At 36.8% G+C, this 144179-nt stretch overlaps 2 protein-coding genes and 2 long non-coding RNA genes across 26 annotated transcripts; 2 read left to right on the top strand and 2 right to left on the bottom strand.

Annotated features, from left to right (window-relative positions):
- The first annotated feature begins 11248 nt into the window (after positions 1–11248).
- Positions 11249–11971, top strand: LOC120068172 (uncharacterized). The gene is made up of 2 exons (XM_039019881.2): positions 11249–11477; positions 11565–11971. The coding sequence occupies exons 1-2, from the start codon at positions 11370–11372 to the stop codon at positions 11877–11879; spliced, it is 423 nt and encodes a 140-aa protein (XP_038875809.1). The 5' UTR covers positions 11249–11369; the 3' UTR covers positions 11880–11971.
- Positions 11972–34284: 22313 nt separating this feature from the next.
- Positions 34285–106918, top strand: LOC120082749 (DNA mismatch repair protein MutS, type 2). 23 transcript variants are annotated; one of them, XM_039038108.2, is made up of 23 exons: positions 34372–34684; positions 35393–36285; positions 36415–36778; positions 37453–37581; positions 51261–51428; positions 51511–51594; positions 51873–51923; positions 67843–67899; positions 68046–68128; positions 68692–68821; positions 69080–69139; positions 72820–72942; positions 81469–81711; positions 81792–81872; positions 81962–82109; positions 82462–82589; positions 95713–95760; positions 95835–95965; positions 96227–96309; positions 105187–105290; positions 105637–105707; positions 106235–106539; positions 106695–106918. In XM_039038108.2, exons 3-23 carry the CDS (start codon positions 36677–36679, stop codon positions 106847–106849), a joined length of 2484 nt encoding a protein of 827 aa, XP_038894036.1. In that variant the 5' UTR covers positions 34372–34684; positions 35393–36285; positions 36415–36676; the 3' UTR covers positions 106850–106918. The 23 variants fall into 23 exon arrangements, 22 of the variants coding, with proteins under 22 accessions (XP_038894094.1, XP_038894101.1, XP_038893974.1 ...); XM_039038125.2 differs by having other exon boundaries at positions 34546–34684; positions 36517–36778; XM_090316941.1 differs by lacking the exon at positions 72820–72942 and having other exon boundaries at positions 68692–68815; positions 106247–106539.
- LOC150038811 (uncharacterized) lies at positions 96838–97595 on the bottom strand. The gene is made up of 2 exons (XR_016531647.1): positions 97457–97595; positions 96838–97177 (listed from the first exon to the last, which is right to left on the bottom strand). It is a non-coding gene; the product is annotated as an uncharacterized LOC150038811 (long non-coding RNA).
- Positions 106919–117255: 10337 nt separating the features above from the next.
- Positions 117256–119075, bottom strand: LOC150038810 (uncharacterized). The gene is made up of 2 exons (XR_016524517.1): positions 118940–119075; positions 117256–117492 (listed from the first exon to the last, which is right to left on the bottom strand). It is a non-coding gene; the product is annotated as an uncharacterized LOC150038810 (long non-coding RNA).
- Positions 119076–144179: the final 25104 nt, after the last annotated feature.

Here is a 144179-nt window from a genome sequence, read left to right as displayed (position 1 = left end):
TGTTGTAGAACCATGATGTTGAGGTATATGTGTATGTTGTAGAGCCATGATGTTGAGGTTTATATGTATGTCATAGATTCGTACAGTGATGATTATGATGTTGAGACTGCAAATGTCCTTACTGATTAGTTAGATGCCCATTAGATTTTGTGTTTCCTTCGGGATTCACCAGTTTGTGTTTCCTTCGGGATTCACCAGTTTGTGTCTCCTTCGGGATTCACCAGAGGTAGTGCGCATACTTAACTACAGTAGGATAGGAGAATCAGAGAAAGATTGAGAAAGAAACCCCAACCCACCTTGTTTATGTACTGGAACCCTATCTTACTAATAATAAGAAAGAGGGGCGGGCTCAGTCTCCTTCTTGTTTCATGTGCATATGTGTCCCATGAGGACTAGAGCAGTTTATATGTTTCACCAGAGGTGGGTATCTAGAGGACATAGATGCCCAGCCTGACCCCAGTAGTGGGGTTACTTACTGAGTATTTTATACTCATTCTTTCTCATGTTGTTGTTTCAGGTAAGGGTAGAGATGCACTGCCGATGGACAAGCGGAATTCGTGATCGAGCCACTGAGACTAGTTTTTACGCTTCCGCATCATGAAATTTAGAGTTCTTTTCCTGTTTCTCTTCATTTTTACTTTTGATGTTTAAAACTTACTTTTAAGAATCGTTTTTCAGACTTATTTACTAACCTTTATGATTTCTAGGTACCCTACTATTGTTTTAATATTTGAATTTAATGAAAGTCTTTTGAACTTACCTTATTTAATTAGCATTTATTTCACCATAACCGAGTGTCGTTTTGAGTTCCATGCATGCATGTATTTAGTACCGGGCTAACTTAAGTCCTAGGGGGTCGGGTTGTTACAGTTAGTATCAGAGCCCATGTTTTGGGTTCTATAGACTAACTTTCTATGTAAGTCTAGATTGTCCCTGTGGCCCATGAACGGATTCCTCGTCATCGCCAGGTACGTCTTATCAATTACAAGTTTTATGATAGTTGTGCATTAAAATATTTGTTTAGCTTAAATGCACCAGTTATGTTCTAATGCTAGGTCATTGACTCGTTAGAAGTTATTATAAGAGGATTATCAGATACGACACTACAAAAGGAGAAAAATAAAATAGAGGAAATTATGGGGTCACTTGGTGCTAGTTAATCTCATGGAAATTATGTTAGAAACGAACAAATATATACCTCAGTTCAGAAATGCTAAAGATTGATGAAACTATGTAGAGTTATGACAATTTAGGAATGAAGGTATTTAAATGTTTAAGCCAAAGAATAAAATTGTCTAGACAAGAATTGATCAAGGACTAGTGTTATGTTTTGTGTTGGATAGTGCAATCGGTGGTAGTATAAATTTCTTCACAGGCCACATACTAAAGTATAAGGTTAAAAGTTGTTTTATGGATAAGAAGGAGAAAAAGAAGAGACTATGGATTTATCAAAGGTTCTAAGATATTAAAACCAAACATTTTGAGAGGAATTTTGGAAACGATTAATAAGATAATCACTTTGGTAATACTACGACTTGATGGATTAGGTAAAGTATGTGTAGAGATATGAAGGATTTTTTTGGAATATCTAGCTAAGTTGATGTCATTAAAGGAAGCCAAAATAGTTGGACATGAGTTTAGACTTAAAGGGGATAAAGAAAAGTGTTATTTGTTTAGGTTGAAGGATTATTTTAGAGTACCTAGATTAATTATATCCATAGCCTTATTGTGATGAGGAGATCCAAGTTACGCAAATTTGAAGAAACAAAAGTCTTTTGGAGTTTAAACATATGCAAATTGGCAAAGAGGAATTCTACAAGATGAAAATTTTTAGTGAGAGAGATAAGATTTATGAAGGAGTTAAGTAAAATATAATTTAATAAAGAGATTATGTTCCACATGGAAAGTGAGAAAAAAAAAAAAAAAAAAAAAAAAGAGGTGTCTTGAATTTAGTGGTTTTATCAGAGAAAGTGTGAATGAGAGAAAAGTATCCAAGAAAGTTTATATGTATGTCATAGATTCGTACAGTGATGATTATGATGTTGAGACTGTGCAAATGTCCTTACTGATTAGTTAAATGCTCATTAGATTTTGTGTTTCCTTCGGGATTCACCAGTTTGTGTTTCCTTCGGGATTCACCAGTTTGTGTCTCCTTCGGGATTCACCAATTTGTGTCTCCTTCGGGATTCACCAATTTGTGTCTCCTTTGGGATTCACCAGAGGTAGTGGGCATACTTAACTACAGTAGGATAGGACTCAGTCTTCTTCTTGTTTCATGTGCATATGTGTCCCATGAGGACTAGAGCAGTTTATATGTTTCACTAGAGATGGGTATCTAGAGAACATAGATGCCCAGCCTGACCCCAGTAGTGGGGTTACTTACTGAGTATTTTATATTCATTCTTTCTCATGTTGTTGTTTCAGGTAAGGGTAGAGATACACTGGCGATGGACAAGCGGAATTTGTGATCGAGCCACTGGGACTAGTTTTTACACTTCTGCATCATGAAATTTAGAGTTCTTTTCATGTTTCTCTTAACTTTTAGTTTTGATGTTTAAAACTTACTTTTAAGAATCGTTTTTCAAACTTATTTACTATCCTTTATGATTTCGGGGTACCCTACTATTGTTTTAATATTTGAATTTAATGAAAGTCTTTTGAACTTACCTTATTTAATTAGCATTTATTTCGCCATAACCGAGTGTCGTTTTGAGTTCCATGCATACATGTATTTAGTAACAACTTAACTTAAGTCCTAGGGGGTCGGGTCGTTACACTACATGTAACTGTTTGTATATATATGTGGTCATGTTAGGGACTAGGTTCAGTGTTGGGACCCACTGAACTTAGTTTCTTTATGTTTAATGTAATTATGATGTTGTTGAACCCTAGAGGTTGTTGAATTGTTTTAAGATCTTAAAGCTTATTGAATGTTAATTAGTATTTCCAGGATTTTATAAGCAGGTTAAGGATGTTTGTTAGTAGTAAGTGCCACAAAGGGTTGCTAACTACTGCCGTCATATTCTCTTTCGAATTATGAGGGTAATCTGGAAGGGGGTGTGACAAGTTGGTATTAGAGCATAAGATATTGGGAAGAAAAGAGAGTTCATGCATTAGTTTATGTCCATATTGAGAGTCTCTAACATATGTACTTTATAATTAGGTAAGGATGCCGAGTGGCAGGTAGAGCAAGCAGACGACAGAAGGGGACCCTGACCCTACAATTAGAAGTCTTGAGGTATGAGGGGATCCAAACAAAAGAAAAGGTAAAGATCTTATAGTCCAAGAAATGAATTCAGAAGGTGAGTCGAGTACTTCATAGGTAGAAGCAGATCCTTAGCTAGAGGATATAGTGTTTGATAGGATCACCTAGAGGTTGGCGACAAGTGCATGATCCGTACAAGCAGATCCAGAAAAGAAGTATGGCATCGAAAGGCTCAAAGCCTTAGGTGCAACAATGTTCGAATGTGCCACAGATCCAGTAGATACTAAGGTCTGGCTAGATTTGATTGAGAAATGCTTTAATGTGATGAGTCATCTTAACAACAGTAAGGTCGGGTTAGCAGTGTTTCTACTGTTGAAAGGAGTCGAGAAATGGTGGAAGATCGTAGACGCTAGAAGAAATCGATCAAAGGCTATGCCCTGGTCGAATTTAGGAAGGCTTTTAAAGATAAGTATTGTCCTAGCTCTTCTATAGAAACTAAGAGAGATCGGACTAGTTCAGGGATCGTTGACGATCGCTGAATATAAGCAGAAATTTACGGAGTTGTCTCAATATGCTCTTCCGATCATAGTGGAAGAGAAAGAGAGACGCAAGAGGTTCAAGAATGGCTTGAGGAGGGAAATTTGTATTTCAATCACTTCCACAGCTAATTTGATGGATTTCACTCAATTAGTGGAGACGGCTATTATAGTTGAGAAGAGCCTAGCGAATGTGAATCGGGTGCAACAGAGAGCTCTAGCAGAGTCGAGAGGTAAGAGTTTTAAGCCTCATTTATCTAGACAGTTAGCTATAAAAGAACAAGGAGCTATGAACCACCAAGGGTCGAGCAGGAAAAGATCGAGACCTGCAGCTGGTTCAATTAGTAAATCAGGGTTTGGACGTGCTAGCGAATGTGTAGCTAGTACAGGTGAGAAACCCCTATATGTGAGTTATGGTAAGTGTCATCTGAGGACATGTTACTGTGCGAGAAACATTTGTTTCCAGTGTGGACAGACATACCATTTCAAAAGAGAATGTCCTCAGTGAGCTCATGAAACTCAAGTAGAACAGAAGGTGACTTCTCAAATAGCGAATCAACCAAAGGCAACTGGAGCCAAAGGTCCAATGGAGCTAAACAAAAAGGAGTTGTAGGACGACCTCAGCAACCGGGTAGAGTATTTGCAGTGAACCACTAGGAGGTGGAGGAGGCGCCAAATTTTGTGACTGGTAAAGTAACTCTATGTAACCATTCTGCTTATGTATTACTAGATCCAGGTGCTACACATTCATTCATATCTAGCATGTTTGCATCACATATATATAGGATGATTGAAAGCATGCCGAAGGACTTGTTAACTCTACGCCTATTGGAGATGTTTTAGTAGTGCATGAGTATTATAGGAACTGTGAAGTAGTCTTTGACAACCAAAGTTTATGGGTTGATCTGATTCCATTACAATTAATTGAGTTCGATGCTATTTTAGGCATAGACTTTCTGAGTAAGTATCATACCTTTGTTGATTATTTTAAGAAAGAGGTAGCGTTTAGAAGGCCAGGAGAACAGAAGTTATTGTTTGTGCGAAGTAAAAGACTTCTCCCTAACAGTTTGATACCAACAGTTAAAGCTAGAAAGTTATGAGTAAAGGATGTGTTGCCTATCTGGCACATGCAGGTGTTTCACAAAATAAGAAGTTGAATCCTGAAGATGCACCAGTTGTACAGGAGTTTCTTGATGTGTTCCCTGAAGAGTTATCAGAATTTCCACCTGACAAGAAAGTCGAGTTTACTATTGACCTGATTCCAGGTATAACACCTATTTCATAGACACCATACAGGATGGCACCAGCTAAGTTAAAAGAGCTAAAGGTGTAGTTACAGGAGTTAGTTGATAAGGGGTACATTAGACCTAGTGTGTGACCCTGGGGAGCACCGGTTTTATTTGTAAAGAAGAAAGATGGAACTCTTAGGTGTGTATAGATTACAGGCAGTTAAATAAAGTAACGATCAGAAATAAGTATCCTTTACCTCGTATTGATGATATTTTTTATCAGTTAAAGGGAGCTACAATCTTCTCTAAGATAGATTTGAGATCATGATACCATCAGTTGAAGGTAAAAGAAGCGGATGTTCCAAAGACTGCTTTTAGGACCAAATATGGGCATTATGAGTTTTTAGTAATGCCATTCGGTTTGACGAATGTCCCTGCGGTATTCATGGACCTTATAAATAGAATATTTCATCCTTATCTGGATCAGTTTGTGATTGTCTTTATTGATGACATCTTAGTGTACTCCAGTAGTAGGGAAATGCACATGGAATATCTGAGGACGGTGCTTCAGATGTTGCAAGAAAATAAGTTGTATGCTAAGTTCAGTAAGTGTGAATGCTGGCCTAGTTTACAGAAAGCTTTAGGTACTAAGTTACATTTTAGTACAACTTTCCATCCTCAGATAGATGGTCAGTCAGAGCGGATGATACAAACATTAGAAGACATGTTAAGAGCATGTAAATTACAGTTTAAGGGAAGTTGGGATACGCATTTATCGTTGATCGAATTTGCATATAATAATATCTATCATTCCAGTATTGGAATGGCTCCATATGAAGCCCTATATGGAAGACCTTGTAGGAAACTTGTATGTTGGAATGAAGTTGGAGAAAGGAAATAGATAGGCATATGACTCGTATAGCAGACATCAAATAGTGTTAAGCTGATCAGGGAAAATCTAAAAATAGCCCTAGATAGGCAGAAGAGTTATGCTGACAAGCGAATAAGGGAATTAGAGTTTCATATAGGTGATTAGGTATTCCTTAGGTTATCCCTTTGGAAAGGAATACTAAGGTTCGACAAGAAAGGAAAATTGAGTCCAAGTTATATTGGACCTTATGAGATAGTAGAGTGAGTTGGCCCAGCAGTGTACAGGTTGAATTTACTCCAGAACTATCTTGTATACATGATGTCTTCCATGTATCCATGTTGAGGAAGTATGTACCAGATCCTGCTCATGTGTTACCAGAGTAACTAGTACAATTAAAGGAAAATTTAACTTATGAGGAAGAACCAGTAGCGATCCTTGACAAGAGATAGTAGGTGCTGAGGAACAAGGCGATACCTTTAGTAAAGGTATTATGGAAGAAGGGAGTTAAAGAAGCCACTTGAGAGACTAAAGAAAAAATGAGGAGTGAATGCCCTCAACTATCAGCTGATGGACTTGAAGCAAATTTCAAGGACGAAATTTCTTAAGGGGGAGGTAAATTATAAACCCCGAAACCTATTTTCCCTACTTAAGTCTTTTAATCGAGGTTAAGTATAAAATAATGTTATGTTTGTAGGGGAAAAAGCTTGAGGACAGTTAAATAAGAAGAAAATGTTCATAGTGTGGAAGATGAAGCTTTAGGGTAGTAAGGTATTAAAGTACTTGATAAGGAAAATTTTGGCTAAGTGTGGAAGTCTAGCATTGAGGACCTTGAAGCGTTAATGGGTAGGCCATAGCCATGCTTATGGAGGTTAGATGAGCGCATGATGGGCGTGAAGCATACAGAAGATGACTTAGTGTTGGGCGAGAGTGCGCCATGCGTTATGCATGGGCTATGTGTGGGCCAAGCTTCATATAAGTTTAGTCGAGCGTTGACATGCGTGGTGAGGGGTGAAGTAACCTTAGGTTGTGTGTGTGTTGACCAGATGAGTTGCGTTGGCTAGGCAAGGGCTGCGAGCAAGGAAAGCCAGGTGATGACCTTTGGTAGGTGGTGAGCGCAAGATGCATTTAGTGTGTGCGTAAGCCAAGAGGGTGTTCGTCCAAATGTGCCATGCAATGGTAAGAGGATGGTGAGCCATGCATTGGTCTAAGGGGTGATTACAACTTAACCACTGACTTGAGTGGGCCAGCTGTCAAGGTTGGGAGAATTAAACCCACTTAGTAAGTGAGTTGTCAGCCTAAGGATGACTTGTGGGCATACGTCCCTAATATAAAAGGAAGCTCTATTCAAGAGCTCAATTTGAGCATTTTACCTGTGCTAAAAGAGAGATTTCAGAGTCATTTTAAAGCTTAAAGAGTGTAGTTAAAGCTTCTAGGCTGCTAGAAGAGAATTCTTAAACAATTGAGGTGAAATCTGAAATTTCTCCAAAAAGGTCAGGCTCTCAGATGAATCTGAGCCAGAGGTGAAGATTGAAGATTTCCAGCTAGACCACGAGGAATTTAGAGCTTAAATTTTAAGGTAAGCAAGTTAAGACTTTTTTTAAACAAGTTTATAGAAGGAACATTGCCAAGATAAGATTTGGAAAATAAGTTATTCGAGCTCAAAGATGAATCTAGAATTTTGGTTTGAATAAGCAGGCAGCTACTTAGGATGAGCAAGCAAGCAGCTTGAATGGCCAAGTAGTGATGTTGATGGACACGCGCGTGAAGGGCTAAGTTATGTGCAAGGGATGCATTAGGTTGTGCTCCAAGTTGTGCGCGAGGCTCTGCAAATAGGTGCGCAAGGCACTGAGCGCAAGGGCTATGTGGAGTGTGCGAAGGCACGTGGCTGGTTGAGTGCCTAGGACATGCATTGTTGCATGGGTGATGTTTGATGGCCGCATGGTTTAGCCCTAGTAACCAAGAATTTTCCTAAGTGTTGAACGCATTGGAAGGTATGCGTTGAGCTAGAAATAGATGTTTTAAGTTAAACATTAAAACACAAGGAGACCAATGACATTAGCTAAGCATGTTTATTAACTCCATAGGGTTAACGCCAATAGGAGAAACCTATCAACCCTAGAAGGAACGCCCAAGGCTGTGAGTGACAAACTAAACGTTTTCTTAAATATTTAATAAACGCGTGATTTACTCAAAGAGATAGTTTTCATGCTAGCTTAAACATAAAGTATGTTAAAATGATAATTTCCAAGCAAACTAAGTTTTAATAGGCTATTAACGCGTGCTAGTTTAAAAGGAAATTTATGATAGCATGCTCAAGTATATATATGCCTTATGTCACAAGCATGCATTGGAAATTCACGGCTATGTAACAAAGATGTTTAAGCATATGTTTTATGTTACTATGCTTTATGTATACATGTTTTCAATGAGTAAATTTTATGATGAACCCGATACTGAAGGACAATGAGTTTGAGAAGGTATCTGGGCCATAGTACTTAAGGTAAATAGATTGAAACGGTATTTAATTATCAACACGTGCGCATAAGTAGAATAGACGTTGGTAGTGTTGAGGTTACTCCACACCAACTAAGGATGGACGTTGAGGGATTGAGCAAAAGGATTCTCTCTCAACTAAGGATACAGATGTTTAAAGTTTCCTAGCAGTTTCATGTTTTAAAGTTTTAAGTATGAGTTTTCTTGGTAATTTTTAGTTTAAAGCTTGTTGATTATGATTACTTGGTCATTCACTAAACTAATAGCTCATTTGTTTTAAATGTTTTTCTCCTCCCCATGTAGTGGTCAATTCCCTGAAAGTTAACTGCATTGCTACTCTACCACTCGAAGACTCTAGTTAAAGCTCAAGATAAAGAGAAGTTTTAGGTGTTTACATGTAGCTGTCTGTACATATGTGTGTTCATGTTAGGCACTAGTGTTAAGTGTTGGGATCCACTGAACTGTATGTTCTGTATGTATAATGTAATTATGATGTTGTTGAACCCTGGAGGTTGTTGGAGTTGTTCTAAGATCTTAAAGCTTATTGAATGTTAAATAGTATTTCCAGGGGTTTCTAAGCAGGTTAAGGATGTCACTAGGCAGTAAGTTCCACAAAGGGTTAGTAATTGTTGTCGTCATATTCTCTTTCGGATTATGAGGGTAATTTGGGAGGGGGTGTGACAGTGCCTTCTTCCCATAGCGTAGTTTCTTCTTCTCATAACATAGTTCCCAACATCCTCTATGCATCTAAAATTGTCCAAAGTTTTCCTTAGGATGCATCTACCATGCGCCCAACATGGTATGCCTTGGATTTCTACCCAACTATACAATGAGTTGTACTTTCTTAACTATGCTATGATTTCACTTACTATGCTATGACTTTATCAACTATGCTACGACTTTTTCACCTATGCTATGACTTACTTCCTCAACTATGCTATGAGTTGAATCCCTCTATTAACACTTAGCCAATTCTCCATTCTTTTCTATGTTATGGATTCAACTCTTATTCTCATAGCATAGTTTGGACACTTAGCCAAAATTCTGACTCCAATCTGCTATGTCTCCAACACTTAGAAGTTTTCCTAAGTACTATTACTTCTTCCAAGGCATAGTTTAGATATTTAGTCAAATTTTTTCCTTCCAAGGCTTCAAGTCTAAGTTCATCTCTTAACCTAAGGAATCTTGTGAGGGCTTGGGTGTTACAATCCTTCATAGGCAGAATCCTGTTATTTTTTTATTTACTTTGTTCTTAACCAGTGACAGATCTATGAATTTTATATCGGGAGCACTATCTAATAAAAAAAATTATAAAAATGTTTTTTTTTAAAAAAAATCTTGATGAGGCTGACAAGAACTTTTTTTTGTAAATATTTTCTACAAACTTGATCTTGAATATTATAATTACATTAAAAAGTTTAGTTCTTAGATCAGGATCTGCGAGCATTTCTCCTAAATTGATTTTTGCGAGTATTTCTATAAAAGTATTAAGATTTATAATATAAATTAAAAGTACAAAAACTAAAAAGGTTGAGAAGAATTTTAAACTTATTCATGAATGGTATGATACGTATATTTTTTAGACAAAAAAATTATCTTATAGCTTTAACTCTGAAATTAATTAAAATAAATATATGCATGAATAATGTAAATCCGAAAATAACTTTAAAAGAATTGTGTCCCCTCTACCACTAGTCTACCAAACAGATTTTGTTAAAAATGTTGAATTATTTAAAATATATTATTAAAGAATGCTTAAATTTTATATTAAAAATGTAAAAAGTGAAATATGAGGGGGCACGAGCTCCTAGCCCTACTTGGATCTGTTAGTGTTCTTAAGTTTCTTTCCCTTTTTGTTTGTTGTACTGACAAAATGTGATTGGAGATTCGATTTTAAAAATGTATAAATATACATAAAATATGAATTTTAAACACATTAAATATAATTAATTGCACTGTTGATCTTTATTATTAGGTAAATCACAAAAACCACATCTAAAGTATGGTAGTGGTTGCAATTGTACCCTTAAACTTTTAATTTTAAAAAATGAGTCCTCAAACTTATATAAATGTTAAATTTGGGTCAAGTTGGACATTCAAACTTACATAATTATATAAATTATAACATTTGTATAAGTTTAGGAGTTCAATTTTTATCATTTGTGGGTCTAATTTCTACAATTATGGTAAGTTTGAAGGTTCAATTTTAACACTTATAGAAATTTAGGGGCCCAATTTTTATAATGAAAAGTTTGAGGGTGTAATTACAACTACCATCACACTTCATTGATGGTTTTTGCAATTTATCCTTATTATAATTTGATATTTGAGATAATCCAACAATGAGTACCATACGAAATGGAAGGAAGAAGAGGGGAAGCAACCCCGGTCCCCAACAACAAAATCATATGTAGTGTGTCAATCTATGCTATAGATTAAAAGGAAACTATAAGGATTTACATACATCCATTTTGCTTTTAGAAATTTTGTAAAAGGACTATTTTGTCGTTTCTTACAACTATTTAGATGGAATGAGTGTATCCTTCCATATATAGGTGTAATCATGTAGATTATAGATAGATATAGAGAATTGCAATCTAATAATGTTGATACATTTGAATGACAATATATTTTTTTATGTGTTTATAAGTGTGATTTGAATCATAAATATGAAAGATCTCGATCTAAGAATAGAGACATACTTTAATTTTAGCAAAAAAAAAATAACTAAGAGAGAAAATTGGTCCAAACAAGCATGGATAAAAATGTAATAGCAATCGAGACGTCTACTTTAACAAATATTGATATTTAAGGGAGGAAATGTGTGGTTGTGGATCCAAAAGCTAACAAATTGTCCTAAAAGTGAGGAGGTGATCCCACTATAAACCCATGCCCCCACCCTTTCTCATCCCTTGTCCTGATCATTCTCATCGCATCAATATCTTGAGATCTTTTGAGTTCGTGTGTGTAAATTGGTTTTAATCTCCCACCTCCACCAGGCTCGCATCAGTCCCAACCAACTTTATTTTTCCACAATGGGAGGTTGTGCGAGCAAACCCAAGGGTATGGATCTCCACCCAAACGAGGTTCCTGCCACACCCACAGACAAGCCCCAACCCCAGGCAGCTGAGACCATTTCCCAGGTAAATTAATTTAATTAAAATGTACGACCATTATGATCAGTCTAATATATATTATATTCACATCATAACTATTATGCTTTGCTTTAGGGAAATAATGATGGAGGTGAGAGTGCATCAACTACATTGGTGGACCTGTCCGAGTCCAACGAACCTAAACAGGACGAAGCTGGTGGAGATGTTGAGCCCGAGCCTGCCCCTGGAGTTCCTAATTATCATAAATCGACTACTCCCGAGCTTACACATGTCGAAAAGGTCGAAGCCATTGCCAAAGAATCAGAGGACAACATCCAGACCAAGGAGGGCCACCCTAGGACGACTAGTGCCGACGCTGCCAAATCAGATGCCACTCCAACTCCAACCTCTGAACACAAAACCATGGCACCCGTTGATGTAGCCATCTAACCCATACTTTTTTATTTCTTTATTTTTATATATATTCAACTCATCCATATATCCATATCAATTCCATCTATCTTTCTATTCATTTCTCCAAACCAGCCAACATTTCTTGATTATATATATTATTCATCCTGATCATTTTGATTAGCTTTAATTGTTCTAATTATGTAACAAACATGTATGTTTTCTTCTCGTTACTCTCCGGTCTCCACCCTTCACATTTTGCTAAAAGAGAGAAGGAACCACAACTTGAGGTTAAGGCACGAACAACCATCACAAAAACAAAGCATCATAAGCAACATAAACAAAGTCAACAACCAAACACGAGAAAAAAATCACATACAACTCAATAAAAGAGACCCAAGGGATAAGAGCCCTCATGCATTCCTATAAGAGAAGCACCATGTCACTTAGAACAACACATCAAAACCTCCACCTCATCTGGATGCATGGTAGCACCATGGACACACAAATAATAATGAAAACTCTTGAGAAAGTTGAGAGAAGATGGTAGAGACTTGTGTTAGGGTCTTCAACTATTTTACAATAAGTAAGGGAAGTAAAAAATACTACAAACCTAGAGGCCCATTGGGCTTTTACATGATAGAAAGGGCTAATGGGAAGAATAGCGTATTTTAACATCATTTCATTCACAAAAATGGTAAAATAAATAAAAAAAATAAAAAATAAATGAATTTATAAAAGTCTAAACTACCCTCGCCATATAAATGAGATTGAAATTGACTTATTAAGAAATATTCGTAATTACAAATTAATTATCAGTTGCCTAGGCTCTAATCACTGTACCCACCAACAATGATGCGGTCGTGAATAGAATCACTATCTCTAATTTTCTGATGAAATCACTTTGGAAAGAAGAGATTCTAATCACATTATTTCTGCAGCTATCCTGATACATTGTTAACCAAAAAAATAATACATTCAACAGTTAGAAAATTCTTAAATTGGATTAGATTGACAAGAGGTTTAAAATTTATGTTTGAAATAAAAGGATAATAAATATAATGTTCAAAAGTATTTTAAAACTGTGAATCTTGATTAAGTTTAATAGAAAGTATATTAAACTGTGTCGTCAATTATCTTCCATGATTCTAATCACATTAGGATTTAACATCTTTGTCTTCCACGATTCTAATTGTTGGCTTTTTGGCCCTTAATCTGAAATTAATTAATTAATCAATGTTTTGATGATAACAAACTCAATTTTTAATTAGTGTTTTAATATGTCCATAGCGTAGAGCTCAGAACAACGATTCCAACACCTCAACGAAGACAATATGACCGAAACAAGTCTATAGAGAAAATACCGTGGTGGATGACGTGACATAACCAGACCATTTGCATGTAGACATGTTGCAGCATATTGGTTGAATGGTGGATCATTAAGAGATTATATGATGGACTTTTGATTTTTGGATAAATAAATTTAATATTATTTTATGTTCGTGTACGGCTAGTTTTTTACGGTATGTTTTTTTATTAAAAATGAATTAAAAGGAAAATGAATTTAATATTATTTTATGTTTGTGTCTAACTAGTTTTTGACACATGATATATATATATATTTTTTTTTTTGGATTAATTTTAAAAAGAAAATGAATTTCAAAAGAAAATAAATTTAATATTATATTTTGTTTGTATCTAACGACTAATTTAGTTTAAAATCTCTACCATTGATTTTTCTTTTCCAAAATCCAATGGTCCAAATTAATTGTGGTTTCTAAAAAATTTTTCATCTCTATATAAACTATCTTCCTCTCCAAATTTTAAACCAGCAAATTTTACATTTCATAATCCTCCAAAACTCAAAAGTTCCATTGTTGCCCTCTCTAAGTTCCCAATTTTTTTCATCTTATTCTTGAGAGAGTGTTATTGTATTGTGAGGATAAATTTGTTGAATGTTTAAACTTGTAAATCCACTCTAGTGAAAGTTGTATTGTGTTTTTAAAAAATTCCAACATTTGTAACGGTTTGATCCTAAACCGTGGAAAGGATTGGGTTGGCTCTTGAACCCGTAAAAGGAGCGGTGGTGTAACGGTTGGGCTCTAATGCGTAGAAAGAGTCGGAAAGATTTTATTCAAATTCTCAAGAGGCACTTGGGGAGTGAAGTAGGTCGAGTTTGACTGAACTACTATAAAAATTACAGTGTCTTCTTCTCTAACTATTTCCTTTTTATTTTTGCAATTAATTTAAGTAATTTATTGTATGTTTTAGTTTGTTCATTATTTATTTGCTAAAATTTGATAGAATTAAATTATCACATTTTTGTCATCTTATTTATTGCATAAATTGAATTTTTCTTATTATTTATAAAAAGTGTACTGATTAGTTTAATTGGGTTAATTTAGAAAAAAAAAGTTTAATTAAACCTTATCACCCCTCTAGGGTTCCATATCGATCCAACAATTGGTATCAGAGCAGGTTGCTCTTCTTGAAATATTTATTTCTTGATAAACTTAATTGTTTTTTAGCTATGACAACTTTAGGTTTTATCCCTTTTATCGATAGTCAATCTATTACAAAGCCTCATTTCTTTAATGGTACTAATTATAGTTATTGGAAAAATAGAATGAGATTTTTCTTGCTTTCTATTGATTATGATCTATGGGATATTGTTGAGGAAGGTTTTAAAATTCCAACAAAAGATGTTGATGGTGTTAACACTATAAAACCTAAGGAAGAATGGTCAATAAATGAAAAGAAAGCATGATCTTTAAATGCCAAAGCTATTAATTACTTATTTTGTGTTTTGAATGAAGTTGAGTATAATGGAGTGTCTATTTGCAAAACCACTAAAGAGATATGGGATAAATTAGAAATTACTCATGAAGGAACTAGTCAAGTAAAAGAAACAAAGATTGACATGTTAGTTCATCAATATGAAATGTTTAAAATTGATGAAAATGAAGTTATTTCCGATATGTTTATTAGATTTACTAACATTGTCAATGCTTTAGAAGGACATGGGAAAAGGTACTCAAATCTTGAGAAGATAAAGAAGTTATTGTGGTCTTTGCCTAAACAATGGGAGCCTAAAGTCACCGCCATTCAAGACGCAAAGGATCTCAAATCTCTCTCCATTGATGAACTCATGGTCTCGTTGTTGACGCATGAGATAAAGATCAAGAAAAATATGGAGGATGAGAAGAAAAAGAAAGAAAATAGTATAGCTTTAAAGACCATCTCTTTAGAAGTTGGCTCCCAAGATGAAGATGACCTTGATGAAGATGATGTTGTCTATCTTTCACGTAAGTATAAGAACTTCATCAAGAGAAATAAGCAATTCAAGAAGCATTTCTCCAACCAAAAAGAGTCAAAAGGTGAAAAGAGCAAAAAGGATGAGGTAATATGCTATGAATGCAAGAAGTCGGGTCATATTAGAACCGATTGTCCTTTTCTCAAATCATCCAAGAAATCCAAGGAGAAAGCAATGAAAGCTACTTGGGATGATAGCGATGAAAGAGAAAGTGGGAGTGATAATGAAGAAGTGGCCAATTTTTGCTTCATGGCTCATAGTGACAAAGAGGATGAACAAAATGATGAGGTAACTCTAGAACCTCTTTCTTATAATGAATTGTTTGAAACTTTTGAAAATATGTAAAATGATTTAGAAAAACTTGGTTCTAAGTATGTTGTGCTTAAAAAGAAATACAATGTTTTATCTAGTAAAAATAAGTCTTTACTTGAAGAAATTATCTGCTTAAAAGAGAATGAGCATGATGCTATGCATATTGATGAAATGAATATCTCTTGTGACAAGCATGCTTTTGATTGTGATGAGAAAAATGTCTTGCTTGACAAAGTTAAATTTCTTGAGCATGATAGTTATGAAAAAGATAATTTGATTAAATTATTCAAAGAAAAGGAATTTAGTGTTTTGCAAGAACTTGATAAGGCTAAATAATCTATTAAAAAGTTGACAATAGGTGCTCAAAGATTAGACAAGATAATTGAAGTAGGCATGCCTTTTGGTAATAAAAGAAGTTTAGGCTATATTGATGAATGTTCTACTCCTTCAAGTTCTAAAACTATCTTTGTTAAAGCATCTCATAATACGTCTAAGCTTAATATGCCTAAGGTTGTGTCTAAGCATGTTAAATCTAACTTTGTGCCTATATGTCATTATCGTGGTGTTGAAGGCCATATTAGACCTAAGTGTTTTAAATTGAAATATGCTCATACTACTTCTCCAAGAAGAAATTTTTCTCAAAGGAAAAAGTTTCACAATGCTCCAAGGAATAATTTCTCCAAGAAAAGTAGAGTGCATAAATTTGTTGTAAGAGATAAATCTTTGCATAATGTTGTTTGTTTCTCATGTGGCAAGTTTGGACATACAATTTATTCTTGTTACTTGTCTAAATCCAATGCCTTAAATGTCTATGCAAAAATGAAATGGGTTCCCAAGTTTGTCAATGCTAACCATCTAGGACCCAACAAGTGTGGGTACCAAAGAATCAAACTTGAACATTTGTGTTTGTAGGTTTGTTTGAAAGTCTCTAAGAAAAACAAGTGGTACTTGGATAGTGGTTGCTCGAGGCACATGACGGGAGACCCATCCAAGTTTGTCTCTCTCTCCAAAAAGGATGGAGGTCTTGTAACCTTTGGTGACAACAAGAAAGGTAAAATAATTGGTAAAGGTAGTATAGGTAATGAATCTTCTATTTTAATTGAAAATATACTTTTGGTTGATGGTTTGAAGCATGATTTACTTAGTATTAGTCAATTGTGTGATAAAGGCTTTAGAGATGTGTTTGATAAAAAGAATTGCATCATTGAAAAAGCTAGTGATAGAAAAGTTATATTTGTTGGAAATAGAGATGAAAATGTTTATACTATTGATTTGAATGATTGTCCTATTAATGATAAATGTTTATCGGCTTTGCATAATGATTCTTGGTTATGACATAGAAGACTAGGACATGCTAGCATGCACTTAATTTCAAATATTTTCAAGAATTCTTTGGTTAGAGGTCTTCCCAAATTTAAATTTGAAAAAGACGAAGTTTGTGATGCTTGTCAAATGGGTATGCAAACTAAGTCCTCTTTCAAATCTAAAAATGTAATCTCTACAACTAGATCCCTTCAACTATTACACATGGACTTATTTGGCCCTTTTAGAATTGCTAGTTTTGGAGGGAACTATTATACCTTTGTGATAGTTGATGATTTTTCAAGATTTACTTGGGTTTTGATGCTAAAACATAAGGATAGTTGATGATTTTTCAAGATTTACTTGGGTTTTGATGATAAAACATAAGGATGATGCTTTGAAAAGCTTTTCTAGTTTTGCAAAAAGAGTTCAAAATGAAAAAGGTTTTTTTTATTTCTAAAATTAGGAGTGGTCATGGAGGAGAATTTGATAGCAATGCTTTTGAAACTTTTTGTGAAGAAAATGATTTTTCTCATAATTTCTCCGCTCCAAGACTCCTCAACAAAACGGTGTAGTTGAAAGCAAAAATCGTACTTTGCAAGAATTTGCTAGATCAATGTTGCATGAGTATGGTTTACCTATATACTTTTGGGCGGAAGCCATTAACACCACTTGTTATGTTTTAAATAGAGTTTTAATTAGACCTTCTTTGGATAAAACTCCTTATGAACTTTGGCATAACAAAATTCCAAATATTGGGTATTTCAAAGTTTTTGGTTGCAAATGTTTTATTTTGAATAACAAAGAAAAACTTGAAAATTTTGATTCTAAGACGGATGTTGGTATTTTCCTTGGCTATTCCTCTACTAGTAAAGCTTATAGAGTTTTCAATAAAAGAACTTTAGTAATTGAGGAATCTATGCATGTAGTATTTGATGAATCTTGCAATGTTATTTCTAATGAGCCTATTTATAGTGATGTTTTATAAGGAAATTTTGGAGATTTACTTGTTAGTGATAAAGGCAAGGAAATTGTTTCAAGTAAGCAAGAGGTGAGCTTAATCGAAAAGAACGAAATTGGTTCTTCATCCATACCTAAAGAGTAGAGGTATGCTCCTTACCATCCCAAAGAATTAATTCTTGGTGATCCCGAACAAGGTATGAAAACTTGTTCCTCTCTTAATATGTTTAATAATCTTGCTTTTGTTTCTCAAATTGAACCAAAAATTTTTAAAGATGCCGAAAATGATGAATTTTGGATTTTAGCTATGCAAGAAGAATTAAATCAATTTGAAAGGAATAAAGTTTGGGAGTTAGTCCCTAGGCCCTCTCACGCTTCTATAATTGGAACTAAACGGGTCTTTAGAAATAAAATAGATGAAAATGAAAATATCATTAGAAATAAAGCTAGACTTGTAGCTCAAGGTTATTGTCAAGAGGAAGGAATAGATTATGAAGAAACTTTTCACCCGTTGCTAGATTAGAAGCTATTAGAATGTTGCTTGCTTTTGCTTCTTATAAGAATTTCATTTTTATATCAAATGGATGTGAAAAGTACATTTTTAAATGGTTATATCATGGAGGAAGTTTATGTAGAACAACCTCTGGGGTTTGAAAGTTTTGATTTTCCTAATCATGTCTATAAGTTGAAAAGGGATATTTATGGCTTAAAACAAGCTCCAAGAGCTTGGTAGGATAGACTTAGTAATTTCTTTCTTGAGAATAGATTTAAAATGGATAAAATTGATACTACTCTTTTTGTTAAGACTAAAGAATATGATATGCTTTTAGTACAAATATATGTGGATGATATTATTTTTTGTTCTACTAATCCATCTTTGTGTGAAGAATTTTCTAAGTGTATGCATAGTGAATTTGAGATGAGTATGATGGGAGAACTTAGCTTCTTCCTTGGACTCCAAATCAAACAACTCAAGAATGGTATTTTTATAAGTCAAGAAAAATACACAAGGGATTTGCTCAAAAGGTTCAAATTCAATGAAGGTAAAATTGCAAAAACTCCTTTGACCACATCCAATAAGCTTGACAAGGATGAAAAAGGTAAGTGTGTGGATATAAAAACTTATAGAGGTATGATTGGATCTTTACTTTATTTAACCGCTAGTAGACCCGATATTATGTTTAGTGTATGTCTTTGTGCTAGATTTCAATCTTATCCTAAGGAATCACATTTACATGCCGTTAAAAGAATTTTTAAATATTTGCTTGGTACTATTGATTTAGGCTTATGGTATCCTAGAAATGTTGAATTTCATTTGGTAGGATATTCCAATGCGGGTTTTGCGGGTAGTTTACTTGACCGTAAGAGTACTAGTGGGACTTGTCAATTTCTTGGTAGTTTCTTCGTTTCTTGGTTTAGTAAAAAGCAAAATTTGGTTGCCTTATCTACTACCGAAGCGGAATATATTGCAGCTGCTAGTTGTTGTGCTCAAATTCTTTGGATGAAACAAACTCTTTGTGATTTTGGATTAAAGTTTGGTAATGTGTCTATATTTTGTGATAATACTAATGCTATTAATTTGACTAAAAATCCTATACATCATTCTAGGACTAAGCATATTGATTAAGCATCACTTTATTAGAGAGCATGTACAAAATGATAATATTACTCTTGAATTTGTAGGCTCTAATAATCAATTAGCGGATATTTTTACCAAGCCTTTGAATGAAGAAAACTTTTGCAAAAATAAGCTTGAGCTCGGTATTATTCGTTGTGATGCCTCTTGGTTTTATAATTTTACTTGTTAAATTTTTTAGAAGGCATTTTGATAGGGGAAGATATGGAAAGCATGTGTTAACATTCTTAGGGGGAGTTGTGCTAAATTTATATTTATGTTTTTAAGGGAAACATTTATGTAGTTCTAAATTTTTCTTAATTTTTCTTTTTTATGATTCCAAAGGGGGAAAAGTTTAAGAAAAATATGCTATAAATTTGTTATGATTTTGATTGTATTAATTAGGGGGAGAATTTATTTTTTGAGTGAATTTCAAGAATGATCTTTATGGTGATATGTTGAATTTTATTATGTGCTATATATGGTTTACATGTATTTCAAGCTATTTTTCTTGAATGGTTTGTCATCATCAAAAAGAGGAGATTGTTGGCTTTTTGGCCCTTAATCTCAAATTAATTAATTTTAATTAATTAATTAATCAATATTTTGATGATAACAAACTCAATTTTTAATTACTAAAAATCTTAGTATTTTAATAGCGTAGAGCTCGGAACAACGATTCCAACACCTCTTGAATCGCTCAAATCGGAGCTAAAACGAAAACGATATGACCGAAACAAGTCTATAGAGAAAATACCGTGGTGGATGACGTAGCATAACCAGACCATTTGCATGTAGACATGTGGCAGCATATTGGTTGAATGGTGGATCATTAAGAGATTAATATATGATAGACTTTTGATTTTTGAATTGATTTAAAATAAAAAAATTTGAAATTTAAAAGAAATTTAAATGGAAAATAAATTTAATATTATTTTATGTTTGTGTCTAACGGCTAGTTTTTTACACACGGTATGTTTTTAATTTTTGGATTGACTTTAAAAAGAAAATGAATTAAAAGGAAAATAAATTTAATATTATTTTATGTTTGTGTCTAACGTTTTAACACATGGTATGTTTTTTATTTTTTGGATTAATTTTAAAAAGAAAATAAATTTAATATTATATTTTGTTTGTATCTAACAACTAATTTAGTTTAAAATCTCTACCATTGATTTTTCTTTTCTAAAATCCAATGGTCCAAATTAATTGTGATTTCTAAAAAATTTTCCATTTCTTATAAACCATCTTCCTCTTCAACTAAACCAACAAATTTTACATTTCATAATCCTCCAAAACTCAAAAGTTCAATTGTTGCTCTCTCTAAGTTCCCAATTTTTTTCATCTTATTCTTGAGAGAGTGCTATTGTATTGTGAGAATAAATTTGTTGAGTGCTTAAACTTATAAATCCACTCTAGTGAACGTTGTATTGTGTTCTTCAAAAATTTCAACATTTGTAACGGTTTGATCCTAAACCGTGGAAAGGATCAGGTTTGCTCTTGAACCCGTAAAAGGAGCGGTGGTGTAACGGTTGGGCTCTAATCCGTGGAAAGAGTCGGAAAGATTTTATTCAAATTCCTAAGAGGCGCTTGGGGAGTGGAGTAGGTCGACCGAATCACTATAAAAATTACGGTGTCTTCTTCTCTAACTCTTTTCTTTTTATTTTTGCAATTAATTTAAACAATTTATTGTATGTTTTAGTTTGTTCTTATTTATTTGCTAAAATTTGATAGAATTAAATTATCACATTTTTGTCATCTTATTTGTTGCATAAATTGAATTTTTCTTATTATTTATAAAAAGTGTATTAATTAGTTTAATTGGGTTAATTTAGAAAAAAAAAGTTTAATTAAACCCTATTCACCCCTCTAGAGTTGCCATATCAATTCAACACTAATCACATTATTTCTGCAGCCCATTGTTAACCAAAAAAGTTTAAAATTTAGTTCAAAAGTATTTTAAAACTGTGAATCTTGATTAAGTTTAATAGAAAGTATAATAAAAACAATAAATCTCGGTTGAGATAATTAATATAATATGATAATTAAAATTTCAAATGAAGATTTTAAAATTAGTTGTTGTAGAAGATTAGAAAATTCAAAATAAGTATTAAATTTGATGCATAAATTCATAACAATTGCTAAAATCGCGAGATTTAAGGATGATTATCCACTTGAAATAATCAAGTTAGTTGGTGCTGAAAGTATACTGAAATATATAGTTGAATTAATTATAGTCTCATTAATACAAATGTCGAATTAATTACACTGCAATTAAAAGAGACGATAAAGGCATTTTAGGATTTCTAAAAATTTGACTCACGTGATGTCCTTGCTTTAATTCAAAACTACTCCGCCTTTTGCTATTTTTTTTTTCAAATAATGATGTAATTACTGCTATTTACCTTATTATTCCAAACATAAACCAAAACCAAGTTAATTTCACAAAATTCTAAAATGAAAATTTCTCCTTAAAACTCAACAAAACAATGAATAACCAAAACTAATACATAAAAATGTCATGATGAACCTTTTAAATTAAATCACAATAAATAAAGTAATTTAAATCGTAAAAATGATCTACAAAGTCTTCACTATTACAAAAATTTGGTAATTCAGATGGTTTCTTTATTTTTCCTCCTACTAGTCCTCCTTCAAATTATGATCCAAATCTCAATTTGCCTCCGCATTCAAATGACATGTTAACACACACTCAACTAATAATGTACAACCTTTATTAAAATATTTATAACGTTTGCACAAGATTGGACCATGAAATAAGTCATTCCTACTTTATAACGTTGTTTACTGTTTTAAGAGTGACTATTCCAAAATGATGACTTAGGTAACTTGACCTTAATCCTGAACTAACTATAAACTTCTTATATTTGCATAGGTGAGGGTTGCCTCAATAGTGTCGGCTTAAGGTTACTCCCTTAAGTACTAACTCCAGATTTTGAACAAGGGACCCCACCCTCTCATTGGCCCAAGAAGGACTCGGTTTTTTGATCGGATCACAAATCAATTGTTCATTAGAGGATCAATGGGACTTAAGGAACAAGAGGTAATCTCGGGGGTGAGTTAACTTACTAATCATGATTATATCGAGTGGACATAATATATGGGGAGTGCAACTCTTTAGTGGAGTGACCCAGTAGTTAACGAATGGGGTTATTTCAGTGTAAAGAGTTTAACCGATTAATCTCGGATTGTTAGAGCCCATGATTTGTAGGTTCACGAGGTCACCCTACTAACTCACAAATGGATTAGCCTTAGAGTAACGTGATAAGTTAATTTGAAAACGTTTTATTTTGGAATTAAACGAAATTGAAGAATTAATTAATATTTAAATATGATTTAAATATTAAACTCATGAATAGAGATTTATGATGGTGGAATTAGTGTTAAATTAATTTAATATATGATATTAAATTAATTAGAATTAATTAAATTATTAAATTAATTAATTATTATTAATTTTATTAGAAAAATAATTATTGAATTAATTTTGTAAAATTAATAGAGATTTCATTTTTAAAAAATTATTTTGGAAATCAATATAGAAAATCAAAATTGAGAAAATGGAAAATCCCAAAAGTGGAATTTCTCCACTTTCAACTTAGTAGCTCACATATTTTCCACCATTGTTTTGAGTCAAATTTCCAAGCATGAGGTGCAATTCATGTAGCAATCCTCTTTGCATGATAGTCTTTCAATAAATAGAGAAGATTGAAGTGGAAATCGGGCATGCATTTGATAGTTTTTTGCTGAAAAACTTGAGGTTGAAGAAGGTGGTATGTCCTGAAACCCTCTTATTAGTGTATGAGCATGCTTAATTTAAAGTCAAAATTAATGAATTAAAATGTTTAATGATCCATTTTACTTCCGCTGTGTGTTTTCTAACTCTAACAAAAACATAATAAATAAAGGTCGAAAAGTTAACATGAAACAATTATAACCAGTAACAAAAAGATAATCAAAGAATGAGGAAAAGGAAGAAGGGAAAGTGTGTATAAGAGAAAATAGAGGGAAAAAAAGAGATTATAAAATTGTTAGGCCATGGATTGAAGCATAACAAAGATAGGAAATGGAATAGGCCCAGGTGATATGGTGTAGATAATGGGTGTGAGAATTTTTTTAAACATTTTTTTGGGGGAAAGAATAATGACATTAATGCAACTTTTCAAAGTTCAAAACAGTAAGAATACGTTTTTTTTTTCTTTTTCTAAAATATTTAGAGTACTTTTTAAAAGTTTAAGGATATTTTTTAAATAAATTATTGATGATTTTCATTCAAAACTATTGGTGAGATAATTTTTAATTTTTATTTTTATTTTAAATTTAAAGGTATTTTTGAAACTTTTAGAAGTTTAATAGTATTTTTAACGCAAAGTACAAAATTGAATGGTGGTCTTAGTGATTTATTGTTGCCCGCAAACCCCTAATAATCAAATATATTTATAAATACTGATCTAGGCTACTACTATCATAAGGCGTAGTACTGGTGGCAAGACTGAATCGATCCACAGAGAAGCACGAATGTAGCTTCAAGTAATTAGGATTTCTAGCTAAAGTGGTAGGGGGAGTTGGAATGGTTTTAGGATTTAAAGTGAGGAAAGTAAAGTGTAGGAATGTAAAATGCAGAAAAGTAAGGTGCAAGAAAGTAAAAGCGAGTCTAGTTTAGAGAATAGGATTCACCCAGTTATTTAATTTGATCATCAGATTTTCCATCAATTGGTGTGTTTAGCCTACTTATCCGAAATTTTGGGACAAGCACCCTAATGCAATTAATTACTTAATTATACTAGATACATGATAGATTATATTCGTAGTGTCCATAAAAATCAAACATCCACAACAACACTAAGGGATTTTTCTAAGTCAATTAATAACTCGAGTAGCTCTAAGTTACTAATTGATTATGTTGTTAAAATCCATTATTTATGGCTTAGAAATTTTTAATGGGTTATTGTTGTTTTTTCTTAAGAACATTGTTTGTGACTTACAATGGGTTATTAATTATTTGTGCCTCTAAGTTACCTTAGAAATTTATTGTGTTGGAAATTAGAGATTTTTTTTTTCAATTTATGAGTAGAAAAGATGGTGAGTAGACCTATATGCATGTATTTTATGGTGACTGTCTATGATGTATTTTGAATACGCATGTTAGATGATCTAGTGTGGAAATAGGATAATATATTCTTGAGTTATGATCTATTTAAGTCTCTCTTGGAGTTACCTATATTTCGAACCGTAGTCATTTTAATCTAAAACTATTAACTAAAAGATGAGTTAATTTGAGTCAATTTAGTTGTCTCGAAAGGCCCCACCGATTAGCGAGTCATCTTTCATGATGGTTGGTAATATTATATTAAAGGAAAATAAAAATAAGTTTGTTTTCCTATTAAAAAATATAGATTTGAACTCAAAAGAATGGAAAGAAAAAAAATATCAAAAGAAACATAATTGAAAAAAAAAAGAGAATAAATTTGTAATGTATATGCATGGATATGAGTAAAAAGAGATGTCTATGTTGTGATCAGTTAGGTCACCCATAGAACCAATTTCTCTGAGTACGATTCCCTGCATTGAATGTGTGAAAACTAGTATCTTAGGTAAAAAAAATCAAGTTCAAGCTACTTTTAAATTTCAATCTCTACTTTTCAATCTTTAAATAAAACCCAAACAATTTTATAATAGCTAAACTTAATATGGGCATTTGATCTCTAGAGAACGATACTCAGTCTCTTAATGTTGCCTTACTATACTATTACTTGAGACGTGTTGTCACACCCCCTCTCAAATTACCCCTTGATCCAAAAAGAGATGTGAAGATGCTAAACATCACCTCCCTTGATGACATTTAGATCCAACTAACCAACTCAGCCTGTATCTGAATCTGTACAGTTACACAATAATCATTCAAAAATCATTTACAAAGCATAGCATATTAAATTCTCGTTTCTTATCAAATCCACCATCTCAAATTTACTTATAAAATCAAACAAATCGTAATAAAGTAAAATCATGCTCTGATACCAATCATTACACCCTGTTCTAGATTTCTCCTCTAATCCAGAACGAAGGGTGAAGACGTTAAACATCATAATAAATAACAACATCACAATAACAAAGCCACATGATTTAATTGTTTTTATTAAAAACTTATTTACATGCTATATATAGTGATGCTCCTTAATGGTATATCACATTATCAAACTCCTGAAGCTTGACAACTATCTCTCACAACCTTAGGTGCATCGCCCATTTCCTATTGTATTACCACATATATCCTTCCTTGTTGGCGAGGTTAATCTATCACTCCCATTTATTTTACTCAATAAGCTTTAATTTCGTCCAAAAATGGCAAATTTGCACAACTAATTTGGGAGAACCATCGTCTTCTCCAGACCCCAACTTTTTGGCCGAAGCTACTCACTTTTTTCTCCAATCAAAACCCTCCGATCAGCTACTTAAAGGTTAAAATATGGTGTTTCCTTTTTTTCCCCCTCCTATTTTTCACCTTTAACTTTTAAAGTAATTAAAAAGAGCAAATTGCAACGTAAACCTTACATTAGAATCAAATCAAGGTTTTGGTGAAAACTTAAGTGAAATTGATTATATTTGAAGGTTAATTTTCAAATAATTGGATTAGTCATGTGGAGGATAACCAAGGGATTATGAATACAATTTTAGGATAAATGGGAGTCGGAGAAATTAGAAATTTGAGGAGAAGCCAGTTGAATGTGAGTGGTTTATTTTCAACTGTTTTTGATATAAACTATATGTTTTGAACTGTGAGTGGTTTTATTTTAAGTATTTCGATTTGAAAAATATATAAGTATGTTAATATGTTATGATTTATGAATGTGATGACATAATCTGTTTTACTTGACTATGATTTAAAAAATGCTTGGATCATGATTTCCAAACTCTCATTGGCTTTATATGAGCTGGATTTATGAAAATGTAGTTTGGAACCTAATTTTACATTATTGTGATTTGTATGGTTTTATATGAAAACCTCTTGATGGTGGATTTAAGAATGTTAAATGGTTTGTGCATACATTTGAGAGTACTCCAGGATAGTTAAACTTGTGAGTTTCATGTCATGTGAGGTCTATTAAAAATAATCCTTAATGTCAGTTTGTAAATCTTTTTAAATAGTACTGTGATTTAAACTGAGTTAAGTTCTTACCCTCTGTTAATGAATGTACACTATTTTTGAAAATTAGTTGGGAAGTCTGGGATTTGAGTACAAGATATGTTAAGAGTTGGGACGTTGGAGGTCACAAAGAGAAGTGATGTTTAACGTCTTCACGCTTCGTTCTAGGTCAGAGGAGAAATCTAGAATGGGGTGTGACAGTGCACTTTCGTTTCACATTAGGTCGTGATAGCTCTTGAAAAGAGCTATTTATTTGTCTGTAATCTCCTTTGTTGTGTTTTATGTGTTCAAATCTTTATTTGTAGGAATTTGAACAAATCATGCAATTCAGAGTGTTACGGACCGCTCAAGGTTGATTTGGAGCTATTGGAAGTGAAATCGGGCACCCGGAGCTTCAAGGACACAAAATTACGAAAATGCCCTTAAGGCTAGCGTAGCAACGCTTTTCTTAATGCTTAAAGGCATATAGCAACTTTGGTGAGAGCATAAAGTAGAGCGTAGCTATGCCCTATTTTACACTGCGACAACCAAAAGGCAGCGTACCTATGCTCCTCTACAGTATAGATATGCTCTACATTATCTATAAAATATTCTCTTAGACTTTTTAGGGTTTTTTGTGGTGGATTTGATGGAGACCAAAGTAAAACATCAAATTTCTCTTCCCTTCTATTTTTCCTTCATCTTTACATCATATTTTACTTTTTGTTTCAATTGTAAATAATGGATTAGAACTTCTTTCTTTATCTTTCTTTGTCTATGAAGATTTTGAAGTACGTAGTTCTTTTCTTGTTCTTGGGAGTACACTATATGTAAGTTTTTTAGGATTATTTTGTACAAATTTCACATCGTAACTATGCCTCTTTGAATCTATTTTAATTATTGTTGTATGTTTTTGGATGGATTGACACCCTTACCTTCGAATGTATGTCTTATGTTAAAGATTTCAGGCTTGCACGATTCTTTGTTGTTCGTCTAGCTTCAATCAATAAGTAGTAAATAATTGAATCTTGTATGCTAGGGTTTATAGACTATTCTTCAATCTTAGAATGCATGATTTGATTAGGTTCAAAGAAAATTGGTTAATTAAGTTAGAGTTTCCAATTAATTAAACACACAATAGAAACCTTAGGCTTAATTCAAATGTAAATTGGTTCTATATGACTGCTTAGGATCTAATAGGATTGGTTGCATTTAGTTTAGTTAGGGATTTGCTTTAAGACTTTAATGATTAATTAGATCACTTGCATGGTTCAGTCTTAGCTAGTTGTCTGCCATTATAGAGGCTAGTTCGATCGTGTCAAGCAAATTATTGTGCAAAGCGTAATCAAATATGAGTTTAATCAAAATAATTCAATGGTAGACAATTACCATAGGAATCCAATTTACTCCAACACTAGATTTTATAATCCTTAATTACATTTACCTACTTTATCTTTACTTTCTTGCCTTTAAATTCATACTTAATTCGTATCCACACCAACCTTCTCCCTTCCCCCTCATTTACCGCTCTAACTAGATAATTAGCTTTCCTGAAGTTCGACCCGGACTTACCATTGTTACTACGCCATGGTAGTATTAGGAGGATAGTTTTGGTAGTTCACAAATTTTGTTGTAATCCTTTTTGGGAATAAAACAATATTGAAAAAGATCGTTGTCAGGTTGCCCGGGACTCAAACCTTGAACTAGTTGTATGGAGTAGATAAATTGCTTTTAAAAAAAATAAGAAAAATCCCTCCACAAACCGTGCTTTCACTTTTGATTGCTCAAACTTTACCTATATATACATCCAAAACATAGTTACTTCCCTAGGCATGAATCTAAATAAGAAAGTGGAAAATTATGTTGATCAACTATTATTAGAAGAACATTTCATAATAGAAATTAATATGGAGAAACCACGATGAGCATCTTCGCTCCATGCAAAACACGCTCGAGCATCTTCACTCCTGGTAGAAAAAGCCGTTGACTTCGACCACTTCATTGACGAAATGCTTAAGATATCTTTTTTGATATGACCCATCAAGACATCAAATTATTAATTATATTTGTTTAATAATTTTGGTGTAGTTTTTCTTATTTTCACTCCTGATAGAAAAAGCCGTTGACTTCGACCACTTCATTGACGAAATGCTCAAGATATCTTTTTTTATATGACCCATCAAGACATCAAATTATTAATTATATTTGTTTAATAATTTTGGTGTAGTTTTTCTTATTTTCCAATTTTATCCTTTCTTATTTTCCAATTTTTTTCTTTCAAAAACCTATTAAATAAGGCTATTTTTACTTTTCTAAGGTTATGATGTGAAACACATTATGTTTTGGGAGATTATATAACAATCTACCCATTAGGTTGTGTAATACAATTTTTGGATCTTGAATTTGGGAATTACATTTTCCCTCTATAACAAAGATTCATCACCATTGTTTTTGCAATTCTTAATCTAGAGTTGCATGCTTGAGAAGATCGATCAACTTATTGTGGAGTATTCAAATGTTGAGTAGAAAAGTAGTTCTCCTTACCTCATGGTTTTCAATCACAAGATAACTTCTTTTTTTTTTTTAAAAAAAAAAAAGAGCTTTGTGCTAAATTGATTTTAGAAGTTTTAGTGATTGAATTAGAGGTTATCCTACTAAATGATTGTTAACTTTATTTATAGATGATTTTTTTTATGGTTTAAAATGCTCATAGTATAAAGCTGAGAAAGACGGTTCAAATACTTTTTGAATCACTCAAATTGAACATTAAATAAAGAAATTGTATCCAAAAGAAAATTTGAAAGTAAAATTCTACGTGGTAATGATGTGACACAAATGGACCAATCATGTGACAATATGGGTGGAAGAGATAGTACATACATGATAAAAGAATCAAATTAATCAAAGGGATCAAATCAAGAACATGTGCCCTTATTTGAATATTTGTTTTAAATTAAAAGAAAACAAAAGGCATTGGTTTTTTAAATGATTTTTATTTTATAAAAAAGGTTTAAAAATTTGACCAACAGACAAATGTTAAAGGACTAGTTACATTAATAGAATCAAAATAATAGAATATGTAGTACAAGGATAAAATAATTGCATATATAGATCAAAAAATGGTAAAAGACTAAAAAACTCATGCCTAACCACCATTTTACTCGCTTCTTCCCAATTTTCTCAAATTTAAAACTATCACTGATAGCAGTTATCAATGATAGCCACTAATAGCTACTATCAGCTACTATCGCTGATAGATTCTATCAATTTCTATCGATGATAGTTGTTATCAGTGATAGCTTTCATTTGAGAAAAATTAATACAATCTTGAAATAGTAGTTTTTAATTTGCTATCAATTATCAGTAGCTATCATTTATTCACTTTCATCAATTGGAATCAATCTTGAAATATCAATACGTAAGGCTATCAGTGGCTATCAATGATAGATTTATAAATAGTGATCAACTTTGAAAGAAGACCAACAACTTTGATTACCACAGTAGCTATCACTAATAATCTTTTATCATGGTTATCACCGATAGCGTCTATCAGTTGCTATCACTGATAGACTTTTATCAATTAGAATCAATCTTGAAATATTAACACTTAAGGCTATCAATGATAAACTTCTATAACTGATTATCATTTTTGAATGAAACTCGATATATTAGATATCACCTAAGTTTTATCACTGATATCACTAACATCACTCATATTGTGGTTATCAGTGATAGCTTATTTGATTGATAACATCATTGATAAGATAGCATCTATCAGTTGCTATCACTGATAGACTTTTATCAATTAGAATCAACCTTGAAATATTAACACTTAAGGCTATCAATGATAAACTTCTATAACTGATTATCATTTTTGAATGAAACTCGATATATTAGATATCACCTAAGTTTTATCACTGATATCACTAACATCACTCATATTGTGGTTATCAGTGATAGCTTATTTGATTGATAACATCATTGATAAGATGCTATCAATGATCTCACTGATCTCATGCTATCAGTGATAGTTCTCTATTATCGATAACGTGCTATCATGGTAACTTCTATTACTGATAACGTGCTATCGGATAACTTCTATTATCGATAACGTACTATCGGGTAGCTTCTATTATTGATAACATGCTATTAGTCTTAGTTTCTATCATTAGTAATATGCTATAATTAGTAATTTCTATCAATCATAGCCACTGAACACCTTTTTGCCATTTTCTTGTCATTCCCAAACATTTATAAGTCTCTTTTCTTTTCGATGATAGCTTCTATCACTGATAAACATGCTATTAGTGATAACTTCTAGGCATTCCACTTACATTTTAGTTCGAGATTCAACTTTATTAATTAAATTCACCAAGTTGGCTATCAATGATAGATTTCTATAAGTGGCTATTAACTATGAAAATATAATAAAAAATTAAGTTGTCAATGATAGAAAATATTAGTGGCTATCACCGATAGACTTTTATTTGCTATTTATATTTATTATCTGTTATGATAATCAAACTTGATGATTGACTTGTTGGTGTTAAGTCACTTATGAATCGAGTACTTTTCAAGTCTTGGGTACGAAACTCAGCCTCATAATTCTTGTGAAAAAAAATAAGAAGAATAAAATAAAATAAAGGAAAGAAAATAAAAGTTTAGAAAAAAAAGAGGTGTGCAATAAGATAAGACAATGGAGGGCGAAATTGAAAATTAAAAAAAAATCAAAGATTGACTAGTCAACTCATCCATATTTTTAATATGCAATATATTTTTAGATTTTTTCTCTTATTCTACTGTTTATTACAAATATCCTTAGCATATTTCAAATATCCTTTACCTATGTATACATCTAAAACATAGTTACTTCCCTAGGCATGAATCTAAATAAGAAAGTGGAAAATTATGTTGATAAACAATTATTAGTAGAACATTTCATAATAGAATTAATATGGAGAAACCATGACGAGCATCTTCGCTCCATGCATAAAAACACGCTCGAGCATCTTCACTCTTGGTAGAAAAAGTCGTTGACTTCGACCACTCCATTGACGAAATGCTCACGATATCTTTTTTGATTTGACCCGTCAAGACGACAAATTATTAATTATATTTGTTTAATAATTTTGATGTAGTTTTTCTTATTTTCCAATTTTATCCTTTCTTATTTTCCATTTTTTTCTTTCTAAAATATATTAAATAAGGGTATTTTTACTTTCTAAGGTTATAATGTGACAACATTGTGTTTTGGGAGATAATATAAAAATCTACCCATTAGGTTGTATAATACAATTTTTGAATCTTAAATTTGGGAATTACATTTTCCCTCTGTATTGATGACAAAGATTCATCACCACTGTTTTTGCAATTCTTAATCTAGGGTTGCATGCTCGAGAAGATTGATCAACTTATTGTGGAGTATTCAAACACTGAGTAGAAAAGTAGTTCTCCTTACATCGTGGTTTTCAACCACAAGATAATTTTTTTTTTTTAAAGCTTTGTGCTAAATTGATTTTAGAAGTTTTAGTGATTGAATTATAGGTTATCCTACCAAAGGGTTGTTAGCTTTATTTATGGATGATTTTTTTACGGTTTAAAGTGCTCATAATATAAAGCTGCGAAAGTCGGTTCAAATACATTTTGAATCACTCAAATTCAACATTAAATAAAGAAATTGTATCCAAAAGAAAATTTTGAAAGTAAAATCCTAAGTGACAATAATGTGATATAAATGGACCAATCATGTGAAAATATGGGTGGAAGAGATAGTACATACATGATAAACAAATCAAATTAATAGAGGGATGAAATCAAGAACATGTGGCCTTATTTGAATATTTATTTTAAGTTAAAAGAAAACAAAAGGCATTGGTTTCAAAATGATTTTTATTTTATAAAAAAGGTTTAAAAATTTGACCAACGGACAAATGTTAAAAGAAAAAAAAACTTTTTCACTGTGACCAACGGTCACATTTGATTTGATTTTTATTTACTAATATTAATATTATCATCATTATTAATTTTATATATACTTTCCTTCTTTAACCATTTTATCTCCACTCTTGATTCCTTCAAGTCCTCATCCAAAGACTATTTTCAAATCATACTTTAATATTATTTTTAGGCCTAAATTCTCTTTAAATTCCAAAAATCATCTTCTTCAAAAATGAACCACTTTCAGTTGTTAAATCTCTTCCTCCAAGACTAAATTCTTCCGTTTCCTCGAACTTCAAAAATTTAATCTCAGGAGTGATTATTTTTTTAGTGTTGGGAGAATACTTTAAGTACTCACAATATGTATAATATACTCTTATGAGAGTTTTATTTTATGTGGGAACTCAATTTCATCACTTCATTATTGGGTTTTGTATTAAGGTACGGGTGCACATCTTGGATTTTAGTGCATTGTTTTAATCCTGAACTTGAAAAATGATTTAAGTGTGGTGTTTAATCCTGAACCTCGAAAAAATTTAGTTTGATTTAAAACTTAATTATAAAAGAATTGGTTATGATTTGAATCAACCCATTTCTTAATTATAATCAAGCTATCAAGGTCTGTATCGCAGTGACATTAGAGATAATGTTTGATTATAATTCTTCAAATCAACCCAATTCTTAATTATAACCAATTTGAAGAATTGGGTTGATTTGAATCAACCCATTTCTTAATTATAATCAAACTTGAAAAATTTAGTTTGATTATAATCAACCCGACGGAATCGCAAAATTTAGTTTGATTTAAAACTTAATTATTAAATTCCAAAAAAAACTTAATTATAAAAGAATTGGTTATGGGTTGATTCTTCAAATCGTAAAAAAAGTAGTAAATCGGTTTGGTTCTCACCTACAATAGGATCCATGCAGTTAAATATCAAAGAAGAAATTTTGGGAGTGGAGTATGGATTTCAAACCATTATAAAAATTATCAGTGTCATTTCTTTTTCTCTTTGATGCACTTAATTGTTTTTATGAGAAATTGCATGCCAAGTGATTTGCTTGTACTCATTGTGCAAAATATTAGTTGCTTATTTGTTTATTTTAGATTAATTAGTTTCAATTAAAATTTGTCAAAAAATTTATTTTTTCAAGCAACCCTATTCACCATTTCCTTGCTCCTAGGTGCTAGAGTTTTCCATGTCGATTGATATCAAAGAGAGAAAGAGATGAGACTAAGGTTTAGAAATATAAATTGAACGAGAGCGTAGTATTATTTCAAATATGGTATCTTCAAGAGTGGAATAATCATCGAGAGAGGAGATTCAAGTTATCTGAATCGTGTTAGAATGGATTGGATAGAAAAATTTATGAGAGAGAAGATTGAATGAGAAGCCTAATTTAGGTGGGATGTTTTGTTTTTGTAATTAAAATATAAAAAATTTTAAAATTTAGGGGACGTTTGGGGTAAAAATTATCATAAGATTATACTAACCTCCATTGTTACAGTAAATATTATTTTAAAACCCCCAATTAGCTACAATAAACACTCATTCAAAAACTCAATTTGCTATAGTGTTACTATTTGTTACATATTTTATTATTTTACATTCATAATTTTTTATTTTATACTACCATGTTTACTATTTCATTTTCAAACTAAAATAGTTTACACCTCAGAAATTATTGTAATCTAAACTAAAATAATTTATATCCTAAACACAAACTATTAAAATCCAATTACAATAATTTAGAGTATAATAATCACCTTATTACTCCGAACAGTCCCTTGAATAGTAGGGGAAATAATTTCCCGATATTTTGAATTATCGGTACTATTATCCGAATATATTTTTCAGGAAAAGGAAAAACCGTATACAGTGGAAGGCAGATGTTACCATGTTGGAACGTAGAGATAGCTATTAGCGGGAGCGGTGAGTTGTTTGGACAAAGCTCTCTCATCCCTTGTAGGTGTCAGGAAGGGTAAAACGATGCTCTGTGCAGCTCTTTTTGGGCATCCCCTCACCTGGACCTGGACCTGGACCAACTCTTCTACACTGCCGGTGCCGGTTAAATTCCAGCATCGAGCTGCGTCCGTACACTTATCCCTCTCTGCAAACATTCCCGTCGGCAGTGACATTAGAGATAACAGAACCCAACATTCAGTCCACCTGGACAGTCTCAGAGCGCTGGAATGGGATAAACTTTGCGATTCCGTCGCTTCCTTCACCCGCACTTCTCTGGGGCGTCAAGCTATCAAGGTCTGTATCGCAGCTAAATTGTCATTTTCCCGTCCATGGTTCTGTTTCTCCTATGAAGAGCACTGCTTCACCTTTTGATTTATAGGATTGAATGTATGTTACCTAGCAAGGCCAAACTAATTCCTGAAAGTTGGATATTATCATAACTAACCGATTGAAAAAATCCGAATCTAAAAATATCAACTGCTACAAGATTTCATTCAAGCAATTGCTCTGTTATACCCCTCAAATTGGAGCTTGAGTGGTGAGTTTAATTTTGTAGTGGATGAGGGGTGTGTTTTACATACATTTTCAAGTATTTAATTTAAAAAATAAGTCATTTTGGTGGGAGCGTTATTTTCATTTCTTGTTAAAAAAACAGTAGATTTTTTGTGATGATCGTTTTAGCCTATAACAAGATTTCTTAAATTTACATACGTTTCCTTTGGCGATTCCTTATTCTTGAATAAACAAAGAACCGTGAAAGGTAAGTGCTCTCTTCTCTTCCTTCCTTCCCTTTTCCCTTATCAATTTTAGTCTTCTTTCGTTGCTAGTTTTAATAATTCCGCTTGTCCATTCAGATTCTTAAGTAATTTTGCTGTCAGTATTGTTCTTTATGTTTCAAATTCTTTTTTTATTGAAAGTTATATGGAGGTGAGGAGTTGTTGTATTCACTATTCTTATTTCTGAATTTCCGTCTGGAATGATACTTTTTTTTTTTGGTCGGAGACATGAGTAACACGCGGAAGCAAAACAAGTAAGAGAGGATAGTAGGTATCACAAAAGTATGGTATTTGCCATCCTCACGCCTCCTTCTAGGCGAAAGATGTAAGCTTGGGAGGGGGTGTGACATACAATCTGTTTGATCAAAAGTCTTAAAGGAAATTTTGGGAATTCTTGATTTTAGAAGGTAAAGGAAATGGTTGGATTGGATGAGAACCTCGGAGTGATGGTCATTGCATTGCACGATGATCAGAGACGAAGAAGGGGAGGGAATCCCAACTTCAGCCGGAATGAAACTTGTGAAGTTCTTCTTAACTTTGATCGACGCTTCTAAAAGGTCCAACCGGGAGAGGGTTTTCTTGGCCACTTCAATAAAACCTCTGCAGGCGTCCCCGATAAATTTGAAGGAGCTGTCATCCCATCGATCTAAAGGAAGATTCCTAATTCTAATCCAATTGCCATAACAAGGGACGACCGGTTATCTTTTGCGACATTGTTGCTCCATGGGGACAACTTGAGAGAGAAAGGGCCCACCTTGTAGCACTCCTTGATTGCACCAAGGATTGTGGCTTGATCTGTGCTTTCACAACGTAAAAGGGCACGATTGGCTTGTATAGGGTTAATGGCACAACAATCACATCCATGGATTTGTAATGCTCTCATAATGTTGTACCAATCATTGTGGAAGCATTGCCTCTTAACGATTATAGTTGTGTTGAAATGTAATGTGGCATGTGGGTACTCCAAGGCTGGCTTGATCTAATGAACGAGGTCCGAAGTGAGCATTAACGGAGATTTGGCTTTAAGCGCCTCTTTGGGGGGGTGGGTGCCTCAGAGCTGTAGGGGACATTTGTGGCGGCTAGTTGTGGGTCAAGCTTCTTTTTTGGTATTACAGCAAGGTATAAAAGGCTTTCCAACCTCTTTTTCCTTCGCCAATCGGTATAAGGATCTTGTTTAGGCCACCATTGTTATCTAGTTTGGTAATCTTGATTAGGATACCCCTTTTGTTTGATGATTTTTCAATCTAGATCGTTTGGTTGTCGAAGCGAAATTCTTTGAAAAATTTCTGGTTTAAGGGGGCAATCAGTAAGATCGAGAAGGTTTTGGTGATCCAATTGAGTGTTTGCCAGTGAAGGGAGATGAAGAATGCACGATCTTTTGTGGTTTCGGTCAAATGGATGTGGGAAGCCCTGTAATACTCATCGGAATCAATGGAGAAGACTTTCCGGTCTATGGTCACTGAGGACTTTGACGGAGGCATTTCGGCTATGGATAAAATAAGGCAGTAGCATGATTCATGGCCGCCGGAGACAGATCGGTAAGGGGAGGCGAGTCGGGATGGAGGAGAGAGAGTTCTCCGGAGACAGATCTTTGGCTGCCAGAGACAGATTGGTAGGGGTTGTTTTCTGTATCCCAACTAGCATACTTCTGCAGAATGTTTCAAACTTACCCTAGAGATCTTCCTAACTAGCCAGAAAATACTTTTTAATGCATGAAAAATAAAAAATGCGGTGAACTCTTGATTTATGGTTCCAATTAACTTTAATTTTTTATTTTTTATTTTTTATTTTTTATTTTTATTTTTTATTTATTTATCTTCCGTTTTATATCTGGTACTCTTTGAGCTTTGTCTCTAGCCATTGATGAAAAAATTTGTTTCTTGTTAAAAAGAAAACATGTATTTTTCTTCAAATCAAGGAGGTAAGCCTCCTCCATCAAGTCTCAATTCGTCATTCAAGAATGCATTTTTTTTTTTACAAGTTGAACAACGGCCAATTGCCAATTGTTTTCACAGATAAAAGTACCCAAATAGTATTTAGCGGCAACTAGAGAAAAGGTCTCTTGATAGTCCATTCCATAAGTTTGGATGGAGCTTTTAGCCACACGACGAGTTTTGAAACGCTCTGTACTACTATTTGCATTGTGTTTGGTTGATAAAATCCAAATTCAAGTTCAAAAATTATTTCAGTAATATTATGAACATGTAATTGATATTAATTACATTTGTGAATTTCTTTATGTTCCATTTAAATCTGTTTTGAGTCACTTTATTGTTAAATGAACAGGCCCAACTTTGGTCTTCGAACTGGACATATGAAGAAAGCCTTAGACTTTTGGATGAGACTAATGCAGCAGTAGAAATGCACAAGCATGGTGGCTGCAGCTTGGATTTAAGTGGCGTCAACCTTCATCTGGTTAGTGCATTGTCACATATTTTCCCTTTTTACCATTGTGAAATCATCTGAAATTTGGGAAGATGGGAAGGGAAGGTAAGAGAGTTTTTTCCTTGGACAAAATTTTGAAGCTTCAATGAATCGGTATTTTGTCTTTTTAACTTCTTTAATGGTCAATGGAGAGTCCAATCGGGAGATACCAACAGTCAAACTCTGTACTGACTTAAATGTAGGCGCCTCTTTGTCTTTTTCAATAAAGGGAAGTGAAGAGGACACGGACACCATTACCGAATATTCATCCGAAGAATTTAATTCATTTTGCTCACCAACCTCAGTAATGCAGTGCTCAAGAGGCAAGGCAACTGAATTATCTTCCATCTCCAACCTACCTTTTTGGGTTCTTCTAAAGATAGCGCTTTAACTAAGTCGTTAAAAACGCCAATTTGACAAATTGATTTACAAGCTGTCTACAAAAGTTGGTTATTTGCTGATAGCATATCTTCTTCCTGAAAAGGTCTAACCATACATTGTTTCATCATTAGAGCTGAATACTAAAGCCATCGTCAAACCAACTAGAGGGGGTGGTGAAGACCAATTCTTGGAGAACTTTAGAAAACTTAGCAATTTTGTTATATCCTTTAAATGAAAATTAACCCTTTAAATAGACCCAAAGAGGAAGGGCTTGGTCACACCTATACTACAACTAATCCTAAACAAAGTTTAACAAACTTGGCAAACTGTAAATAGAAAATATCAACACAAAAGATAATGAATACCAGCAGCCTATACAATCGGTAAACTACCCAAAAGGCTCGTACTTGGGGAGTGTTGGATTTTCATTTTATATTGTAAGCATGAGTTGTATATTAATTGTCTTTTTTTTTTTTTTTTTCCTTTTCTTTTTTGAATTGCTTGTATTGTCTATATTTTTGTTAAATTTATATGTTATTTTTTTCTTTAGTGATAGATGACTTTTCTCCTAGTTAAGAACTTGTGTTTGATTCATAAAATATAAGAGAAATATGATATTTTATTTCTTAAAATCCTAGTGTTTTTTCACCTTGTTTCCGGAAAAAACAAAAACTAAAAGTAGTTACTGATGCCATTGTGTGTTGTTGTTATTATTATTATATTTTCATTTTTTTAAACAAAAAATGATGCTCAAAAGATGCAAACTCTTATAGTAAAAAGAAAATTACTAATGTACTATGTACTTTTGGAGAATAAATTTCTTATCATTTAGTTAGATAAAAGGTACATATATATAGGAGAATGAGAAACCCTAATCTAGGATATACAAAATTACAATAAAGGACGACTGTACATGTTAATTTAATTATATGTTATAACACTCCCCCGCAAGTTGGAGTAAATATGTTAATCATGCCCAGCTTGTTGCATAAATAACTTATTCTTGCTTCATTTACATCTTTGGTAAATATATCTCCCAACTGTTCTTCAGTCTTCACATATCCTATAGATATTAACCCATCTTGTATTTTCTCGTGAACAAAATAACAATCCACTTCAATATGTTTAGTTTGTTCATGAAATACTGGATTGGATGCAATGTGAGTGCAGCTTGATTATCACACCATAATTTAGTTGGCACGGTAACGCTGAAACCCATCTCAGATAAAAGTTGGTGTATCTGCTAGAAACCATTATTCTTTTCTCTCAATCTTAGGAGGAAAGGATTTCTTAAATAGAGGATTTCTTAAATAGAAGAAATACCTAATTACAAATAAGAACAGAATAAAATATAGCAAATGTAATACAATAAGTACAATATAAAATTTCACAATAAAGGAAATAATCAACATTCCCCCTCAAGCTGGTTTGAAGATATCATTCATAGCCAGCTTGTCAATCAACTTGTTGAATTGCCACTTTGGAAGACCTTTGGTTAACACATCTGCAATTTGCTCTGTTGTCGGGAGAAAGGGAATGCATATTATTCCTGCATCAATCTTTTCCTTTATGAAGTGTTTACAACTTCAATATGTTTGGTCCTATCATGAAGGACTGGATTGTGGGCAATTGTTGACTTGTTATCACAATAGATGCATATGGGCATTGTCTAAGAGAAATTCAATTCTTCCAATAGTCTTCTTATCCATATGCCCTCACAAATACCATGGGCTAATGTCCTAAATTCTGCTTCAGCACTACTTCTTGCAACCACACTTTGTTTTTTACTTCGCCAAGTAACCAGATTTCCTCCAACAAAAGAACAATACCCCGAAGTAGATGTTCTATCAGTCGTTCTTCCTGCCCAATCAGCATCAGTGTAAACCTCAATGTTTAGGTGGTCATGCTTCGTGAATAATATACCTTTTCCTGGAGTACCTTTCAAATATCTCAAAATTCTATAAACTGCTTCAAAGTGAATTGACCCGGGAGCATGCATGAACTGACTTACTACACTAACTGCAAAAGCAATGTCAGAATGTGTGTGAGAGAGGTATATGAGTCTCCCTACAAGCCTCTTGTACTTTTCCTTTTCTTTTACTTCTTTTGCAGTTGTAGCAACCAATTTTAAATTTCGCTCAATAGGAGTTTTTGCTATCTTGCAACCAAGTAAACCTGTCTCATTCAGTAGGTCAAGAATATACTTCCTTTGGTTGACAAGAATGCCATTTTTAGATTTGGCAAACTCCATTCCTAGGAAATACTTTAAGGTTCCCAGGTCCTTGATTTGAAAATCATTAGCAAGGTTTTTCTTCAAGATATTCAGTCCTGTCTGATCATTACTTGTAAGAATGATATAATCAACATACACTATCAAAATGACCAACTTACCACTTCCAGTATGTTTATAGAACATAGTATGATTAGCTTGACTTTGACTGAATCCATAGCTTGTGACTGCCTTTCCAAACCGTTCAAACCATGCTTTGGGAGATTGTTTAAGCCCATATAATGATTTTTTTAACTTGCACACTTTGTTAATCTCGAGATCCACCTCAAAACCAGGTGGCAAGTCCATAAAAACCTCTTCTTCAAGATCCCCATTGAGAAATGCATTCTTCACATCAAGTTGATAAAGAAGCCAATCAAAATTAACTGCCACAGACAACAAGATTCTAATAGAATTAATTTTAGCTACTGGAGCAAATGTTTCTTGATAATCAATGCCATAGGTCTGAGTGAACCTCTTGGCAACCAATCTGGCCTTGTACCTTTCAATACTACCATCAGCTTTACATTTTACAGTGAACACCCATTTGCATCCCACCGTCTTCTATCTTTTGATAGTTCGACTATGTCCCATGTGCAATTTTGTTTCAGTGCATTGAACTCTTCTATCACTGCTAATTTCTAATTCAAATCATTTAGGGCTTCCTGGATATTCTTTGGAATAAATAGGTTGGTTATTTTTGATGTGAAGGCTTTATGACAGTCGGACAATCTATGATAAGAAAGATAGTTTTCAATGGGATATTTGGTGCATTTACGAGTACCTTTCCTATGGGCAATTGGAATATCAAGATCAAAGACATCAAGTAAAGGATTAGGAGGAGATGAAGAACTAGGAGAAATAGAAGTAGAGTGTCTAATACCTGGATCTTCAGGTCATTCCTCAGAGTATTTGATTGGTCCTGTGATAAGTCAATTGTCTGATCTCAGACTCTTTGAGTCAAGTTTCTTCTAGTATAAACCTAAAGTTCAGGATTTCGACTTGTAGAGTCATTTTGTAGTGTTTCTCCCCCTAAAGAAGGACTCTTCATACTTGGTATCGAAGGACTAAAGTTCATAATGGTAGGACCACTGATGTTTGGGAGAGATAAAGTATCCCAAAAATTATCTTCAAGGTTAGATATCTCCTCCTGAAGAAAATTTGGGCAAAAAAAGGTTGATTTTCCAAAAAAGACACATCCATACTCTCAAAATACTTGTGGGTCAAAGGATCAAAACATTTGTTAGCTTTCTTATGAGAAACATAGCCTACAAAAATGCATTTAGTGGCTCGAGGATCAAGCTTAGTTCGAGAAAGTGGAGAAGTATGGACATAAGCAGTACACCCAAATAATTTAATTGGTAAATCAGAAGATAGCCGGTTATTAGGAAAAAACTCATTGAAGTGATTAAGAGGAGTTTTAAAATTCAAAACCTTAGACGGCATTCGATTGATCAGATATGTAGCTGTAAGAACGGTCTCACCCCACAAATATTTTGGAACATTCATAGAGAACATAAGGGCACGAGCAACTTCAAGTAAGTGTCTATTCTTTCACTCAGCAATGCCATTCTGCTGAGGCGTGTCATGACACGTAGCTTGATGAAAAATGCCATTTTCTTGCAAAAAAATGGTTAATTGTTCATTGAAATATTCAATGTCATTATCAGAGTGAAGAATTTGAATTTTAGTTCGAAATTGAGTCTTTATCATATTGTAAAACCGAACAAAAACCTCTTTTACCTTTGACCTTTTTGTTAACAAATAAAACCAAGTTAAACGAGTGTGGTCATGTATAAAGGTAACAAACCAATGCTTACCACTATGAGTTAAGACTTTAGACGGACCCCAAACATCAGCATGAATTAAGGAAAAAAGTGATGAAACCTTGTACGGTTTAGGCAAATAGGTGGATCGATGATGTTTGGCAAAAGTGCAACTTTCATATTGAAAAACTGAACAATCAAATCCTTTAAATAAATCGGAAAACAGATACTTTAAATAAAAGAAATTTGGGTGCCCTAATCTACGATGTCAAAGCATGATAGTTTCTTTAACAGAAGGAGAACAAACACTACTCAAGCCTTGAACTTTTTTATGACTAGCAGAAACTTCATCAAAGTAATAGAGACCGTCAATCATCCTAGCACGTCCAATCGTCCCCCCCCCGATTCCTGATCCTGAAAGATACAATGAGTTTCACAAAAGATTACACGACAATTAGCATCCTTAAACAAGTTACAGGCTAATTTTGGAACATGAAGGACAGAACGTAATATAAGTTTTGTAGTCAAAAGAATAGTTCCTTTTCTTGCAATAGAGGTGAAGCTGCCATCGACAATGTGAATTTTTTCATTGCAATACACAGGAGAATATGATTCAAATAAACAAGAGGAACTGGTCATATGATCAGAAGCTTCAGAGTCTATAATCCATGGAGATGAATTAAGGCAAGAGAGAGTTTGAGGACAAGTACCAGATTGTGCCAAGGAAACACTAGGATTACCAGATGATGAATTGGTTTGTAGCAGCTTCAAAATTTGATCAATTTGCTCTTTGTTAAACGGGCTGGAGTCAACAACATTAGCATTAGAGGCATGTTGCTTAGAACTTTTCCAATTCGCAGGTTTTCCATGAAGTTTCCAACAAGTTTCATGTGTATGTCGAGGTTTATTGCAATGGTCGCAAACTCGAATGATGGGTACCTTAGTGTCCGACATATCGTTGAAAAAAAAGGAAACCCATAATACAAAATCAGTAGATTTGGAAAAAAAACAACACAATGGCTTAAACTAACCAGCAACTAGGAAAATTATAGCTGACGGACAGCGGCAACCGATCGGCAGAAGACTGGATTTTTTCTAGGGTTTCAAAAAGAAAAAAATAGGTTTTTAGGGTTTAAAAAATTTTGTTGCTCTGATACCATACTAGAAACCATTATTCTTTTCTCTTATTAATCTTAGGAGGAAATGATTTCTTAAATAGAAGAAATACCCAATTACAAATAAGGAAAGAATAAAATAATTACAAATAAAGAAAGAATAAAATATAGCAAATATAATACAATAAGTACAATATAAAATTTCACAATAAAGGAAATAATCAACAGTATCCATACTATTTCACACGTGGATTGTGACATAGCTCTATATTCTGACTCAGGAATCGAACAAGAAACTACATTCTGTTTCTTACTTTTCCATGACACTAGGTTTCCTCCTACAAAAATACAATATCCAGAGGTTGATCTCCTATCCTCTCGAGATCCAGCCCAATTAGCATTTGAAAAACATTCAACCCTTGTATGACCATAATCTTTATATAAGATCCCACGTCCAAGTGCAGCTTTTAGATAACATAGAATTTGTTCTACTACAACCCAATGATCCACTGTAGGAGAAGACATAATCATAAACTAACTCACAATACTCACAGAGTAAGCAATATTTGGTCGTGTCACTGTCAAATAGTTCAACTTTCCAACTAATCTTTTGTATCTCTCAGGGTCATTAAATAATTATCCTTTTCTAGTGTTATAATTCTATAGTTAGGGTTTTCCATTCTTGTAAATATTTTGTGATATTTTCCTTTTCTATGCTTTGTACACTTGTATATATTCATATCTTTGGTGAATGAATAAAGCATTCTGATTCTTTCTCAAACCTAAAAGTTTTACATGGTATCAGAGTCCTCTAAACAAACTTAGGATTTTGTGAACCTTAGGGTTTGAGAATTTAGAATCCGTTTGTGATACGTTTAGGGTTTTGTGGAGAGGTGGGTTTACATTTTTGCTCACAAACGCCGTCTTTGGTTCGTTCGTTGTCGTTAGCCGCTGCCGCCACCGCGGGAAAAAAAAGGCTATTTTTTCGACACCGCCCAGTTTGTCGAGGAGCCCAGCCGCCGATCTATAAAACCCTAAAGTTCAGATCCCATCTGACCAGCGCGTGAGGCTCACGCGCCAATTGTTCCTCTTTTTGTTGTCCGTCCATGCACCGGCACGTGTAGGTGCGCGTGCCCGTCTTCTATGGGTTTCCTAAGTTTTGTTGACTCTTCTTGGTGGTGTGTTTGTTTGGGATATATAGATATACTCACTGCTTGTAAAGACATCAGTAAATTAGGGTTTGATTCTCCGCTGTCTGGTGTCTATTTTTTGAGGTAATGGCTGATAAGAACCAGTAGTCATGTCTGAGATTGTTCCTATGGTGTCAAAAGTAACTGAACATAAGTTGAATGGATCCAACTACTATTCATGGAGATCAAATGTTCGCCACTTTATTAGGAGCATGGAGATGGATGATCACATCACAGAAGAGCCACCGATTGATGCTAATAAGAAGATTTGGTGGCGGGATGATTCAAGAATGCTTCTACAAATCAAGAATTCTATTGACCGTGAAATTGTTGAACTAGTAAATCACTGCGAATCAGTCAAGGAACTATTGGAATATTTGGATTTCCTTTATTAGAATATTAATAGTGTTTGATGTTTGTAAGACTCTATATCAACCTGATCAAGGAGAAAAATATCTTACAAGCTACTTTATGGAGGTTAAAAATACATGCGCGGAATTCAATGCCTTGATGCCAATCAGCACGGATCCAAAAGTTTTAATGGCCCAACGTGAAAAATTGTTTATCATGAGCTTTTAGTAGGTCTTGCACCTAAATATGAGATGGCCAAAGATCAAGTGTTGTCAAGCTTGAATATCTCATCGTTGGAAGAAGCTTACACTCGAATACTTCGTACTGAAAAGACACAAGCAGTTACATCATCTGTAACTAGTAGTTCTTTGATTGGGTACACGAATGATTATAGAGGTAATAAGGGGGTTGAATCAAATAGCTCCAAAAGTCATCCCAATAACCAAAGATCAAATCCAGGAGGTGCTGTTTGCTATTATTGTCATAAACTTGGCCATACGAAGCGTGAATGCAGAAGATTGCTGAATAAGAGTCAGAGGATGCCATCACCCTCCGCACATGCCGCTTCTACTCCTGGTAATCTTGACAGGTCAATTACGATTTCTGCAGAGGAGTTTGCTAAATTTCAGCAGTATCAAGAGTCATTAAGGGCATCATCTTCTACTCCCATTACGGCCATTGCAGAGACAGGTAACATTTCTAAATGCCTTATTTCCTCCACGTCAAAATAGGTCATTGACTCTGGTGCTACAGACCATATGATAGGTAACCCTAGTTTATTCTCTAACCTTTGTACATCTACCTCTTCACCTAATGTCACTATAGCTGATGGAACCTCCACTCCTGTTTTAGGATCATGAACCGTCCATCTTTCTGAATCAATTTCTTTATCATCGGTTTTAAATTTACCACATTTCTCGTTTAATTTGATTTCGGTCAGTAAAGTCACTCGTGATCTTCATTGTTATGTCTTCTTTTTTCCTGGTTATTGCTTATTTTAGGATCTTACGACGAAACAGACTATTGGTAAAGGGTGTGAATTTGGAGGTCTTTACATCTTTGAACCACAAACACCTATGGCCATCACATGCTCAAACGTGTCGTCTCCCTTTGAAGAGCATTGTCGTTTGGGTCATCCGTCTATCTCTGTGTTGAAGAGTCTTCGTCCACAACTTCAACATTTGTCTTCTTTAGATTGTGAGTCATGTCAGTTTGCTAAATTTCATTGTTTGAGTTTGTATTCTCGAGTCAATAAACGAGTTAGTGCTCCTTTTGAATTAGTCCATTCTGATGTTTGGGGTCCATGTCCTGTTGAGTCCAAAGGAGGGTTTAGGTATTTTGTTACATTTGTCGATGACTATTCTCGTGTTACGTGGTTATATTTAATGAAAAGTCGTTCTGAGTTACTTTCTCATTTTCGTAACTTCCATGCTGAAATTCAAACTCAATTTAGTGGTGCTCTTAAAATCCTACGGAGTGATAATGCTAAGGAATATTTCTCTCATACACTCAAGTCTTATTTAGATACCCATGACATTTTTCATCAATCTTCTTGTGTCGATACTCCATCTCAAAATGGGGTTGTAGAACGAAAGAATCGTCATCTCCTTGAGACAGCCAGAACTTTGATATTTCATATGCATGTTCCAAAATCTTTTTGGGCTGATGCTGTTTCCACAGCTTGTTTCTTAATAAATCGCATGCCCTCTTCCATTCTTAAGGGTGAGATACCTCTTTGTACTTTATGCCCCAAGCAACATTTGTTTCCCATTCCACCCAAAATATTTGGTTGTACCTACTTTGTTTGGGATGTTCGGCCTCAGCATACCAAGTTGGATCCAAAGTCCTTAAAATCTGTTTTCCTTGGTTATTCCCGTGTCCAAAAGGGGTATCGGTGTTATTGTCCTAGTCTAAATAAATATTTTGTCTCTCCTGATATCACGTTTTTTGAACATACCCCATTTTTTTCATCATTGTCTTTCTCTTTGAATAAGAGTAAGGGGGGAGCATAAGGAATTAGAGGATGATTTCCTTGTCTACATTGTTATTTCTCCTTCTGAACCTCTTCCTGATTCATCTCTACTTGTGGCTACCTCTACTCTTCCACCCATCGTTAAGGTCTATACTCGACGACAACCTCCTTCAGTTCCATGCCCTGTACCAAAGTCTTCTTCGTCATTGGATCCAGAAACGAGTGATGATCTTCCTATTGCTCTTCGTATAGGTAAACGTACATGTGCTCATCCTATTTCCTCTTTTGTTTCATATAACCATTTGTCGCCTTCCACATGTTCATTCATTGCATCCTTAGAGTCTGTATCTATCCCGAAAACTGTTCATGAGGCTTTGTCTCATCTTGGTTGGTGTGCTGCAATGGTGGAGGAGATGACTGCCTTAGATGATATTTGTACTTGGGATTTAGTTTCTCTCCCTGCAGGAAAGAAGGCTATCGGTTGCAAATGGGTGTTTGCAGTTAAAGTCAATCTTGATGGTTCTGTTGCTCGGTTAAAAGCGCGCCTTGTAGCGAAAAGCTACGCACAAACTTATGGCGTTGACTATGCTGATACTTTTTCTCCTGTAGCAAAAATGGCATTTGTGAGGTTGTTTATTTCATTAGCTTCAATCAATCATTGGCCTTTACATTAGCTTGATATTAAAAATGCATTTCTTCATGGTGATCTTCAAGAAGAGGTGTATATGTAGCAACCCACCAGGATTTGTTGCTCAGGGGGAGAATGGAATGGTGTGTTGCCTTCGTAAATCCTTGTATGGATTAGAGCAGAGCCCATGAGCTTAGTTTGGAAAATTTAGTCAAGTGATTGAAAGCTTTGGAATGCGGAAGAGCATGTCAGATCATTCAGTCTTTTTTAAGAGATCTGAGGGTGGTGTCATCTTTTTAGTCGTATATGTGGATGATATTGTGATTATTGGTGATGATGCTTTAGGTATCCAATCTCTAAAGACCTTTCTTCATAGTCAATTTCATACAAAAGATTTGGGCATGTTGAAATACTTTTTAGGAATTTAGGTAATAAGAAGCAAGAAAGGAATTCTATTATCATAGAGAAAATATGTACTTGACTTGTTGACTGAAATAGGAAAGTTAGGAGTTAAGCCATGTAATACCCCAATGATGCCCAACTTACAACTCACCAAAGATGGAGAACTGTTAAAAGATCCTGAAAGATATAGGAGGTTAGTGGGAAAACTTAATTACCTTACAATGACTCGACCCGACATAGCTTATTCAGTAAGTATTGTGAGTCAGTACATGTCATGTCCTACAATTGATCATTGGGCTTCATTAGAACAGATTCTTTATATAAGATTCCACGTCCAGGTGCAGCTTTTAGATAACATTGAACTTGTTCTACTGCAGCCCAATGATCCACTGCAGGAGAAGACATAAACTGACTCACAATACCCAAAGAGTAAGCAATATCTGGTCATGTCATTGTTAAATAGTTCAACTTTCCAACTAATTTTCTGTATCGCTGAGGGTCTTTAAATAATTCTCCTTCTCTAGCAAGTTGCAAATTCGGTATCATCAGAGTACTAGATGGTTTGACACCTAATTTTCCAGTCTCAGACAACAAATCAAGTACATATTTCCATTGTGACAGATAAATACCTTTTTTGCTTCCCATTACTTCAATACCCAAGAAATACTTCAATTGTCCCAAATCTTTAGTATGAAATTGACTCTGAAGAAAAGTCTTGAGAAAAGATATACCTGATATATCATTTTCAGTGATAACGATATTGTCAACATATACAACAAGCAAAGTAATACCATTATCATATCGTCGATAGAATACAGGATGATCAAAAGCACTTTTCTTCATACCAAAACATTTGAGTGCTTGACTAAACTTACCAAACCATGCACGAGGACTTTGTTTCAGTCCATACAAAGATTTTTGAAGACGACATACCTTATCACTCTCTCCCTGAGCAACAAACCCAGGTGGTTGCTCCATGTAAACTTTCTCCTGAAGATCACCATGTAGAAAAGCATTTTTAATGTCGAGTTGATGCAAAGGCCAATTATGAGTAGCAGCTATGGACAAAAATAGTCGAATGGAAGTTAATTTAGCAATAGGGGAAAATGTATCAGAATAATCAGTCCCATAGATTTGGGCATAACCTTTGGCAACAAGACGAGCTTTCAAGCGAGCCACTGTTTCGTCAGGATTGGCTTTTATAGCAAACACCCATTTACATCCAATAGCCTACTTTCTTCTCAGATGCGAGACTAAATCCCAAGTACCATTCTCATCCAAGTAGCAAATACCCATTCACTTGAGTTTATGACCCAGTTAGTAGATGATGTAAGAAGGAATTTCGAAATACCTGTCTCAACAATGGTAGCAGTAGGGTTTGATGAAGAAGATGCCTGCAGGGATTCCTGAAATACTTGAAATTTAGCAAAATCGTTAGCAGATATTGTAATAGACTTTTCAGCCATATCACTGGTGGAAGCTATCTGAGCATGTTGAGATCGTTGAGCCTTGTTCAACAATTTCCGACAATCACGTTTCAGATGTTCCGGCTTACGACAATAGCGACAAACAATCTCCTGAGAATCTAATTTTTGATTATCATAACTAGGCTTTTGAAAATTTTTGGTCATCCCTGGAGTAACCCGAGAATTATTATTCTTGCTTATAAGAGCACTACTAGGATGAGAAACAGACAAACCAAATTGTGAGCTCTCAATACGAAGAACACGACTGAAAGCCTCCTCTAGCGATGGAATCTCAGAATAAAAAAAAATCTGTGTTTTAGCCATTCCAAATTCAGGTAAAAGTTAATTAAAAAATATCATAACAACCATCTTTTCTCACTGGGTTTGTTGAACTTTGACATCTGGACTAAAAGGTAATAATAAGGCAAGTTCGACAGCTATCTTTTTAAGCCTCATAAAGTAGCTTGTAACAGATTTTGCTTTCTGTTTGGCTCAAAAGAATTGCATACAAATTTCAAATATTCGATGGACATTCTCTTTTCACAAGTACAAAAATTCTAAGAACTTTAAGTGTTCCTTAACAGAATTACAATGATCTACCAAACCAATAACCTCACTCTCAATGGAATTCTTAATCTGAACATAAAGTCGAGCGTCATCATGAAGGCAAGCCTTTTCCTTATCATCTTGTGGTGGATACTCAGTCATATGATCATCCATATCAGTACTATGTAAATAAAACTGAATAGTACGATGCCAATCATAGTAATTAGCTCCATTCAACTTATGTTATGTTATCTTTGATGCTAAGAGAATTACATTGTATACAACCATATGCTTCATCTCATCCATTAAGAACCAACACACGATCCCACAGGTAGAATTAAACAAATCAGAATTGAATACAAGGTAAATCAAATAGCGAAACAGCCCCAAATGAGAGCAAAACATTCACAAACCCTAGGAACAAAAGGGTATTTTCCAAACAGCCTCACACTTGAGTAGATGTTGGTAGAACTAAAGGCATTGTCCATAGATGGACCGGAAAGGCTAACCCGAGACGAACCCAACTGACGGAAGCAAAGAGACGGCCTCACGCGCTCCCACACGCTGGCGTGTGGCGATGGAGCGATCTGAACTAGTGGCGTGTGCGACTCACGCTCGGATGTATCTGGTGAACGACGATGGCAGACTGAGTCAGACGACGGTGGTGCTCTTCTTGAGGTGGGCAGTGTCGTCAAATGGCCACTCGAGGTGATGACCCAAATTCAAACCCTAACTCACAAAGCCGTCAACGAATATTCTAAACCCTAAAACAAAGTATGGCTGTGATTCCATGTACTCTGTACTTTTGGAGAATGAATTTCTTATCATTTAATCAGATAAAAGATACATATATATAGGAGAATGAGAAATCCTAATCTAGAATATATAAAATTACAATAAAGGACGACTGTACATATTAATTTAAATATATCTTATAACAACTAAGGGCATGTGAAGGCATTTCAATTCAAACAAATATAGTGCAGAAAAAATAAAGAAGAAGAAGAAGAACGAAACAATATAATGCAAAAAGAAAACGTTAAAGGTTTTGGGAAGAAAACATCACCAGGATGAAGCGTTTAAGATGAGCTGAACCAAATCAATCTATCCAAGAACAACATTTGTCTCTGATTTATCTCTAGCCATAATTTTGAAATCAAGGGTTTGACTGCATTGATCCATAAGTGAGGCCTCAAAGGTAAAGGTAAGACCAATAAAACTGGAGGACCAATACTCTTGGCCGTCGGATAAAACACCCACTGCAAATTGAAGATACTGAATAGTTTGTATCAACAAGCCATTGAGAAAGAACTTTCACAAAATATGTGATTGAGATTCCCCTTCCGCATGGCAAAAACAGCAAATAGGAGGCAAAAGACATGAAGTAGGAAGCCTCCTCTGAAGCACATCAGCTGTATTCAGATAACTATTAAACAAAATCCAAGAAGGAACGTTAATTCTTTTTTGGCATTTTTATCTCCACAAAGTTTTTTACAGGTCTTTTGACATAGGAGAAGAATCCGCCTGCTAACAATTCTGTAATTACTCCTTTCTACTTCAATGTGCTCTGTCTTTTTGTTAAAGGTGAAATCTGCAATAGAACATGCTCAAAGGAGTCTGCCAATGGATGGAAATGAAGCAATAGCTATTGCAGCTCTTCTACAGTTTGCTGATATGTTGCAATTTAATTTGAAAACAGCAATCAAAGAAGATGCTGATTGGTCTGCACGTTTTATGCCCCTAACAAAAGTGGTAAATAAGTATCTGGGTATGACCTTAACCACTGCTCTATTCTGTAATATAATATGACGTCTTATTTAAACCTTGATTGTAGATAATGGGAATGCTTGTAAATCAATCATTGATTAAACTGATACTGAATGCTGTAGATGAAGATGGCTCGGTCAAAGATTCTGCGGTTCGCTCCTTATAAACTTGCTGGTTTTAGTTTTTTTACTTACATATGCTTTTCACATTTAGAACCCTAATAATTTTGTCTTAAACGCTCATCTTCATATTTTAATTTTCATTTGGTTATTTATGTCATTTCCTTCACATTTCATTTATGGAGAAAATATATTAATATTTAAGTATGTAAACTTGAGTATGTAAATTTGAGAACATCTGTTATTTATTTATTTATTTTTTCTTAATTTACCATGGTCCATAATCTCTCTCTCTCTCTCTCTTAATTAGAGTTATGCCTTAAGAGAATCTCGAGATCAAGTTCGCAAGCTTGAAAAAAAGGTGACGTCTATTTTTCTTTTATTGAAGTTTCGAGGAAGCTTTGTTGTTCAGGGATTTGTTAATTCTTTTGACATAAGGTTTAGTTATATTTGATGAATGACAATGAGGGTTAATATTGGGCTACAGCATTGGAATATGTTTATAATGTTTGCTTTCGTGGTGTTTGAGCTTTAAAAAACGCTGGGAGTAATCTTTAGTTTTTCTTTGCCTTCAGAATTGAAAGGTTTATATTCCGGGATTTCTTCTTCAACAAGAAATGCAAAACTTTTGATTGAAATTATGAAAGGAAACTAATGCTCAAATGATGTTTGATTGAAATTATGAAAGAAAACTAATGCTCAAATGATACAAACTCCTTGAGAGAGTGAATAAGGGAAATAAATAAAAGCCTTTACAAAAATAAAAACATCCCAATTTATGATATATCTGTCAGGCCACCAATCATCCATCAATACAAGAGGAGGGGTAATAGGGTAATTGTGTAGAGTTAGTTATCATGTGGGAGTGAGGAACGTTAGAGATGGGCAGTGGGGGATCAAGGGGAGCGTGGTGAGTATCCTTGTAGAAAGGGGGGGGATATAGCAGTGTAGGGGGAGGGGGGTTGTTTTTCATCTTTTTGCTGAACTAAGCCTTTCTCACAATGAGAGGGAAGAGTTGTATTACCTTAGGGCAAGTTCTTATTCAATAATATCACGTGGTAAGGGAATGCCTTACAATGTCACATAAGGGAAAAAAAAAATCAGCAAAAAACTTAGATTTTTAGTTTTTGAGTTTTAAGATTATGTGCAATTGGTTTCTAAGTTTTTAAAATGTATTATCTTTTGTCCCTGAGTTTTTAAATAGGTTTGAAAGGTCCTAGTTAGGTGTTAAAAAATTGGTTTGAGTCGACAAAACGAGCCGAATTGAACCAAACCAAACCGAATCAACTGGTTAAGTTTGGTTTTCTTTAAAATAAATGGAATCTCGGTTTTGTAGCAAAGAAAACTGAAAATGTTGGTTCGGTTCTCAGTTTATTGTGGCGAAAATCTATATATGTGTGTGTGTGTTTTATATTTATTTAAATTAAATAAGCCCAGCCCATAGTTTTTCGAATTCAAAGAGGCCCAATTCCCCACCCACCCATGATCTCATGTCACATGTCATGCCAGCTTTCTTTTCTCCTTTATTCATGGGAAGTGATGATAAAAGACCCTAAAATTCTCATTTCTCAAATCTCACCTTCAGCCTCAATTCAAGCACACCCCACCGCCATTTTTTTCCCTTCAGTTTCCATGCTCAGATTCTTCTACCAGCCAGCATCCTCCAACCTCCCATCTTCTGCATAGTTGCCAGCCCTGCTAGCCTCGTTGATTATTGTTGATCCATTGCCACGCCAACCTCTGAACCATTCCACCTCAGATTCTTCTACCAGTAAACACCCTCAGGCCTCCAATTTTTTCCTTAGTGGCCAGCCATACTAGCCTGTTTTTTTGTTCATTTAGGGAGTATTTGGGGCACTTAGTTGGTTATATAGTCAGTAGTTATTATAGTTTGTGGATTATAATAGTTTGTTGGTTATAATAGTTTATGTTTGGGATGCAAATTATTTTAGTCTTGGCAGGAAATAGTAAACACTGTAACAAATATTTTAAGAGAGGTTTAGTAGGAAATAGAACACTGTAACAAGTAGTAAACACTATAATAAATAGGGATTTGAAATAGTAATACTGTAGTTAGTAGTAGGTAATAATAGTTGGAACACCAACTATTATAATTGAAGCCCCAAACATAGTATGGGATGTAATAGCCCACTCCACCTTCTTGAAAGTGGTGCTGCAAACACCCCCTTAATGAACTTAGAGTTTAAAGTGATTAGTCTGTTTATGCTTAGGAAATCTGCCGACCACCGCCCTTGTGCAAGCCTCCACAGAAAGCCACAGATCTATGTTTTTTCCTCTAATTTTTTTCTCAAAAAAACTGACCTGAATCGAATCAGGGTGGTTCAATTAAAAAATCAAAACCGAGTTGTATTCATTTTGGATTGGTCTTCAAGATTGAAAACTGACATGTTCACTTCGGTTTGTGGTTCTGTCCAAAATCAGACCGAACCGAATAGTGAACACCCCTGGTTGCAATATTTTTTTTTTATTAATTTAAATTGCAAAATAATTTTATAAAATTATTTATTCTCTCTAAAATTATTTTTTAAACTTATTTTTCTAATTTAAAATGTTGTACAATTATTTAAAATAATAAAAAAATTACTTCAAAGTCCTTTTAATTTTATTCTTAAATATTTAGGGACTAAAATGGTACATTTTGAAAACTCAAGGGCCAAATGAACTTGTTCTAAAAAAATTCGAGGACTAAAAAGGTATGTTTTAAAAATTTATGGACCAAACACACCTATTCTTAAAAACTCAGGGATTAAAAAATAGTTTTATCAATATATTTTATGTGGAATCAATGTGGACTCCAATCTTAGACATTTCTTTATTGCTCAGGTCGTACATCTGTTAGCTTGATGTGATCCAGGCCTAAACCATTAACAAAGGACCACATGATGATTCTTTCTTAATTTTCTGGTTTTTCTCTTAATCTGCAAGCCACCTTTTTAAGGACTGTTTTAGTCTTCTTAGTCTAGAAGAGGATAAAACCAGCCCACCCTTGTTGTCCCACCACTTCCAAAGATCTTTCAATTACCTGACACACTCTTGTTATTTAACCAACTATTACAAAATCTGAATGGAAATGGTCCCCATTCAAAAGCCCTGGCTTCAAACAAAAGAGGGAAATGGTCTGATATAATACGTGTTTGCCTTGATACTCTTGAATTCTCAAAGATCTTGTCCCAATTATTAGAAATAAAGAATCTATCAATAAGAGATCTTGAAACCACTTCTCCTTCTCTTGACCACGTAAATCAACCATTGGAAAGAGGAATTTCAAGCAAATTAGATTCTCTGATGAAATCGTTGAACTGCCTCATTTCTCTTGTTGCTCTTCTCATTGGAAGTCTCTCCTGCCTTCGCCGGATACAATTAAAATCCCCACCAAGACTCCATGAATCTTCACATCGTTCAACTAAGGAAGACAATTCTAACCAAAGTCTTGTTCTTTCTCTATAATTATTCGGACCATACACGTGTGTTATCTGGCACACTTTCTTACATGTTGTTAGGCATTTTACTGTTAAAGAGAATTCAGCTTTAAATACCTCTGAAACTGAAATTTTTCTTTCATCCCACGTAGTCAAAAGGCCTCCTGATCTGCTCGTTGCTTCTACAAAAGTCCACCCCACCTCCTTTGAACTCCAAATAATTTTTATGAATGATAAATCAAAGCTGTCTCTCTTTGTTTCTTGAAGTAGCACTAGATCCGGATTAATCTTTTTCAAGAATCTTTTAATCGTCGATCTTTTTGCCTTATCACCAAACCCCCCGATATTCCACGAGATAATCTTCATATGGCCAGCACGCTTCAATGAGCTTTTCTGAAGGAATTAATGTATACCCCTGCTCATCCAAGGGTCCAATATAGAATGCAACTCCTGAGGTATGTTGGATTTGTTGAAAGGGGCAAAAATAAATCCTTCTTCCTTTTCTGTCCCCTGTTTTTTTTCTTCTTGGAATAGATGATCCAATGCCTTGTCAATTTCAACTAATTCTTCGTTAGCCTCGTGTTCTTCTTCAGGATCTGCTTCCTCAAATTCCCTCACTGCTCATGCTTGCAATTGACTCTTCATCGTTTTCTTGTGATATACTTCTTGAATTGTATGAATCATTGCTTGAATTACCTTGCACAAAAGAGATATTTGAGTCTGATAATTTATTGATTGATTGAACAAAAGAATTTCGCTTAGAATTTAATCTTACTGACCTTTTCGGATTGCTGTTGGGAAGTTGAAGCCTAACACAACTTTCCTCAAGAAGATCCGAATTTGCAATAAAGGACCATGATTTGATAAAGGATCTTCTTTTTTATGCAAAATGCTTAGGGAATGGCTTGAAAAGATGAGTACACCTTTTAGTAATCGAGGGGACTTCGATCTCTCTGCTTACAATAGTCTCCTGAGTAATTGGGGAGGCTTATGGTATTAGAGTATTCTGATCTACTGATTTCTTTTGAAGGGAGAATGACTTTACATCTTCAACTTCCATATTGTTATATAAGACAATTTTGGCTTGAGTAATGGGAGAAATCCTAGTGGTAGGTGCAGCAGTAAATTCTGCCTTATTGGAATTTTCGAAGACCATCGGGGAAGATCAAGAGACAATTTTTGAAATTTTGTTTTCCCGCTTACTGATGTTATGCCGATTTGGTTATCCTCTTGGAAACAGCCTTCTATGGAACTCTCTCTTCTCAATAAATCCTTGTTAGTGTTCACACCAAGCTGGATTGGGTTTGAGGAAGGCTGCTCCGTCGATCGCATCTGTGTGAATGGTTGCTTCGGCGGACTCTGTGACCGTATCTCACTTTGTTTCTTTGAAGAACTGTTACTGACCGGATTTCTGAAAAAATTGGAATTGTTTCCAGCTGCTTCAAGGAATAACCATTCAGGTCTTAAAAAAACCGGTTCCACTTCATCTTTCAACATTTGGTTAATCCGAACTAAATCAATTTGATTAGCAAAGTCTTTCATATATAAGTCCCCTTTAACTTTAGGGAGAGGATCTTGAAGCTCTATGTCTCCGTAATTTAGAAAGATATTACCACACTTCACATCTGAAATTTCTTTAGTGGCTGGCATAAAACCACAAAGATTCTCTGGCTTGATTTTTTGCTTCAGCTACATTTATCAAATTTAAAATATCATTTGAAATACTCTAATCCTCCAAAGTAGGCGCCTATGGCTTCAAATTGAAAAAGATATTTAGGAAGTTAAACAAATCTCAGCAGAAAACCTTTTTGGTGGTGGGGATGCTTTAAAATTTCTCTTCCAAACAGAGGAAGTTCAGGGGATTGAAAAGAAGAATCCACTGTTTTCCATATAAATTAACAAAGACTGCATACCTCAGGAGCTCAATTCTCTAATTGAAAAATGTGAACTTACTTTTGGGTAATCATTGTCCGGAGCTCATTAAACCTTAATAGCAGTATGAAGATCATCGCATGGAATATCAGAGGGCTTGGTGATAGGAATAAAAGATTGGCAATCAAAAGAGTTTGAAAAAAATAAACCCTGATATAGTTCTTCTCCAGGAAACAAAGAAAGACAGCTTTGATCTACCTTTTATTGAAAGCTTATGGAGCTCTAAAGAAGTAGGCTGGGCTTTTGTGGAAGCTTCGGGAAGAGCAGGAGGTATTCTATCTATGTGGGATGAAGCCAAAATTTCAGTTTCAGAAATTTCAAAAGCATCATACTCTTTGACCTTAAAATGTCAAACAATTTGTTGAGAAAGTTGCTGGGTAACAAATGTGTATGGTCCGAATTGCTACAGAGAAAGGGACAGCCTTTGGGCTGAATTGTCTTCTATATTAGAATCTTGTGATAAGCCATGGTGCCTCGGAGGGGACTTTAATTGCATCCGAAGAAGACAGGAAAGATTTCCAATAGGAAGATCTACAAGAGAAATAACAAAATTCAATAAGTTTATTCGAGAATCAAGTTTAATTGATCCATGTCCAATGGAAAATTCTCTTGGTCAAGAGAAGGAGTAATGCCATCAATATCCCTCATCGACAGATTTTTTGTTTCTCAAAATTGGGATGAATTCTTTGAAAATTCAAGAGTATCAAGACAAGCTCGAACCATTTCCGATCATTTTCCCCTTCTTTTTGAAGCTGGTGCCTTTGAGTGGGGTCCTTCCCCTTTTAGATTCTGTAATAGTTGGCTAAAAAATAAGGAATGCTGTCGGATAATTGAAAACCATAATTCAGATAGAACAGCCTTGATAACATTGACCCACAGAATCTGGTGCGATTTCTTGACAGCTGGCCCTATCAACATCTGCTGCACATTTAGGCTAAATTCTGCTCCAAAGGACCAGCTCAAATTGAAGACATTGAAGAGCGAGAACCAGCAACTTTGTGCATAAACGCAGTTAAAAAATAGGTGCTGTTGGTCTTCCCCATTCTCCTTACACAAAACACACATATTGGGGGAGAGAAAATGAGAGGCAAGCTTCTTTTGCAGCACACTTGAGCAGTTTAGGGACCCAAAAACCATTATCCAAAGGACTATGTTTATTCTCCTTGGGCTTTTTGATTTTCAAAGAGCTTCATGAAGTAGAGGATCCATTCGGGGGGCTTTGCAAAGAAAGTTGGATAAGGATTTGACCGAGAAGGATCCATTGGTTTCCAAAGACCAAAACCTTGAATCTGGGCGATCTTGCACCTTTAGGCTAGAGATGAGGCTTAACAATTCTTGAAAATCCGAAATCTCTTCATCTTTTAAGTGCCTCCTAAAAGAGATGCTCCAAGAGTCGGTGGTGTGGTCCCAATGCTCTCTCACAGAGCCATTTGAATGAGTGGTCAATCTATATAATCTAGAAAATCTGGATGAAAGGGGAAGATTGCCTACCCAAGTATCTAACCAAAAGCCAATATTAAGCCCATTGCCCAAGACAAACATAGACAGATTTTCCACTATCAACCAAGCTCTTGAAATGCTGATCCATGGGCTTCTAAGGCAGCCCACTGCTTTATCGGAAGTGCGACCCCTTGAAATGCTACTGCTATGTATACTTTTGACCACTCTACACCAAAGGGAAGAGCTTTCCAGCTGGAATCTCAAGCCTCATTTTGCTAAAAGAGCTAGGTTTTTCTCTTTTAAGCCACCCAAACCGAGGCCACCTTCTTCATAAGATTTGGACACAAGTTCCCATTTGGCTAAATGATTTAGTTTGCCCCCTTTGTGGCCTTCCCAAAAGAAATTCCTCAATTTTCTTTCTAAGATTTGCAACACTTTATTAGGAATCAAGAAGGTAGACATGTAATAAGTGGGGAGGTTTGAGAGTACTGACTTACAAAGGGTTGCTCTACCTCCTCTTGAAATGTTGTATCTTCTCCATTTATCAAGAGTTCTTTGAATTTTATCAATAATAGGCTGCCAGAAATCAGTCTTCTTCGGATAACCTCCCAAAGGAAGTCCTAAATAGAGAAGGGGAAGTTGCTCTGCTTTACAATTGAACTTTTTTGCCCACTTATCCAACATGTCTTGGTCAATGTTTATACCACAAAGGGATGATTTCTCCCAATTAATTTTCTGTCCAGAACACCATTCAAAGAGGTCAAGAGTAGCTCGAAGAGATTCTAACATATCATCATATTTGCAAAAAATAAGGGTGTCATCGGCAAATTGCAAAATAGAAATGTGGACTTGATCTTTTCCAACCAAAAACCTTCAAAGCGATTTTTCTCATGCAACCGGTTGATTAAGGCATTTAAGACTTCTCCCACAAGGATGAAGAGGTAAGGAGAAAAGGGGTCTCCTTGCCTAATTCCTCTAGATGCCACTATCCTTCCACGAGGCCTTCCATTGATAAAGATGAGAATTTTGGATTGGTGATGCATTCCAAAATCCAAGATATCCATTTTGAGCTGAAATTCTTTCCAATTAGAACTTTTTCAAGGAATGACAAGTCCACTCTATCAAATGCTTTCTCCAAATCAAGCTTTAGAAGCCATCCTTTCTTCCCTTTCGATCTATAGTCCTCGACTGCTTCATTTGCAATTAGGATGGGGTATAGGATCTATCTTCCTTTGATAAATGCACTTTGAGTGGGGGCAATTATGCTTGGCATGATCCTTTTTAGTCTTTCCACTAGGGCCTTTGCTATTATCTTGTAGAAGAGGGTGGTGAGACTAATTGGTCTGAAATCTTTGACTTTCATTGCATCAGTCTTTTTTGGAATTAGACAAATAAAGTTCTCTTTAATGATGCATGAATTGAGCTTACTGTTTCTGTAGAAATCATCAAACATTTTTATTAAGTTGTCTTTCAGAATATGCCAAAAATGGATGAAGAATTCTGGTGTGAAGCCATCCGGCCCTGGAGCCTTATTCCTTCCTAACCCTTTCACTGCCAGCTTGATTTCTAGGGCAGAAAAACTTACAACCAGCTGCTCATTTTGACTTCTTGAGACTCTTGACCAGTCAAGGTTGATAGGAATGACTCGAGGATCATTACCTTTTGAGTATAAAGATGAGTAGAAGGCCAGAATAATATCTTCAACATCCCGGGTGGATTTGGTTGGAATATCTTGATCATTAAGCAATTCTGCAATCAAGTTCTTCCTCTTTCTGGTTGATAGGAATCTGTGGAAGAAAGAAGTGTTTTCATCCCCTTCTTTTAACCATTTTAGTTTGCATTTTTGAATGAGGCTTCTTTCTTCTAATTGGTAAAAGGCTAGAAGATCTGCCTTCAAGGAAAAGGCTGCATCTTCTTCACTGACTTGAGGGTATTCTCCCACTGTTTGAGAGTCTATTCTATAAATTTCTGCTAGTAAGCTGTCCTCTTTCATCTTCTTCTCTTTTTCATAGTCATGAAACCATTTTTTTAGGACTGATTTTGTTTCTCTTAAGTTGTGGAGAGAGTAAAACCTGCCCATTTATGTTTTCCTTCATTTTCAAAGATTTTTCAATCAATTTATAGCAATCTTTGTTGCTCAGCCAGCTGTTACAAAACCGAAATGGTGAGGGCCCCCATTCAAAAGCTCCTTCATCTAATGTAAGAGGAAAGTGATCTGACATGGTTTTAGCTTGTCTTGTAACCCTTGAGTCATCGAAAACTTCTTCCCATGTGTTTGATACAAGAAAGCGATCTAGGAGAGATCTTGAAGCCCCATTACCTTTCCTTGACCAAGTGAATTGTCCATTTGATAGTGGAAGTTCCAGCAGGATGTTTAATCTAAACTTATTGAAGTTATTCATGTCTTACGATGCTCTACCAACTGGAAATCTCTCATGCCTCCTTCGAATGCTGTTGAAATCTCCCCCAATACACCATGGATCATCAGATTTTTCTGCCAAAGAGGATAATTCTACCCAAAATCTTCTCTTTTCTCGGTAATCACAAGGCCCATAAACATTTGTTATCCAACAGATCTTTTTGTTTAACGTTTGACATTTGATTGAAAGGGAGAATTCATCTTTTGAGTTGTCAGTGACTAGAATTTTGCTCTCATCCCACATTGAGAGTATGCCTCCCGATTTTCCTTTAGCTTCCACCAACACCCATCCTACCTCTTTTGAGCTCCAAAGGCTTTTGATAAATGAACCCTCAATTCTGTCTTTTTTTGTTTCTTGGATAAGGACAATATCCGGATTGACTTTTTCTAGAAATCTTTTTAGAAGCAGTCTTTTTGATGAATCCCCTAAACCTCTTGTGTTCCAAGTCACTATCTTCATTGAGGCTCTCTGTGAATTCTTCAACACTTTTCCTTATGATCAAGCTAAAATGAAATCACACTCTTTTATGATGGAGTGTAGATTCTGTGGTGCATCTGACAAATTTAGAGGGGGGTGTTTCGGCTGGGAAATTGACTATCTGCAGAGAAGTTATCATTTCGGGTACAATGTAGAGGAGGTTGGATAGGACACTCCCTTTCAGGTCTCAAAGTTTGAGGATTGGCTTGTAGGTTAGCACAACTTACTTCAAGAATATCCGGGTTAGAGATGGCTGACCAGGGGTTTTGAAAGGATGTTTGTTTTCTGATGAAGTGTCTGGGAAAAGGTCTTAGCTCAAATGAATTCAATTTTGCAGAAATGTGATGCTTGAGTGGCTTAATCCTTTTCACTTTTTGGATCCGTCTATGGGAGGAAGGAATGGAGATCAAGGCCTTCGGCTTCTCTGTGATTAAGTCTTGAGTAACAAACTTCTCAATTTTGGTTGAAGATGAACTGACATTCTGATTTGGAAGGGTTGGACCGGGTTTTCCCAAGTCAAGTTTGGCGCTTTTGTGAGAAGAATTTGAAGGATCCCGATCCTCTGTTTTACTTTCAATCAGTGGATCTATCTTGGCACCTTTTTGAGAGGAAGTTAAAGGGTCACGCCCCTCTGTAATTTTTTCTTTAAATAACTCTTTGTCTTCTGTAGACGACGCTGAAGGTGACTGCTTGGGAAGGTCAAAAGGCAGAGGCGTGAGGCATGAATGGGGGGCGGCTCAGATTTCGAGCGGCCTCTTAACTTCTTGGCCTTGGATTCAATCTCTCTCATCTTACTTTCTTTATTATCCACAAAGACTCCTGGACTTCTAGATGACTTAATAATGTAATTAGAGGGAAGTAGGAAGTTGAATTTTGAATTTAACGGGTCACAATAAAAGCCTTCATCACGTTTAGCTTCATTAATCTGGATTAAATCAATTGGATTTGTAAAATCCGATTCAAATAAGTCACCACTGACCTTATTAGGAGGGCTGGTTGATATGATATCTCCAAAATTCAAGTAAATTGATCCTCTTTTTTCATTAGATACTTCAATTGTTGCTGGGATAAATCCACAAAGATTCTCCTTTACTTTAATTTTGGCCTCTGAAACATTGATCAAATTAAGTGTCTCCATAGTTATGCTTTCTAATCCCCCAAAGTATTTCCTGGCCTCGAAGGTCTGTTTGCACCAATAATCCAGGGGTAAGTTCTTGATTGAGATCCAACCCCCATAACCCTTGACATAAGCTGGTCTACCATGGGAGGAGTTGTTCCATCTTTCAAATTTCAGATGGAATGAGCCAAATTTCTGCCACTTGCCTGAGAATTTATCTAGTTCATCCAATGAGCTTCGGTCCATTGTTACCAGGGCATTTTCTGCAAATAGAGGATTGATAATAACATTAGATTGAAAGTGGTCTTTGAGTACCTTACAAATATCAAGCCAATTATCGAATTCAACAAGGCGTGAGACAATCCAAAGATTAGAGAAATCAGGTTGGAGCACATTAGCTTGCTTGATCACCCATTGATGCAGCCTATTCTGTTTTCTGATCACCGAAACAGGGGACCTCTGTTTTCTTTGGGAAGTCTGTGACTGAAGAGGGGAGCTTAGTGCTGGCATGTCTACAATTGAAGGGGGGGTTGATGAGGAGTTCTTGAGGCAGCCACTGACCATATCATTGAATTCTTGCCAGCCTGAGATTCCATCCCCAAAAGGGATGTGAATGTTTTTCCTTCCACCCGATGATGGCCAGACTGCACATTCTATGAACCAGCCCCTGCTATTTCGGAATTTGGAGAGGCGCATGACTCCCTGATCAACCCTTTCTTTAAGGAGAAAAAATTCGAAAGATGAGCCATACAGTAATCTCTTCAGATTACCCTCTAGCCATTGCACCATTAGTGGGGAAAGGAGAACTTTTTGTCCTTTTTTCAGATCTTCTATGAAAAATCCATTGTTCTCTTTCCACATACAGAAGAAATGGACACCTATTTTGCAACTCTTCACCTCCATGGATTCTGGGGCTGATTGAAGGATTAGGAAACCACCGTGGTTTGGGATGGCAAGGCCAAGGCTGGAGAGCAGGGCTGAAACAGGGGAGGAAAAGAGGTCAGGGAAGGGGAGGGGGTCGGAGGGAGAACGGAGGGGCAGGGGAGGAAGAGGTAGTTAGAGGGAGGGAAGGCTGCAGAAGGCATGGTGGGTTCCGGTGAGGTGGTCGGAGGGGGGAAGCTGGGGGAGGGAGAGGAAGAGGAGAGAGGAGAGAGCATTTTTTTCCCTTTTGTATCTTGGACCTTGGAAGGAATGCGCGTCAAAACCTTTGATAGAGTTGATTGGGAGTTTCTTGAAAAAGTTCTCCATGAAAAAGGCTTCCACTCAAAATGGATATCTTGGATTATGGGCTGTATATCCAATCCTAAATTATCCATATTCATCAATGGAAGGCCTAGAGGAAGAATAATGGCATCAAGAGGAATTAAACAAGGAGACCCCCTTTCTCCTTTCCTTTTCCTTTTAGTAAGTGAAGTACTTTCAGCCTTGATCAAAAGAATTCATGAAAAAGGTTTGTATGAAGGTTTTGTAGTAGGAAAGGATAATATCCATATTTCAATTCTCCAATTTGCAGACGACACCCTCTTATTTTGTAGAAACGACGATGGAATGTTAGAGATTCTCCAGAAAACTTTTACATTATATGAATGGTGCTCTAGTCAGAAAATAAATTGGGAAAAGTCAGCCATATGTGGAATTAATATTGAAGAATCCAAGCAAGAAGCCGTGGCATCAAGGTTAGGCTGTAAATCTTTACAGCTGCCTTTTTTATACTTAGGTCTTCCTTTGGGCGGTTATCCAAAGAAAATAGACTTTTGGCAGCCGGTGTTAGACAAGTTTCAGGGTAAACTCGATAAATGGAGAAGGTACAACCTCTCAAGAGGTGGTAGAGCAACTCTATGCAATTCAGTGCTTTCAAATCTATCGACCGATTATATTGTCTTCTTTCTTAATGCCAGAAAAGGTTATTTCTTCTATGGAAAGAATCATGAGAATTTTCTTTTGGGAAGGACATAAAGGAGGAAAACTAAATCATTTGGTAAAATGGGAGATTGTATAAAAAAAAGTTGAAGATGGGGGCTGGCACTAGGAGGTTTAAAAAACAGAAATTTGGCTCTTCTTGCCAAATGGGGGTGGCATTTTTTCCATGAAAATTCCTTTCTATGGGCACAAGTAATAAGGAGTATTCATGGCAGAAGTTTTGGCGATTGGCACACTCTGGGAAAGTCCTTTTGGAGCCTTCAAAGTCCTTGGATTAGCATATAAAAAATCTGGTTGAAAGTAGAAGCCTTGGCTGTCCTCAAACTGGGAAATGGTAGCAGATTTGCTTTCTGGCATGACTCTTGGGCTGGTAATTCACCACTTAAACTCAGTTTTCCCTCTTTATTTAGAGTTGTTTCCAACCAAAATGGTTCTATTATGGACCATTGGGATTCACAAACACTCTCTTGGTCTCTACCCTTCAGAAGACTATTAAAAGAAGAAGAAATACCAGAATTTCAGACTTTGCTCTCCTTGATTTCCAGCATAAAGCCTTCTTCCAGACCTGACTCTCGATCTTGGTCTTTAGAAGCAAGTGGTTCATTCACGGTAAAATCATTGTCTAACCATCTTGCCTTGGCCTCACGTATTGACACCCACCTTTTAAAAGCTTTGTGGAAGACCAATAGCCCTCGAAGAGTGAACATTACAGTCTGGATCTTGCTGTTTGGATCCTTAAACAGTGCATCAGTTCTGCAACACAAGCTGCCCTGCCATTTTATTTCTCCAAATCAATGTGTTTTATGTAAATCAGCAGGGGAAGACTTGCAATACTTGTTCTTTGACTGTTCCTTTGCAAGAAATTGTTGGTTAGTCCTTTTTAAATCCTTCAATATCAGCTGGGTGTTTGACTTTACTTGTAAACAGAATGTTCAGCAGTTACTCACTGGTCCTATCCTCAAAAAAGCCCCAAATCTGATTTGTTACAATGCAGTAAAAGCAATATTAGTTGAAATTTGGTTCGAAAGAAATCAAAGAATCTTTCAGGATAAAGAACACACTTGGTTCTTCCGCTATGAGGCCGCCAAACTTAATGCTTCTCAATGGTGTTCTCTTTCAAAGCACTTTGATGCCTACTCACTTCAAAATTTATGTTTGAATTTGCAAGCATTCATCTTCCCAGTTTGAATATGTTTCAAGGAGAAGGATCATTACTACCCAATTTTGAAGACTCAAGGAGCTAGGTTTATTTTATGATTCTCTTGTTTCCCTCTTGGCTTGTATTTTGGCCATAAAAAAGAGGACGTTTTCTCTGTTTTTTCAAATATTCTGTAAGCTTCATATTTTCCGTCTTTGTCTGAGTTCTATGGATATGATGAGGACGTTAAGGGGGTGTCAACCTAGTTGAGATGCCCGGGTGCGTTTCCCGATCCCTTATCTTGTATCGATCCTATTCAAGTACACATCTCTTGTACTTTCTTTTTATGAATTAATAAAATGTTTGTTTCCCTTTATAAAAAGAAGTAGGAGCATTTGAGTGGAGACCCTCACCGTTTCGTTTTTGTAACAATTGGTTGAGCAATAAGGAATGCTGCAAATTGATTGAAAAAACTCTAAGGAAGGGGGAAAAGCACCATTGGGCAGGCTTTGCTCTCTCCACAAATTTGAGAGAGATTGAATCAGCTCCTAAGAAATGGTTTCATGAATATGGGAAAGGGATGAAGTTGAAGGAGGAAAGCTTATTAAATGAAATTCAAAGAAGGGATCCACTGACAGATGAGGAATTTTCACAAAACAGGGTTGAAGAAGCAACCATTTCCTTGAAAGCAGACCTGCTGGCCTTATATCAACAGGAAGAAAAAAGCCTCATTCAAAAATGTAAGTTAAAGTGGTTAAAAGAAGGAGACGAGAATACCTCTTTCTTCCATAGATTCCTATCTACTAGAAAAAGGAAAAATCTGATTGCAGAATTGCTCAATGATCAAGAACCTCCAACCAGATCCACCCGGGACATTGAAGACCTCATTTTGGGCTTTTACTCCTCTTTGTACTCTAAAGTGGTTTTCGCTCTTCAATGTCTTTAATTTGAGTTGGGCTTTTGGGGCAGATTTTAGACTAAATGTCCAGTAGCTGTTGATTGGTCCGATTCTCAAGAAATCTCATCAGATTCTGTGGGTCAATGCTGTAAAGGCTGTGTTAGCTGAATTGTGGTTTGAACGCAACCAAAGAGTCTTCCAAGACAAGGAAACTCCATGGTTTTCAAGATATGAAGCAGCCAAGCTGAAAGCCTCTCTTTGGTGCTCCCTCACAAGCTCCTTTGCAGCATACTCTAGTCAGGAAATTGTCTAAATTGGCATTCATTTCTTTCTTCAGCATTCTGAAGTCCAAGCTACAAAGAAGCTTTAGTTCTCAAGGCTGTGTTTTCTTTTTTCTTTCTTAATTTTCCAGCTCGGTTTTTCTTTCTTGCTTTTAAGCTTTGTATCCCATTGTATTGCTTTAATTTAGAGGATTTTCTAGTGTTCGGATGTGATGATGGGTGCTAAGGGGGTGTCAACCTAGTTGAGATGTTCGGGTGCTGATCCTTTTGATTTCCTTGTAATTTGAGCATTAGTCTCACTTCATTTTCTTAATGAATAAAGAGACTTGTTTCTTTTTTAAAAAAAAAACAGCATTAGCTACTAATGCAGCCAAGCAAGAGGATAGAGTTCCAAAGAAATTCAAGTGCCTTTTATTAGTGGGAGCAGCCCCTTTAAATAGGCCAAGGGGCTGAAAACAGAAGCTTGACAGCTGGACAAACTAATCTTGGCAACTAACTAAAACATTACAACCTTACAAAAGACTAATTAAAACATAAGGGATAACTCCTTCGATGATAATGTTACTCAAATCCTAGTTGGTCTGTCATTCAAGCCTCAATCGGATTTGATTTGGTCAATTGTGGAAGAAAGCATTGCTTGCTGAAAGTTGGTTTTAGGAAGCCAAAGGGTCTTTCAAGTCAAATCTCTCACATCACTAGAGCGTTTTGAAATTGCAATGCTTTTTGTTCTCTCGTGGTGTTCCTCTTGGTGCAAGTTATATGTTTGACTTGATGTGCTTTTATTTTCTTTGATTAGCTTTATTTTTGCACACTTTTGGATGCTTATTTTTGTATTCTCATTATTTCTATTCTTATTTCAGTTTGAACATTAGTCTCTTTTCAATAAACCAATGAAAACTTCGGTTTCCTTTCCCAAAAAAAAAAAAAAAAAAAAGAGAGAAAGAAAAAAAACATAAAGGAAAAGGCCAGCAAGACAAAACTAAATACATCTTTTATATTACTCAAGAAAGTTGCCAAGAACTAACAAGAATCAGAAAAGAATCTCAATAAGAGATGTCCTACATCAGCTACCTTTGTTTCCATAATATAATTTGCCTGCTAATGAGATTCGTAATATCATGCTGCTGCCTTTGATTCAAATAATAAAACTTTCTCTGAGCTCGATGCTATAAGTGCACTTCTTAATACTAAATTCAACATCATTTCTTTATGTACAGTTACATCAGTTAATGGACAGCTTAGTTAGGAATGCAAAGAGTGGAACTTCCTTTTTGGTAAGAAGCATCAGATTGGACTTGTATTATGTATTGACTCATTTGTTTGTTTTCAAATAAATGTTCATTTATGATGATAAGAAACATATGTAAGTTAGTGGACTGATTGTTTATCTTTCTAATGATACTATACAATTTTGGCTTAGGAAGTGGAAATCGTTGATGGAAGGTGGTGTATAAAATCAGAGGGTGATCAATTAATGGATGTTAAGGGTCTCCTGTTGTCCAGGTTCATCCATGCATTCATGTTCCGTTGCATCAGCTTATGAATTATGCTTTTTGGCCCTCTTTCTCATGCTAAGTAATGCTGGTAATGAAAATGTTGTTTATCAAATGCAGTATTTTCTATTGAAAAAAATAAGAAACCTGCAATCATATTAACGAAGCTCTATTGCAAAAGAGGACAAGTCAGAAGTTTTCTTCTTGATAGTATTCCAGCTAGAAGCCAAAAGTATGAGGAAGGAGGGAGGGAGGGAGGGAGGGCGAGAGGGAGGGAGCGAGGGAGGGCGGGCGGGAGGGAGGGAGGTAATTATATACTTTGTTATGCTGTACATATGAGGAAACAAATGATGAAAATAAATTATTAATTAAACAATATAAGGATAGGGTTCTATCTCTAATAACGCAACTAAAAAAATTATAATACCTTCCGGGAATTTGTACATTGTATGCTAGTGAAAAACCGGATAGCAGTTAAATTTGAAGAATTTGTATGCATTTCCCCCAACTTTTTCTTATAAAAGGAGATCAGCTCCTAAATGTTCCTCATCTGAGAAGAATATATTGTTGTAGTGATACAGGGACTGGTTTCATCTTAGAGCCACTCTCTGCCGTTCCTTTAAATGATGAGTTGCAACAAGCAAGGGCTTCAGTGGCAAAAGCTGAGGAAGATGTTCTCTTTATGCTAACTGAAAAAGTATGGGTGAGATGGTTCGAAAATAATAGGTGACCATAAACGTCAAAAGTTAGAACACCAGCGTTAATTTTGAAAACTACGTTGTTTTTTATGCAACCATCATCCTTCTGGTGATTTGAAGTTTATTTATATATTTAGAGTATATTAGTTTATGATATGATGTTAAATCATATTTAAACCTAAAATTTTAAGCTTTTAGGTTAGAATTAATACAGTTTTAATATCAATTGATGATATTTTAAAATCTTATATGTTTCGTGACAGGTGAAAATGGATTTTGAAGATATAAACAAACTCATTGGCTGTATAATTGAATTAGATGTGGTGCGTATTTTTCACAACACCGTCATTCCGTTTTTTGGCCAATTCTTGATGTTCTTTTTGAAATAAAAAAGCGCACTAACTATAACTACATCTAGAAGCTTATTGGAGTATCTAAATGAATGATCTATTTTTTTTTTTTTTTTTTTTTTTTTTTTTTGGATAGAAACAATAACTTTCATTGAGAAAGAATGAAAGAATACAATGGCATACAAAAAAACAAGCCCACAAAAAGGGTTTCCAACTAAATAAAATGTTACTTGAGGAATAATTACAAAAAAGCTTCAAAATCGAAGTCCAAAGTGAAACATGAAACTTAACTAAGGACCAAACTTCCCTAGGGTCCTCAAGACCTCTAAACAATCTCGGAATTTTCTCACCCCAAATATCTCACAACGTAACGCACACCCCAACAAACCAAAAAAATCAGCCTCTCTCTAGAAGGCGGATGGAGGAGGAACTCTCCAATCGTCACACGAATATCCCTTTGGCCGGAAATTTGAATCCCAAACTCCAGCAAGATGCAAATCCACACAAACCTCGCAAACTGACAATCCCAAAGTAGGTGATCTAGGTCTTCCTCTGCCTTTCGGCAGAGAATACAGTAGAAAGGACCCATTAGTATTGCCATCTTCCCAACAAGCCTATCTAAGGTGTTCACACGACCTAACAAGACTTCCTAGGTACATAACTTAATTTTCTTTGGTATCGATCCTCTAAAACACATCAATGACCGACTCACTACCAGGAGAAGGATCTAAAAGCAACCTGAAGAAAGACTTACAAGAGAAGCCTTCAAAAGGATTGGGCCTCTAGACATGAACATCCCTCCTTCCCTCCTTAAAAATACACTCATCCAGCAAAGAAAGAAGGGAAGGAACCTCCGCAGTCTCCTTATTGGATAAATGATGATAGAAACTAAAGGAAAAAGACACAGAGCTTCCCGACCATACTAGGAAATCAAAGATCGGGATATTTTTAAGGGAAGACAAATGAAAAAGATGAGGACAAGCATAACAGAGAGGGCTATCCCCCGCCACCGATCTTCTTAAAAGAACGTATCTTTACCATCCCCACAATGTTTAGTTATAAAACATAACTCTCCTTTAATTTCAAAAAATCCTAATTCTTTCAATTTTTTTTTTCAAATTTTAAAAAGATAAATAAGATGTTTTATCACAATATCTCCAAAATCTCCAAAGATTCTATTAAATTAATAATTCAATTAACTTCTCAAATTACCTTAATTTAGGCTTCAAAAACCAAAATTAAATGGCATAAAATCCTTGATACAAATTAAGTCCTTTCAAATATTTAAATTAATTTAAAACCACATAAAATTAATTATCTTTTAAGTTGGCTCCAAAATCCATCAAAGGGAGGCAAAATTCAATATTTTCAAGATAATTAGTTCAAATATCTAATCAATTAAATTCATTTTAACCAATAAAAATTTTTCAATTATTTCAATTTAATCCCAATTTTCAAAAATGAAAGGGAAATTAAAACTCAATAATTTTAGATAACTAACTTAAATTTTCCTGAAATTTAGGATGTTACAATCCCCCACAATGCAACTGACCCAAGGAAAAAAAATGGGAAGCTCAAGCGAGATATCTTTCCAAGGGTTTCGACATGTGCCTTTGACCCCCTTAGCCACCCATTCAAAGGGAAAAGAGCCATGCTTATTCACAATGATCTTATGCCACAAGGATTTCGAATCAAGGGCAAAACGCCAAAGCCACTTAGCCAACAAAACTTTGTTACGTAGCCTTAAGTTTCCAATCTCCAACCCTCCCTGATTCACAAGACCAGATGAGAACCCTTACTTTCATCCTATTGGAATCTTTATGAATATTTGACCACCAGATACTAAAAGTTGTAGCCTGCTCTAGCTTTACATCCCTGTTTGTAGTTCACTGTTGTCTGGGCCATCCTTCTTTGTCTGTGTTGAAGAAACTTTATCCTGAATTTCGTTCTTTGTCGTCTTTGAATTGTGATTCGTGTCAGTTTGCTAAATTTTATCATCTTAGTCCTAGAGCCCATAAACGAGCCAACGCTCCATTTGAGTTAGTTCATTCTGATATTTGGGGTCTTTGTCTAGTTGTGTCCCAAACAGGTTTTTGTTACTTTGTTACTTTTGTTGACGATTATTCTCCTATGACATGGTTATATTTAATGAAAAATCATTATGAGTTATTGTCTCATTTTTGTGTTTTTCATGCTGAAATTCGAAATCAATTTAATGTCTCTATCAAAACCTTGAGCACGGATAATTTCTGGTGAATATTTCTCTCATGTACTTGGATCTTACTTATGTAATCATGGCATCATTCATCAATCCTCTTGTGTAGACACTCCATCTCAAAATGGAGTTGCTGAAAGAAAGAACAGACACCTCCTTGGAACAGCCCGCATCTTATCCTTTCAAATGCATGTTCCAAAGCAATTTTAGGCTGATGCGGTATCTATTGCTTGCTTCCTAATTAATAGAATGTCTTCCTCTGTCCTCAATGGAGAGATTCCTCATCATACTCTTTTTCCTACAAAATCTTTGTTTCCTATTGCCCATAAGATCTTTGGTTGTTGCTTGGGATATTCGTCCACATCGTACCAAATTTGATCCAAAATCTTTGGAATGCATTTTCTTAGGCTATTCGTGTGCTCAAAAGGGTTATCGTTGTTATTGTCCTTCTCTTAATAGGTATCTTGTCTCTCCCGATGTTACATTTTTTGAAGATATACATACCTTTTAGTCCCTTACTGTCCAATCATTGTAAAGGAGAGGAGGATGATCTTTTTATCTATGCGATTACCTCTTCCACATCATTTCCTACTTAACATTCTTCTGTATCTCTTCCTTCTCGCCCATTGGTCACTTGAGTTTACTCTAGGCTATTTCTATCCATGGCTACTACTCACAGTTGGCCTTTGCATCAGCTTGACATTAAGAATACTTTTCTACATGGTGATCTTCAGGAGGAAGTTTACATGGAGCAACCACCTGGGTTTGTTGCTCAGGGGAAGAGTGATAAGGTGTGTCGTCTTCAAAAATCTTTGTATAGACTGAAACAAAGTCCTCATGCATGGTTCAGTAAGTTTAGTCAAACACTCAAATGTTTTGGTATGAAGAAAAATGCTTCTGATCATTCTGTATTCTATTGATGATCTGATAAAGGTATTTGCTGTTTGTGTATGTTGACAATATTATTACCATTGGAAGTGATATATCTGGTATATCTTCTCTCAAGACTTTTCTTCAGGGTCAATTTCATACTAAAGATTTGGGATAATTGAAGTATTTCTTGGGTATTGAAGTAATAAGAAGCAAGAAAGGTATTTATCTGTCATCACGAAAAAAACGTATATGATTTGTTGTCTGAGACTGGAAAACTAGGAGTCAAACCATGTAGTACTCCGATAATACCAAATTTGCAACTTGCTAGAGAAGCTAGGTATAGAAAAAAGATATGTTTTTCTTAAATCTGAGTGATTGAGAAAGACTCAATATATACAAGAGAATTATCAATTAGTGTGCTGAAATTAAGCCGTCAATCTATACCTATAAGGAAAGAATAAAATTACAAGGTATAAGGAAATAATATGAATTAATTCTCTAATTTACAAATGCATAATTAACTTGATTTCCTATATTTAGCTTAATTTCCTACACTCCCCCTCAGGCTGAATGGTATATGCTAGCCATTTCAAGCTTGGAAATTAGTCTACCAAGGTTTGTTCGATGCGAAGCCTTAGTTAATATGTTGGCGACTTGTTGTTGGGACGACACATATCTCAAGTTGATGGTATTTGTCTCAATCTTTTCACTGATAAAATGACAATCTATCTCGACATGCTTCATTCTATCATGATGTATTGGATTTCTTGCAATGGCTATGGTGGATTGATTATCGCACAATACTTCTATAGTGCCTTCAGTCTTAATTTGAAGTTCAGTGAGAAGGCGTTTTAGCCAAATTCCTTCACAAATTCCATAGGTTAATGATCGAAATTCAGCTTCAACACTACTTCGAGCCACAACTTGTTGTTTCTTGCTACGCCAGGTTACTAAGTTTCCCCATACGTAGGAGCAATATCCCGACGTTGACTTACGATCAATAGGGGATCCAACCCAATCTGCATCAGTGTAAACTTCTAGAGATTTGGTCATTGTTTTTCTGAACATAAGGCCTTTTCCAGGATCGCGTTTGAGATATTTCAATATTCTATACACAGCTTCCATATGTTTTCTAGAAAAGGTTTGTTCAGAAATTGACTTACCATGCTAATTGCAAAGCTAATATCTGGTCGGGTGTGAGTCAAGTATATGAATTTTCCCACCAGTCGTTGATACCTGTTGCGATCAACTGATTCATCTTCGAGATTAATTCCAAGTTTTGAATTTGCATCAATTGGTGTATCAGCAGGTTTACAACCGCTCATTCCAATCTCTTTTAAGAAGTCTAAAGTGTATTTTCGTTGGGTGACAGAAATTCCTTTGCTTGATCTTGCTACCTCCATCCTTAGGAAGTACCTTAAATATCCCAAGTTTTTGATCTCAAATATCTTTGACAGGTGTTGCTTCAATCGAGTTATTTCATAAAAAACGTTTCCTTTAAGAATTATATCATCATCGTATACTATTAACACGATGATCTTACCTGGAGAGAAATGTTTGATGAATAGAGTATGATCAAATTGACACCGAGTATAGCCATCTTGCTTCAATATAGTGATAAACTTTTCAAACCAGGCTCGAAGTGACTGTTTCAGTCCATAAAGGGACTTCTTGAGTTTACATACCTTTCCTCAAGTATATTTGTCCTCAAATCTTGGGGGTATATTCATGTACACTTCCTCTACTAGATCACCATTTAAAAATGCATTCTTTACATCAAGTTGAAATAATGGCCAATCTAAATTGGCAGCAATAGAAAGGAGTACCCGGATAGTATTTAACTTGGCGACTGGTGCAAAGGTTTCCTGATAGTCAATCCCATAAGCTTGGGTGAATCCTTTGGCCACAAGGCGAGCTTTGAATCTCTCTATACTGCCATCCGGTTTATGTTTGGTTGAAAAAATTCATTTACATCCAACTGTGCGTTTACCTAGGGGCAAATCTGTAAGAACCCATGTTCCATTTTTCTCAAGGGCCTGCAATTCATCTAGAGTAGCTGCTTTCCATTCAGGCTTTTGTAAAGTTTCTTGTATAGTTTTTGGAATTTTTACCTGATCTAGTGACGTCACAAATTCTCTAAAAAGTGGTGACAAATTTGTATAAGATAAGTGGTACTGTATAGGATGTTGAGTACATGAGCGAACACTTTTTCTTAAAACAATAGGTCTGTCCATGTCTTCTTCTGAAATCTCGTTTACTATTTCAGAGACACTAGGATTTTGGTTTAGATCTTGGCTTTGCTGAACTTGTGTAGATTGTACTTTATTTCTCTCAGGTTTCCTCGTTCTTCGTGAATATCTTGCGTTTCAGAACCACTTACTGAAGGTTGATTTGTTTAGCGGGTGTACCATCAGCAATTCGAACGGAGAGGTTTCCCCTATGGGGAGAGAGATGAAAATAAAGATTTATCACCTGTCATATGATCTGATGCTCTAAAGTCCACTATCCATTCAGATGGAAGGGTTTGAGTATGGAGAGCACGAGGCTTTTGGTTACTTTGTAGTTGCCCAGTCCCAGAACCACTTACTGAAGGTTGATTTGTTTTATTCAGCAATTGTTGAAGCATGTCCAACAGATCTTTTGTCAGTGGTTGTTGGTTTGAAGTTTCAGAGACAGCAGCATTGGCCCTAGTTTCACGGTTTGATCTTACAACATTTGGCTTCCAATTTGTAGGTGTTCCATGTAGTTTCCAGCCAGTGTCTTTGACATGTCCCAATTTATTACAATGGTCACACCATGGTCGTCCTTTGCACGGTCAACTATCACCTCGAGCAACAAGAGCAAGTGGATATGACCTTGTTGGGAAATAAGAGCAGATCCACTTGGAGTAAAGGAACGTTCAGTTGGGCCCATCATTACTTGCTTTCGACTCTCTTCTCTACGAACTTCAGAAAAAACTTCTCGAAGACTAGGTAATAACTTAGTACAGAGGATTCGACCACGAACTTCATCTAGAGATTTATTCAGACCCATAAGGAACTTGAAAATCCTTTTTGTCTCCACGATTTTTCGAAATAGAATACCATCAGTAGAACATTTCTATTCATGATTTTTGAATAAATCCAACTGTTGCCAATAGCGAGATAAAGTGGTGTAATAAATGCATGGGAAAAATATTCTTTAGCATTATCGCTCCATAAGATTTTAAGAGCACCACTAAACTGAGTTCGAATTTCAACATGAAAGTTACGAAAATGAGAAAGTAACTCAGAACAATTATTCATTAAATATAATTACATTACACGAGAATAGTCATCGACAAATGTAACAAAATACTGAAACACTCCTTGGGACTCAATAGGACACAGGCCCCACACATTAGAACGGACTAATTCAAATGGAGCACTAGCTTGTCTGTTGACTCAAGGATACAAAGTCAAATAATGAAATTTAGCAAACTGACATGACTCACAATCTAAAGAAGACAAATGTTGAAGTTGGGGATGAAGACTCTTCAACACAGAGATAGACGGATGACCTAAACGACAACGTTTTTCAAAGGGAGACAACACACTAAAGCGTATGATGGCTGTAGGTATTTGTTGTTCAAAGATGTAAAGAGTAATGATCTTCCTATTGCTCTTCGTAAAGGTAAGTTGAAGTGCCTACTTTCACTCAAGCCCTAAACCACTCAACTATTGCCTACTTTCACTCACTCCCCCTCCTATTTATAACAACCTTCGGTAACTAACTTCCTATCTAATTACCCTCATACCTCGTATTAATACCATACTTATATCCTTATCTAGGCACCTCAGATAAAGTAACCATCAAACGAAGAAAATGTATATATTAATCTTCTTTATATTTCTTTAGGCTCCAAAGATTTCTAGAGAATTTGTTTAGTTAAGGACAAACTTCATGAAATTTTTTTGAACATTTTAAATCCAAGAAGAGCCTAGAAAAGCCATTTACTTGGTCTTCAAGGATCTCATACCTATAAATAGGGAGTGTGTCCTCCAATCATCTCTTTCTTAATTGCCTGTTTGTAAAAAGGTGTTGAATTTCATCTTTAATTATCCAACAATCCTCGATCAAATTCAAGTTCCAAATTATGTGGAATAAACAATTTATAACTCGTAACCTTAAAAAAAATAGATAAACCAACCTAAGCTTTCAAGTAACAAGAACGATAATAAATCAAGTTTAAGGAAAGAGAGATGACACCCGATTTATACTTGTTCATCCCATGTGGGCTACGTCCAGTTCTATGCTACCAATGCAGGTTCCACTAAAATAGTCAGGAAGAATAGTACAAGAGTTTACAACACTTAAGAATGATTTATCTCACTTCTTTCTCAAGAAAATTGGTCATGAATCACTCTTACAAAGCTCACAAAACTCTCAAATGAAAGAAAAAGCACTCACAGTGAACAACCAAAGAAGAACCTCACTCCAACGACTTTTCTTTCTTCAACAAAGATGAAGCTCTCGACACACACTCTTCTTCTAAATTGTGTTGTATATATAAAGATTTTCACCGCCCAAATTTTCTTCAATTATTACTCACCTCCCCTTCCACCAATCACAAACTTGCTTAAGGGTTAAGTACAAAGAAAATGGGCCTTTGTTGTTTGGGCTTCGATTTTCTTAACACACAGTTATATGATCCTTGTGCAAATTGCAAGTGTTATAATTCTATAGTTGGGGTTTTCCATTCTTGTAAATATTTTGTGATATTTTCCTATTCTATGCTTTGTACACTTGTATATACTCATATCTTTGGTGAATGAATAGAGTATTCTGATTCTTTCTCAAACCTAAGAGTTTTACATGGTATCAGAGCCCTCTAAACAAACTTAGGGTTTTGTGAACCTTAGGGTTTGAGAATTTGGAACCCGTTTGTGATACGTTTAGGGTTTTGTGGAGAGGTGAGTTTACACTTTTGCTCACAGTCGCCGTCTTTGGATTGTTCGCCGTCGTTAGCCACCGCCGCGGGAAAAAAAAGGCTATTTTTTCGACACCGCCCAGTCCATCGAGAAGCTCAGCCGCCGATCTACAAAACCCCGAAGTTCGGATCCCATCTGAATGACGCGTGATGCTCACGCTCTGATTGTTCTTCTTCGCCGTCCATCCACGCGCCGGCGTGTGTAGGCGCGTGCGCCATTGTTTTTGGTTCGTCTCTGCGGGTTTCCTCAATTTTGTTGACTCTTCTTGGTGATGTGTTTGTTTGGGATATATAGATATACTCACTGCTTGTAAAGACATCTCTTCGGTAAATTAGGGTTTGATTCTCTGCTGTCCGACGTCTATTTTTTGAGGTAATGGCTGATAAAAAACCAGTAGTCATGTCTGAGATTATTCCTATGGTGTCAAAAGTAACTGAAGACAAGTTGAATGGATCCAATTACTATTCATGGAGATCAAATGTTCGTCACTTTATTAGGAGCATGGAGATGGATGATCACATCACAGAAGAGCCACTGATTGATGCTAATAAGAAAATTTGGTGGCAGGACTATTCAAGAATGCTTCTACTAATCAAGAATTCTATTTACCGTGAAATTGTTGAACTAGTAAATCACTGTGAATTAGTCAAGGAACTATTGGAATATTTGGATTTCCTTTATTCAGGGAAAGAGAATATTAATAGAGTTTTGATGTTTGTAAGACTCTATATCAACCTGATCAAGGAGAAAAATCTCTTACAAGTTATTTTATGGAGGTTAAAAATACATGTGCGGAATTCAATGCCTTGATGCCGATCAACACGGATCCAAAGGTTCTAATGGCTCAACGTGAAAAGTTGTTTATCATGAGCTTTTTAGTAAAAGTTGTTTATCATGCCTTGATGTCAATCAGCACGGATTTCGGTTAGTAAACTCATTCGTGATCTTCATTGTCGTGTCTCCTTTTTTCCTACTTATTGCTTATTTCAGGATCTTACGACGAAACAGACTATTTGTAAAGGGCGTGAATTTGGAGGTCTTTACATCTTTGAACCACAAATACCTACGGCCATCACATGCTCAGGCGTGTCATCTCCCTTTGCAGAGCATTGTCGTTTGGGTCATCCGTCTATCTCTGTGTTGAAGAGTCTTCGTCCACAACTTCAATATTTGTCTTCTTTAGATTGTGAGTCATGTCAGTTTGCTAAATTTCATCGTTTGAGTTTGTATCCTCAAGTCAATAAACGAGTTAGTGCTCCTTTTGAATTAGTCCATTCTGATGTTTGGGGTCCATGTCCTGTTGAGTCCAAAGGAGGGTTTAGGTATTTTGTTACATTTGTCGATGACTATTCTCATGTTACGTGGTTATATTTAATGAAAAGTCGTTTTGAGTTACTTTCTCATTTTCGTAACTTCCATGCTGAAATTCAAACTCAGTTTAGTGGTGCTCTTAAAATCCTACGGAGTGATAATGCTAAGGAATATTTCTCTCATACACTCAAGTCTTATTTAGATGCCCATGGCATTCTTCATCAATATTCTTGTGTTGATACTCCATCTCAAAATGGGGTTGCAGAACGAAACAATCGTCATCTCTTTGAGACAGCCAGAACTTTGATGTTTCAGATGCATGTTCCAAAATCCTTTTGGGCTGATGCTGTTTCCACAGCTTGTTTCTTAATAAATCGCATGCCCTCTTCCATTCTTAAGGGTGAGATACCTTTTCGTACTTTATACCCCAAGCAACATTTGTTTCCCATTCCACCCAAAATATTTGGTTGTATCTGTTTTGTTCGGGATGTTCGGCCTCAGCTAGGGGTGGAAACGGTTCGGTTCGGTTCGGTTTGGTGGTCAAACCAAACCGAACCGAATTTTTTAAAATGTGAAACCGAACCAAACCAATTTATTGGTTCAAACCGAACTGAATCGAACCGCATAGTTTCAAATTCGGTTTTGGTATTTTTAAATAATCCATGTTATATTCTTTTTTAATTAAAAAGCGGTTCGGTTCGGTTTTAAATTCGGTTTTGTTCTTTAAATTAAAAGTGGTTCGATTTTAATTTTTAAATTCGGTTTTACTCTTTTTTTTTTTAATATATAAATAAATAAATATATATATTAGTTAAAAACGGTTCGATTCGGTTTCAAATTCGGTTTTCAAAAATGAAACCGAACCGAACCGAATTAATTCGGTTTAAAAATTTCTTCAAACTGGATCGAACCGAATTTTTCGGTTTCACTGAGTTTTCGGTTCGGTTTTTGCGGTTTGAATGACCACCCCTAGCCTCAGCATACCAAGTTGGATCCAAAGTCCTTAAAATGTATTTTCCTTGGTTATTCCCGTGTTTAAAAGGAGTATCAATGTTATTATCCTAGTCTAAATAAATATTTCATCTCTCCTGACATCACATTTTTTAAACATACCCTATTTTTTTCATCACCGTCTTTCTCTTCGAATAAGAGTCAGGGGGAGCATAAGGAATTAGTGGATGATTTCCTTGTCTACACAGTTATTTCTCCTTCTGATCCTCTTCCTGATTCATCTCTACCTGTGGCTACCTCTACTCTTCCACCTATCGTTAAGGTCTATACTCGACGACAACCTCCTTCAGTTCCATGCCCTGTACCAGAGTCTTCTTCGTCATTGGATCCAGAAACGAGTGATGATCTTCCTATTGCTCTTCGTAAAGGTAAACGTACATGTGCTCATCCTATTTCCTCTTTTGTTTCATATAACCATTTGTCACCTTCCACATGTTCATTCATTGCATCCTTAGTATCCATCCCTAAAACTGTTTATGAGGCTTTGTCTCATCTTGGTTGGTGTGCCGCAATGGTGGAGGAGATGACTGTCTTAGATGATAATTGTACTTGGGATTTAGTTTCTCTCCCTGCAGGAAAGAAGGCTATCGGTTGCAAATGGGTGTTGCAGTTAAAGTTAATCCTGATGGTTCTGTTGCTCGGTTTAAAGCGCGCCTTGTAGAAAAAGGCTACGCACAAACTTATGGCGTTGATTATGCTGATACTTTTTCTCCTATAGCAAAATTGACATCTGTGAGGTTGTTTATTTCATTAGCTTCAATCAATCATTGGCCTTTACATCAGCTTGATATTAAAAATGCATTTCTTCATGGTGATCTTCAAGAAGAGGTGTATATGGAGCAACCACCAGGGTTTATTGCTCAGGGGGAGAATGGAATGGTGTATCGCCTTCGTAAATCCTTGTATGGATTAAAGCAGAGCCCACGAGCTTGGTTTGGAAAATTTAGTCAGGTAATTGAAAGCTTTGAAATGCGGAAGAGCACGTTAGATCATTCGGTCTTTTTAAGAGATCTGAGGGTGGTGTCATCTTGTTAGTCGTACATGTGGATGATATTGTGATTACTGGTGATGATGCTTTAGGTATCCAGTCTCTAAAGACCTTTCTTCATAGTCAATTCCATACAAAAGATTTGGGTATGTTGAAATACTTCTTAGGAATTGAGGTAATAAGAAGCGAGAAAGGAATTCTATTATCACAGAGAAAATATGTACTTGACTTGTTGACTGAAACAGGAAAGCTAGGGGCTAAGCCATGTAGTACCCCAATGATGCCCAACTTACAACTCACAAAAGATGGAGAACTGTTAAAAGATCCTGAAAGATATAGGAGGTTAGTGGGAAAACTTAATTACCTTACAGTGACTCGATCCGACATAGCCAAATCAGTAAGTGAGTCAGTACATGTCATGTCCTACCGTTGATCATTGGGCTGCATTGGAACAGATTCTTCCTTTTCTATGCAATGAACAGATTCTTCCTCTCTATGGCTTGGTTTTTGTCCTTATTTGTCTAATAAGGAAACAATGGATGTCATGGTGCTCTTATCTTTGATTGTTATAGTTCTATTGTTAGGGTTTATCATTATTGTAAATATCTTGTTATATTTTCCTTTTATATGCTTTGTACACTTGCATATATTCATATCTTTGGTGAATGAATAGAGTATTCTGATTCTTTCTCAAACCTAAGAGTTGTCCAGGAAGAAATAATGACACTCGTTTATTAGATTTATTACTTGACTTGTAATGTCATCAGTTGCCCATCTCAAAACAATATTGCTTATGTAACCGCCCTTTCTTTTTTCTTTTAAATTTATCTCAATATTAAACTTGACAATTGGCGTTGACATATTTATTTCTGAATTTCTATGAAAACATCACAATATCCCTGTTCTCAAATCTTATTTCTTAGTTGGAAAATTTATGTTTTTCCTTAATGGACAGGTCAATGCTCGAGCATCCTATGGTCTTTCATTTGGGGGGACGTGTCCCAATTTAATCCTACCAGAAGGCTGCAATTCTTCTATTGCTAATGTCTGCTTATCAGGGGACCAAACATCTGAGGCATCACACTCGAAGAAGAATGAATGGGTCCTCTATTTACAAAATGCCCATCACCCTTTACTACTTCAGCAATATAGAGAAAATTTGGAAAATGCCAAGAGGGATGTCCAAAATGCTTTTACTGTAAGCTATCCTGAGTCTGTTACTGTAGAAAGCAATTATTTATTAAATTGAGCTGTTCTGAGCCATCATTTTTCTCCTAGGAGATGGGGAGAAAACTTCCTGGGGGGAATATGTCATGGAAAGAAAAAGAAGTTGTAGATATTTCATTATTAAAAATGAAGGTAATTTGTTAATGTGATTTAGTGTCAGTTGATAAAATCTTCTTGCATTATTATTTAATATGTTCTAATGCAAAGGTGCTTCTTATTAGGTTGAACAATTGGAAAAAGCTCGTCCTGTTTCGGTTGATTTTTCAATATCTCGTAGAATCCAAGTATTAGTTATAACGGGCCCTAATACTGGGGGTAAGACTGTTTGTTTGAAGACCATTGGATTGGCAGCCATGATGGCGAAATCAGGTATTTTTATGAACTGTCTGCTTTCTTTTAATTTTCTTTTTTTCTTTTTTTTTGGCCCACAACGTTTTTTTTGTTTTCATTTATGTAACGAATTCAAGCTACGCTTGGTTGGTCAATCTTGTTAGGCCCAAGTGGGGCCGTTAATGTGGTGGAATGGGGTCTAATTTATGTAACCACTTCAAAATGTGGTGGAATGAGATGCAGAGCAATATTACCTATATAATGAATAGAAAATGTGTGATATCAAAAGTCTACCTTCATTATTACTATACTTCAATTTTGTCTCTTGTGATATTGGCTTTTTAAAACGGAATATTTAAATGACCATTCTTTCCTTTTGATCACATCATAGGGCTTCATGTTTTAGCTTCAGAGTCTGCACAAATCCCTTGGTTTGATTCGATTTTTGCTGATATCGGTGATGAACAGTCCCTTACCCAATCTCTGTCCACCTTTTCTGGCCATTTGAGAAAAATAAGTGTAAGTAAAAATTTGGATCCTAACCCTATCTTTGTCCACTTCATTCCTTTTTCGAATGATTTTATATTTATTTGGTTGAGATACTATTCTATTCTATATATTCTCATGAGCTATATTTTTGTACTTTAGAAACAATTTCATTGATGTATGAAATTACGGAAAAGGGAAAAGTGATCCCAATCCAAAGGAGTTATGAAAGATGTCTCCAATTGGATAAACGAGGGGCAAAGGTATAAGTAGAATATATCTAGAGAAAAGCATAGACAAGTTACACCAAAATATCTCTGAGAAAATAACATGTTCCAAGAAAATATCAAATGACTGCCCTTTGTTGTTGAAAATGTGGCTATTATGCTCAGACCAAACCGACCAAAAAAATACCCTGGTGAGATGCATCCCTAAGAGACTCTTCATTCAATGACCCTCAAGAATGGAAGATAAAAAACAAGGGATGTCCATGGGTGAAGCCGAAGACCAATTGAAAGCAGAGAAAATGAGACTCCAAATTCTGTTGGAAAAAGGACAGAGAATAAAGAGTTCCGACTTGCTATCTGCATACAGAGGGGCACCGACCGGGAGATATAGTCATATTAGGCAAAGCAAAGCTGTTTTTGTACTAAATATTGCTCGTTTCCTTTTGTATTTTTCCATTGTATTATATCTTCTTGTAATTTGGAATTTTGTAATACATTGAAACTTTTCTCGAAAAAACTACAATATAACAAATTTCCTATAATCCATTAACTTAGGCTTTGATAAGCATTTTGTTTTTTGTTTTTGTTTTTGAAAATTAAGCTTATGGACACTACTTCAACCTCCAAATTTCTTCATTTGTTATCCATTTTTCATCAATAGTTTAAAAAACCAAGTCAGATTTTGAGAACTAAAAGAAGTAGCTTTCAAAAAGTTGTTTTTGTTTTTGGAATTTGGCTAAGAATTCAACCATTGTACTTAAGAAAGATGCAAATCATTGTAAGAATTGTAGATAAAATAGGCTTAATTTTCAAAAACAAAAACAAAAAATCAAATAGTTACCAAATGAGGCCTTAAGTTTTTGGGTTTATTGGTCATTTAACGTGGCTTTTGAGTTGATCGATGATTTAACATGGTATTAGAGTCAAAGGTCTTGGTTGCACTCTTGTAATGTCATTTTCTCCCCATAATATTGATTTCCACTTGTTAGACCTTCTACAAATTTCTTAATGCACGAATGTTATTGAAGTATTAATATAATTAAACACACTTATTAATCTTTACAAATTTTCATACTTATAAATGAATGGGAGTATTGAAGTATAGATATAAATAAATTTACAATAACCCATAAGGTATTATATATATACATAGTCTAAATTCTATTTTGGTCCCTGAACTTTGAATTTTGTTCTATTTTGGTCTTTAAACTTTTAAAAATGATGAAATATAAGAAAAGAGAGTCCAACACACAGTTTACATGGAAACCCTAGAACAGGGAGAAAAATCACGATACAAATCTTTTTCTTATTATTTTAATTGATACACTGAATACAAGAGAACAGGGTGAATAAATAGACAGTAGAGAGCCCTAGGGTAGAAGACAATTACAATAATACCCCTAGGGAAAAAACCCTACTTTCAACACTCCCCCTCAAGTTGGGGCATAAATATCAATAAGACCTAACTTGCTGATAGTAGTCAAAGTTTGGTCTAAGTAACCCTTTGGTGAGAACATCTGTCACTTGTTGACTTGAGGGAATATAGGGGATGCAAACGCTCCCATTATCCAGTCTTTCTTTAATGAAGTGTCTATCAATCTACATGTTTTGTTCTGTCATGCTGGACTAGATTGTTTGCAATGCTTATTGCTCCTTTATTATCACAAAACAGTTTCATTGGAAGCTCACTCTCTTGGTAAAGATCAGACAGCACCTTGTTCAACCAGATTTCTTCACATTTCCCTAAGCTTATTGCTCTGTACTCAGCTTCAGTGCTACTTCAGGTCACCACTCCCTGTTTCTTACTTCGCCAGGTGACAAGGTTACCCCAGACAAAGGTGCAATACCCAGAGGTTGACTTTCTATCAACAACAGAGCCTGCCCAATCAGAATCGGTATAAACTTCAATAGTCCTTTTTTTAGACTTCCTGAACATCAGACCCTTACCAAGAGTCCCTTTCAAGTACCGAAGAATACGCTCAACTGCAGTCATATGCTCCTCATAGGGAGCTTGCATAAACTGGCTTACCACGCTTACTACATATGAAATATCTGGTCTCGTATGGGACAGGTAGATCATCTTTCCAACCAACCTCTGATACCTTTCCTTGTTAACAGGAACTTCGTTGTTTATACCACCAAGTTTTGGATTATACTCCACGGGTGTGTCAGCGGGTTTACACCCAGTCATGCCTGTTTCTTTGAGTAAGTCCAGTGTATATTTCCGTTGCGATACTGAAATACCTTCTCTTGATCGAGCTACTTCCATTCCAAGAAAGTATCTCAGCTTGCCAAGGCCTTTAATCTCAAATTCTCTGGCCATTCTTGTTTTGAGCCTTGTAATCTCACCCTCATCATCGCCAAACAGAACAATATCATCAACATACATTATGAGGACTGCAATCTTCCCGGAGTCGGACCTTTTCGTAAACAATGTATGATCTGAGTGCCCTTGTTTATATCCCTGTGCTTTAACAAATGTGGTGAACCTATCAAACCAAGCCCTTGGAGACTGTTTCAGTCCATATAATGACTTTCTCAGTCTACAAACCCTGTGCTTGAACTGACTCTCGAATCCAGGAGGAGGGCTCATATAGACTTCCTCTTCAAGTTCTCCATTGAGGAATGCATTTTTAACATCTAACTTGTGAAGTGGCCAATCTTTGTTTACTGCAATCGACAACAAAACTCGAATAGTGTTGAGTTTGGCAACGGGAGAGAAAGTTTTAGAGTAATCAACTCCGTAGGCTGGGTGAAACCTTTAGCAACCAGTCTGCCCTTATATCGGTCAATTGTCCCATCTGATTTGTATTTTACGGTGAACACCCATTTGCATCCAACAATCTTGTGCCCTTCAGGTAAAGGCACCTGTTCCCACGTTCCATTTTTCTCAAGAGCCCTCATTTCTTCCATAACAGCCGTTTTCCATTCAGAACTCTCCATTGCTTCACGAAAACTACTTGGGACCATGATAGTGTCCAAACTGGTAGTGAAGGCTCTAAATTCGGGAGATAGATTACTATATGTTATGTAGCTGTGCATAGAGTACCTCGCGCATGAACGAGTACCTTTCCTCAGTGCTATTGGAAGATCAAGAGAGGCATCAAGATTTTCCAACTCTCTAGATTTCTCAGCATGATCGGTCATCTGCATATCAAGAATTTCAGTAGTATCTTCCACTTCCTTATCAAAAACTGGCATTTTTCCTTTATTGCTATCATTCTTAGTTGTCTCCTCATCTGTCACATTTTCAATATTGTCACCTCCTTCATCCTTATCTTCCCTGCACTTGTCAGTCTCCATACATATATCAACATCATTAGTTTCAGGGATACACGTACCTGGACCAGATGCAGAGTTTGATTCATGGACCGGAGCCAGCTGTTCAATAGGTGGCGTCCCTTCCTTTTTAAGATTCTTCCTATAGTAGGTTATCCATGGAATCTAGTTGGTAGGGAGGACAGGACAGGCTTTTTCAGAACTAGGAGAAGGAATCGGGGCGGATTCCCCTAAAGGGATATCATAGGAGGACCACTTAGGCTCTTCACTCAAGCTCTCCCCCTGAAGATGACTAACGGGGAATAAGGGCTGATCTTCAATGAAAGTAATGTCCATGGAGACAAAATACTTACGAAAGGACGGATGATAGCATTTATACCCACGTTGGTGGAGATGGTACCTAACAAAAACACATTTCTGAGCACGAGGGGTGAATTTTGTGCGATTTGGGCCATGGGAGTGGACAAACGCGACACAGCCAAAGACAACGGAGGGGTACATCAGAAATCAGGTGAGTAGCCAAATAGGATTCTTTGAAAAGGTCCAAGGGATTATGAAAGTCAAGGACACGAGAGGGCATGCAATTAATGAGGTGAGCCAAAGTAAGAATGGCATCTCCCCATAGATAGAACGAAAGAGTGGCAGACAACATTAAGGACCGAGCAACTTCCACCAGATGACGATTTTTACGCTCGGCTACTCCATTCTGTTGAGGAGTATAAGCACACGAGCTTTGGTGGACAATCCCCTTAGACACAAGAAAGTCACGAAAAGAGGTGTTAAAGAACTCTCGTCCATTATCACTCCTCAAAATTCCAATCTTTGCATGGAACTGTGTTTCAACCATGGTATAAAACTGTTGAAAGGTGGAAGACACCTCAGACTTATCAGCAAGTAAGAACACCCAAGTGAGGCATGTGTGGTCATCTATGAAGGTGACAAACTAACGTTTACTAGTGGAGGTAGTAGTAGGTGAGGGTCCCCAGACGTCACTATGAATGAGGGAGAAATGACTGGATGGCTTATAAGGTTGAGAACGAAAAGTAATACAACTTTGTTTAGCACGAATACACACATCACAATTTAGAGACGCTATATTAATTGTAAAACTCTTAGGTTTGAGAAAGAATCTGAATACTTTATTCATTCACCAAAGATATGAATATATACAAGTGTACAAGGCATAGAAAAGGAAAATACCACAAAATATTTACCAGAATGGAAAATCCTAATTATAGAATTATAACACTCCCCCTCAAGTTGGAGCATATATGTTAATCATGCCCAACTTGTTACATAGATAATCTATACGTTTTCCATCCAATGCTTTCGTGAAGATATCTCCTAATTATTCTCCAGTCTTCACATATCCTGTAGATACCAACCCTTGTTGAATTTTCTCATGTACAAAATGGCAATCAATTTCAATATGTTTAGTCCTTTCATGAAATACTGAATTAGACGCAATATGAAGTGCTGCTTGATTATCACACCACAACTTTGTCGGTGTGGTGATTTCAAATCCCAACTCAACAAGAAGTTCATATATCCAAATCAATTCACACACAGATTGTGCCATTGCTCTATATTCTGATTCTGCACTTGAACGTGACACCACATTTTGCTTCTTACTCTTCCAAGAAATCAAATTACCACCAACAAATACACAATACCCTTAGGTTGATCTTCTGTCTTCTTTAGATCTTGCCCAATCAGCGTCTGAGAAACATTCAATATTAGTATGACCATAATCCTTTTATAATAAACCACGCCCGGGAGCAGCCTTCAAATAACAAAGAATCTGTTCCAATGCAGCCCAATGATCAACTATAGGGCATGACACGTACTAACTCACAATACTTACTAAATAGGCTATGTCGGGTCGAGTCACTGTAAGGTAATTAAGTTTTCCCACTAACCTCCTATATCTTTCAGGATCTTTTAACAGTTCTCCATCTTTTGTGAGTTGTAAGTTGGGCATCATTGGGGTACTACATGGCTTAGCCCCTAGCTTTCCTGTTTCAGTCAACAAGTCAAGTACATATTTTCTCTGTGATAATAGAATTCCTTTCTCGCTTCTTATTACCTCAATTCCTAAGAAGTATTTCAACATGCCCAAATCTTTTGTATGGAATGACTATGAAGAAAGGTCTTTAGAGACTGGATACCTGAAGCATCATTGAATCGTCCCGCCACCAAATCTTCTTATTAGCATCAATCGGTGGCTCTTTTGTGATGTGATCATCCATCTCCATGCTCCTAATAAAGTGACGGACATTTGATCTCCATGAAAAGTAGTTGGATCCATTCAACTTGTGTTCAGTTACTTTTGACACCATAGGAACAATCTCAGACATGAGTACTGGTTTCGGATCAGCCATTACCTCAAAAACAATAGACACCAGACAGCAGAGAATCAAACCCTAATTTACTGAAGAGAGGTCTTTACAAGCAGTGAGAATATCTATATATCCCAAACAAACATACCACCAAAAAGAGTCAACCACACTGAAGAAACCCACAGAAAACGAACAAAAAAAGGACGGCGCACGCGCCTACACGCACCGGCGCGTGGACGGACGGCAGAGAAGAACGATCGGCATGTGAGCCTCACGCGCTGGTCAGATGGCAACCGGACTTTGAGGTTTTGTAGATCGGCGGCTGGGCTTCTCTTTGGACTGGGCGGCGTCGAAAAAAACAACATTTTTTTTCCAGCGGCGGTGGCTGACGACTGCGAACGAACCGAAGACGGCGACTGTGAGCCAAAAGTGTAAACTCACCTCTCCACAAAATCCTAAACGTACCACAAATGGGTTCTAAATTCTCAAACCCTAAGGTTCACAAAAATCCTAAGTTTATTTAGAGAGCTCTGATACCATGTAAAACTTTTAGATTTGAGAAAGAATCTGAATACTTTATTCATTCACCAAAGATATGAATATATACAAGTGTACAAGGCATAGAAAAGGAAAATATTACAAAAGGAAAATATCACAAAATATTTACACAAATGGAAAATCCTAATTATAGAATTATAACATTAATATTGCGGAATAAATGCGGAAACAAGTCCTAAACGATAATACCATAACATAAAGTCATTTTCGGAAGTAGAAAAATTTAAAGACATAAAACCAGTTCTATGATCCTCCCTAGAAGAAGCATCGTCAGAAAGGAAGTAGAGTCCCCTATTGTGCCGGACAGTGCTAATCGTCATCCCCGACTTCTGATCCTGAAACACAACAGAATTTGGTGAGAAAATGGCCTTACAATTCAAATCTCTTGTAATTTTACTGACCGATAAAAGATTATATGAAATTTTAGGCACATGAAGTGTATCACGTAGTACTAAACCATCAAAAGGAGAGGTATTTCCTTTCCCTGCAACCGGGGCAAAAGACCCATCTGCAATTCTAATACGTTCATTTCCCGCACTCGGACAGTATGAAACAAACAATTCTGAAGAGCTGGTGAGATGATCTATGGCCCCTGAATCTACAATCCAGGGTTTCTTGCCATTGATGCTAATAAGGCCAAAAGATGGAAATGTACCTGATTGTGCAATGGCACTCACCTCGACAGCACTCAAATTGGTCTTATTATCGGCTGAGGGTTGATGCTGTGTATTCTCATTAACCGAGTCACTTACAAGTACACGCCTAGAGTTTGATTTGTCATGTGACTGTCGTCGCCTACTGTTTGGGGGCCTGCTGTGTGTCACAATCTCTCTTTCGGAAGCTTCTCTTAGCGATTGTGCGGCACTTGTTCCCGCTCACGAACAAGTCAGCCAACTCGAATACGGACTGCCGATGGCACACCGAGTGCCTCTCGCAACCTCCACCCCCGTTTTACGGAAAACGGTTTTAGAAAACGGGTTTGGAGAAAAGGTTTTCGTAAGAAGTTTTTGTGAGTGTGAATAAAGAAAGAAAGATTGTAGTAGACTAGAAAGCAATAAGCAACAACAACAGCTTTATAGAGTACTACTCCGGGTATGAGGAAGTGATGGTTAGTCTTATCCCCATATAGTGCATTCTGAACAAAAAGCCAACTGGCGCCCTTGCATATGCAAAAGGGCGAGTGGTCACTTACAAAGAAAATGTAAAGAAAGCAAGCTAACTAAGCTAATACAATACAAGATATGAAAGTATGCTAGAAGGGGGTTGGATCGGGCATGCGGCCATGGGCAACAGGCCCTGGACAAGCATGACCGTGACATTCTCCCCCACTTAATTGGTTGACGTCCCCGTCAACTGACCTTGTTCAAAATCTGCGATGGCTGGAGCTGCATTCTTCAAATCTTCGGCCCGCTCCCAACTGATCTCTTCGTCGGGGAGATCCTTCCATTTCACTAAGAACTCTGTCAGTTCTCGTCTGGGTCTTCCAATACGGCGCGTACGTTTATCCAGGATTTGTGCAACTTCTTTCTCTGCAGAACTCTTCATCGTGACCGGTGGGCGCCTTAGCATGTTTCGTTGTTCATCCTCGGGATCGGGATGATAGGGCTTCAAGATACTCACATGGATGACAGGATGAATCTTCATCCATGAGGGTAACTGAACCTTATATGAGGTTCTCCCGACCTTCTCAATTACCTCCACTGGACCTTCATATTTCCTTACTAGCCGTTGGTCTCTCTGGCCTTGGAAACGAAACTGTTTCGGTCGTAGCTTGATCAGGATCTTGTCCCCGGCTTGAAACTCGAGGGCCCTCCGCTTCTTATCAGCCCACTTCTTCATCCTTCTTGATGCTCTTTCTAGGTAGGCGCGAGCTATCTCAGAGGTTTTGCTCCACTCTTTAGTGAAGTTATGTGCCTGAGGACTTTTGCCTGCATAAGGGTGGTTCACCAAGTGTGGCATGAGTGGCTGTCTACCGCACACCACTTCGAAGGGCGTTTTTCCAGTCGCGGAACTCTGCTAGCTATTGAAGCTGAACTGAGCCACATCTAACAACTGGACCCAGTTCTTCTGCCTAGCGTCGATAAAGTGACGCAGATATTCCTCGAGCATACTGTTGAAGCGTTCCGTCTGGCCGTCAGTTTGGGGATGATAGCTAGAGGAGATATTCAGTGTTGACCCCAATATTTTGAACAATTCTGTCCAGAATGTCCCAGTGAATTTTCCGTCCCGATCGCTAACAATGCTCGCGGGGACGCCCCATAATTTCACGATGTGTTTGAAGAACAACTGGGCAGTCATCACGGCTATGCACATTTTCGGCATTGGGACGAAAGTGGCATATTTTGAGAACCGGTCGATGATAACAAGGATCGATTCGAACTCACCCACCTTGGGCAAATGGGTGATGAAGTCGAGAGACACGCTCTCCCATGGTCTAAAGGGCACAGGTAGGGGTTCCAGCAGACCCGCTAATTTCGCCCTTTCGACCTTATCTTATTGGCAGACAAGGCAAGTCTTGGTAAATTGCATGACATCGTCTCGAAGGCTTGGCCAACAGTAGCCTTGTTTCAGAAGGGCATAAGTCCTCTACCAACCATTATGTCCTGCCCACGGTGTGTCGTGACACTCCTTCATCAGCGACCTTCGTAACTCCCCGGATCTGGGGATGTAGAGGCGATTGCCCTTGGTGTATAGTAGATCATCTTCCACCCAGAACTGGCGTGTCTTCCCCTCTTTGGCCAACTGTAGGATGGCCTGCGCCGCTGTGTCGTTTGTCAAGTGAGTTTTGACAGTTTCTCGTACTGTTGCACTCAACGTACTTGCTTGTAGGTGGGCGAACATGCATAGGGCCGCATGTTCGCTCTTTCGGCTAAGAGCATCGGCCGCTTGGTTACTTTTCCCCGGTCTATGCTCGAATTGGAAGTCGAACTCCGCTAGACACTCCTGCCACCGTGCCTGTTTCGACGACAACTTCGGTTGGTTGAAGAAGTGACAAATGGAGTTGTTGTCGGTCTTGACCACGAACTTGGCCCCCAAGAGATACTGTCTCCAGGCCCTCAAGCAGTGAACTACTGCTAACATCTCTTTCTCGGAGGCGGCATACCTCCGTTCGGCATCATTTAGTTTCCTACTCTCATACGCGATGGGGTGTCCGTCTTGGAGGAGGACACCGCCCAACGCGAAGTCAGAAGCATCAGTCTCTACTTCAAATGGCTTGGTCACGTCGGCAATTCCGAGGACCGGCCCTTCAATCATCACTTTCTTCAAGCCCTCAAAGGCGGCTTGACATTCAGGAGTCCAGCTCCATTGGTTATCCTTCTTCAACAGTTCGGTTAATGGCCCTGTTCTTCTCGAGAATCCTTCTACAAACTGCCTATAGTAGTTGGCTAGTCCGAGGAAGGATCGTAGTTCGGTCACGGATGATGGTACCCTCCAGTCTCTAATCGCGGCCACCTTGCCCTCTTCCATACTAATCCGACCACACTCAATCACGTGGCCGAGGAAATTTATGCGCTCTTGGGCAAAGGAGCACTTCTCTCTCTTTACATACAACTGATTTTTCCTCAGCTTTTCGAAGACTAGTTGGAGGTGATGTCGATGGTCCTCCAGCGAGGCACTATAGACCACAATGTCATCAAGATACACTACGACGAATTTGTCGAGGTATTCGTGAAACACTTGGTTCATTAAGGTACAGAAAGTTGTTGGAGCATTGATGAGGCCAAAGGGCATCACGAGGAATTCGAAGGCTCCATATCTCGTGACACAGGTCGTCTTAGGTTCGTCTCCTTCAGCAATTCGGACCTGATAATATCCAGACCGTAGGTCCAGCTTTGAGAAATACTTAGCACCGTGAAGTTGATCAAATAAGTCAATAATGATAGGAAGGGGATATTTGTTGCGGACTGTGAGCTTATTCAAGGTCCAATAGTCGATGCACAACCGGAGGCTCCCATCCTTCTTCTTCTGGAACAGTACTGGGGCTCCGTAAGGGGCCTTTGCCGGTCTGATAAATCCTGCATCTAACAACTCGTCTAACTGTTTCCGGAGTTCGGCCAATTCTGGCGGGGCCATCCGATATGCATTCTTGGCAGGCGGCTTTGCCCCTGGTAACAACTCAATCTCATGGTCAATCCCCCTTCGTGGGGGTAAGGACTTGGGCAAGCTTTTCGGCATGACATCCCGATACTCTTCCAAGACAAATAGAACATCTTGGGGGATCTCCTCTTCAGTGGACTCAACTGATTCTATCGGGATGGCCATGAACGTGGGTTCGTCGTGGGCCAAGCCTCTCTTCAATTGGAGGGCTGAGATCATTCTCACCCCATTTGGCTGCTTGATACTGGCTTGGACTACGGTGGGTGTAGATCCGGTAATGACTAAACATTTGGCGAGGGGCATTGGTATGACTTTATGTTCAAGTAGGAATTCCATCCCCAATATCACATCGAAATCATCCATCTTGACAATCACGAAGTCCACGAAGCCCTTCCAGTCTCCTAACTTCACCGGAGTTCTCTTCGCTATCCCCGTAATCGGTAGGGCTGCGGAATTCACAGCTTTCATCTTCCCTGCATCTCTTTCCCAAGTCAAGTTCAGGCGGCGAGCTTCCGTTTCAGCCATGAAGTTATGGGTAGCCCCAGAGTCAACCATAGTGTTTTTGGCCGATCTTTGGTTGACCCAAACGTCCACATACATGAGTCCTTTCTCTAGTGGCTCCGTCGCCTTTCCCATTTTCTTCTGGAGTGCAGATAAGAATTTCAATGCCCCCATCCTGGGATTCTCAATTTCTGCAGCTGGCTCGGTTACCATCTCCTCCAGTTCAGCCTTGTCTTCGGAGGTAGAGGCTAACGTGGCTTGAAAAGCATTGAACGCGGTTCGATTTGGACATTCGCCCGCCCTGTGTGGCCCTCTTCATCAAACCGATTGACCAAAAACATGGTTGGTCAGTCGGTTTTGGGGTGCTTAAAGTTGAGAGTGAAATAGGGAACAACATTGAAGTAGAAAGAAAATGGAGAGCAATGTTGAGGGAGAAGGGAAAAAAGAGATGAGAGTGATGAAAATCAAACCGACCATGTATAGAACATATTTTCTTGAGGTGAGGTGTTGATGAAGCAATAAGCATAATCCCAAAACAAAGAGTGACGAAAAATGTTGAAGTGATGAAGAGAAAGGAGAAGGGGAAGGAGAAAAGAGAGAAAGTTGAGAGAGAGAAAAGAAGTAATCATGATTACTTAACTCAAAGTTGGTCGGGTTTTTCACAAATAAGGGAATCGATCGACTGTTGATTTTGCAAAATGGTAAAACCGACATTGACCAACTGTTGAAATCATCAAAGAGCGTCTCATTAATGGGATCAATAGGCATCTCTGAGATTTCCTTCGAAGCATGCAAAAAAATCTGGACAAGTTTTTGTCGTTACAACAGCTACTACAATCCATTGATAACCAAAATCAAGTAATTTGACGGATGAAGAAACCCAAAACTGATGCTAACCAACTTAATTGACGGCATCGACTTTAACTTCAAGACCCACAACCACCAGCAACTTCTGTGACTTCTTGTATTATTTTTGTCTCTCTTTTCCCATTTCTGTGTTTATTCCATTCGTTTTTATCTTTCTTTTTTCTTTTTCTTTTAATTTTTGTTTTTTCTTCCATTTGTTAAAGGATAATTATTTTAAATGACAATAGTGCTGAAAATATTTTCAAATATTGTAAAATGTCACTATCTATTAGTGATAAACAACGATAAGCACTGATAGACATCTATCAGTATCTATTATTAGATGTCTATTAGTGTCTTTCAATAGACAGTGACAATTTTGTTATATTTATAAATAAGTTGGTTCATTTTTCTATATTTGAAAACAACACTTTGTTAAATATGTGTGCATGTTTCACAATATGTCAAAATATGTACACATATTTTATTTATGTGTCCCCAACGTCGCGTCCTACTTTTTTGAAAATTGACACTTCACCGTGTCGTGTGTCAGTGTATGTGCTTCTTAGAGTGAAACAAGTGGTCAAAGAGAGACGAACAACAAACTAGCTAACCACCAACAGTTAGAGCAAGACAACTGATAAAGACAAGTTGTTCTGAGACGAAGACACTAGTGATCATTGAAAGGACAAAGGTTGTGAGTGGGAGAAAAGAAGGACGTGAGTGGAAGGGAGAAAACAAAAGGTAGGACGTTAGACAAGAACGCATGAGATTGCAAGGAGAGAAGAAGATGTGAGGATGTGAAAGGCAAACAATCGACAAGCGGCAAAGATAGAGAATGTTGGCTGGCAATGACGAGAGAAAACTAAAAGAGTACCACAAACAACTACTAAAACATCTGGCAGGTGGCGAGGATGACAACCACAAGTAGCGACAATGAGCAATGACTTGTTGGAAGGATGACTGACGACGATGGGTGGAGAGGGTTAGGGTTTTAGGGTACGGGAGGAGTGTGGGAGGAGAAATAGCTGGAATAAATGTTGATAGTTAGCTTAAGCTTTTGAGTTAGTTGAAAACTTTTCGGATAATTAGTGTTTTGACAAAACATAACAGAATACTTGGAAAGAGAGGTGCTGAAGAGTTTTTTAATGAAGAACTGTATGTCAGGGCTACTTTATGGTCAGTGTCCCCCCCCCCCCCCCCCCCCCAACCCAAAGGCTATTGTCTATAATGCAAATTGTTTCATACTCATTTATTGGAATTATCTGATACCTTTTCTTCATATGATTACTTTCTTGCATATGACAGGACATACAGTCAGTTTCAACTAGTCGGTCGTTAGTACTATTGGATGAAGTAAGTATGAAACTCGGTTCGGAAACAATTGAAAAACCATCGTCAATTTTAGTCTAGTTTTTTCTGCATGGTAGGTTGGAGCAGGGACCAATCCTCTGGAGGGAGCTGCACTTGGGATGTCACTGCTGGAATCTTTTGCTAAATCTGGCGCTGCATTGACAGTTGCAACAACACATCATGGAGAACTTAAAACCCTAAAATATAGGTACAGTATGCAAATTACAGATAGGATTTGAATGCAAAATTTACAGGTTTTTTCTTTTCTTTTCTTTTCTTTCTATGAATTCAATAATGACAGGTTTTGGTTGCTTGACTTTTTTAACTTTATAATAGAAACCTTGTTTTTTAAAAAATAGTAAAACAAATAAATCAAGTATCCTTTTGAGTACACATGCTTTTTTAACAATTCTTTCCTTTTTCTTGCTCAAAGATCTTTTATTCATGGTTGTGAAGTTTTTCTCCACAGCAATGAAGTCTTTGAAAACGCATGCATGGAATTTGATGAGGTGAACCTAAAGCCAACTTACAAGATTCTCTGGGGAGTACCAGGTTCTCACTACTGAAATATGATTAACCATTTAATCCCCTCACATTTTATACATTCTCCCCCTCCTCTTTTTTAAAACTTTTGTTCTTTCATTTTGGATAAGAGAAACATTAGCTTTCATTTATTATTCAGTAATACCTTTGGGCATTTAGTATGCAAATATGAGAATGCGACGCCTAGGAATGCAACGAGTGTGTTTGGACATGGAAATAACATCGATAAAACTTGATTTCGAATTATATTTATTTTCTTTATAAAATCCTATCTTATTCAATAGAAGTGAACTGATTGTATAAAATTCCAATAAAGGATCCTCAAGGAATTCCTGAGTTCTTTTCATATGCTTGTTGAATTAAATTTGTTAATAATGTTGTCTGATAAACCACTTCCTGATATATTTTAAATGAATTATTTTAACTTGCAAAATGAATTCTTAAAATCATAGGAATTTAAAGTACGTAATTAATTCTTGAAGTTAATTATGTCTTAGGTTTAAGATGTCAATGTCTAATTATTGAGAAGAGGTCGTCTGAAGAAACTTTATGCCCTGGCATAATGCTCTCTGTGACCATGAAATGACATTTTTCCCAATTTAAAACAAGTTTGGCATCTTGGCACCTTTACAAAATTGGAGATAGGTCAGCAAGACATCAATAAAAAGAGGATAAAAAACAGGAAAAAAAAAATCATCCACGAAAACCTCCATCACATCCTCTATAAGTCCCTGGAATATGACCATCATGCAATGCTGGAAAGTTACTGGTGAAATGCACAACCCAAATGACATTCTCTTGAAAGCGAATGTCTCTTATGGACAAGTGAATGTTGTCTTTTCTTGATCTTCTAGATCAATAACAATCTGATTGTAACCTGAAAAGCCATCAAGAGAACAGTAATGAGAAAAACCTCCAAGCCTATCAAGCATTTAATCAATAAAAAGAAGAGGAAAATGATCTTTTCTAGTTGCTTTATTCAATTTCCTGTAATCGATATAGACACGCTAGGGGTGAGCATCGGTTGGTCGACATCAGTTCTTGGGTGAAGTTTCAGCTGCCATAAGCCAAAGATGCTATTGAGGGAGGATTCATTGGTGTCTAGCCTCTGCAAAGCATTAGTAAGCAAAGCCATTTGAGCTTTTAGAGAATTTACCTCATCAATCTCATATGGTCCCACCACTTTAGTTGTAGATGATCTCTCACTGAGCCTAGCTTGTCACTAAGCCAGTTGTAGCTTGTATTGGCTAAGTTCTCCAAAAGAATGTGAGCTGCTTGGGTTGTTTTTGCAAATATGAACCCTTCTGCTGCAATATCCAAGATAGATTTCATGGTACTAGTCAAACCATACAACTGGATTTGAAACCAGTCTGGATATCCACGCTGTGGACACTTCCTTAGGAGATCCTTATACATTTCTCATGCCTCAAAGAGTGGCTCATCATCTTGTTGAGAATGTGCCAATCTTTGTCCTCAGTCTGGTTGTCTTAGCTCGTGGGAAGTATTTGTTCGAGAAAGTTTGTGCCAACTCATCCCATGTGGTTATGCTCTCTGATGGGGTGGTTTCCAACCAAACCTTGGCTCTAAGGGTGTTCACAGTTTGGTTCGGTCCGGTTTTGTCCAAAATCGATGATCGAACCGAACATGCTAGTTCTGTGGAATTTTGAACCGAGAAATTGAAATGTTCCTCGATTTCAAGAAAAAACCGAGCTAATCGGTTTTAGCTCCAACCTGTTCGAATCAATTCTTAACCGAATTTTTCCTTTCCGGTGACCTAGCCACACAAGAAAGAAGGTGAAGAATTGCAGAAGATGAAAAGAAGGTGAAGTTGCGAGAGATAGCACAATTTTTAGAGAAGACAAAAATGAACAACAATTACAAGTTCAAAATGAACATGAAGAAAAATAAATTATGATGAACGACAATCACACTATCGACAATGAGAGAGAGATGATGGAGCCGATGAGTAGAGATGGGAAGAGAAGAACGAACGCTCTTGAAGCTGTGGTGGTAGGGCCTAGGGGTCAAAATGGAGAGGAAAATTAAAGCTTGAAGGAGAGAGGGAGGGGGAGAGGCGACTGAAGTGTTTTGAGTGAAAGGGGAGAGACAAGGATTGTGAGAATTAGGATTTTAAGGCTTTTGGGCTAATATATTATGGGTTTTTAAAACTTAATTAAAGTGTAGGCCGGTTCGGTTTTTTCAGTTTTTTAGAAGATAAATTGTAGACCAAACCGAAAAACTCGATTTTCAATAGAATAAACCAAAAAAATTAAATGTTTAATAAAAATCGGACCGAACTAGTTGGTTTGCTTCGTTTCGCCTCAGTTTATCAGTTTAAATCGGTTTTTGAACACCCCTACTTGGCTTGATCCTGCAAAGAAAAATGCAACGGTCTTAATCTAATAGCATCACTGGAAACCCCATTGATTTTTACCTCCACAAATTTCAATGAATGATTTGAGATGCTTGTGAGGGTCATCATTGGGACGTCTTCTAAAAGCATTGTCCCTTACCATCTGGATCAAGCCCGACTTGAACTCAAAGTAGTTTGCATTTATGAGTGCATTGACTATTCCAGGTTGAGTCAGAAGGGTCAGTTGGAAATACTCCCTTATTGCCTTTTGTTGTAATTCTTCTGTTATCTCACCAGTTTGTTCTTTTTCTCTTGAGATGTTTCTTGAAAGTCCTATCAATCTCAGGATCAAAAGGAAATGTCGTGGACTCCCTTATTTCTTAAAAGCTATATCAAATTAGTTGGAGGTCATCTGTGCTAACTCAATGCGTTTACTCTCATTCTCTCTATTTTCTTTTGAGTGATTATATTAGTCCTAATATTATCTAATTTTATATATTCACTCTCAGTCAACTTGAGCACTTTCACACATTTTGACTGTTCCTTTGCCTAAAACATGCTACTATTTTATATCAGTTGATCAGGCAGATAAAAGCAATTTAAACATGAACTCTCAAAAAGAAGGTTCAATAAGATGATTCATAAAAGCTTAGGCTAAAACATAAGTATGGTTGCATCATAGGGGCATAAGTCAAACCTTGAAGAGAACTTAGCTCATATTACAATCTGTCGAAAATAGTTGTATTGCCTTAGGGACATATTTGTAATTTTTCCATTGACCCAGGGTTTCCCCTTGTCTATTTATTTGAGCAGTCTCCTTGTATTTTGTGTATCACTTCAATAATAATAAAAAAAATCTCTATCGTGGTTTTTTCTCCCTGGTTATAGGGTTTTCCACGTAAATCATTTGTGTTCTTCTCTTTCATTTTTTATTTTCATCATGGTATCAGAGCAAGGCAACGAAACCCTAGCCGCCATTGATGAGTCCCCTTCGACGACCAACTCCGAGATGGCTGCCACGATTAAGGAGGCTGTCCAACAGTACCTGGAGGCTGTTTTACCTCGTCTTCTTCAACAGATCAGTGCCGGACAAACAACCCCAGCCATGGAGACAGCCTAGCTCTTCGATAGTGCCCAGATCGTGCCCAACCTTTCGACGGCAGCTCCCAGCTGTTCGATGCCCAGTCGTCAGCTCAACCGTGGATCGTGTCAACCCAGATGGCCTCAAACCCTCGGCTGCAGACGATGAGCCGCGTCGATCTCATCGGTTCGACCAGCCGCGGAGTTTCCGTTGAGTAGCAGTCACCACCGGTTGGTCCAGCCACGTCTGACAGCAACGACGCAGCTCACAGCTTCAATCCGGCAACTTTGAATGGAGATACAGGCAATGGGCGGTCTATGGGTGTTTTCCCTATTGAGATTCAAAGGCGATTTACTTATCTTCAGCAACAGGTTACGAATCTTGGAACGGTTATTGGCACAACCCCATAAAGTGCTCAACCAAAGCCAACCAATCTTCCGTTGTATTTCGAAAACCTGGTAAATTCTTTCCATACTTTACCTACTGCAAATTTGTTGTCTGGATCAATGGGAAATTCTGCAAGAATTATTAATGGAGAAAAGCTAAATGGCCAGAACTTTGGTGTCAGTGCTATTGCACACTCAAGTATGGCTCAGTCCATTGGTCTGATTAGTATAAATGGTAAAAAATCTTGGATTGTGGACTCAGGAGCTACAGATCATCTAACTGGCTCATCTGATCACTTTATTTCATACTATCCAAGCGCTGACAATGAAAGAATCAGAATCGCAGATGGGTCCTTTGCCCCTGTTGCTGGAAAATGGCATCTCTCTCCATTTGAGGGTTTATTATATAAAGATTATGGTCATACTAATATTGAATGTTTCTCAGATGCCGATTGGGCAGGATCTAAAGAAGACAGAAGATCAACTTCAGGGTATTGTATTTTTGTTGGTGGTAATTTAATTTCTTGGAAGAGTAAGAAGCAAACTGTGGTGCCACGTTCAAGTGCGGAATCAGAATATTGAGCAATGGCACAATCTGTGTGTGAATTGATTTGGATATATGAACTTCTTGTTGAGTTGGGATTTGAAATCACCACGCCGACAAAGTTGTAGTGTGATAATCAGGCAACACTTCATATTGCGTCTAATCCAGTATTTCATGAAAGAACTAAACATATTGAAGTTGATTGCCATTTTGTATATGAGAAAATTCAACAAGGAGGATATGTGAAGACTGGAGAACAATTAGGAGATATCTTCACGAAAGCATTGGATGGAAGACGTATAGATTATCTATGTAACAAGTTGGGCATGATTAACATATATGCTCTAACTTGAGGGGGAGTGCTCCAAAGATTATTCTAAGACATTTTCCCCTGTGGCCAAGCTTAATACTGTCCAGGTACTGTTGTCTGTTGCAGTGAATAAAGATTGGCCCTTTCATCAATTAGACAAAAAAATGTGTTTCTTAATGGAGAACTTGAAGAGGAAGTCTACATGAGCCCTCCCCCGGTTTCGAAAGCCAATTTAAGCACCGGGTTTGAAGACTAAAGAAGTCGTTATATGGGCTGAAACAGTCCTCGAAGGCGTGGTTTGACAGATTCACCAGCTTTGTTAAAGCCTCAAGGGTATAGTCGAGGGCACTCAGAACACACATTGTTCACAAAGAAGTCAGGTTGAAGGAAGATCGCGGTTTTTATTGTTTATGTCGATGATATATGTTGTCAGGTGATGATAATGTTGAAATTATGAGACTTAAAGCAAGAATGGCCGAGGAATTTGAAATTAAAGACCTGAGAAAGTTCAGGTATTTCCTTGGGATGGAAGTGGCTTGGTCAAAAGAAGGTATTTCAGTCTCTCAACGAAAGTACACTCTTGACCTTCTCAAAGAGACAGGAATGGCTGGGTGTAAACATGTGGATACCCTATGGAGTATAATGCAAAGCTTAGCAATACAGATAATGGAGTTCCCGTCAACAAAGAGAGATATCAGCGATTAGTTAGGAAGTTAATCTACTTATCCCACACTAGACTCAATATATCCTATGCAGTGAGTGTTGTCAGCCAGTTCATGCAGGCCCCCTACGAGGAACATATAATAGTTGTTGAACACATTTTACGGTACCTGAAGGCAACTCCTGGTAAGGGCTTAATGTTCAGGAAGTCCAATAAACGTTGCATTGAAGCCTACACCGACTCTGACTGGGCAGGTTCTACTGTTGATAGAAAGTCGCCGTCTGGGTATTGCACATTTGTCTGGGGCAACCTGGTCATTTGGAGAAGTAAGAAACAAGGGGTTATAGCTAGAAGTAGTGTTGAAGCTGAGTACCGAGCCAGGAGTTTAGAGATATGTGACGAGATCTGGTTAAAGAAAGTGTTGACAGATCTTCATCAAGACAGCGAACTTCCAATGAAATTGTTTTGCGACAATAAAGCAGCAATAAGTATTGTGAATAATCCAGTTCAGCATGATAGAACTAAACATGTTGAGATCGATAGACATTTCATCAAGGAGATACTAGACAATGGAAGCATATGCATTCCCTACATTCCTTCAAATCAGCAGGTTGCAGATGTCCTTACAAAAGGATTGTTGAGACAGATTTTTTACTATTGTATCAGCAAGTTGGGTCTTATTGATATTTACGCCCCAACTTGAGGGGGAGTGTCGAAAATAGTTGTATTGCCCTAGGGGTATATTTGTAATTTTTCCATTGACCTAGGGCTTCCTCTTTTCCTTGTATTTTGGTATCACTTCAATAATAAAAAATAAGTCTCTATCATAGTTTTTTCTCCCTGGTTCTAGGGTTTTCCACGTAAACTATTTGTGTTCTTTTCCTCCTTCATCTTTTATTTTCATCACAATCTAGAAGAAATAAAAGTGCGCAAAAAGTTCATAACAATAAATATTAAACACCGTAGGGATGAAGAGATGGAAAGAAGAACAAAAATCTTGTTGATGGAGTAGCATAACGCTATAGCAGAATTCTGATGCGGTAGCCTTTTTTCCACAGCAACAGCTTCATCGCGAGCTTAAGAATGGTGGTTTGTCCATCTCCACCCATGTACTTCAGGTGAAGATGGAGGAAGAAGATGAAAAGCTCCTCTTCTCTCTCTTCTCTCTTCAAAATGGGATGCAAGACTCTATTTATAATGTATTTCAGCCAATAAGAATAATCCATGTACTTAGAGGGGACAAAAATACTTTATACAGTTGGCTAGCAGTGGTCCCATGTGCTCTTGTCGACCATGTGCACTGGCAGTGGCGCTGGTCTCTAGAATATCTTATCATGCAGCAGAAATTCCACCATGTTATAGCATTGACTTTCCATGATGGTGTAGCATGTCAATTCGACACGTTGGCAATTAACAATCATTTTCCCAGATGCGTCAAGCATCAATTTCCTGATGCATCAATCATTAGAGCCATCACAATTTCATATGAATTTCTAATGATTTTATGATATAAAATGCATTAAGGAACATATTGTGCTAGCATCCTTTTAAGATATTATTGCCATAAAAATTTCTTACAACTTTTGAGTTTTTCTAATGCATTGAGGTTGACATTAGCCCAATTTTAGGTGCCAAAATAACTTGTTATCACAAGTTATCAATATTACCAAATGATCATCCGTCTTCCTTGCTCTAAATTTCGAGTCCTCAATATCTGGTGCTGAGGTACCCTCAGTTAGATGACCATCTTTGCCTCCACCGTCAATATACATAAAAACTTATTGATTCCATTGAAGAAAGTTGTGACCTTGAAGTTTACAATTTGTCATAATTTGAGGAGAGAAATCATGTGGTTGAGGTGAGTGTTCAACACTACTGCTTCCTAACCCGTGTTGTGTCATGTTTGTAGATAATGTTGGAACAAAAACAAACTAGCAGCATACCCACGAAAAAAAATGGGGGAGAGATGCTGAATAGCAGACCCATGAAAAACAGCATTGATTTTGACACAACTTTCGAATCAACTCCACAGAACCCACTGGAAAACAGAATGGACAGCGAATGACGAGTGGCGACGATGATGAGAAGCGCGAAGGAACGATGGGCAGTGAGAGGCGTAACTGAGGGAACCACCTGGACCGAGGAGGATGTCAATGGTGATTAGGAGGTGGTAAGATGCCGGAGAGATGCCTAACGCCGAAACAGATGTCGGAGTAAAACCGGCTAAGACGAAAGACGGCGCCAGAGAAAAAGGGTTAGCTTAGGGTTGCTCTAATACCATGAAGTTTTTGGGAGAAACTTATTTTTCATTCATTCAAATGAACCCCAAAAATAAAAGATATAATACAAAGAAAATTCTAGGAAAGGAAATAACCCAAAAAAGGAATAAAAAAACATTTCACACAAAAAGGAATAAGTCCATACTGTTGGTGGCTTATAAGCTAATTGCTAGGGAACAAACCAAATTTCCCACCACTTACACCAACAAATCATCAGACGATTTGGTGGCGACTAAAATCAAGATAATAGACAAGGGTGTAAAGGATAATAAACAAGAAACATGTCCAGTTATTCACTCAATAGACCACTCATTTGAGGAGGATAAATAGTCATTCAGTTTATGATTACACTCGTTTGAGGTGGGCAATTAGTCAATTAGTTTATGATTCTTCTCTTCTCTCTCTCTCTCTTTTAATAAGAAACTGGGTAGAAAAGAAATCAAAAGGCTGGAGCCAAAAAGACAAAAAGAACCCAATGTCATCCCTCAAATGATCATGATTTTTCCTTGTCATAGAAGACTCTCCAATCCTCTACCCTTCTATCCTCACAAAAAAGTTGGACATGAATTGAGCCATAGAATCCCATGCTTATTGAAGTTTTGACCAACAAACATTTGAGAGACCATTGTCTGAAGGCGTCAAGAAACGTGGACTACAGGGAGGAGGCTGAGAGACCATTTTCTGAAGTTTTGACCAACAAACATCTGAGAGACCATTGTCTGAAGGCGTCAAGAAACGTGGACCACAGGGAGGAGGCTGTAGGACAGGAAAATAAATAAATAAATAAGTGATTCACGTCCTTCAAGCATTTCCTGAACATAGGGCACCAGCTGGGGGCTAAGGCTCCACAAGAGGACTGCGACTCTATGTATGAAGGCCTCCAAGCACAACAGTCCAGATGAGAACCTTACACTTCTTAGGGACCCTAAATCTTCCTTTTGACTTTGGGAAACTAGCTAGGAAAGCACAGGCTTGCCTTTGAAAAGGATGGTGAAGAGGATGTCACAGAAAATCACCAACGCTTTTCAAGGTTTCAAACTCCACTATCTACCAAATCCACTCATTAACTTCGCTGTCAGGAACATGTCTTCTAGGGCAAAAAAACATAAAGTATACAGTTCATGATCAGTGTCTGTTCATGCACGTGAAAATTGATTTTTTAGTTTTAGTTGAGGTTCGTACTTTTTAAGTAAACCAATTGCTTATTGTGCCTTGGATTCTATTATGGTTTTTCTCTCAGCAAATCTAAAGGAGGCGAAATTATGTTTGTAGGACGTTCAAATGCTATTAATATTGCTGAAAGGTTAGGGTTGCCTAGTTCTGTTGTAGATGATGCTCGGGAACTCTATGGTGCGGGAAGTGCAAAGATAGATGAGGTAGAATGCAGAGTCATTGCAAATTTGTACCTTTCTTTTTATGTATGCCTTTTTATTTGTGAAGCATCATAAAAAGAAAAGTTTATGGGATACTATCATTAGCTATTATTTTGTTACCGTTTACCAATTCAATATGTTCTTATTTTTTATTCAATCTGTATTCTTTCTTTAATTTTTTTTTTTTTTTTTTAAAAAAAAAAAAAACCCTGAAAGATGGTCCTCTCTTCTCCAGTTAGCAGTACCAGTGGCAGATATGGAATGTTAATTCCTTGTGCACTTAGTATATTGCTTCTCAAGCATATGTTAAACTATATTATTTACAATTTAATGTTACATTTTAATGCAGGTCATAACCAATATGGAATGTATAAAGAAAAAGTATGGAGACCTCTTACAAGAAGCTCAAAATAACTTGACGTGAGTCTCGTAAAAGTAATTTTATGGAAACAATCTCAGTCCAATCTAGTCATCCTGTAATAATATCATAGCCATAGGTCTGATTTAAATCCTTGTATGTTGATTAAGTTCCGGACATTGTTAATTCGTATAGTTGCTGAAATTGTGATATCAATCTTTTTTTAATCGTGGCTATTATTATCCGCATAACGCAATTTAGAAAAGAAATTAAAAGAAAAGAAACTGACCCTTTTAAATGTGAAGGAGGAGATATTTGGAGAAGGCGTTGAGCTTTTTTATGTGATATCCATATCTAGATAGACGATAGTTCCTTTAAAGTCGTATATATTTAATAATTGTCAATTTCTCTCTAGAAAAACTATCGAGATACAAGTTTGTTTCTAGCCTATATATAACAGTTTTAAGTAACAAATATGGTTCTTTCCTCAAAACGCTAGCTTTATTTCATCTTTTCGTCATTTTCAATAGATGATGCTCTTGAACTTGTGCAATCGTGATCTTTTAACCATCCACCTTTTTAATCATAGGGAGTCAAACAGTCTTCATGAAAAGTTGTTGCTTGCTAGAAGAAACATTATTGAACATGGTAAACGACAGAGGCTTAGAAAAGTGCAAGAGGTAATCAAGGCTGCAACAAGGGCTCGTTCTAACATTCACCAAAAAGTACGGGAACTACGTGCATCTCCAATCGAGTACTCCCCACCCTCTGCCACTGATAGTAGACAACGCGGAGGAATAAACTCTAATAACCGAACTACAGCAGGCAAAAAGAACTTGATGGCATTGCATGCGCATATATCGTCAACCAGTGACATCAGTCAACCACGATCAGGTTTGCCATTGACAAATCTCCTGTTTAATTTTGTGTGTTTTGAAGAGTCGCAAATTTTCTTCCTGATAGAAGCTCCGTTTTTTATACTTAAGTTGTCGGTTATGTGATGAAAAGAATTCTTGTTACCTTATCTTTGTGAATTTTGTACATTACAGAGGAGCCCAAGTTTCCCACTGTTGGCGATACTGTGTACGTTTCTTCCTTTGGGAAAAAAGCGACAGTTTTAGGCGTAGAGCCATCGAAAGACGAAGTAATTGTTCAAGTTGGTAGCATAAAGTTGAAAGTGAAGTTCACTGACATAATGAGATAATCATCTAGAAGCCATGCGATGTTGACGAGTATACGTTAATCTATAAAATTAACCAATTTCATATCTCTATTCTCTTTGTTGGTTTCGCCTGATGAACCCAATCTGAAAAATTAGAAAAATGGCCACAAAATAACTGAATTGGCTGAGTAAATGTTTTTGAAAACAAAATCAATTTTATTCCAAGCACTTTTGAAAAAAAAATGAATTATCTAAATTAGGTTTAGTATACTATACATTCTTCAATTATTTGTTTTTCAAACAAATATTGAAATTCTTTAGATAGATGGTTCAAAAATGACTTTTCAAGTGCTACTCTCAAATTCTCTTACTTTCATATCTAGTATAACGAAAATTTTCATCATTTAGAACAATAAAAATTTTAAGATAGAATAACATATTTATTGAAAATACTTTTTGAAATAACTAACAGTCGTAGATGAATAGTGAAAATTTGCTAAATAGTTTGGTTCATTTTCTTATATTTGAGACCAACTTTAAAAAATATTAAAGTTATGTTGCATTGTGTCAAAAAGTCATTTGAAAATTCTTTTGATCAAATAATTCAAATTAAATCAGTTAAAATCACTTTTAAAAACGCATTAGTTTCACATTTACTTGATTCTTCTAAAATCAGGTAATCTTTTTAATTAACATTTAGTTTTCAATTTTATACTTAAAAATATATTTATATATTTATATATTTATATATTTCTCATCTAATTAAATCTATTTTCTATTTTTTAAGAGTTAAATGCATCATTTAAAAATAAAAAAGTGTACCATATTGATATTTTTTTTAAATAAAGTTATTTTCTTTAATATTTAAAAATTAATCTATAACAAACAAAATTTATCATACTAAGTAACTATTTAAAATTTTAAATTACAAAAAAAAAAATTGATGATAAGTCTATTTTAATTATTATACCTAAAATAATATGTTTTAATATTTATTTACCAAACATTCCAACCTACCTTTTCAAGTTTAATATTTATTTACCAAATATTATTTAATTTCTTTTCACAATTGATTTTTCTAAAAACACAATTGCCAACAATTATTTTTAAAGCTATAGCAATTCTAAAAGAAGCCTAGATGATATTTTTAAATGGTTACATAACCTGACTTTGAACCATCATGTCTTTTTTCTTTTCTTTTATTTTTTTATTTTTTATTTTTTATTTTTTATTTTTTATTTTGACAATGCACTGGACCATCTCTTCGGAAAAAACAAATTCAGAATTGAATGCACGACATCCTCCAGAAAGAGGTACGATAAGTTTCATTGGAAAAGAAAAACTAAATTGCCATGAGGTGAGCAAGAATTCAAAGGTGACAATAAGAAGGTGAAAAATAAGATGAAAACATAGAAATAGGTGGAAAGATCCAGAAAACAGAGGAAATGAGAAGTAAAACCAGAAATAGGTGCCTTCTATTAAGGTGAGTGGTGAAGACGGCCCAGCCAACAATAGCAAGACTCACACGTCAGACAAATCCAACACAGCTAACATAGTCAGCAAGTCCACGCCAATAGATATCCAAATAATTTGCTCAACAAATTATGTTAAGATGAAAACATAGTCAGCTAACATGGTCATCTATTTTTATTATTTCCTGCCCATCCCAAATTAGGGATTTTTCCGTATAAATATTCCTTAAATATTTGGAAATAATACAAGGTGAATTCATATTCAAATAGCGGAGATTCACGAAGAAGTCTTGCGCTATTTACCAGTGCCTAGACTGAATATCCAACGAGATAAAATCATCTTGATCTCCACAATATACTTAATAGGATGGTGGTGCCGCACGCTGTGTTAGGTTAAGAGCAGGTCAACTCAATCATGTATGATGGAATCATCAAAGATTTGACCTTTTCGACCAATCATGCATCTTTATTTCTCCCATGCTTTCCGTTGGTCAACAACCAACCACTGCTCTCTATAGTGCATTGTATCATTTGGTCTACGTACCGGAACTGATAACATTCGAGATTATGCAGGATTTCGGTTACGACGACAAGGCTCTCTTTGAGAAGACCTATTGCTCCCCATATCTATAGGCGGCAATGGTCAGAGTTGTCCATAGATCAAATTATTTCGTAGATTGGATTTTACTTGACTGTCTACGGCTCCATTGCGTGTGCTCGGGGTTCTTGTTTCCTTTGTTCAAAATAGAATATGTAGAAACTTAGGGCTAACTCCGTGCCAGCAACCGCGGTAAGACGGGGGGGGGGGGGGGGGGGGGGGGGGGGGGGGGGCAAGTTAAGAAAGCGCTTACCGAGGAATAGAAAGGGAGGACAGGTTGGTTCGAGGACCCAAAGGTGCTCACTCATTGATCCCCGGTAAGGTAATCAGTCGGTGCCGGTGTCTTCCTTTCGAAAAGATCCCATCCAAATGTCTCGGCCAGTCTCTTCTTCTTCTTCCTTATCTTGGTATCAGAGCACGAGGAATGGCCAACGCCAACTTCAATGGAGGCCCGGCCACAAATCTGGGTAATACTAATGTAACTACCCGACTCCCTAGGACTCAAGTTAGGTCGTTACTAAACACATGCATGCATGGAACTTAAAACGATACCCTTTTATAGTGAAATAAATAAGGTAAATGTAAAAGACCTCTATTAAAATCAAATGATAGGGTACCCATAAATTATAAATGATAATAAATAGGTCTGAAAACAAATCTTAACAGTCAGTTTCCAAATAACAAGACTGAAAGTTAAAAACATAAAAGAATTCTTAAAACGTGAGTGGAAGCATTAAAATTGGTTCCAGTGTCTGATAGCACCGAAAATGTACTATTTTTCTCCTCTTAATTCGAGGTTGTTACTATATTTAATGTGTTTATTTGATAATTTTGTAAGTATTGAGTATCTTAGAGGTAGAATCAGTCGTTACGAACTATTTGGGGTTAATTTGGAGCAACTAGGAGCTAATTTGAGCAACCGAGACATGAACAAACAAAAATACCCCTGGACAAAGCGTTGCAATGATTAAACAAGCATTGCTCAACGCTATAAGGCAGTAGCTACCTATTTTGGGCAAAATAGAGCAGCGCTGCAATGCTACGAATTGAAGACGGAAGCATACTGCAAGATAGAGTAGCGTTGCAACGCTACCACTTTCCATTTGTGTAGCGTTGCAACACTGCTACGCTGCTCTTTAAATATCAGTTTTTCATTTTAGGGCAGAAAGATACATCCGTCGGCCTCCAGCCGAATTTCCTCTCTCTTCTCTCTTTCACTTTATATATTAGGCATTTTTTTAGTAATTTCCGAGTAATGTCGGATTGTAGCTTCCCATCCTCCATAGGAAGGTAAGATTTTGGTTTCTTAGTTCAGGGATTTGGACGAACTCGATGTAATTTCTTGAGATTTCGATTTACTGATGTATACAAACTTATCTATGGGTTTTAATCCGAATTTATATTTATGAATTGCATTATTTTAATTGTTGATTGATGCCTAATAATTTTGTTGTGTGATTCTAATGCTTTGCGATTAACTTGTAATATTTGATACATATTTATAAGTTAATCCCAATGGAAGCAATAGGTTAGTTAGGCAAAAAGGACTACTCCTAGCAACCTAGAGAAAAACCATATTGATTGTTTAATTAGACGTTGGAAGTTAAACACTCATCTTAGCATAATCCTTAGAACTTAATGTGATTCGTTAATTTGTATGGAGCGGATTCGTTTTCTATGCATTTTGATTAATTAGATAATTACCATTGGTTGGGATTCCAATCAATTGGAATAAGCATAAATAAGAAGTTTAAATCATAAATTGGGTCAATGATCTAAATTACATTGGGTAAATTCATTCCTCTAAGCTAAGATATCTTGATTAATTGTGCTTCTATCTTTTATTTTCTCACTTTATTTTATTCGTCCACACCAAATCCCCCCCTCCCCCTCCCAATTTATCTCTTTAACTGAAAACGAGCTTTGACAAGCTAATCTTCCGCGCTTCCCTGAGGTTTGACCCTGTACTTGCCGTTTGTACTACCAGTTGGTATAAGTAGTTAGTTCGGTGATTTATAAATATTATTTGCATAGGCACGAGTTTACGGGCAACGGTAAACTCGACACTACCAAATTGGCATCGTTGTCGAGAAAGCTAATTAGTTCTTTTTAGTTAGTTTTTAGTTAAAGTTTCTTTTGCTTTGATTTGTTTTCTTTTTGTGTCAATTAAGCATGACAGGAATTCTGAATCAATCTTCGACGTCCAAAGGTCAAGTTGCAAATTTTGATGACGAGGTAAGTGGCCTTCGCCGCAAGCTTACCGAATTGACTTCCTTGGTTGGCCACTTGGTGAAAAGGAGATCGCAACAAATAGAGGTGTGTGAGAGTTGCCTACTCGAGGGGCAACCCACACAAGCATGTCCGAGGTTGCAGTGGATGTCAGCACTATGTGGATTCGTCGAGGAGGGGTATTATGGTCCTTGGGACTACGAGCCTCACCATTCTTGACAGGAGGAGTCCTTTGACCGTGGATACTCAAGATGGAAACAGAGCTTTGACGACCAAGATTTCACAGCACCACGCCAGTCGACTTATGCTCAGTCTTCAGGGTCAAGTAAGTCTTTGAGGCTTTGGTTATGGAACTTGCTGACAAAGCTTTTAAGTTTGAGCAAGACAACCTCCGTAGGCAGCAAGAGTTCGAGCACATCTAGCAGGAGAGCCTTTGTCTCGAGGCAGAGGCTAGAACTGACTTGCAAAGGCTGAATGACCTTGTTGCTTAGTTTGCAACTTCAGGTGGGAGGCCGGACGAGCCGTTTCCAGACCATTCCTTTGATTTTCCAGAGGCCCAAAGGCATGAGGTAGTCCATGTCGACATGGTGGAGGAGCATGAACCACTTCCTGGGGATTTATGTCCACATATGACGTTAGAGTTTTCAATTAATGAACTTGCTAATAGTACTCTTCAGTCTCAGTAGGATCTTCAAGCCCGGCTGCAAGGATTGATCACCCATGTTGCCCAGCTAACTGATGCCACGCAGAGACTAGAGAGCACACCAGAGCAGCCCATCGTCCTTACCTCAGAGGCCAAGTTCCTTGCGGAGTGCTACTACTCTAGTGATGATGAGGACGTCACTTCATGCTTCACAGTTTGTGAGGTTAAGGATAATGTTGAGCCTAAATCTGACGAGATCCAAGTGATAGAGTTAGTGGTCAAAAGACCTCGCCCTATTCTAACCCCTGGTGTTTCGTATATATTTGAGTTTTGTTCCCCTAGCCCTCACGAGTTTGTTGAGTCTTTTATGTGTTTCAACTCTTTTAGGTCATTTGAATTTTTTTATTCTTTCTTTTTACCTTTTTTACCATATTCTAAAAAACCAAAATTTGACTTGTCTAGTTCTCTTCAAAAGATGAGAAACCTTATAGTCTTACCGGGATATATTAACTCATTCAAGAAAGGACTAGAGAAATACGACAATTTCTTTGTACCTTGATAGGGGAGAGGTCACGTCGAGAAACTGACGTTAAAAATTTGTAAAAATTTATTGCTTTCCTTTACTGCTTTCTAGTTTAACTTCTTGTTTTTCTTTTGTATGATCTTTCCCTCTACCCTAAAGAAGAAGATCAATTTAGCGTCGCCTTTTTACCACCATCCCATGTGTAGAAATGTCATCAAGGGAAGTTTTCTATTCCCTTGACTCTCTTATTTTATTAGACTTAGATTAGAGATACATTGGGGACAATGTATCATTTTAAGTTGGGGTGGGGTATGTTGTGATTGTTTGGGTCTTTGAGCGTTGTGCTCGGACGATGTTTATGTGCTTAAATTGCTTACTTACTCTCTTGCTTGGTTTGTTATGATGAAGTAGTTGATGACACACCCTTTTTGTGATTAGGTTTGCATGAAACTAAGTTTAAAGAGCATGATCATGATTTTTAGCCCGTTTTAAAAAAAATTCTTATCTCTCATGCATCTTTAAGTCCCTTGTCCAGCGAAATTAGGACTTGCATACTTAGAGTTGTATTGTTGGACTTATATTTTTGTTGTCACCCCGAAAGGCCTAGGTGATATGTGTTAAGTGACTGAAAGCTCAACCTAGTAATGCATACCTAGGTTTTTGCCAAACTCTTGTTATGTATTGTAAAAGTCAAGTGTAGAGTATGTAAAAAGCAAGTTTGTAAAAGGCAGAGCGTGTCGTAAAGTAAAAGTAAGTTTGTATGTTATTTTTTAAGGGGATTACTCCTCTTTCTTGGATTATAATTAACCTGGGGCGGCTATGTGATAACTTGTAGAAATACAAGTTATTTATACTGCTTTATTTAGATATTGCAGCCAAAAGAAAGGAAAATTGTGTCAATTGTATAGAAATTAGCTAAGAAATGCGAGAATTATAAATTGTCGTCAATATACCCACTGACACCATTGCAATGGTAGAAAAGAATATTTCAAGTCTGTTTTGCAGGAAATCAAGTCACCGCATGCGTTCATGGCTCAAGATAAAAAGAACAACGCATCTATGTCGCATTGCGCCCATCATTCAGAAATGAATAGACGATCAACGCAATGACGGCGCATGCGACAATCAATCAAGAGCTAAGCGATTACCGCAATCTCAACCACATGCAGCAATCAAAATCAACACCACATGTGGGCAAACGATCAAAGAAGTAAAGAGCAACGCAATTGCGGAGGATTCTGACGCGTGTACAGCTGACCGTTGTGTATTTTTGAAGGGATTGATTTCGTAACAGAAGGAATATTCACTCCACCATTTTCGGAGCTGCCATAACAATAAAGTGGGGACCACAAGTCAGAAAGTTAAAGCTAAGCCTATAAATAGCTCCAGCCATTCCACTGAAAAGATATACTTGATACGAGCATATTTTGATATTTGTATATTGAGAGAGAGACTGGTTTGAAGAGCCTGATCGGAGAAGATTCGGGAAGATTTAAGAGACAAGGCCGAGAGGTGAGTCTTCAGGGCAAATCCTTTCAATCCCCGCCGTTGAAGCTCTGTACCAAGGTCACTTCTACCGAACGAGCAAGCCTGAGAGGAAAGCTCTTCTCTTCATCCATTCCATACACCGGCAAGCAAATCCACCGTCCAGATCTGTGTCAAGACGTTGGCACTCATCTGTATTTGTTTCTATCTTTTTATCATCAATTGTACTCATCTTCTTAGTCAATCATTCACACCATGTATCAGACGCTAAAGCTTAGTATTGAATGTCATGATCATTTCCATCTCCATCTTTTTGTCTATTTTCGTTCATCCGTAATTCGCTTTCTCTATGATGTTTTCTTAATCCCCTGGTAATTAGCATGAATCTAACAAGTAAATTAATCTATGTTAAGGATATAAATATGTTTAGCTAAAGTATGCTAGACGGCATCTTCACCTATAAGAGCAGAAATGAAGATGCCATTCCTCCTGTCGAGAGAATGTTGGAAGAATTCAACTAAAGTGAGAAGTACTTCCAGAGATGGAAGCAACTTTGCGTTCATTACGTTCATCCCTGTTTCACCACAGAGATGTGGAAACACGGCCGATCACCGAGAGGTGTACGCCAAGGGAAAGCGAAACCGTAGTTATATCTTTAACGCAATTAATAACTTGCAATGTTCATATTAGTTATCTTTTCTATTTCTGTTTCATACATAAAGACTTGCCATCGCATATCACGACCATTTGTATAATCTTCACAGTCAGTCTCAAACTTAGTATCATGTATCATGTATCATGTATCCTGTATCTTGTATCATAATAGCTTAGGTTTACTTTTATCGCACTTTATTTTATTAATGCAACTTTACTTTACCGCACAATTTTACTTCACTGCAACTTTAAATTCCTGTATAAACAAAACTTTTATTAATTGAAAAACCCCCGGTCGCATATATCACGAACGTAACGCATTAACTAAGCAATCCCTGTGTTTGACCTCGGATTACTTCGAGAAACTTGCGTTGGAATTATACTTGGTTTCAACGTAAGGAAACTTGTGACAACGCATAGCATATACAAGCATTCCATTAATAACGCATATATCTAGAAGTAGTATCGTATAAGTATGAATAAGCATATCACAGCATCCACATTCCATTTTCATCCCAAGTCAACAAATTTATGGCAACATGAGCTTGTATGATCCATCATTCATATTTGCCCACATGCTTATTTTCAAGAACATCAAATTTTGCGTACCACTATGACACCCGTAGTTTCCCTCTGAGCTCAAGTACCTCGAGAAATGAGTAAGCTTCAGCATCTTGTTAGAAGACATTGCTTGTAGTTGGATGACTCGCATGACACCCGTGTGGGTAAACCAAAACGAAGGTGATGTGTCTAGATAAGGTTTTCTCTTTGTGTAAAGTGTATATATATATATAATAAAATAAAAGTTTGGTTTCCTTAAGTGTGTTATTAGAAAGTTGAGTCTAGGAAGCTTGGCTCTTGAACCTTCGAACCAGTGTAGGGGGAAAACGAATTGAGGGCCCTATAAAACGGTTCCAAGCTTTATAGGGCTTTTGACTCACTCATGCATGAAAAGTTTAGAATCATTTTTAATTGTGCTTCATTGACTGATTATAATTTGATTTTTTTTTTATTGCAAATCTCATCCTTATAGACTGTTGAGACTAGAGTAACGACCTTTGTGATGGAGCAAGCATAATTTTCTGTGTGAATTTGTGATTCTACCTTGCTCAAGGAGGACCAAAAATTAAGTTGGGGGTATTTGATATCATCGAAAATGTGTTATTTTCCTCATCTTAATTTGAGGTCGTTACTATGTTTAATGTGTTTATTTGATGATTTTGTAGGTATTGAGCATCTTGGAGGTAGAATCAGTCGTTACGAGCTATTTGGGGTTAATTTTGAGCAATTAGGAGCTAATTTGAATAACCGGGCTTCAAAGGGACGTGAACAGACGAAAACACCCCTAGACGGAGCATTGCACAACGCTATAAGGCAGTAGCTACCTATTTGGGCAAACCAAGGCAGCGTTGCAACGCTATGAATTGAAGACGGAAGCACGTTGTAAGGCAGAATAGCATTGCAACGCTACCACTTTCCATTTGTGCAACGTTGCAATGTTGCGACATTGCTCTATAAATATCAGTTTTTCATTTTAGGGCAGAAAGATATACCCACCTTCGGCCTCCAGCCGTGTTTCCCTCTTCCACTTTATATTTTGGGCATTTTTTAAGTAATTTATTGAGTAATGCCAGATTATAGTTTCTCATCCTCCATGGAAAGGTAAGATTTTGGTTTCTTAGTTTAGGGATTCAGACGAACTCGATGTAATTTCTTGAGATTTCTTATTGATGTATACAAACTTATATATAGGTTTTAATCCGAATTTATATTTATGAATTGCATTATTTGAATTGTTGATTGATGCCCAATAATTTTGTTGTGTGATTCTAATGCTTTGCGATAAACTTGTAATATTTGACACATATTTATAAGTTAATCCCAATGGAAGCAATAGATTAATTAGGCAAAAAGGATTACTCCTAGCAACCTAGAAAAAAACCATATTGATTGTTTAATTAGACATTGGAAGTTAAACACTCATCTTAGTGTAATCCCTAGAACTTAATGTGATTCGTTAATTTGTATGGAGCGGATTCGTCTTCTATGCATTTTGATTAATTAGATAATTAGGACCATTGGTTGGGATTCCAATCAATTGGACTAAGCATAAACAAGAAGTTTAAGTCATAAATTGGGTCAATGATCTAAATTACATTGGGTAAATTCATTCCTCTATGCTAAGATATCTTGATTAATTGTGCTTCTACCTTTTATTTTCTTGCACTTTATTTTATGCAATTTTAATTATCCATCAACACCAAACCCTCCCCCCACCCCATTTGTCTCTTTAACTGAACACGAGCTTTGACAAACTAATCTTCCGCGCTTCCTTGAGGTTTGGCTCCGAACTTGTCGTTTGTACTATCAGTTAGTATAAGTAGTTAGTTCGTTGATTTATAATATTATTTGCGTACGCACGGGTTTACGAGCGACGGTAAACTCGACGCTACCAATGGCTCGATCATGGATTCCGCTTGTCATTCACAAGCACGTCCCTGCTCTTACCTAAAACATCAGCATGAGAAATGATAAGTATAAAATACTCAGTAAGTAACCCCACTACCAGGGTCAGACTAAGCATTTATGTCCAATAAATGCTACATAAACTGAACTTTTTATTTAAGGCATACCTGGCGATGATGAGGGATTCGTTACTAGGCTACCGGAACTATCTAGACTTTCGTAGTACGTCAGTCTTCAGAACCCAAAACATGGACTCTGATACCAACTGTAACGAACTGATTCCCTACGACTCAAGCTAGGCCGTAACTAAACACATACATGCATGGAACTTAAAACGACACCCTTTATAGTGAAATAAATGCTAAATAAATAAGGTAAATGTAAAAGACCTCTATTAAATTCAAATATTAAAATCAAATGATAGGGTACTCATAAATCATAAATTATAATAAATAGGTATGAAAACAAATCTTAACAGTAAGTTTCTAAATAACAAGACCGGAAGTTAAAAACATAAAAAAAAACTCTTAAAACATGAGCGGAAGCATTAAAACTGGTCCCAGTGGCTCGATCATGGATTCTGCTTGTCATTTGTCAGCGTGTCCCTGCTCTTACCTGAAACATCAACATGAGAAAGGATGAGTTTAGTAAGTAACCTCACTACCGAAGTCAGGCTAAACATTTATGTCCAATAAATGCTACAGAACTAAAACTCTATACTAGTGGGACCTGAAGATTTCTTTGAACTGGCTCACTCTTTTACCTTTCCTTTAGACGTGCGTCACTTTCACACACATCAGGTCCGATGTATATCTCTTTCATATACATCGAACCCTCTAAGAATGCATCACTTTCATATACCCCAGGTCTTCTCTATACATGTAGGGATGTGCACCTCTTTCATACACATGGTTATGTATACACTTCTTTTGTATACACATAACCCATTAGGCGTGTACCTCTTTCGTACACCTCAGCCCCTCTAGGTATGTATCTCTTTCATACATACAGGCCCTAGTGCATGACATCTCTTTCATGCACTAGTGCCCTTAGACATGCATCACTTTCATATACTCAAATAAATAAAATACTGGAAAGGAAAAGAGATCGCATCCGAGATCATATTACATGTAACATTTTCCTATTCATGAGTTCTATAAAATCTTGCAAATAATATCACGCAGATCAGTCTAGACAAACATGTGTGACCTCATAAAATAAATCGACCCTAATACATCTCTTTCATGCATGACTCCTTAAAGCATTCACATAAAGGATCATTCATAATTTCATGGTAAATCACACGACATACATTCATAGATCCAAAAATAAATCTCATGAAAACATATACATCAACATATATCTAATTTTCGTCTAGCGTTGTGGAATTTTAGTGATAGTGTCACTTATCTCATAATTTAGGCTCAAGCTCAATCGTTCTGTTAATGTACCTCGTAAAAATCATAAATCATGCTCATACATATAACATTCTTCAAACATATTATTACATACTCATATATTCTTTCTAAACAGTTCATTCAATCTCAAAACCAACAAAATTATATGTAATCTTATCGTCGGACACAAAAGCAGTTCCAATAGTAAGATTACTTACCTTAAACTCAAGTCCAAATATATTCAAGCAAGCTTATCTCCTCTTTGCCCAAATAAATCTTGAATCAAGCCCTAAAATTTATAAACCAAATTTATCGGCAAAATCCCAAACACACATTTAACTTATGACCAAACACCATGTTACTTACCCAACACGTGGTTTGATCCAAAACCACTTCGAACTTCAATCAAATAATCCAATTTGAACAGGGGTCACAACTAGATATTAATAAATAAACCTCCAACAATTAATCTTAATCCAAAAGAGGACAAAGCCTTAAGACTTACCAAAATCTTGTTGAAACCACTTCCAAATCCTCTAGACAACACATTTTTAACTTCAAAACTTCACCCAAAACTCAAATTTAAAGCCCAAAAAAATGTGTATCAATAGATTGAAGCAAAACTCCGTTGGCTAAGAAATTCAATTAAAATAATAAAATCTTACCCCAAATCAAAATTTGGCGAAGCTCACGACAACTCTTGACAACAATAGAGGGTTGGTAGCACCAGATCAGCAAATGGACGACCGATTGAGCTGGGCAACGTTCAGACGCGTGAAGGAGAGAGAACGCAACGGGCAGAGATAGAGAGACTAAATTCGAGGAGAGAAAAACGAACCCAGGCCGACGACAGACTGCTGGAGGAGGCGTGACGGCTACTGAGCGGTGCAGGTCTGGCGCACGGCTGGGCTGGACGTGCAGAGAAGCTTTGGTTGGGTGTCAACGGTGTGAGGCTGTGCTGGCATTTGGCTTGGTCCCCAGCGGCTAGCTTCAATGGTGCCGACGAGGTCAGGCAAACGGCGTCGCCAGCTTCGACAAAGACAAGGCGTGACGGCTGGCTTCGGCTAGGGGGGGAGGGGTCGGTTTTCGTGCGACAGAGAAGGAGAAGTGATATAAAGCTTTATTTTATTTTAAAGAAAGATTTAAATAAATTAAAAAATCAAAAAGAAAAGTTTTATAATATTCCATTTTATTTTATCATTTCCTTCAATACATAAATATATATATATATGATGAAGTTAAAAGATATAGTGTTTTTTCAAACTATTGACAAACATGGAGTATATGGGAAAGTATTTTTAAAAATAGGTGGGAATGGAAAGTATTGACAAAAGTAGGGTAGTGAAATCGTGTACGGGGTACACGATTAGCATTTGGAAGAATTGTGTACAGGGTATACGATTAACATTTAATCCAGTTAGCACCACGTCAGCTAGTTGACCGGTCGCATGGAGACTCGTGGACTCGGTCCACAATTTTTTTCTTTTTTTAAAAAAATAAATTGACTAATTATTTTTTTTAATCGGAGATGTACAACAATATTAATACAAACTTAATTATATATTTAATCTACAATGAAAACATAATTATTCTGCACTCATATTAATAAAAAAAAAAAAAAAGGAAAAAAATGTCATGATACTAAAGAAGATTTACAATTAGTTCTTTAATTTGAAAATAGAAGTTTACATGAAATTTAAAGACGACCCCATGGCCCTTACCTCACATGGGGTTGTCTTCGTATGCCTCTAAATTAACTTCACCCTGCTGTCGTTGTCGTCTACGACAAATACGTCTTCGATCGGTGTCAGCAACATTGAGTCATCTTGTTTGTTGAATATTACTTTCTATATTGACCAATGTTTGGTGACACATTGAACCCAACTCTGATAAGTTGTGCTGCACTGAATATTGTTGTACATCTCCGGTAAAATTATTTTGTACGATGAAAAAAATAAATATTAAACAATATTCATATCATATATATGAAAAATGTCTGATTTTAAATCTCTTACCATGCAGTAATAGTAAGTGTCATCAGGTGTGATAAATCGCCTCATAATTGAATCGTACCAGGAAAAGTAGTCATCTAATACAGCTGGCCCGTTTGTTATTTCTCCCTGTGCACAATGATCATTATATTCCGCGTAGATTTGACGCCAATCTTGGTCATGCTTACCTCTCAAATCAATTTGGTGTAGTGCTGTGAGTGTATAGGACAATGAAGGTATCGCTTGTCGCAGACCGAACTGTCTCAACACACGATTTGGATGATGTTACTCTATTATATGGAAGCATATAAGAGGGCTAACAGTCAACTAGATGTCTTCACCATCACGACAGTAATCAGGTAGTGATGACCAAATCTCTTGTGTGTATGGCGTCCCATTAATCTAACAAAAAAAAATAAAAAAAGAAAATAAGTATACATCCAAAATGTTTTAAATATTCATTTATATATACATTTGTTACCTGATTGTGCATCAGTCTGTCAAATATTTTTCGGTATACTAGCAACATATTTACTGACTGTTCAAAGGCAGCTAATACACCACTCTATCTAAAATTATAAAATACAATTAATTTATATTCTTACATAAAATGATAACGAAATAAATATATAAATGAAATAATATCTGGCACTAAGTGAACGATGATCTGGGGCTATAACTGGATTTGTGGTGCTATAATTGAAAATCTATCATAAGCCCATACCTATAGTAGTATCAGTGGCCCCGTTATTTCCAACGCTTGTGCATTGGTAGCCTAAGAAAGTTCTCTATACAACCATGAAAGACATGCACCACCCCACGAGTACGTATCAGCATGCTCGAAGTCAGACAGTAGTGGGAGAAACATGAGATGTACTAGAGTATTTGACTTGTTAGTGAACAAAAATTCTTCAATAAGCTGCATAATGTATGCTCGTGCATACCTACATACGCTGATGTCGTCGGCATCGGGAGGTAATTCTAGAAATTGGACGCCAACTAGAGGATACTCAATCTTGAGCCTTTCAGATCATCTGGTAGAACGCCTAGGAGCTCTTCACAAACATTCTTCCAATTATATTGTAGTGAACCTGTCAATGGTTGCCTATCCACTCGTAACCCAAACTGTATGGCAACATCGTGCAGTGTAATTGTACATTCCTCACAAGGCAGGTGAAATGTGTGGGTTTCTGGTCTCCAACGCTCAACTAGAGCAGTAATGAGGTGCCAATCAAGTTGGATAAATCCGATTTGTGCAACCCCAAGAAAACCTGCATGTTCAACGTAGGGAATAATACGTTGATCAAATGGGATAGTATGTTGTGCAAATGTATCCCTTCTTTGACAACTCAAAACTACGGTAGAAGAACTATCCCATATCGATTGGGAACAATGCGTATTTTGTTGATATAGTTGTACAGGACTAGAAGGACCAGACTCCATTATCTAAGAAGTTCAAATTACATTACATAATAAAATCCATCACATAAAAAATACATAAAAAGTACATAAGAAGATACAATTACATGAAAAATAAATTCATTTATACTATAATTATCTACACATATACTCTTTCCCTTCAAAGTTGACCCTAGTTCACATGTTGAATTTGTAATTTTCCAATCTATTTGAGTGAACATATCCGACGGTACCAACTCAAGATCATGTTCCCCACTATTATCGTTTCCAAATAATTCATCAACTTCAACGTCAATATCACTGTCTCCATCATTTCCAGGTTCAAGAATAACTAAATCTTCAGGACGCATCGACATATTTATGATTTTTTCAACTGTTATAGTTAAATATGTTAATATATCAACCCAACAAAATCCAATTTCTAAGTTCAACATATAAGATCTAAATATTATACATTTAAATCAACCCAAATCTAAGATCCATAAACTATACATTTAAATCAGTTCAAATAAAAACAAAATAGTATATCCATGAATCATGCATTTAATTTAGTCCAAATGCAAACAAAAAATAATATATATATATATATATATATATATATATATATATATATATATATATGAAGCAATCTTTATTTTTATAAACATATACATATATTTTCTTAAATTAACCCAACAAATAGGCCAACATAATCATCCAAAAAAATAGCCCAACAAAATCTAATTTCTAAGTTCAACATATATCCAAATAAATCATGGATCCATAAACTACACATTTAGTTCAGCCCAAATACAAACAGAATTATATATATATATATATATATATATATGAAGATTATACATTTAAATCATGGATCCATAAACTATACATTTTCAAACTTGATCCTCATTTTCATAAACAAATACATATATTGGAAAAAATTAAAGAAAAAACTTTACTTCAGTCAAAGAAAACCCTTTGGTAGATCGACTCACGGTGGTAGCAACAAGAGAAAAAGTGGCGCCGCGGAGGTTTTCGGATGATGTTTGGATGGAGGAAGAAGGATTCGGATGGTTTTTGGATGGAGGAAGAAGAAGGGGCGTCGCGGTTTAATGGAGAACGAAGTCGTGTACCCGGTACATGACTTGAGATAATCGTGTACCGGATATACGATTACCTCAGTCAACGCTGCATGACTGCCACATTAGCAGTCTGCACGTGCCAGATCACAGGCACCCTTGTACCGGGTACACGATTTAGGTGTAATCGTGTACCGGGTATATGATTAAAAAACCTATTTTTATCAATCTTTTCAGTTCTACCCTATTTTTGTTAATATATATTAAAATAACATTATTTTAAAAAAAAATCTTTTTACTTCCTCTTCAAAATCCAAATTTCAAAATAGAACAATTCTTCCAATAAAATCTTAATTTTTGACGTTAACCTAAAAATTAAATTAATTCAACATTCACTTGACATAACTCCTAACTTTTCCTTTAAAGAAAACTAAATTTCAAAATTAACAAAATGTCCTCAAATATTACAAAAAAAATACTTAATTTAGATTACAAGAACTTGGGATGTTACAACTACAACAGTCCTCCTTTAAATCAATTACTCAACCAAATCACCTACATCAAATTAGATTGGAGAATTTTTTCTGTTGTGGAAAAACCTTGCCCTAGCGATTCTTCGCAGTTATCAACTTGAAGGTCCCCTGACCGGTCAAAAGGTGTGTCCTGCAATGTTTTTGCAAGCAATTGTGGGTGAAAATGCCAACACTGGCAATGTTGGGATGACCATTGAAGCGTCCAACTCAAAAGGAGTATCGAGTGTTGGAGCTTCAAGCTCTTTGGCAACCTCTAAGGTAAATCCTCGATATGAATCATGGATGGCTGTGGATCAACTTCTTTTCAGCTAATATACAACTCGATGACACACGAAGTAGCTGTCCAAGTTATGGGATGCGTGAGTGCTAAGGACTTGTGGAGCAGCATCCAACAACTATTTGGTGTGCAGTCAAGAGCTGAACAAGACTATCTTAGACACTCTTTTCAATCAACACGCAAAGGTAATTTAAAAATGGAAGAGTACTTACGAATTATGAAGAATAACTCTGATAATCTTAAGCAAGCTGGCAGTCCTATTTCGACAATGGCCTTGGTATCACAAGTTCTTTTAGGCCTTGATGAAGAGTATATTGTTGTTGTTACCACAATTCAAAATAAAGTAGAAGTAAAATGGTTAGATATGCAGTCAAAGCTGCTTCTTTTCGAACAACGCCTAGAGCATCAAGCTACACAAAAAACCATTGTTGGATTCAGTCGTAACACGTCTGTCAACATAGCTACAGAGGATCAAGCAACAGCCACAATCAGAAACCACAAAATGGAAGCAACCATAACCCAAATGGAGGACAAAGGGGTAGAGGCAACAACAGAGGTCATGGAAGGGGCAGAGGATACAAACAAACCTATCAGGTTCAAACCCCCTTTATTGTCGCACTTGATACTCTTACTAATCCTAGCTAGTATGCAAATAGTGGAGCTTCAAGCCATGTGACAGCTGACTATAATAATCTAGGAAATTGATAGCTTGTAGAAATACAAGCTATTGCAGTCTTTTACTTAGAATTATGAGGGGTGATGAGTAGAATATGCATTGATATTGCTGAGGATTCATGTGGAAAAATGAGCTTGCATCGATCAGCACTGAAAATCCTCACTAACCCTATATCTTGCGTTATTTTATGTCAAAATGTCTATTTTTGTAGTTGTCATAGGAATCGAAAGCATGCGTTGATCTTCATGAAGACAAGTTCGTCGCATGAAATGTCGCAACTACAGAGTGATAACCATGATAGAAGGTCAATCGCAAAGTGGGTAGAATGCGTTGATACTTCAGAAGAAACAATCATGAACGCATACCTTGGGAGTATCAAAGAGATAAGATGATGACGACATTTCACCTACCGCGTAAAAAATGGCAGTGATTCAAAGTGATACTACCAATGTTGTCGGTGTTCAAGCTCTATAAATAGAGCCTTGAAGCCAGATTCAAGCATCTGAGTCTCTACCTTAGGTAGATTCTTGTGATCACAGATAAGAGCATGAGCAGATAGTCTTTGAGAGTTCTTCATTCTCACAACCCTTTTCGAGTGACGATTGGAGCTTCGCCAGAGAGAGAGCTCGAGAGAGACTACTCTATCACCCATCCATGACATCACCGGCAGCCTTGACATACATCTAATGGAAGCAAGAGATTGCCTACATCTAGCTCTCCACCTCTCCTCTTAACTCTGTATTGTATTACATTTTGGCTTAAGGCATTAATACATTTTGTAATCAATGCATTTCTTTAGTTTCTTCAACACCATCTTCATCATCCTCTTCTATTTTATCATCTTCTACTTTCATCACAATTAGTTAAGTGTTGATTGCAAGAGTTCTCGCATACTTAATGATGCGATATAGAGATATGACGCATGTAGCAAACCATCGAGAGGTGTGTGTTGCGCGAGTATAGTGAACCAATCCTCTTTGTTTAGTATGAGGCTATCGCAATGCTTGTCTATGAGCTGAGTGGCTATAACCAACTGCCTGAAAGGGTAAGTAATGGAACTCACTAAGTAAAGTAAGCAGTGTTCCTAGAGATAGGAATAATCTTATGCTCAACGTAACCATGTGTTATAGAGATAAAAGCATGTGGCTGACCACCGAGAGGTATGCGATGCATTAGTGTGACGAGCTGGGATTACCCTTGCGACCAAGCTTAAGAAAGCAGTGAATTTATTTCGTCCACAATTCTACTTCTTCATGCATCTTATTGTTAGGGATGATGCCCTAAAATCTCATGTCCTGTGGTTTATAAATACAGTTTGTACGAACGCTTGTGATGTACAATTTATGATATTTTCTTCACTACTTGACTTTGAATATTGGATGTTTTATTTGCTTTACCACAAACCAATAAACTAAAATCCCTGGTTGTCATTATATAACTTAAGCATGTATGTGGTGACATACAAGTGGATCATGTCTTAAGTGATAACCAAAATGGTCTGTAGTATATGAATATAGAAGAAAAACCTTATCTTAGTAATGCTACGGATGCGGCCCGCTTTGTGGAATAGTTACAAGTATTGTGATTGCTACAAATGGTCTGATCCTGATCATTCGTGTGGGGACATGCGAGTGGAGCCATCCTATATAAAGATTTTATATAATACCTAACCATGAAGTATTAATGTCTCACGTTCATAATAGAGACTTCACTTCACTAGGATGACCATAGGTATAACATGACTTCAATCCTGAGTGAGTCCTTTGGTTTGCATGGGTGCGAGTAGCCAGGTCGCCGACTCAAATCTACCACTTTAGAGATTCGTCTGATTTGGGAGCTGGGTTCTCGAATACACAAGATGGAATTCACTCCTTCCCCGAAGTGGGGTAAGTAGATAGATTTCTCCCTTAAGGGTAGATCCGGGGCTTGAACGATGTGGTGTCACACATCTTCTCATGGCCTGAGAGGTGTCCATACAAAGTAGGACTATGATGTATTGTTCATTAGAGGGATCAATGGTACTTAAGGAGTTAGATGTAACTATAGGGGGAAAACAGTAAATTGGCTTAACTGTACTTACGAGCATCTGTGAAGGGTTATCGTACTGTTGATTAGTTATATCCGATGGACACAGAAATATATCTGTGGTAAGGAGAGTTTAGGTGTCAGTCTTTAGTGGAATGCCTAGCAGTTAAAGGATAGTGGATCTCATGGCTAAAAAGCTTAGTAAGGTATTCACGTACCGTTGGAGCTTCGAGCCATAGGTCCATCAGGTCCCCTTGGTAGCTCAATGGATTCAAGTTGAGAATCAGTTTTTGGGTCAGTTTGAAATGTTAAAATTGACAAGAGGAAGTTCGATTATATATGATATGATTGAACTAATTAATTATATATGATATGATTAACTTTATGTATGAGATACATTAATTAGAGGAAAATTGATATAAATATGTTTTATATCTAGTAGAGGATAAAACATTGTGGTTGATATATGATATTAAACTATAGGTTAATGAATATAATATGATTATATTTATTATTTTATTTTGAGAATTATGAGATAATTATGCACGCCATTTTCTCCGTAACTGTGCGTTAGTGGGAAATTCCAATCAGTTTTCGTAACTGAAGAATAAAATGAAAATTATTTTCATTTTGGAAAGATCACGGTTAATTGCTCACAAAGTGTTTGTTGCCCATCACTTAGTAAAATCAGAGACTATACGATAGCTTGAATTTACTACACGATCGCTTACACACACGCGCTTCTTTCTAAATGATCGCTTAGCACCCGGGCAATTACTAAATGATCGTATAGACGTTCGCTGCCTATTTTCTACATGATCATGTACTTCATCTAAACGATCAAGCATTTTGTCTGTACAATAGACGCAGCCTTCTCCCACTTGCTTGATCGTTATATATGATCTCCATTCCTCCTTCCCTCTACCAAATCTGAATAGAGTTCACTCTTTGGATTCTCACACCGAGAATACTAAGGGTTCCAAGTGGTGGTGTCGTCCCCATCTTTCTTCTGTTCGTGTGGAGGTCGTTCATGGTAGACGACTGATGGTGTTTCTGAGCAAGAGAAGTCTGTTCGCTTGGAGAGAACGAGCTTTGCCGAGGAGAAAAGTTCTTCAACTGGTAAGTTTCCTTGTTCTCTTGTTTGTTTATTGTTAAAACATGCCGGTAATTTACAATATGATGCATATCTGTTTGTTTGAGTATAAATGTGGTAATTCTGTCACAATGTCTTTAGAAAGATCTGCTTCCGCTTAGAGGTACTCTTGTATAAGAGTTCCTTCAATTGGTATCAGAGCCAGGTTTCTGATATTTCAAATTCATTGATGCAAAGAATTGCGTTTACATTCTCGGTGGGTAAAAGCATGTCTACTCTCTGTTTAATCGTTAAATCGTTTGTGGATGTGTGGATTAATGGAGTTTTTAGGATAAAGCCTTAGTTTGTTTAATTTTTTTTACATTTCGAGTTAATTGTAAAGGACCTTGCGTTTTTGGGCATATTAACTGCTATCGAGTCTGTATTTCAAAGTTGTTTGAGTCTGTGAGTTGTTCGTGAAGAAGCTTCATAGCAAGGGTTGTTGTTCTTCGAGGAAGAAGACGATCAAGCATTGGTCGGGTCGTGTAGACGATGGGGTAGACGATCGTTGAGTATCGGATACTCGGGAGCTATTTTATGCACTGCACTAGACGATCGTATAGCTCAGCAAGCTTCATCGCTTAGTTACTGACTATACGATCTCGCGGAGTAAATCGTTTACCTATCACATGTTAAGCGATCGTCTAGACTATCGAGCTTCGCAACTTCGTTGTCATCTAAACGATCGTTTAGCATCCGCGTGTTATCATCTTGTGCGCTACAAAATCATTTACCTGGAGGCATTTACTAATCGATGGAAGCTTCGTCCAGCGGTTCAAGACCCGGTTCGCCTATGAACTGGTTTGCTCGGTGGAAAAATGTAATAGATAGAGTTTTTCATTCTAGTTTTGAGGTGGTTCATCCCGATCCATTAATCTGTGTTAATATACATAGGATGTATGTTTTAATTTATATGTCATATGGTATGCCATATAGAAAAATCCCACCTTAGGTTATGCATTGGTCATGCATCATCTCTTTATTATAAGTGTTATGATTTAGAGAAGCATGATTTAAATTACGTAAGAGCATGGTCATACATCATATAATATAAGAGTTATATTTATGCATGCATAAAGCATTGTCATGCATCATCTTTATATTATAAGTGTTATAGTATAAGGGTGCATGGAAAGCATATATGCTTGGTTGTTACTTGTATATAAAAGTTATGTATAGTAATGACCAGAAATTGCAGAAGCATGACACATAGGTTGATTTATAAGTGTTATAAATACCTCGTTGGGTGGAAATGTATGTTTTAGTTGTTTCTCTTATAAAGGTTATAAAAAGAAATTAGAATTAAAATCAATAAGAAAGACATGCATGCCAACTTAGGTTTAATTCATGGTTTTAAAATCCTTAAAACTTGGATGAGATAGACTTAAGATCACGGTTCTAATATGATTAGCAACCTTAGGCTTTAATCTTTTATCAATTTAATAGGATTGAATTGACTAATAAAAGGTTAAAGTGTAGCAAATCTATCTATAAGGAACCTTTTGTCTAAGGCGGGTTCTGTCTAGGCTGGGCTTTTTAAAGTGACGAAAACGGAACACCCCTACCTGGGAACCTACCTGGAAAGGTGAATTAGATAGATTTGATGCATGCATGCAAGGTTAAGGATAGTCCATTAAAGAGTTTAATGTGACTACTTGAACTTGTTTTATTTGAAAGACAAAAGTTGTTTTTGAGCGGTTTAAAAAATGACTTCGACTAAAAGCAGTAGCCAAATTGTCTAGGTTAATGAACCCCTAGGTAAAACATTCAGTGGGAAGTACTTGGGCTATTTGATGCTTCATTTAAACCTCTCGCATTTCTCCCTTTATTGTCCACACCGTGAGACCTATCCTCAACCTCGTGGCACCCTAGAAGTGTCCCCCTAAAGGATGGTGTTTAGGTAGGTTAATATCAAGGTGGATGGAGAGAATGTTCATAGTAAGTGGGAGCGGGAAGTGCGACAGCATATCCCACGGTCTCTCTCGTTAGGTTGAAAAAAGTTTTTGTGCATCGCCTCGTGGCACCCTGGGAGTGTCCCCCTATAAGATGGAAGTTTTGCTCGTTTCTTTATTTGATCTCCTGTAAGAGGATAAGGTTATTAGTCTCTTGTCCTAATCTGCTTCTTTCTTATGGTGGGCGCATTAGGGCGGGACTCTAGGGCCGAAAACAAAGGGTCACACTTACGCGAAATTGTTAAAGATTAATAGTTCTGGACCAAATAAATCGTGATTGTTAGATTCAGTTCCAAGAGTTGGTTCTGCCTAATGGTTGAGAATGTCTCATCCCAATGAAGGGGCATCTGATCACCCCACCGGTGACGTTTGTCCTGCCTTCCTGGGGCATCATTGCAAAATAGAAGTTTAATCACTTAGGGTACTTGAAAACTATTTTGCTAAAACTAATTAGTTAAAATGTGGTTTAGCAAAGTCTTATAAAAGTTTGTTCGTTTTTCAACAACGGTTTTAAAAATGGCTACATCCAAAATTGCATTGTTAAGTGCCGAAAAACTTACTGGCGACAACTATTCGAGTTGGAAATATATGATCACAATGATACTCATCATCGAGGATCTCATATTTGCCCTTACGGAGGTCTGTCCTCTTATTCCAGCTTCAAATGTCGCTCGAAATGTTTGAGAGGCGTACGAGCAATGGACACGGGCAACGAGAAGGCCCGAGCCTATATCTTGGTTAGTCTTAATGACGTGTTGGCCAAGAAGCATGAGTCCATGGTCTCAGCGCGTGAGATCATGGAGTCTCTACGGGGGATGTTCGGACAACCATCTAGATAGCTCAAGCACGAGGCTCTGAAATACATCTTCAACTCTAAAATGGAGCAAGGCACTTGGAGAGTCACTGATGTGCGCACAAGTTACCCCACATTAAATTGTCTAAAGATTGACAGCGGCATCAAATTTATGCTGGTTCCCAAATTACACAGGGCTTGCCCAATATAGAGTCCTCCTATGGAGCAAGGAATAGTGAAGCTCCCAGGATCGCTCATCTTCGGTGGAATAATAGATTTGGAACTTTGCATTAATGCCACCGTGGAAAATTTTCTAGTGCCTCTTTTCTTAGTTACCATGTCCTTCAGAAACTTGGCATAGGCAGGCATTTCCTCAATCGCTTCACTGAAAGGAATGTTAACATGTAATTGCTTTAACATAGATAAAGAGCGTTGGTACTGTACCTCTTAGTTTTTCTTCTTTCTTAGCTTCTTAGGGAAAGGTGGTAACTGGAATTTTACGGTTCCCCATTCATTTGACTTTAAGGTCGACGCAACCTCAGGTTCCACTGCTTCATTCTCTCTTTCTTCTTCTTGCGTTACTGCAATCTCGGGCTCAGTTGCAATGGAAGTTGTTCTACTCTGATCCTTCTTTTCTCCCTCCACAGTCTTTCCACTGCGCAATGTCACAACCTGACATTGCTCCTTACCTGATCCCCCTGGGTTGCGTGGAAGTTCGGTAGAACTTGGCAACGCCCCTTTCGGTCTACTTTTCAGCTCATTCGAAATTTCGTCCATTTGCAATTCAAGGTAGCGGATGGTCGTAGCCTGACTTTAAAGCACTGTCTCGTTTTTCTCTATATATTGCTTCAATAGGCTCTCTAGAGAAGAAGATTGCATTGGTTGTTGTGAGCTATTAGCTTGGTTGCTCTGCTGACCGTTGTTGCGTTGAAAGAATCCTGGTGGCCCTTCTTTTTGCGCCACGGATTGAAAATTTTGTTGTTGATCCTTTCAAGCAAAATTGGGGTGGTTTCTCCACCTGGGGTTGTAAGTGTTTGAAAAAGGATTATTCCTTACAAAATATACAAACGTGGATTTTGCGGGCAATCTTCCACCGTATGCCCATCACTGCGAGTCGCACACCTTGCGGTGTTTTGACTTATTGCGTTAATTTGCCCACCTTGTGGTGTTGGGCTGCTGATCGCCATTCCTTGAATCAAATTCATCATTGCGGTCATTTAGTTTTGTAATGAAACAATGGCACCATTATTTGCATCGGAATCTTTGAGTCTCAATCTATCGTCACTCTCCCTTCAGTCTTGATGGTTCTTGGAGATGCGGTCCAGAATATTCTTCGCCTCTTAGTAAGTTTTGTCAAGCAGACCACCAACGGCTACCGCATTGTCAGCGGTCTGCAAAGCAGGATTCAAACCGTGATAGAAAATTTCCATTTGAAGGCCGTCTGGTAGCCCATTATGCGAACAATCTCGGACCAACCTTTTAAACCTCGCCCAAGCATCACTGAGCGATTCGTCCATATCTTGTTCAAAATTAGTAATAAGCTTTCTTCGTCTTGCGTTCTCAGTAGGTGGAAAATAATTTTTCATGAATTTTTCCACTACCTGCTCCCAAGAAGTAATCTCTCCTAGTTCGAGCGAATAAGCCCATTTCCTAGCCTGATCACAGAGAGAAAATGGGAACAACGTTAGTCGAACTTCTTTAGCAGAGATGATCGGGAACACAAAAGTATTGCAGATTTCAATAAAATTTTGGAGGTGTGCGTGCGGATCCTCGCCACGCCTTCCTCCGAATTGACCTGCAGTCTGGATCATCTACAGCATCATCGATTTCATCTCGAATCTACTTCCGTCAAAGGCAGGCCTTATGATTCCTGGAGAGAAATCATACAGGTTTGGCGATGCATAGTCCCTAATGAGCCTATTGCAATCGTTTGCCAACAGAATCGGATTTGCCATGACATTATTATCATTTGGTGCTCCACCTTCAGGCTGCTCCGCCATCTCTTCTTTATCGGATTTTGGTTGTTGTTGGCGGTCTCATAGTCTCCTTTGAAATGTTCTCTCAATCTCCGGGTCGTAGTTCGCCAGAGATTGAGAGTTCTGCAAAGAAATCACAAAAATTACCATTAACAACTATTTTACCGAAGTTCCCGGCAACGGCGCCAAAAACTTGATGCGTTAATTTTATTAAGTGGAAATATGGATGATATGCGTTGATGGATTGCGTTGTGCACTCAAGTTTCCTCAGCAGGATTCAAGTGTAAATTCCTCTGAGTTTCCTGGTAAGTCCAGGGTCAAACACAGGGACTTGTGAAAATAGTTGCGTGGTGATTTTTATGAAAACTTGCGGTAACTAGTTAAATAAATAAATTGTTGGGTTTTTTGTTTGTGTTGATGAAAATAAATAACGAATGCGGAAGAGTTTGAAAAGAGTTGGTAAATGGAAAATACGATGAATATGCGGTGAATGGGTTGAGAAAAGTTTCGGCTAACACTCCCTAGAATGCGTTCATGCTTTGCGATCATGCAACATGCATACAATAGTAAACCACCACAAGGCGTGAATGCTACGGCTTCTAAGGCTAGAACACATGCGATAATCATGCGATAAATCTACAGGGTTTACACATAAACCTCTATCTCTATTTATGCAATGACAACATGACATTCACACAAATATGCGACCACATAATATAATTCCCATTCCTAGGATGCATGCGATGCAAGTTAACAAACAGAGCTTATCTCTAAGTCCCTATCTCTTGTTTATGCAAGCCTAATCTTGCTCTTTCGAGTTTAGATTCTAACCTAGCTCTCTCGAGACATTAGGTTCTTTCTTTAGATTCTCTCTCGAGTAATTCTAAAGGGTATTTTGCACAGCATAAAACAAGATAATCGTAAGCAATGAACTTCCTAGGTCATGTTAGCTTAGTTCTTCTCAACCCATTCAACTAGTTTAGCTACTCATGCGTATTAAGAGAGTGAGCAGATGTAGAAATAGAACTTCCATTGAATAGATATGAGATAAAGTACAAAATAACAATACAAGTATAGCAAAGAACCTGGTACAATTTCTTGCTGCCAGGCGTTTACACTGTTTCTAATCATGCTCTAAAAATATTCTCGCTCTCGCGAGAGACGGCCCCCTCTCTACTCTTACGCCCGAAGGTTCTCTCTCGAGCTGCCCTAGGCGATCTTCGGCGCTGCCACTCTTCTCTTGCTCCGCCGTAAAATGGAAAAGAAAACTATGAACAGAAGCACTGGTGAACTTGTTAACTGATCAACCCCTTTTCTGAAGAATGCACTTGGTATTTATAGGGCATCAATGGTGAAAGGTGACTTCTCTCTCCCGGTTATACAGATGGGATAGCTTTAATTCTCGATTGATGCACCAGATGATTGTTACCGATAAAGCTGAATGTACTCTGTGACTGTTATTGGCTGTCAACTTAATTTGGATCTGACTGTCATCAGCTTTCTGTCCCATTGCTCTTAATTATCCTTTCACCCGGATGCGCCCACCATGTTGCGCTGACTAAGTTGTGGTGATTCTTCTTGGGTGAATGTTTGTGAGCACAATCAACGCAAAGTCTTGCGATGAAGTTGCACTTGACCAATGTATTCCTATGATCGCAATCTCTGCATTGCGTTAACGCATATTCTGCACAAAAATGTAAAGATCAACTGCTCTAATGCGTTGGACGCATACGGCCGCAATATTATAAAATTTATGCTTAATGGATGGAATTTAACATATTTCATCAACGCAATCCAACATTGTTTAAGAACTTAGTACTATGATAACGTGCATTTCTGCCGTTATCACACCCCCAAATTTAAACAATGCTTGTCCTCAAGCATAAGCTAAAGATTCCTTTAGCAAGTTAACCGCAAAGTTTTCTTTCCTAGATTTCTCAAGGATACTTCATTCAAATCCTATATACCAGAATTTCCTTAAGTCTTGTTCAAGTCTCTTCCAAAAATATTTCTAAGACTTAGGGATTGCAAGCTTAACTTTCAAAAGATCTTTACTAAATTCCGGAACATCGCATGACTTATTTTAAAAGAAAATTTTCTTTCGGGGTGTCAAACGGTTTTATCCTTGCACAAAAATTTTCTTCATTGCTATTTTTTCTTACCCTGCGCTGATCCGAGTGCCTTGCCTTCGTTTTGGCTTGCCCCCACGTGTGTCATGCGGACATCCAACTATGAGCAATGCACTCGTTCTCAGACTAAACTCATACCAATTTGGCAGTGGAGTTGCGGTCATTGATTTATGCATTGATCCTGGTGACTTACTTTCGTTTTGGCTTGCGCCTACGTGTGTCATACGGACATCCAACTACGGGTAAGTTCCTTTCACAACTTAACTCTTATCAACATGGGTTTTCCATTGCGTTGATAGTGGAGTCGTTATTCTCAAAAATGTTTTTTTTTAGAAGATAGCAGGGTCGAAAATAAATACCTCACCTCCAAATTTAAAATACAGCAATGTCCTCATTGCCAAAAGAAATCAAAATAGGTCATATGATGGTCATAGGATGCTTTGTAAAGAAAGTTTGAAAGAAAGCTAACAAACCCCTAACTTCGAGAAATATTTCATGAGGTGACTATTTTAAGATTAAGTTGACTCTAGTGTATACGAAAGAAATAGAAGCATATTTATCATCATTGAAATCATACTTGGATAAGAAACAGAATGCGGTAACTCACTAAATTTATCTATGTCAAATGATTGCGGTGATTAAAGAGGATGCAGTGATAAATCTTTGAAAAGTGAAAGGCAATGCGATAGCGCAAAATTTGAAATAAAGATAAGAAAGAGTACACCCCCAATTGCAAAATTTGAAATAAAGATAAGAAAGAGTACACCCCCAAATTTTGCGCTGTCGTCCATATTGTGTAGTGATGCATCCATCCTTGTGGCAATCTTTGCTTCTTTGGATTGTGGTGATGGAATAAGATAAGTGCTACTTCGCGTAACATTTTCGCAATCCAGCGCCTCGATCATTGTAAGAAAAACAAAAAGAGGGTCAAATTATGTTAAACAAAATAAAAATCATTATCGCAATTTTTTTTTTTTTTTTAGAATAACGATAGTGATAGTAAAGTAAGGATAAATCAGAATTGAAAAGATAGTGAGAATTCTGAGTAGTGGAGAAAAGAGTTGAGGACTTAAGGTTTCCCAAAACTTGTGTCCCTGATAAGTTGTGATCATTTGATAACGTAGGGACCACCCACTTCCTTCTTCATTCAAAGTCTCTTAGTTCCATGGAGTCGACTTGGCGATGCCAGTCTTCTCCATGGTATGCCTTTACTCGTTGCCCATTGACTTGGAATATGTTGTTTCCGTCGTCATTTGATAATTCCACCTCACCATGCGAAAGTACTTGTCGAATTATGAACAGTCTGGACCAACGTGACTTTAGCTTTCCCGGGAAGAGTCGTAGACGTGAATTGAAAAGCAAGACTTTTTGCCCGACTTGGAGGTTCTTACTGCATATGCGTTGATCATGTCAGCGCTTGGTGTGCTCTTTATAAATCTTCGCATTTTCATATGCGTTGTTCCTCCATTCTTCTAGCTCGACCAGTTGCATTTTCCACGCTTCCCCTGCCTTCTTCAAATCAAAATTCAGCTTCTTTACCGCCCACAGTGCCTTATATTCCAGCTCCAAAGGCACGTGACACACCTTACCAAATACCAGCGCATAGGAGGACATACCTATGGGTGTTTTAAATGTGGTCCGGTATGCCCACAATGCCTCGTCAAGCTTTGTTGCCCAGTCTTTTCGTGAAGGCTTTACTACTTTCTATAGTATCAATTTAATTTCTCGATTGGACACTTCAGCTTAGCCATTTGTTTGCGGGTGGTATGCGATGGCCACTTTGTGGAGGATATTGTACTTGCACAGCAGCTCCTTGATATTATGATTGACAAAGTGTGATCTTTCATCACTTATGATGGCAAGGGGAGTGCCAAAACGAGTGAAAATATTTTTCTTCAGGAACTGGGAGACTACTGTCACATCACTTGCGGCGCATGCAATTGCCTCTACCCACTTGGAGACATAGTCGACGGCTAATAAAATATAGTGCTTACCGTTCGAAGGAGGGAATGGTCCCATGAAATCAATCCCTCATACGTCAAATAGTTCCAGCTCCAAGATAGTGTTCATTGACATTGCGTTCTTCCATGAAATGTTGCCTGTGTGTTGACACCGATCACATTTCATTGCATAGTCGACAACATCCTTAAACAATGAAGGCCAAAAGAATCCACTTTTCAAAACTTTGGCTGCAGTACGTTGCCCTCCAAAGTGCCCTCCATATGGCGAATCGTGGCACTGCGACAATATGCGTTGTTGAGCAGCATCTAGTATGCATAATCGAATGATTTGGTCTGCACCTCTTTTATAAAGATTCAGCTCATCCCAATAATAGTGTTTGCATTCATTCTTGAGCTTTTTCCGTTGATGGTAGGTGTAATCTTCAAGGAATTGTTCACAAACCAAATAATTAACGATGTCCGCATACCAGTGAAATTCTTCTATGTGGAATAGCTGCTCATCCGAAAACACAACACTCATCTCAGATTCATTGCAGTCAACCTCGGGATTTTCCAATCTAGACAAGTGATCCGCAACTTAACTCTCTGTCCCCTTCTGATCAATTGTCTCGATATCAAATTCTTAAAGGAGGAGAACCCATCTAATCAACCTCGCCTTAGCATCCTTCTTTGTCATTAAATATTTAATTGTCGAGTGATGGAGTGCATGGCTTGCAACTCATGCTTAAGGAATCAAAGTAGAGAAGATAATGGTTTTTGTGTGAGCATAAAGATGATGGTAATGGAGAAAATCCATTTTCCATTTTGTGCAACCATGCAAATTCTTTTTCCATTTTCTTTTTTAAAACACAAAATGACTTTTAAATCATTTTAATTCAAAATTTGATTTTCTTAAATAAATTTAATATCAAATATTAAATTAATTTTTGCACAATAATCATCTTCATATATTTAAATCATATTTACATATTTATTCTCTTGTTCCGTTTAATTTGAACGTTTCAAATTAATTTCTCAAGCTACCCTAAAGCTTACCCATTTACGAGCTAGTAAGGGAACCTCGCGGACCTACAAATCATGGGCTCCAATGATCCGAGATTAATCGGCTAAACTCATTAGACTGATCTAAACCTCATTTTAATGGGTGATTCCACTAAAGCCCATAGCTGAACTCCCCTCACTGTAGATATATTATGTCCACTTGATATAACCATGATTAGTAAGTTAACCCTTCACAGGTTGCTCGTAATAACGGCTAGGTTGAATCTCTATTTTACCCCCGAAATTACCTTTTGTTCCTTAAGTTTCACTGATCCCCTAATGAATAATTGATTTGTGATCCAATCAACAAATCGAATCCCTCTCAGCCCAATGAGAGGGTGAGGCCTCTTGTTCAAGACCCAGAATCAGCACTTGAAGAGAACAACCTCTCTACTAACCCTAATCGGGTAGGAGTGAATTCCCTCTTGCACCCTATGTTCCCAGCTATTCATCCGGTCTTATCCCCAAAATGGTAAGCTTATTGAGTAGAGGCAATTGGTCTACTCTCACAGTTTGCAGATCAAAGGATAATCTCGAACAAACAAGAGTCCATAGTGAGCTCAGGATTAAGATTAAGTTACCTAGGTCATCTCTTTAAAATAGTTAGCCTTAAACAGTAAACAACATTATAAAGTAAGAGTGACAGGTTCGTGGTCCGATCTTGCATAAAACTCATTTGCACATGACACCCTCACTCCTCATGTCTCAACATGCACGAATTAAGATCACTTTGTATGTAGCACTTTACAACTCTTTGTAACAACTACAGAGTAGGCCGCATCCAATAGTGTTACTAGAATAAGGTACCCAACCTTATTCATATACTGTAGATCATTTTGACTATTTACTCGAACCTGATCCACTTGTATGTCTCCATATAAAGTTCAAGTACTCATATAATAGTCAAGGGACTTAGGTTTTGGATTTCTAGAAAACAATATATTCAACAACAACTTTATCGAATTCTCAGAATAAGTTCTAATGTTTACAAACCACGAGTTTTAGGACATAAAACCCAACAATAGGACGTTCCATCAAGGTTCAACCTTAAGGACGAAGTTTGCACCTTTTTCTTCTAACTCTGGAAATGGGAAGAAGAAGAAGGGTGGTAAAGGGAAAGGGAAAGCGCCTGCTAACCCACCACCTGTCGCCCCGAGGAGGCATCCGCTGGCGATTGAAAAAGGAAAATGTTTCCACTGCAACCAGAACGGATACTGGAAGAGGAATTGTCATCGCTAATTGAAGGAAAGGAAGGTAGCCAAGGTTAAGGCCAAGGCAGACAAAGGTAAATATGATTTACTTGTGCTAGAAACTTGCTTAGTGGAGAATGATGATTTAGCCTGGATAATTGATTCGAGCGCCACTAATCATGTTTGTTCTTCTTTTCAGGGGATTAGATCCTAGCGACAGTTGGAGGCTGGTGACATGATGATGCAAGTAGGCACCGGGCATGTCATCTCAGTTGTGGCAGTAGGAAGAATCCAGTTATCTTTAAAGAATAGATTTCTTATTTCAAAAGATGTATTTGTAGTTCTGATGACGGGAAATTAGATGTCAATTACTCGACAACTAAAATCCCTTGGACGCAATATGTGATTCATTTACTTAAGGTATGCATTGATTGTCATGCGCTGGAATTACTATGCATTAATAAATGTATGCGATGACCATGCGTCCTATCACAAGTTTTCTTGCTCTCACGCCAAGTATAACGCGAACGTAAGTTTCTCGGGTGATCCGAGATTGAACACAGGGACTTGTAGCTGGATGTATGCGGTAATGTGCATGCGGCGGTTAAATAAAAGAATGATGGAGGGGTTGCTAAGCTAATACTACTCCTACTCCTACTCCTAGCTAACAGACAACTCAATGAGAATATGAAAGAGAGGTAGATACACGACAACTCATGACATGAAACAAATGAATGGGAAAATAGATAAAATGTGGAGATGATTTCATTGCAACCCTTACAAGTGACCGCAAGGGCAACCTTAGTCAACGCAAGCCATGCGATCATGCTACACACACTAAAAGCCTAAATCTAGGACGTATGCGGTGGGTATGCATAAGTGTCGAGATGACCACATACAACCACCATATCCTACTTCCTGGACACATGCAATATCCTATCCGTAGGGTGCATACGCTGTGTGAAGGCAAATGAAGCTTATCTCTAAGTTCCCCATTCTTGCCTATGCGTTCCAATCCGCTTTCTCGAGTCTTAGATTTGGATTTTAGACTACTCTCTCAAGTATGCCTAAATGATGAATGATGTGCTCATAGACAATTTATCCGCATGAACTTTGCTGACATAAGATTATTCCTATCTCTAGTGAACAATGACTTACATTGCTTAATGCGACCAACCACTTACCCTCCCAGGCAGTTGGTTGTTGCAAACTTTACTCATAGACAAGCATTTCGTCCGCCTATAGACAAGCGTTGCTACAGCTTTACACTAAGCAAATAAGGTTTTATCACACACTCACGCAACGCCCACCTCTCGGTGGTTTGCTACATGCTTCATATCCCTAATCCACATGACTAAGTATGTGATACTCTAGCAATCTCACTAAGTGATGTAATGAAAGTTAAAGATGCTAAGTAAAGAAGATGGAGATGGAGTTGAAGGAAACACAGAAATGCATTGAACATATCAAGTATTAATTACTTAATCACAAAATGTATACAATACAATATAAAAAGAGAAGAGAAAATAAAATGACCGGCTGGAAGAAATGACTTGCTTCCAACAGATGTGCATCAAGGCTGTCAATGGTGCCATGGATGGGTAGAGGAGATGACTCTCTCGAGATCTAGCTCCGGTCAAAGGCTTCAGTCATCACTCGAAATGGAGGAAGGAGGTGAAGAACTCTCAAGCTTTTTCTCACGCATTTGTCTGGATCGCAGGGAAAACCCTGGGTTGTAGGGGTAATCCCCAGACCAGTTGAAATTCTTCTCCTCGACTTCTTTATATAGAGCCTGGATCGCCGACAACATTAATGGATTGCTCTGAATCTGACATTCGCAGGGCGTTTTAGTCCTTTCTGAATCTCTACTGCTAACGGCGTGGTAGGTGAAATGTCAACATCATCTTTTTTATTTTCCCGAGAGATGCATTGATACGTTCATTCCACCAACCTTGCATTGATCCCTTTATCATGTGTTATCGTGTAGTCGCAATCATGCAGTGACCGCATTCACTTAATATCGCAACTCTACACGATGACCACAATCGCTTGACGAGTGCAACTCCCATGCATTGAGAGAACGCGTTTGCCTTTCTGATGGAGAGTTTCTCCGCATGCGGTCATCTATGTGGTGGTTCGGTTTCCGCATTTGCATCCACTTCCCGCGTTAACTACAAAAATAGAACATTGAATGCATAATAATGCATAATATTAAGTTAGCCGAGATTCTTCATGCTGACTGACGCAAGCTCATTTTCTCATGAATTCCTAACATAATTGCCGCATATTCTGCTTAACAGCCTTCATAATTCTAAGTAAAAAACCTAAGATGACATGCATTTCTGCATGTCATCACACCCCCAAACTTAAAATCATGTTTGTCCTCAAGCATGTGTTATACTCAAGAAATTCTAACTCACCTTCTTGCTTTCCTTTGCAATGACCAGCTTCTGAGAATATAATTTCCTCATACCTCTAACCATCGTCGTAATGTTCTCCTCCACTTTGGCTGCTTCTGCAAAAAGATCTTTTCCAAGTTTAAATCCGGCAAGCCTTTGCTCAAAAACTTTTTATTCATTCACCGCAACTTTGCATTTAGCTTTCGAGAATGTGTTCGTTCAAAATACTTCAAAAAAATTTCGATTACTTATTCAAAAGCGGCATTAAACCTAGTTATGCCCTTCATTTTGGCTTACCCCCACGTGTGTCATGCGGGCATCCAACTTCGATTGTGTTCCATATTCAACTCAACTCTTGTCTTACTTGCCTTGGCTTGTGCCGGACAGAGGAGTTGTGCTTATGCGTTGATCTTGGCAACTTACCTTCATTTTGGCTTGCCCCCATGTATGTCATGCAGACATCTAACTATGGGTAAATGCCTTTCACAACTTAACTCTTATCAACATGGGTTTCCCCATTGCGTTGACAGTGGAGTTGTTATTCTCAAAATTCTCACTTTTTTTTTCATATGATCGCAATGCAATGAACGCAATTCTCCGAGACCGCTGCCACCCCCAAACTCAGAGGTTGGCAACGTTCTCACCGCAAAGCTAAAAGCAAAATTACAGGAATGCGGTAACAAACGTTTGAGCGAAGGCTTACACAAAATAAAACTTAAAGACTTTCAAAGTTTGAAAAAGCTAATAAAAGTAGGGAATGCCTTGTGATGATTAATTGGAAGATGCGGTGAATTATACATACCATCATAGAAACATCAAAAAACAACGCAATCGGGAAAAATAGAATTTCAAAAGGATAAGGCATAAAAGATAACAAGAAAAGAACCTTAGGCGGAACAACGCATGCGATTATGTGTTGGGATCCACGCGATCGAAGCCATGTGTTGAAGGATGAAAGGAATTCTTCCATTGCACTGCGCACTGAGGAAGGAGACTTATTGTTGCACCTACAAAGAGCAGACACACCACAAAGATAACAAGAAAGAAGACTTATTGTTGCACCTACAAAGAGCAGACACACCACAACAAAGGAAGCAGCCATATATCCAAAATAACAATAAAAATAAAAATAACCTAAACTAAGAAACTAAGTTAAAGATAAAGTAGAAAACGTCCCTGGAAAAATAAGAGTGTTGTCACTGCAAGGAGTCTTCCATGCAGGAGATTACTCTCAACTGCCGAGGTCAAGTTGCCTTGACCATTTGAACCTCCGACAATTGTTGGGTGCATGTTGGCCACCATGTGCTTAAAATTACCTTCAGTTCTTACGACTGATTGCCTTTTTACCTTGGGGTCAATACTAGCTTTCGGCACATCGCCTAAACTTCAATATTGTTTGCAACCTAGTCGCACAAGATGCAATACTCCCAAGATAAAAAGGTTGCCTGCAGAGACATAAAACTCAACAAACAATTAGCTGCCAAGTCCCCGGTAACGGCGCCAAAAACTTGGTGACGGAAAATTAGATGTCAATTACTCAACAACTAAAATCCCTTAGACGCAATATGCGATGCATGTTCTTAAGGTATGCATTGATTGTCATGCGTCGATGATCATGCGCTGGAATTACTATGCGTTAATAAATGTATGCGATGACCATGCGTCCTATCACAAGTTTTCTTGCACTCACGCCAAGTATAACGTGAACGCAAATTTCTCAGGTGTAGCGGAAAGAAGAAATAGAACCTTGTTGGACATGGTTCATTTGATGATGAGTTACACTTTCTTACCAGACTCGTTTTGGGGTTTTGCAGTAGAGACTGCGGTATACATACACAACTGTGTTCCTTCAAAGAGTGTTGCAAGAACACCTCTAGAGTTGTGGAACGGGCGTAAAGCTAGTTTACGTCACTTCCATATATGGGGTTGCCTAGCACATGTGCTTGATGTTGGATTTTCGTAGTTTGTAATATCATATTCTTGTTCAATAAAGTTGTTATTGAAAATCTTTAGTAAATTTAAATTCTATATTCATGAATCCAATAAACTAAGGTTCCAATGCTATTAAGTTTAAGTTTGAACTTTATGTAGTGACATAAATGTGGATCAAGTTCAAATATATATAGTCAAAATGGTTTATAGTATATGAATAAGGTTAGGCACCTTATTCTAGGGACACTATGGATGTGGCCCATTTTATTGTTAGTACAAACGATGTGATCCTAAACCGTTCATGTGGAGACATGAAAATGGGGGCATCCTATGCAAAGAGTTTACATAAGACTGAACCATGAAATAATCACTTTTACGTTCTAAATGTCGTTTAATGTATAAAACTGACTATTTCGTTAATTGATGACCTAGGTAACTTAATCTTAATCGTGAGCTAACTATGAACTCATGTTCATTCGGAATTATCCTTAGATCTGCATAGGTGAGGGCAGCTCATTATCGTTGGCCCAATAAGCCTCCCATTCAGGGGTAAGATCAGGTGGATAGCTAGGAATATAGGGTGCAAGACGGAATTCACTCCTGCCCGTTATAGGGATAGTAGATAGGTTGTTCCCTTTAGTACTAAATCCAGGTCTTGAACAAGGGGTCCCACCCTCTCATTGGCCCGAGAGGGGTTCGGTTTATAGGTTGGACCTTAAACCAATTGTTCATTAGAGGATCAGTGGAACTTAAGGAAAAAGATGTAGTCTCGGGGGTAAAATGGTTTTTATGACCCAGCCGAGATTACGAACAACCTGTGAAGGATTAGTTTACTAATCATAGTTATATCATATGGACACAAATATATCTATAGTGAGGGGAGTGCAACTACGGGACTATAGTGGAATGACCCGTGAGTTAACAAATGTTGATTAGCTTCATCTAAAGAGTTTAGCCAGCTAATCTCGGATCGTTGGAGCCCATGATCTATAGGTCCATTATGTTCCCCTACTAGCTCATATGGAATAAACTTAGAATAGTATAATAGAATAATTCGAATTATTCAAATTAAGTGAAGAGAGAGAAATCGACAAATATATGTGATATAGTGATCGATTTTTTAGTTTAGAGATACAGCTTTAATATTTAAATGTGATTTAAATATCAAGAATATGAATACGTTCATATTCGGAACCTTGAAAATAATGGAAATGGTCAAAAATATAAAAAGTCAAGAGTTGACTTTTGACTTTGAAAAATCAAACTTTGACCGACTTTATATTCAATTGTGCTTTGAATTTTGAGAAAATGAATGCAAATTCATGCTCGGGAGGTCAAAATTAGTCAACACGGAAAAAATCATAAAAAGTCAAAATATTGACTTTTTGGTCAAAGTTTAACTTTGACCAAATGACTATTTT

The sequence above is a fragment of the Benincasa hispida genome, chromosome 1 (assembly GCF_027475165.1).
Source record: "Benincasa hispida cultivar pf3 chromosome 1, pf3_genome.v1.1, whole genome shotgun sequence".
NCBI classification, from domain to species: Eukaryota; Viridiplantae; Streptophyta; class Magnoliopsida; order Cucurbitales; family Cucurbitaceae; genus Benincasa; species Benincasa hispida.
Note: the sequence above shows the minus strand (reverse complement) of the source record. Positions and strands in the feature narration are given on the sequence as shown.

Coding starts and splice junctions, on each gene's coding strand:
- LOC120068172 (XM_039019881.2), top strand. CDS start 11,370: ATGGGAGGTTGTGCGAGCAAACCCAAGGGTATGGATCTCCACCCAAAC. Junction 11,478..11,564: donor CAGCTGAGACCATTTCCCAG/GTAAATTAATTT, acceptor GCTTTGCTTTAG/GGAAATAATGATGGAGGTGA.
- LOC120082749 (XM_039038039.2), top strand. CDS start 34,415: ATGCTCTGTGCAGCTCTTTTTGGGCATCCCCTCACCTGGACCTGGACC. Junction 95,966..96,226: donor CTTAAAACCCTAAAATATAG/GTACAGTATGCA, acceptor TTTTCTCCACAG/CAATGAAGTCTTTGAAAACG. Junction 96,310..105,186: donor GATTCTCTGGGGAGTACCAG/GTTCTCACTACT, acceptor TTATGTTTGTAG/GACGTTCAAATGCTATTAAT.